Here is a 139149-nt window from a genome sequence, read left to right as displayed (position 1 = left end):
ACAGGAGAGGGGGAGAGGATAGCACTCAGGACAGAGCACCATCCAGCACTGGGTATGCAGACACACTGTCATTCACTAACAATTACACCAAGACCAATTTGGCCTAAACTCAGTTTTTGGATTGTGGGAGGAAACCACGGACCTTGGAGAAAACCACACAGACAAGAGGAGAACATGAGAACTGCTTAGCCAGAAGTGGCACGAACCCAAGACTCAACTGCTGAGAGGCAACTGTGCTAACTGTGTTAAATGTGTGTTCTCTATGCTTACTCTGTCACTCCAGCCTTTTAGCCTATTTTAAGTCAAGCTGTTAGTTAGTAAAACACTGCTCACAATTCATACACACACGCTCTAATCTGAAATGATGTAGTTGTAAAGTTCTCGAATGAGCATACAATATGTCTGTATTATTGTATCTGTGTGTGTTTGTGTGTGTCAGTTTAGACTGGTAGCACCTGGGTGGCTGCTGAAATATGCCTTTGGAAGTTTCCTTGGGACAACTTGGGTCACCTTCTTATTGAGTCTCAAAATGATAGTGAAGTACACATGATTTCCAGTGAAATGTTCCTTCATAAGTTATGTAATCAAAGTGCCACTGATAAAGTCCCGTGTAAGGAAACACCACCTGCCTAAACATTGTGTCACCAAAACAGTCCACGAGTCCGAGACTGGTTGACTAGTTACCGTTTCTGTAATTCTGGTTGGTTTGTTTCTGCAATTACTGTTGCTGCTGGTTTTGTGGTAACTTGTTGAATTCTTAGTGAGAGTCTGTGACATGGTCTTCATGAGAACAGTTGGAGCCTTCGATAAAACTGGACACTTTTTTTTTACTGCACTTACTGATAGCGATTATATTTGAGATGGAATGGAAAGAAGTTTGGAGTCTTAAAAGGGTCTTGTTCTCAAGGCATTGCGATCTACATAATCTCAATAAAGAATCAAGAACTTGGTGTGTTTCAGCAAGTTGCTTGATTGTGCTGTAATACAGAGACCTTATGCAATACAGAGTCCTTATCTGCTCTAAGGATCACAAAACACTTGCCTCTAACCAACCTTGCTTCCTCATTCCTCTTCTTCCCCTCTAATTTTCTTCTCCTTCTCTCCTCCGCATCTCTCCCTAATCATCTTCTCCTTCCCTCTCCACTTCATTCTCCTCCTCCCATCTCCTCCTGTCTTCTCCTCTGCTCTCATCCCACCTCCTCTCCTCTCGGGCCTGTTCTCCTCCTCTGTGCGCTCCCGTGTGCAGGACTGGTGCCAGAGGCAGTGGCATGTGGAGCTTTTGTGAGGGGAACACAAACGAGGGGTGATGAGAAGTAGGTGCCATGCTGACGAGAGTACCCTGAGGTCCCTCAGCAATCAGAGCCAAGCTCCCCATCTTACAGCTCCACCTCTATACTCAGCTCCACCATGGCCCAGAGAGCAAGAAAGATGGAGGACATATCTCCATCTCTCTTTCTCCATTTCTCTCTCCACCCGCATCTCTCTCTCTGGGTGTACAGTGAACCCAGCCAGACACATTGGAGATATGATTCATCGTCAGTGATCTTAAGATGAGTGTCTACTCCACACACACACACACACACACACACACACACACACACACACACACACACACACACACACACACACACACACACACACCCCGAGCAAGAGAGAGAGAGAGAGAGAGAGAGAGAGAGAGAGAGAGAGAGAGAGAGAGAGAGAGAGAGAGAGAGAAAGTGAAATAGGTTGATGGAATCACTCACTTTCCACTGAGAGCGAGTGAAACAAAAAGACACTGTGGGCTGTAGTTTGTCTTGCCGTTTCTGGTGTTGTGCCTGTTTGGGTGTAGGTATAGTGCACACAGACTGTGATTGTGAACATGGAACTAATGGAAACTAGACTGAGCAAAGAGCTTCTCTCTGTGATTTAAAATAAAATAATGTAATAGAAGAAGTGAGGTAATATCTCAGTGAGGTAATATCTCTGTGAAGTAATATTTCAGTGAGGTAATATAGAGGTGTAGTGAGGTAAAATTTCAGGGAGGTAATATCTCAGTGAGATAATATAGAGGAATAGTGAGGTAATATCTCAGTAAGGAAGTTGTAGAGGTGTAGTGAGATCAACTCAAGCTCAGCATGGAGGCCTGCGTAGATGGATGTTTTAACAGGTAACATGGAGAACTTCCACATCCTCACATTGTAGACTGTCCACAGGTGTTCCTCAAGGCTCAACTCTGGGTCCTCTTTTCTCTCATCACTCACTTTCTTGGTAATGTAATCTCTATTCATGGGCTTCTTCTATTGGTAGCTGGTATTGAATGGAAGGGTCATGACTGGTATTGAATGGATGACTCATGACTGGTATTGAATGGAAGGCTCATGACTGGTATTGGAATGAAGGATTGATATATTGGTCATTGATTTATTTATTTGAAATGTCAGAAATGTTTATTTATCAATTTTGACAAATAACAGATGGAACTAAAGATGGAACAAAAAGTTTCATTTAGTTAGATAATTCTGCACAGTAATAGTTGAGAAAGAGCCAATTATCAAGCCAAAACCTCTTTTACTTCCTTAAATATTCAAATTTGAGATTCAATAATGTTTTGGATTGTCCAAGTGCACTGTAATTGTTCAAAAATAAAACAAATTCTTTAAAAATACTTCTAGTAATTGTGCACACAGTTTTTATTTTACTGAATTTCTAAAAAGACACATACACATTTCAATACATTTCCACATATATACTTTTATACCCGTTTTACAAAAATGACCTCATATACACGCCCAAACACAGACTACAGACTGTGCTGACACGCACAGCCGGCACTGTGCCTCACCTAAACAGGGGCGGTGTGGTACATATGCACATCCTGTAAAAGGGAGAATCAGTTCCTACTGTGGAGTGGCATGCATGAGACACACCAAAATAACCTTATGTACATATGTACAGTGAGTGGGCAAAATAATGCAAACATCAAATAATTAGTTTGTAATAGTTTGATCTTGATGACAAAGGCAGCTACACGGGTGAGTTCTGATTGGCAGGTAACGACATGTGTCGAGGTTTCAGAATCAACAAACGGTTCCAAAGAGATGGTGGCAGATTAGCAAGTCCATCTGTTACAGATTACTTCATTTAAACTGAAACAGTAACACAGTTAATAAGGGAGTTATTAATGTAAAGGGATACATGTGTTAAATATGATTAAAGTGCCAAATACAGGGAACTATTGGAAGCTAAAACAAATCAAACTACTGCCTCAGAAAATTACATCAGGCCCTGAAAAATAAAATTTGGAGTGTGTGTGTTTGTATACACATTAAAGCTATTTAGCAGTGCAAGACAAGTGACCAGGTGTTCACCAGATCTCTTCTTTTCAGTGTTTCTGATCTGCAGTCAGAGTGCCAGAGATCCAACTGTGTAGACAGTTAGTTCCCCTCTGCCGAGTCTCTCAGCTGTTTTAGTAAAGAGCTTATAAAGGGCTTATCATGATATTATCATGATATTTGGATATGGCCTATATCAAAATATAAGGTGCTATATTTATTTATTTGCTCAATTATTCGGTTGCATAATTGCATAACTATTGCACAATTGTTTCATTCCTGCTCGGTGATCTCTGCCCCTGTATGGCACGAGCAGAACCAGCAGCCCAGCGGACCAGGTTGGCAACAGCACCAGAACCGCACCTGCTTCCAAACAGACAGGCCTTCGATCCGTATGCGGCGCAGAATGTTCCGGAAGGCGGCACGGTATTCTGAGTTGTGGCAATAGATGATGGGGTTCAGGCCAGAGTTGACGTAGCCCAGCCAGTTGAGCTGCATGAAGACGTCGTTCCCAAACGAGTTGGGCTCCACCGCCTTGACCACATTGGCCACAAAGAACGGCAGCCAGCAAATGGTGAAGACCCCAATGACCAGGCCCAGAGTCTTTAGGGCCGTGTGCTGGTGGACCACGTGCCAGGTGCGCCAGGAGCTCCAGGTGCTCCAGGTGCGGCGTGAGCGATGGCTGCTGCGGTTCTGGGACGACTCGGGCCAGGCGGGCGGAGAGTGTCCTGCGGGCGGTGGGTGTCCTGCGGGCGGCGCATGCTGAATTTGATCCCTCAGGAAGCGCAGGCTGTCCTTATTAATGAGCTTCACCTGCCGCCTGGCGATGACGAACACCTGGCCGTACAGAAACAGCATCACCAGCAGGGGGACATAGAACGAGAAGGCAGATGAAATGATGCCGTATACGGGGTTGGTGATGAAGCAGCAGGAGGAATTGAACTCTGCTGACTTTGGGCTCGTCACGTTCCCACCCATGATGGGCACGAACGATACGAGGGTGCTGCACAACCACACGCCTCCCACCACCAGCCACGCCCTCTGTCTCCCCAGCAGAGCTCTGCGCCGCAGGGGCCTGGTGACGGCCACGTAGCGCTCCACGGCGATAGCGCACAGCGTGTTGATGCTGGCGGTCACACACAGCACGTCGACCGACAGCCACAAGTCGCAGACGATCTCCCCCAGCGTCCACGCCTCGTGCAGCAGCAGGGGGATAGACAGGGGCTCGACCACACAGCCCACTACGAGGTCAGCACAGGCCAGGGAGGTGATGAACACGCTGGTGGGGGTGTGGAGCTGGGGCGTGAGCGAAACGGCCAGGATCACCAGTAGGTTCCCGCCCACGGTGAGGAAAATGATGAGTGCTAATGGCAGGATGAGGAGGGGTTCCAGTGAGGCGGACTTGTAGGAAATGTTAGAACTGATATTCTGTAGGAGCTTCATGCACACACATGCACACACACACACACACACACACACACACACACACACACACACACACACACACACACACACACACACACACACACACACATTAGCTACACACAGCATTATCTCCGATTGAGAGAGGCTTTTGGTGGATAGGGAAGCTGCCAGTGACAATTATAAAGAATTTTTGCTTTTTGCTTTTGGTTATATGTGTTTAACTTATCTGTGTTTAAAGAGAAGGTTAGTTCATATGTGTTTAAGAGACAGTTAGGTTATATGTGTTTAAAGAGACATTAGGTTATATGTGTTTGAAGAGATTGTTAGGTCATATGTGTTTGAAGAGTGTTAGGATATATGTGTTTAAAGAGTGTTAGGTAATATGTGTTAGAAATGGTTAGGTCTATGTGTTTAAAGAGTGTTAGGTTATATGTATTTAAAGAGTGTTATGTTATATGTGTTTGAAGAGACAGTTCGGTCATATGTGTTTAAAGAGTGTTAGGTTATATGTGTTTGAAGAGACAGTTCGGTCATATGTGTTTAAAGAGTGTTAGGTTATATGTATTTAAAGAGTGTTAGGTTATATGTGTTTGAAGAGACAGTTCGGTCATATGTGTTTAAAGAGTGTTAAGTTATATGTGTTATGTTATATGTGTTTGAAGAGACAGTTCGGTCATATGTGTTTAAAGAGTGTTAGGTTATATGTGTTTGAAGAGACAGTTAGGTCATATGTGTTTAAAGAGTGTTAGGTTATGTGTGCCTGGCTGCTTCCCTCTGCACTTTAAGCTGGAACTTAGCAAATTCAAACACTGAGCCCCGTTGTTCTGATTATCTCAAAAGTCAAAGACTGATTCACCTCAGAAGTCTGAAGAATTTTCAGCAGCAGTTCTCAACACATTTGTACAAATTTTACCAGCATCTATATGAAATCGTTCCATTTTCATCTCTCAGTGTAAATGTTCTTGCTGTTAACACTTTTCTGGCTGATATGTAAAAATAGTATTAACTACTCAGTGCTTCAGTATTAAATGGTTACTATCATATATTAGATGGTTACTACCATATATTAGATGGTTACTGCATTGACTTGCATCAAATGTAGTCATATACGTTGCTTTTAAAATAAACAACAACTCTCAAAGAGAACATTAGCTTACCATGTTGCCGTCAAACTCCAGATGTTTTAAGTGGCATTGAGTAATTACTGTGAGAATATCATGGGTAACTTATCAGCCCTGATCATCCATTGTTATCTTGTACACTGCTACAGCAACGCCACACTGACAGCAGCAGTGGTGTGCAATGCACAATGCCGCGTGTGGTCTGAACAAGATGTTCTCACCACAAAGTTCTACATCCTGTGGTTTCTGAGCGATATGGACGCTGATCTGGAACTAAAGTTTCGCGTGGTATGAACACAGTGCTGCACTTTCCCACGGACGCAGGGCATAAGTCTGACTGAGGGGACAGGCAGGACTCCTGACAGCACTACCCAGCGTTGTAGCACTGCATGCAGTGATGGGGCCTCCCCTTCACACACCGATCACCCCACATGACAACAAGACAGAACAACTGCTTTGTTTACATTGCCACTGTAGTGAAATGAATAATTAAAAAAATGCAATTATGCATGAAATGTATTCAGATTAAGTTATGTACAAGAAATGATGTGCAATCTGTAATGCATAAAACCAAATCCAAGGTGTCAGAGTAGCTGTAATATCTAGACAAAACTGCTTCACCAAATGCTGATGCAGCAGACATGTTGACGTAGCTACACCAGCCATCCAAGGCACGAGAAAGCTGATGTTTTGGGGTTAGTAACACTATTACTGTCACTACTGGAGTGAGTGGAGGTCAGCAGAACTGTCTGACGGAACGCCGTCTGGACACACGTGCTGACAGGCAGTGGCGGAGGAGCTCTGGGTCAGCAGCCACGCACACAGCTGCTTGGGGCTGATCCATTGTGTTCAGTTCTTCACACTGGATCTCATTTGACTTCTGTTAAAGGTTAGCTCATTTGTGCTCTGTTAGAAGGCTGCTCATTTGACTTCTGTTAAAGGTTAGCTCATTTGTGCTCTGTCCTCCGACTTGGCTTTGGTTCTGGTTAATATAATACCGATAAGTCCATAGTCATATATAAAAACAACTTCTAAGGAGGTAGTCATACGATGGCTTTAATTCCCTGAAACATTAATTGGGAATAACATATTTGAAGCAGCTCTGTCTATTATGAAACCAAAGGACTGAGACTGCACACAGTGTTAGATGAGTGTAATCATCAGAGCTTAGGACAAGCAGATCAGCTGTCTCCTCCAGCTCTCATGTGTGTGACAAACGGCGCAGTTGACGGAGGGTAACGGATGGGAAGGGAAATGCTGGGATTTCTGTGGGCGCAAATGCCTTGTTGATGCCAGAGGTCAGAGGAGAATGGATGGATCCATCCTGCCTTGTATCAACGGTTCATGCTGGTGGTGGTGGTGCAATTGTGTGGGAGATATTTTCCAATGACACAGCCTACCTGAGTGTTGTTGCTGACCATGTCCATCCCTTGATGACCACAGTGTACCCATCTTCTGATGGCTACTTCCAGCAGGATAATGCCCCATGTCATAAAGCGCGAATCATCTCAGTTTCTTGAACACGACAATGAATTCACTGTACTCGAATGGCCTCCACTGTACTAGAATATCTCCAGACCTCAATCCTTTGGGAAGTGGCGGAATGGGAGATTCGCATCATGGATGTGCAGCCGACAAATCTGCAGCAACTGTGTGATGCTATCATGTCAATATGGACCAGACTCTTTGAGGAATGTTTCCAGTACCTTGTTGAATCTATGCCACGAAGGCTTAAGGCAGTGAAGGCAAAAGGGGGTCCAACCCGATGGTAGCAAGGTGTACCTAATAAAGTGGCCTGTGAGTATAAATACCCTGTAGATTCCCTTAATGTGATGCTTTCATTTTGAATTGATAGACATGTATGATGTCATGAGTGACTGCCCTATTCTCTCTCCTTTTGTGGATAGCTCAAGTGAGCAATACAGGCAATGTGTTTTTCTCTTTCCTCATTTATACAGGAACGAAAATAAAACTTCACAACGCAGAACGTCTCCGATGTTTTTTTTTTCGCAAAACACAACGTGGAGTCAGTGTTTGATGTAGACGAGACCGACTACAAGAGCGCCACCCGGTGTGCGTCTGTCACATACACGGCGCCTGGCATATGCCCGATAGACCAACGAACATTGTGTATAACCATGCGTGATTGGCCAGCAGGCAATTAGCATAATTCAGTAAAACGTCAGTCAATTAAGGTGTCACCTGCTGAGCAGATTTCCTGATGGAATTTATTATTGAAAGTAGGCAGTATCCACACAACAGTATGGCTATTTGTTTTTAACTTCATTCTAAACTGATATTTATGAACAAATACATTTATTTGGTCCAAATATAAAAACATAATCATGTTTTATTAGTAAAGTAAGCCTAGAGAAAGGTAAAGTGTCCAGACGGAGGGGAAAACAGGGGACAAGAGAAGTAAATGAATAGGGCATTAATGACACAAAAACGAATAGGGGTGTTAATTAATGACTCAAATAAGGTAACACTACAGAAAAAGGTGTTAGCTCCTAACTAATGACTGTCACAAATATGGTGATCCTATACAGAACAGCTACTTCTCAGGTCCGATCAGTTCCAGCAAGATCTTGCCGTAATGACCTGACGTGTCACCCTAGAGGGAAAGAGCAAAGGAAGAGAAGTTACAGCAGAACAACCTTAGGCTGAGCTCTAGCGCCCCCACTCTGCCAGTGCTGGAACCACAGGGGTGTCAGACATGCCTCATGCCTCGTGCATCCAGATCAAGCCAAGAGGCTGCTTGAAAATAACACTGTGTGTGTGTGTGTGTGTGTGTGTGTGTGTGTGTGTGTGTGTGTACTGGAACAATGCATCAGTGTCAGTGACCTGTGCAGTGTAGGGGAAGAACTTCAGCCCTCTAGATGCAGACACATCTCACCTTTATATAGGAATGCAAAGTTTTGCCGTACATCTTCAGGAACTCCGCCTTGATATCCACCATGTCGACCTCACAGCGAGACACGATCACTCTGACCAGAATGCTATCTGTAGTACCTATACCCTACATCAGAGCAGTGTGATTAGTGAACACACACACACACACACACACACACACACACACACACACACACACACACACACACACACACACACACACACACACACACACACACACACACACACAGACAGTCAGTCCTACGTCAGAGCACAATCCCTGATTGGGAACCTCCAGTTCTCCACCATGCTAAAGATGTTAGAACTTACCTTCATAGATTTATGAAGTCTCTCTGCAAAGAAAGCTGGCTTGCTTTTGATGCATCTCACTGAAAGGCAAAGAGAGAAAGCGCATGCTTAACACCTTGCTTCCCCAACACACACACACGCGCGTGCACACACGTGCACACACACACACACACACGCTAAAAATAAAAGCTGTGAAGTAGGCAGGTAGTAGGAAGTAGATAGTTGTCTGTGGAAACATTTACCACGAATCAGCATTCTAAATAAATGTGAGTGCAAAGCAACAAATGTGCGTGACAAAGAGCTCACAGTCATTAGGCTGATGTGTCCCGCATCTGTCCTGCACACATCCTAACTCACCTATAGCCAGGAAGACTTCTTCCAGGTTGCCAGACATTTCCCTCTTAATGCTGTCCTCAATATCCCGGCCTGCAATGCTCTGGTACTCTTGGAACACTGCCACGAGAGAAAAAAGAAGGTGAACCATAAGAGGAAATAACATTTTCACTTTCCAACCACTAGAGGTAGCTGTTGAGACTGTATAAGCTGACTGCAGCAGGACTCAATACCGTCTCATGCTGCTTGGCACTGTGCTGTGAGGGAGTGGCTGTGCCTGCCAGGGGGAGTGGCTGTGCGTGCCAGGGGGAGTGGCTGTGCGTGCCAGGGGGAGTGGCTGTGCCTGCCAGGGGGAGGACCTTAACAACAGGGTCCCAGTGTCAGCATGGATACCTCTGAGCAGGTGGTTCCTGTTCCGCACGCAGAGGATGGTGAGGAACTTTGCCTCGTCTGTTCCCCAGCGTGCTTCTCCTGCATCGTACATGTCCTGCACGAGAGCACCGCCCGCACGGTCAGCATCACGCCCGTCAGAAGGACTACAACACCTGCCCCGCCCCAAAGGTAAAAGCCCCAGGAAGGGGCTGGAGAGGTGTGTGGAGGTGCCTGCTCTAGTTCACCTTGGCGTCTTTTTTGGCCAGGGCCTCATCTACGACGGTGCTCTCGTCCCTCCCCGCCTGTCCGAACGTAAACAAAAACAACAATCATGCCACCCCCATCCAGCAACCAGATGCCATGTAAAACTTTAAACAATCTACAGCAACACTGACCACACTGCTCTGCCTCACAGGCTCTGCTCACCCCTAACACGGCTACAATCGCCCCACCTCCCCACTGAACAGCCTGCAGGTGGTTAGAGCAGCCAAGCTCTCTACAGTCTCTGTGTCCAGGTAGGTAGAGGACCTGAGCTCTCTACAGTCTCTGTGTCCAGGTAGGTAGAGGACCTGAGCTCTCTACAGTCTCTGTGTCCAGGTAGGTAGAGGACCTGAGCTCTCTACAGTCTCTGTGTCCAGGTAGGTAGAGGACCTGAGCTCTCTACAGTCTCTGTGTCCTGGTAGGTAGAGGACCTGAGCTCTCTACAGTCTCTGTATCCAGGTAGGTAGAGGACCTGAGCTCTCTACAGTCTCTGTGTCCAGGTAGGTAGAACACCTGAGCTCTCTACAGTCTCTGTGTCCAGGTAGGTAGAGGACCTGAGCTCTCTGCGGTCTCATTGTCCAGATAGTGGGAGCTGCTCTCTCATGCTGGTAAATGTCAATGTGTACAAAAGGTCATTTCCATACACAGATGCATTCAGGCCTGTCACTATGGCCTACATCCTGTATTTGCAATGCAAACAACGTGGACTGGAGTCACGAGTTGATTAGTAGAGTCAGTAAAGGTCTTGGCAGGAGCTCTGTGGCACTGAGCAGAAAGTGTGTCAGACGTATCCAGAAGGTACTTAACCGTGAGCAGAGACACCAGGACCCTTTTAAACATGCCAGACGTGTCTCCACTGATGTCTTCCTCCAAGTTCTTCCCATACTCTGAGATTGTTGCATGTAATCAAATGAGAAAACAAGACCAGGTAATATTGTAAAAATGTTCATATTCAAATTCTGATGCCTTCATGTAAAAGAGGTCCTAGCTCAAGTAGATCAGTCTGATCAGAGAAGAGAATGACCAATTGAAGGGAATGTGTTCCAGTGGTGCACAGTTTAGTAATCGGTCTTGATTCTGTTCATGGAGGGGACGATAAGTAGCTACAAATTGAATTGGGTGTGAAGAAATGAGGGAATCGCTCATTTGTGCAGTCATATGCGACTGAGACACATTGCCCTACAGAAGGCCACGCCCATACAGGAGTGTGGAGGCCAGTTACCTTGAGTGTATGCAGCAGTGAACGCCCTAATCTCAGCGTTACTCCTGGAGGCCAGAATCTCCAGCAGACAGGCCTCATCGGTTCCTGCCCCCTGAGGTTAGCATAAACCACAGGCTAGCATTAGCTCACCACTGCTGATGTGCATAAATAGGGTCATATGTTGCGCCTCTCAGGGCCGAGTGACTGAGTAAAGTTTGCAGCGGGGTTTGGATGGAGCACCCGGTCTGCGATTGGGTGGAATGTGATGCTCCGGGAGCTGCTCCGCCTCCGCCCTCGTGGCTGACCTTAATGGCGTGCTTCAGCTCGTAAGCGTCGTACACAGGAGGCGTCATCAGGAGTCCGACCGCCACCTTCTCAAAGTGGCCGCTGAGTTCAGACTTCAGATCCTCAGCCAAGTCCTGCCGCAAAGCACATGATGTTACTCACTCATGACATGGTGAATTTTAATTACAACATTTTTTGCTTCTTTTTTGTTAGTTCATGTACTCTCATTCATCCGTTCAAATAATCCAGCACACAGTAGGCTACTTCAGAAGGGGTCAGAAATGCTCACTCAGAGAGAGCGAGAGAGAAAAAAATGAGGAAGAGGGAAAAGGGGGGGGGGGGGGGGGGGTTGGGGCTGGAGGGAGGTACTTTGTGTGCTATTCAGGACTATCCCAACCCATATGACTCACTCTTTCTGACCAAACACAGCAGTCAGGAAAATCTTCTCTGCAGAGGTTTCGAACACCAGCAATGTCTGACCAAGACCTTACTGAAACACTACTCTCATATTTCATCAGTCTGTTTGTGTTTTTTGCAAACTGTTACAGCAAATGGTGAAGTTACTTTTTAACGTGATGTTACTGTGATGTTTTCTAAGAGTGATCAATATTGAGTATACATTTGCGCTTCTCTGAATGTTTAACATCTGAGTGAATGATTAACATGTACTACATCACAATGATTAACATATACCCTTCACAAAGACCATTTTAGAGCCATAAATGCAAAATATTATTTGGCTACCCTGTTATCATGTTGCCTTCCGAACCAAATATACTATGTACATGGTGTGAGAATATCCCTTTATCGTCTACCTCATGGCCCTTTAGGTTCTATCTCTAATGGCCCAGTTGTTAATTACCATAAAATGTTAATGTACTCTTATCCATGTTGAGGAAGGAATATGGCAAAGGGAGGCATCAGGGAGAGATGATGGGTCAAACTCTCCATCGTGCCCTTCAGCATGAGTTCAGTTTAGTGCGAGTCTCCCAGTGGAATTTCCCAGGGTTCCAGTTTAGGTCTCACTGTGTTCTGCAGTGCTGGAAAAATCATCCCCATAATTCTCTCTGTGTTCCTCTTACCTTCCCAATGTCACGCTTATACACTGTCTTGATCTGCTGCCTCTGTGCAATAGTACGATGAGCGAGGATAGAAATGATAGTGGACTCGTTAGTTCCTAAAAAAAAAAAAAACAAAAAAAAAAAAAACAAACATTAAGACTCTTGTAAATCACACTTTCCACTGTGGAACTTGTAAACAATGCTTCGTTCTAGATGTCCTGTATTGGGAGTCTGGACATAGCAGGGGGAAAGATGGACACACTAGATGCTTTTCACCAGGGACACAGTAATGAACAACATGCGTTTACCAGCTGGCACACAGACAGGTCTCAGCTGATGGCAATTACACTACTCTAACTTCATCAGTGTTTTCCCACACATCAGCAGGACTCTGGCACCCTCCACGCAGCCCTGAAGCACCTTGTGTGTTGCTGTTTAGCTCATGCCAGTGTGCCTTCCATTATCCAGCTAAACAGTACAGCGGGAGTAAGCACAAGTCAGCACTGAATCCATGACCTCTCAAGCCATAGCCTAGCTGACACATGACCTCCAATGTCATCAGCTTTCAAAGTCGCTTTCAAGTTAAATATTTAAAACACTTAAGAGTCAGTGGCAGTTATGATCACGGGAAATTCAAGAGGACAATGAAGGGCAAGAAAACCAGTTTGGCGACTTTAGTTTTAAGTTTGCTCATTTACATGTGAATCTCTTCACAAAAACCGGAGGGTCAACTATAACTGGTTGAGGAAAATGAAAGAATTCAGGTGTATGAGCATGTCATGCTGATTCTTCAATCTCACCTAAACCCTTCATGGCTTCCTGAAGTTTCTGCGCATCTGCTTCAGGGTTGAAGCCGGGTGCCTCCTTCACAGTGCCGTGGAGCCCTACCTAGAGCAGAGCAACTTGTTACAAAACTGGTCTGCTGTACTGCTTCACTGATGGATCAGAACTGGGCCAGGGTAATGGGATAAAGTGTAATTTGTCACTAAATCTAAAAGGTGCTTATTTTTGCATACAAAAAAGGGCAAAAAGAAAATCCAAACAGCTTTCACACTGTTGCTGGAGGAAAAGTGATAGATGATATGTTGATACCTTAAGTCCTTATTTTGCAAAACAATCATTGTTTTCACCTGACACTTTATGCAAGAGAATTTTATCCAGATAATTTTAGGTGTCTTTGTTTAAACAGAAGCTTCTGCTGTTAACCTAGACTGCAACAACCTTTCCTCTCCAAGTTCATGCAAGTAAAGCCGTGTGATGGGTTATAATCCTAGTACTAGCCACTGCCATACTAACTGGGCGGCTACGTTTGACACAGAGTCTGTCAATCCTCTGGGTCCACACCCGCACAGCAGAATAGTAAAAGGCAACAGAGAAAAGGGATTTCAAAACTTTTCTTTAATGTAGTTTTTCTGGAGAAAATGGGAAGGTATGTGCAGGACCTTTAACTTTGCATTTTACAATAGTTGGTGCCTGCGTGCTCGCTATCGAGCTAATGTCTACTTATTGTATTCCATGGAAACGTTTTGATTACATTAGCCAAAATTTATGATTGTATTTGTGTTTAACATTAACTAGACTGGAATGTGTAAACAAATTTTCGGGCATTTTTTCTACAAGTTCTGCAACACAATTCCCACATTCAAACATCCCATAACTGTGGTTTAGTTTAGTACTGCCACCTCCTTTGAACCTTTCAATACACATAAGTAAAAGAGAATTAGACAGAAAATTATGTAACATTAATTCATACTGGGAGATTACAAGTCGTATTCATTATGCACAAAAATCTGCATTATTTACATATTGACAATAAAATACAGGCTTGGGGGGGGGGGTGTTGTACACCATGCATATTTTCTTTTTATGTATTTAAAATAAAACTTACTGCAGCCATGGTACTTCTAGATCCGTCAGGAACTACAGAGATGAAAAACTATAAAGAGAAAATAAAATATCCATCAGGAAGGAAATACATGCTAAACGAGACTGGTGCGATACACTTAAGGTGGCTCTTATTTTTGCATGTTCATCCTTGATTGGTCTGTGACTTGTATGCATGATAGAAACAAATTGAGCAAAATAATAAAAATTTCATCTGACTGTTACAAATATAAATAAAATATGTTATTGGAAACCTTGCAGATAAATGTCCAAGTGACTTTAGCACTCATTAAACAAAAGGAACACACTTGGAATTACAGCAATCTTCTCATGTTACACACAGAGACAAATGGGCTTCCCCTAAACATGGGTGCAGAGAACACATGGACATATCCACAAATCCAATCACTTCAGAATTTATGAGGATGCTTTACTCTTGATCTCATACATATCAGGTCCAACTCATAGGCACAGCCACACTATATTTGATCATTTCTAAATACATAGATGTTAATAATACTGAATTAAGGTGCCCTGGAGAAACACTCCATCTGTTGTACAACTTAAGCAAGATTGCAGGCAAGCTGAGAGATCAAGGTCAAAATTGGAAGTACATTTTGATATTAATAAAACAACCTTGCAGAATGAAGGAAAAACACCTTTTCTACTTTGATCGATTCATCCAAAAATAACTCCACCTCCTGTGTCTGCCCTGTTCAGAAGTATAGACCGGCTAGTAAAAACCACCTCCTGTGTCTTCCCTGAATCTGTTTTAGTTGAAAAATGTGATGAGTTTGCATAGCAACAAGCACTTAGACCATCAACCCTAATGTCAGACTAACTGTAATATGTCTTATTTCCAAGATGTTGACATGGTGACACTATTTGATGTGATTTCAGCTCTAAAATCCTCTACATGTGAACTGGACCCTTTACCAACATTCTTTTTAAAACAGCTCATTATCTAATGATGTTCTAATAATTGTTAATCAGTCTCTGCCACTAGGAGAATTCCTTAATATTCTTTAAACTGCAGTGGTTAAACCACTACTAAAGAATAGAAATCTTGATCCCACAATTCTCAATAATTATCGACCTACAGTATATCTAACCTTGCCTTTGTTGGCAAAATCATTGTCAACTCAGTTGAATGATTATGTTAAAGCAAACCAAATAAATGACATTTTTCATTCTGGTTTCAGTGCCCTCCACAGCACTGGTTAAGGTAGTAAATGACCTGAGACTGAATAAAGATTCAGGCAAACTCTCAGTCCTTTTTCTGCTAGATGTAAGCACCGTTTATTGACACTGCTGATCATGAAATACTTCTTGATCAACTACAAAGCTGGGTAGGCCTTAGTGGCTTAGTCTTAGACTGGTTTAAATCATATCTAAATCTCTCTAGAACCTAAAGACTTAAAATCAATTAGCTCAATGTTTGAGTGCATAAGTGATATACAGACATGGATGTCTGACAATTTTATGCAATTAAATAAAGAGAAGACAAAGGTTCTTGTTCTTGGTAGTGATTCAAAAAGCAATTATGTTCAGACTTATCTAAATCAAATGAATCTGAAGGCCAAACAAACAATGTATTAAGAACTTTTGATAATGAGCTCAGCACTCCGCTCACATTTAATCCCTGTACAGCTTCAAGAAGAGTCTAAAAAGATTCCTGTTTAGATCTGCATTTAGTTATGGTCGAATGGTTAATAATTTTATCACATTATTCTATTACATTATTTTATTTAGTTACATTTTATGTCCAATTATTTTAATAGTTTTGACCTCTTGTTTCCTTCATTACATTATTTTGTCTATTAATTTAATAATTATCTTTGCTTTCTTTTAAAGTTTTGTTTTATTTATTCTGTAAAGCACTTTGAGTTGCATGTATGTATGAAAGATGCTATACAAATAAAGATAGGCCTACTACTACATATCTCTGTTCATAAGTCAACACGTAGTCTTTAGTGACTTTCCTAAAGTCGCTTAATTCGCGCTAATAGCTTATTTGGTTCCTGCTCTTATGAAATGTCTTACAGAGATTTTGTTCCACTGAGTTTCTAAATCCGTTTAATCTATTTTGTTCTACTCTATTCACTGTCAGGGTGCTGAGGTAATGGTCGATTACAGCAACAAGTGCCACATATCCATGAAGTCGTGTAATACCATATTTCAGGATTCAGGATTTCAGCCCACGCACACCGTAGTGCTGCAGTTTGTTCCTTAAGCAATAGTCATAACAGCTAACCTTCATTATTAAAGCACAACTACGAAAACACGAAGGAAATGAAGAGATAACAGATGTGTTCACGTAAGACAGGGAGATGACTTTTCATCAAATAAAACACATTTTACCGAGAGATCGCCATCTCAATAGCAATTCGTTGTTAAAGATGTTGACATGTCCAGCCTTCGACTGTAGAAACAATGCAGCAAAGTACACGCTTTCGTAGCACAACATACCACTCAACACAAATAACAACAAACGACACTTTGTTCAGGAGCGCATAGCCACCTACCTGGAGATATTTGGACTTCAGGAACCCCACCCAGAAGAGCGTAAAATGGAGCGTGATTCTTAGAGAGACTGGATTTCGTTATTGGTGGGGGTTGTTCTTTGAGTCGTATTTCATTTCCTCATTGAAAATGATAGCCACTCCTCCAGTTTCAACTTCCAACAATCGATTATTAAAAGTTGCTAAGGTTCTCTATGGATCCTCTCCACCACTCCCCTCCCTCTCCCTCTATCAGTCCCTCCCTCCCTCTCCCTCCCTCTCCATCTCCGGATGAATACCCCAGACTATATTTCCATGGCAATAAATGCCTACAAACTTTCCAGTAAGGGCTCCCTTTGAAATGGTAAACTAGAACATGTTTTGCATTAAAGAAAGGACAGTCTGAAATAGTTTAAGCAAACAAATACACACATGGTTGTCCTGAAACAGAACAGCCTGCTTATATTTTCGATCTACTTGAGACTAAATATATATTTTTATGCCTTTTATATTCATTTGAACATGTTACTATTTATAATTTTTAAATTAGTTGAGCTTCCTTTATTTGATGGATTGCTACTTAAGAACTGTAGAGCAGCTATCTGAGCAACTAACGTTTTAGCCCGCTAGCTAAATGACACTTTAGTAACGCGTTTACATCTGGAACGCATTCGAGTAAACGCAGCTGCACTTTTCGCTGATCCTTAAACGTAAGCGTCCCAGGCGGCCGGCGTGCGTATGAGGTGTAGATCTGCGCAGCGTCACCGTTACTCCGACGCAGCGCTGCTCTCTAGTTTCACGCTCGTGACGGTCGTTTCCTGTTAGCTGGCTGAGGATAGCGGGTCGAGCGTCGCGAGCGCCCTCAGCGAAGAGCCCCAGTAGTGTCTGAGGGGGGGCCCCGTTATTCTACACTAAACTGCTTGACGTTCTGTATTAAATTACCCCGATGCTTTTAGTGGGGCATATGTTGTGCGTTAAATGGACATTTTAATATTTGATTTTAAGCGTTAGCTGTCTTGCTGGCGAGTCCACCGTTGACTGAAGAGATGCTAATAGTGGCTAGCTAGCAGTAATGCTAGCAGGGTCTGTGACGCTAAGCGGTGTTTAGCTAGCCGATGTTCTGTCGCTGGAATTGCGACTGTGTCGTTTTCCAAACGATGAAGTGTTTTAACGTGAAGACTAACGCGTAGATAACGTGGTTAAAACTCTCAACTAGCTACAGATGGACGTTGCCAGTTCATAAAATCTCGTTCGCCGTATTCTAGGATTGTAATGGGGTTGCACAGCACTGTCTAGCTTACTTTAAAACTGCTCATCCTCTAGCGGATTTGCTAGTTGGTGTTGATGCTCGTTTGGACGTTAGCCAGCTAGCTAGTGCGGTATCACTCTGTAATGGTACAACGGCGTTTACATCGTAACTACTGTGTGTATATTGTTCACTGCTGCTCTAGGTCTTTTGGATAGAGCTAACGTGGCTAGGTTAGTTAACATGCTGAATACCCCCCAAAGGCCCCATAGAGGCGTCGGTACTGTAGTGGAGGTGGTGGGGCTGTTCTAGCGAACCAGGACTCGCACGCCTGGCTGATACACACGATACACAGTGATGGTTAAGACTCGTTAGGGGTCACTGGGTATTTTCTGGACCAAGACAAGAAACGGGCCGCTAGTGTCAGTGTTGACAACTTGCTATTTACCTTTGCCATGGCGAGTAGCTAGCTGTAACTAACGACATAATTTATCTGGCTGATAAAGAAAAAATAACTGAATGGCCATTAACATCTTTCAGTCAGTTGTGTGTTGAGTTTCTGCCACACACACACGTCTGTGGCGCGACTCTGGGCCGCGGGTGATGTAGTTGGTGCTGCTCGTTCATATCGAGGGCCGTTAAGTCAAGACTACCGTCGTTACCGGGATTGGCACAAACGGGTTTTCTTGTACCTGAAACAAAACTAAACGGTGAGGTAACGTACTATAACCATGAAGAAGTTCTTCGATTCGCGGAGGGAGCTGGTGGGTTCGGGCCCCGGTTCCGGGGGAGGTGGAGGAGGTGGTGGGTCCAGCAACGTCGGTGCCAATTTCATTGGACGCGCTTTCACCATCGGACGTCACCAAGTGACCGTGGAAGAAACACTCGCAGAAGGTGCGTAAGTTTCGGTCAGTAGATTAATGTCATCTCTAATGTAGGTTTGTGTGATGAGGTAGGTCCTTGGTCGAACCTTACTGTGGTGTGATTTTTATTAAAGGGGTTTTAGGAGATGACCCACCCTAGACCTAGAGTTATAGTGTTTTTATGCATCTAAGCAAATGGAACCTGCATTGTTTACAATATGAAGTAGTTCCTGGGATTGTGAATGAAATGTTAGTCTAAGATGCACACTACACTAACGTGTGTGAGTGAGTGAGTGAGTGAGTGAGTGAGAGAAAGAGAGAGGAATAATAGATCTTTTTCATTTCATGGCTCTGCTTGTCTCTGGGATCCAGTATCTCTTTAGTATCACTTGCTTCCTGTGTCTGTAAAAGCCAAATACAAACTCCTGTCTATGCTTTTCAAGCTCCAAAGGTTTCAGTGCCAAACTGATCTCCAAACCCATTGCCTAGAGTGAAAGGACATTGCCCAGACAAAGGACAGATCCTGCATATCTTAACACGTCAACTGACCAAACTCACTGCTTTAGTAGTTTGTGAGCTTTGGTGGTGGACGTTTCCTTCTAAGGAAGGAGCTTCCCTGTTTCTGAATACCTTCAGCTACAGTCTTAGGGTTCAGCCCTCCAGGGTCCTCCTAAGCCAGGCCTGTTCTCTCATCCTTTATAGCAGTGCAGTGTTTACATGGATTAACTTTTAGCAGTGCTGATCCACTGGTAGAACATTTAAGCAAGTATTCACTTGCTGTGCGCTTCTTGTATTGTATCATGTGGAACACGCAGTGAGATTTTATCGCCCCATGCTCAGTATGCTGGTATAGTTTATCAGATCTGCAGTGCTTTTTGTAGATTTCCTTGACTATCCAATCTTGTTTGAGTTGGTTACACCCAGCAATGCCACTGCATTTTAAACTCTGGCTCAGATTCCTCATGCTTTCAGTGTTCAAATGTCACAGATGCTCTTACTAAGTGTTGCCTAGACCGCACACTGTTCATTGGCTGCGTCAGTGGAGTTTGATCCGAAGCCGGCCGTGTAGTGTCTGTTAAGGCCTTTATTCCTGTGCAGTAGTTCCCTTGGGAGGATTTTTGTCGTGTTGTGGGAGTGTGGAGAAATGCATGCATGTGTATCTTTAGCCCACGTCACACCTAAAACGTGAGAACAACGTGAGTCCTGGCTCATATGATACCTTCATGTGTAATAACAAAACGCACTGAGGAGGTCTCTTTTAATGTCAGTCTTGCTACATCGGGGCGGGATGACCAGGGGCGCAGATGGCACTGGGGACGGGGGGGACATGTCCCCTCCAGATTTATATTGACCCCATCCGAAATCTAGCATCTACAAGCATAAACGTATATATTGTACAGCTTGGTCCCCCTCACTTCAGAATTTCCATCTGTGTCCATGGGGATGACGGCCTGAAAAAATAGGTCAGTCAAGGTCATCACACCGATTTAGTGTACAAATAAGGTAAATGGTTATTTACTGACAGCAGGCTGTGGCACACAATGATGCTGAATCTGAGTGTTCATCAAAGAGTCCATAGTGCTGTATACAATCACACTTACATCACAGCAGTGTCACACTGCTTTTACCTGAGGTTCTTTGGGTGTCCACATGGGGGCGTTGTTGATAAAGGAGTGAACCACATTGCCATTGCCATCATGTCCTTGTTTAAATTTCACTTTTCAAATTGCTGCTTTCTTTCACACAGGTTAAAGATCTCTTTATTTTAAACCTATATACAATTTTTAAGGCTAAACTACACTCTGTGTCCTACATCTAAGCACCATAGTGATTATGATAGAGGTTTATTTGGAACAGCATGCAATGGTAATTTTGCTGCAAAGATTTTGGGAAACACAGATGATCTGTTACACTTGCTGTGGCCTGTAAGACCATTAGAACCAAGCTGATATCTGCCATGAGATTTCCAATCTGGTCTGTTCAGATGTCTGCTCTGGTGTATTTAAGCATCTGATTTGGACTATTTGTATCTAGGATCCGGTGTGTTTGGTTGTCTGATCCAGTGTGTTCAGCTGTCTGGTCCAGTGTGTTTGGATATCTGATCTGGTCTGACAGGTACTCTTGTCCCACAGGTGGTTTTGCCATTGTGTTCCTGGTCCGGACATCCCAGGGTTTGCGCTGTGCTCTGAAGAGGATGTATGTTAACAACGAGCATGACCTGCAGGTGTGTCGTCGTGAGATCCAGATCATGGTGAGTGGCCTTACACTTTGACCTGTGCTGCTACACACCTGAGCTCTCACACCTACCTGTGCTGCTACACACCTGAGCTCTCACACCTACGTGTGCTGCTACACACCTGAGCTCTCACACCTACGTGTGCTGCTACTAGGGTTGCAACGGTATGAGATTTTCATGGTATGATAACCGTCTCAGAAAATACCGCGGTATCACGGTTATCACGGTATCACAGTTAGTTTGTTTATTATTAAAAGATACACGGACCCTTAAAGAAATTACAACAAGTTTTTTTTGTTCAATTAACTATTTATTGTAGAAACTGGAACTATTGTATACAAAATGTCTCCTTTAAAAAAAAATAAGCTGTACACAGGTTTATATAAATACTGCAAAATTAGAGAAACCTAAATCATGGATTTCAATACAATTATTTAAGTTTAAATGATCTAATATCTGATAAACTCAGCCTGGGTCAGTGTCTGATCAACAACTGTTGTAAACGTTCGTTGTACTGCCAAGTTAGAATATAACCGGATACTGCAGAAAGAGAGGATTTATTTCTGACATGACCCTCACAATAGAGATTTCTATTTTAAGGCTTTCACACCGAGTCTGGTTTTAACATGTGAAAAACAGGCACGTTAGAATTTGAAAATGAACGCATGTAAATTAATGGCGTCTTTCACATCCAGTGAAAGCAAGGACCATAAAAAGCTAGGTTTATACTTTCACTAGTGACCGTAGCGCGCGACTCCGCACAGTTCTTTTGTATTACTTAACAAATACGAGCCTCTTGTAATTCCAGGACGAAACATGAGAGAACGTGAATACGTTAAGATTGGGCGTTTTGAAAATAAACATCCATTAAATAATGTGATGAAAAAGCGAATTATTTCGAGTATATGTATAAATATTTAACTTAATTAAGTTTAAGGTGCTGGGAAATATTGAAACGGACCTTTAAAGTTATGTACAAATGCTTTAATTCCACCTTATAAAGTTGTATGAACCCTGCAAACATGACTTTGTTCATTGCGCTGAGGCGCGGCGCGCGCGAAGTTACAAAATTCGAGAGGTGCACGACCTCGCGAATCGACAGCGCGCGAGACCCTCGCGCACGGGCGGAGCCACCGCGATTGCGTCATTTTCGCCGCTGATTTTAGTTTAGCTTTTTTTGTTAAAAAATTTGTTAAATCTGATGCACTTTCTGCCATTCTCACCGCTGCGTGCTGAGTAGCTGAACCGGAGCGGAGTTGCGTCAGTTTCTCCGCTGGCTTGCTTTTTACCGGTAATAAGCAAACGCACACGGTATGATAACCGTGCATTTTAATACCGTGGTATACCGTGAAACCGGTTACCGCTGCAACCCTAGCTGCTACACACCTGAGGCCTCACACCTACCTGTGCTGCTACACACCTGAGCTCTCACACCTACCTGTGCTGCTACACACCTGAGCTCTCACACCTACCTGTGCTGCTACACACCTGAGGCCTCACACCTACGTGTGCTGCTACACACCTGAGCTCTCACACCTACGTGTGCTGCTACACACCTGAGCTCTCACACCTACGTGTGCTGCTACACACCTGAGCTCTCACACCTACGTGTGCTGCTACACACCTGAGCTCTCACACCTACGTGTGCTGCTACACACCTGAGCTCTCACACCTACGTGTGCTGCTACACACCTGAGCTCTCACACTTACCTGTGCTGCTACACACCTGAGCTCTCACACTTACCTGTGCTGCTACACACCTGAGCTCTCACACCTACCTGTGCTGCTACACACCTGAGCTCTCACACCTACCTGTGCTGCTACACACCTGAGCTCTCACTATACTTCTTGGGATCCCAGGCTTTATTAACTGCTAGTTTTCATGTTCTGCTGCCTTTCTCAGAGGGACCTGTCTGGACACAAGAACATTGTGGGCTTCCTGGACTCGAGTGTGACAGCAGTGGGGGGTGGGGACGTGTGGGAGGTGTTTATCCTCATGGACTTCTGCAGAGGTGAGTCTGCTCGTGTACTGCTATTTCACCTGCAGCCAGTGCTACACCACGCTCACCATGCACTACACCACGCCCACCAGGCACCACCCCACATTCATCAGAGGGAGGCATGAGCTCCACAACAACCATTCAGCTCAGTATGACTTCATCGGAATGACCATACCTACTCGTTTCGAGTTTCAGGACAAAGGTGCATCTGGCCTTGCTCATCACAGGATCAAATACACCTTGAATCGTGTCAGGTTTTAGATCATTACATCAGCTGTGACTAATCATGGGTTGAAACTAAACCCTGCAAGAAATGGTTTTATAGCAAAAATCTGTGTCATTTATCCTTAGGAAGATCGTTTGCTCCATTTTGTTTTGTCTTGACAGTATGTTGATTTTTGCTGCACCCTTTACAAGTTTGACACATGGTGGCAGTCCCTCCATAACAGCAGATTCTCTTACTCTCATCATTGCATGACTGATTACCCTCCATGTGTGCCTATTAGCAACATAAAGCATGCAGGTCTGCCTGAGGCAAAACCCTCCACTTGTATTTGCGCCAGCAGACGTGTAAAACTACGTCCAGATTGGGAACACAAGAATTCTTTGTCCCTTTTGTTACTGCGGTTTTTCTGATCGCCTGCCTTGTGATTGGTAGCATTTTCCAGACATGTCTGCTGTGGGCGTGGTTAGCGTGCGTGACTCTCACAGGCGATCATGTGTCGAGAGGGTTGAGAAGCGTTGAGGAATGGCGACCATGGCCGAGCAGGAGTGTGGAAGGCGTGCAGGATTAGGGAGGCGTGCAGGATTAGGGAGGCGTGCAGGATTAGGGAGGTGTGCGCACTCAGATGTGTGCTCTCCACACTCAGGTGGCATTCCAGCACTCTGGCAAACAAATTCCTGAGGACAGAAATGCAGTTTTAATCTCTGCCTTTAGGCTCTGTCCTCTGAAACCTTTTAAAATAAGCTACAAATAAGTCGTATGAAGTTCAGCAAAAGGGCCGTGAAGGTATGTGAACGTGAGCTCTGTCTGCGAGTTCTTCTCTCATAAGCATTTGCGATTATTAGCCTCGGTGTTATCTTGGAGAAGGCAGTATTGAATGTTACGGAATAACATACAAATTTCTTCTTTCCAGTCTTGATGGAATATTTTCATTCGTCTGTGGAATTGCTTTTTTGGAAACTCAGATATTGCGATTTTTGAAATGGTTTCCTGCACAGCTATCAGTCTAATCTTATAAGGTGCAGAGAGCTTGAAGGATGATTTGCTGAATGAATGAATGAATGAAAGTGGTGCAGTAAGCAGCTCCCATACTCAGCAGTTCATACACACAATGGAGAAACAGTGAAAACCATCAGTTTATGCATATAGAAAATTATGCTGTATGTATTTTAGAAATGTCATACGCACCAACAGAAAGCACAGACAGTGTGGACAGCTGTGTGGTGATGTGGACAGTGTGGTCAGCTGTGCGGTGATGACGTGGTCAATGGATAGCTGTGTTGAAGATGTGGACAACTGTGCGGTGATGGTGTGGACAACTGTGATGACGTGGACAGCTGTACAGTGATGACGTGGACATTGTGGACAGCTGTACTGTGATGACGTGGACAGCTGTGCAGTGATGACGTGGACAGTGTGGACAGCTATGCAGTGATGATGTGGACAGCTATGGTGTGATGTGGATAGTGTGGACAGCTGTGCAGTGATGACGTGGACAGCTGTACTGTGATGACATGGACAGTGTGGTCAGCTGTGCTGTGATGACATTGGTGAAATATGCACGTTGTAGTAAACGACCACTGAATCCTTAAATTTATCAGTGAGTCATTAAATTAATGACTGCGGTTAGTATTAAATTATAAAATTTGTCAGATTAATTGCCAGATTTAATATTGTCCTAGTTAATCACTATGAATCTTGAGTGGATGGAGCAATCATTATAAATGATTGCGTTTGTCATTAATATGATGATGTGGAGATGTAAGTAAATTTTTTAATTAAGAAGCTCTTCCTGTGAGACCCCAGATGTTCCCAGGCCAGCCGTGAGGTATAATCCCTCCAGTGGTCCTGTGTCTGCCTCTGGGTCTCCTGGTGGGATGTAACTGTCAGTTGGCTCCTCACCTTCCCAGACTGCAGAGCTCCATGCTCCTATTATAGAGCACCGGTGCAGACACCCTGCGGAGGAACTTTTATTTTGACATCATGTTTGCGATGTTATTCTTGCAGTCACTACCCATATCTTCTGATCATGGGAAAGGGTGTGGCTGTGGGTTGGATGGTGCCCACAGAGCCACAGATGGAGTCAGAGACCACTGCCCTGCTCCTCACCCAGTGGGTTTGCAAGAGGTCTGCCACAAAGGGCAGGTTTTCTGTTTGTGTCCGTGTGAGCGTGTGTGTATGCAAGAGAGTGTGCATTTGTAAGAGCTTGTGTGTGTTTGTGTTGTGAGCATGTGTGCAAATGAGAGAACTGACTCATATCCTCAGTGCTCCTCCTGCCTGTTTTGTGTACAGTGGACATCAGGTTGGGTATTTCAGCACAGGACATTTCAGGTTAAATCATGTACCAGATTGATGGAATATTTCTACTGAAATATGGAGGTATCATTATGTCTATTCAGTCTTTTCATCATGTCTTGTTACTGAGGTGTTTTCTCTACTGAGGTGAGAGTCTCTTTAATGGGAGACTGATTTCTCCTGGTCTCTGAGTTTGTCATGTGAATAACAGCCAGTTTCTCATAGAAATCAGCTGAGCTCATGGGCACTGTGTCACTAACTGTGTTGTTAAAAACAGAGGTCCATACATCTCCCTCTCTCCACCCTGACTCTGCTGAGTTTGTGTGTGTGTGTGTGTGTGTGTGTGTGTGTGTGTGTGTGTGTGTGTAGGGGGTCAGGTGGTCAATCTGATGAACCAACGCTTGCAGACGGGGTTTTCTGAGTCTGAAGTGCTGCAGATCTTCTGTGATACCTGTGAAGCAGTGGCCCAGCTGCACCAGAGCAAATCTCCCATCATCCACCGGGACTTGAAGGTACACACCCACCATCATACTCGGTCTCTTCACAACCCCGTTTATCACACACAAACACACATCTGTCATGCTCTCACTATCAGACATCAAACAGCACCCCCCCCCTCTCTCTCTCTCTTTCTCTCTCTCTCTCTCTCTCTCTCTCTCTCTCATTCTGCTTGAGACTAATGGCAGAGCAATAACATGGCCACCCACTCCACACCCCACACAAATCTGAGTACACTGCTGTAGACCCGTTCAGAGCTCTAAAGAATGAGCATCGTAATGAGGGGAAAAGAGAATGCGGTTTGTTGTGGGTTCTGTGTGGATAAAGGCAAGCGGGGCATCTGCTCCCATGTGTTGACCGTTTGAAGCTGTCACACCACCTCCCTCCTCTGCTAACAGGAGAGACTCTCTCCGTCCTCAACAGTTTTGAGCTTCTGTCCTTCAGTCGATCTGCGACGTTGTGAGGATGGAACCTGCCACATTCAGTCAGCTGTATTTCGGTGCTCATCATTTACAGCACTTGGCAGACATTCTTATCCTGCGTGATTTACATGCATCTGCATGACAGAATGTGTGCAATGCACGACCTCGTTGTTGCTATAACCATGCTCTATCTGACCAACCATGCTACAGGAAACATTTGCTACCCAGACCCTGACATGTTTGCCTAACGCTGGAACTGGATGTCTCCTAGGGGTGTTTATAGTGTGTGCCGCATGCCAGAGTCGTGTTGAGCACAGAGTTGGAGTGAGCCTGATCTCAGCTGCTGCCAGGTGTTTTGTCAGTGGTACTTTGTATGGGTCCACTTCCAAGAGACAAAGTTTTATCAGTTTAGTTGGCTTTTTATTCCAGCAGTAATGACGTATTTTAAGATCAATCCGAACCAAAAGCACACGGAGCAAAATGAGACGTGTAGAGCAGAGGAAAGCGAAACGGCAAAATGGAACAGTCAAAAGTCGTTTCTTTTTTACGGCAGCAGTCAGGCACACATGTAACTAACCTAGTCAAATTCAAGCAGCCCAGTAATCAATTACAGAAAACAATTAAGGAAATTAGTTGCCATGAAGTAATAGCATTAGTCATTTACACTTTTCCGATGCCTTTAATGACACCAGTGTCCAGTACAAAACTGCATGTGTTTCGGTTTACTTTGCCTGAACTGGACTGTTCATATGAAACAAAAGACACAGCTTGCTGATTGGTTGTTAAAGTTCATTTGTATTTTTGAAGAAGAGGTTTTTGAATCCTTACAAGCATAAGGTTACCAGCTGTAAAATGTGTCATGTTCCATTTCTGCCATTCTTACATCGGTGGAAGGTATTCTCTTACCCATATTTTCTAAAATAAGTCCAAAGAGTATTGGATTTGTATCAAGTGCTGGTGAACAAAGCAAGCTTTGTTGAATCAAGAAGGGGCAGGAGAGGTTTTGTCTTAAGTGGTGAAGGGTCATTTGGGGTTACTGCTTCCAGGTCATCAGGAAATGATGTTATGAGTTATCATTTAAAATTGCTTATGCTTAACGTAAGATAGTAAAAAGGACTTTATCATCTAGTACTTGTTCCTTAATCACTGTGCCCTTTTTACTGGCTGTGGTATCTGCTCCCACAAGACAATGAAGAGCACCATGTTAAAAGTTCACTTTATTCCAACTAGCATAAGTGAATCTTGGATGTTATTTTGGGCTAGCTCTTCCATGGCTTGCTTGATTTAAAAATTAGAATCACAAAGTCAGGCCCATTGCTTGAGTGGAGGGTGAACAACAGAGATCGTCACATGGAAGATCTGTCCAATAACACATTTGATTTAACACGTACACAAACTTGAACCAGGTACACAACCAAACACCACTTCAACACCAGGTACACAACCAAACACCACTTCAACACCAGGTACACAACCAAACACCACTTCAACACCAGGTACACAACCAAACCTCAGCCATTTTAACATATTCTCTGATGACTTCTCTGGCAGAATTTGCAGGAGGTGTCCAGTAGTGATGGTGAAGTGTAGTAAGCCTGTGGTTTCTGACCCTGTGACATAAATGGATGTTATTGAAGAACGCATTTTGAGATTATGGCTGTCTTTTAGTAGAGTTAGTTGTCTTTGACAGGATGTTTGACGTCTTCTGGTAAGACTGAGTTGCACTCTCAAAACTCCATCTTTACCCAGTGGTAAAGAGGACTAGCCCTTGCTATGGTGCATTTCTGCAAAGCACTGATTTCCTTGTGCTAAAACACATGATATAATTTTTTGCTTTTATGAAGTCCTTAGTTAAATGTTTTTGGATATTGTGTATTTTTTTGAGTGGTTTCACCCTGAGGAGTGACGGGTGTTTTCCTGCTTTGCTTCTTTCTTGTGTTAATTGCTTGATTAATCGTCCAAACTGATGCCACTACTCTCTCAAGACTGGTCCTCTTGGAGAAGTCGTTTTAAAGCTTACTTGTAGCAGTCTTTGTGGTTTAAAAGTACAGCGCATGCTCTGACCTCAAGCTCAATCTTTATTTCTGGATCAGTATCAGGGAAAACACCTAGTTCTTTTGTTTCTGGCCAGTGAATTTGAGGTTTGGAGAGAAACCTGAGGCCACTGATCCAACTTTGGGAATTGAGAGAATATGTCATTGATTTACCACGTGATGACCACATCTGCTGCATCCAACTTGGAGCTCGTGTTCGTGTGCCTCCACTGAGAGACGTTTGACAGTTTGAATACAACAGATTCTGTTCACCATGTATGTTTTTCAGGTAATATTTCCAATAGTTTTGAAAACGGTCGTTCTTCCTACACACCAAATTTATTTATCCACTTAATGTTTTGTTTTCAACATTCTATGCAGACGTGTCTTAACACAGCATCTGCAAGCTGGGTATGTTTTTGTTTTAGAGGTGCAACTTTAACACTTCCTGTGATGACGTACGGGCGCTGGGCTGCACCTGAGCAGTTCCCATCTCTCCAAAGTTTTTGGGAGAGACACACCAAGGTGTCCGGTTCGGTAGTCATCCAACCAGTTCTGAGCCGATTCTTGTATGATTTTCTCATCTTGTCGGACCTTGAGTTTACTTAAGCTTTGTACAATTTTCTTGGCCAGTAGAATAACGGTTGGCAAGAGGCCTAAAAGATTCTAGATTCAATAAAATCTATCTTGTAGACAACTGTGGTTTGATTGTAATGCTGAATGTAATAGAATCGTGCCCAACATTCTGTTGAATGCCAAGTGCCCTTTCAGTGGGTACCTGACCTCCAGTGAAGTGTCGTTACTCCCGTAGCCCAGTCTTCCTCAGAGATTCCCACAAGCCCTGAATGAAAATTACAGATGCGTTTGTTAAATCTGAAACCACCCGTGGCACGTCCATCTGTGGCCTGTTTGTGCAGAGAAAGGGCCAGATCTACAATACAATAACAGTGTCATCAGGAACCTTTAGCAAAGCAACAGAAGCACATCTTGGGGCTGATCACAAGCCACAATGTCCATATTCCTTTGCAATCACTCATACGATCTTTATAGTCCTTGATAAAAGTTGGGTTTCTCTGGAATCAGCAGACGCTGTTCTCTTAGTCTTATTTGATATGCTGACAACAGTCTTGCAAAGGGTAGTTTTAAGTTTCGTTCTTTTTAATTTTTTTTATTATATATTTTTTTGACATTCAAAAACTCCTGATCTACAGACTTTTTTGCCCTTTTTCCCCCACTGTAATGCTGCCTGATTAGCATTCCAGATCACCTGTGGATATTTGTATCACTTGCACTCAAGTACATACTAGTACTTAGGGGACTATAGATGATCCACCTACGTATTCCCTCTGCGTGGCCCATTACGTTCACTGCTGATTACTTTCCAAGGTTCCAGAACTTTAGGAGCATTCAAACCAGTTCAGTACCTGCAGCAACTCATTTCACATCCACATCTCTCCGGTACGGCCATCTCCTTGTATTTTACTCTTAGGGAATGTTTTCTTGGCTGGAATATTTCTTCGTGTATACACATCTGGCAACTTCAAGAACGTGTAATCAGTGCAGCTGCTTCAAGTCGTTCTGTTATAACGCAACAACCTTGTCGTGCTCCAGGATCGTAGAGTAGTGCAGAGCTACCTGGGTCAAGGAGTGATGGCCTCACAGTAGGAAAAACACGAGTTGACGCATTTTCCCCCCTTCGTTCAACTGTCTATGACTGGGACTACGACTAGCGCACGCTCTTTACGGCCCCTTAATGACCTCCTGTGTTCACGGACACTAAAGCACTTGACATGGGTAATTCTGTGGGTTCCCTCTTGTTCCCTCTTGGAAGGTTGTGATTTGTTTGTTTTATTTGTATAGGTAGAATGATGTTTGTGACAGACTTGGCCGGATGTGCTTGTAGTTTGTGTAGTAATTGTAGTGTGTTGTGTTGGCATTCATGAATTCCACTTTCTGGTTATTAAACCTATGCCTTTCAAGCACTTCCATTGCATGAGTCTTTCCACAAAACAGAAAACTTTTGTCAGTGGTCAGAAGTGTTGCTTAAAGGTTTATTTAGTTTACACTTGGTTTTATTTTATAAAGCTGTGGCTACACTAGGATAACTGCACCACTCCCTCTAGTGGTGGATTCAGTATTGGGATTTTGCTGGAGGGGTTTTGTCAGGGGGTGGGAGGTGGAGGGGAGAGTTAGGGTTATATACCTGTCTGTTGGGTTGTAGATGGTGCACTGTAATTGCTGTTCACCTGTTCTATGAGCATCTTTCTTTGTTTCCTGTGTGTCACAAAGAGGAAACAAAGAAAGTTTGAATGCTAATTTGTACATTGGATGTGTTTTTTCAGTTTTTGCCTTATTTTATTTTGTTACCACTTTGAAAGAGTGAATTTGACCTCAAACCAGGGTCATCCTCTTCCTTTATAGCAGCCCAGTTTTAAAGCTTAATCCATGAATGCAGATGTTATTTTAAAAGTGTATCCAAAGTTCCAGTCAAGTTGCTCTTTTGACTCTTTTTATCCTCTCCATGGGTTCACAAGCTCTGCACCACTGTTCAGGTCTTGCATGTTCTTTGATTTGTTCTCAATGCATTGTTCAAATGCTTTAAATGAAACACCACCCTTAAATAAAGGTACTTCTGTTACAGGAAGGAGGCACAGTTTCTGTTGCTTAATGAGCAGCTCGGTGATCTCATTTTGCCTTCAGAACATCTGCAAGAGAGCTGTATTTTGAGCAGGATATTCATCAGTGCTTACAGTTTCCTTAAGGCTGGGGTTTAGATGCTAGTGGTGCATGTTGGTCTGTAAGGTTTTTTGATACTTGGGAGGTGTTACTGGATTTATGTCCTTGGTAGAAGTTACACAAATGGATGTATATGAATTAGTTGACTTTGACATTTGCTATAATCATTTCAGTTAGTTTGAGAAGCTTTTATTTTAGCATCTACAACAGCAAGTCCAACTTCCAAAGTTTTTTCTTTCTTTGCCTTTAACTGGGCCTCCTCCACATCCACAGTGTCTTTGTGCCAATGCCTGAGTTTCCACTACCAGAGCTGCACATTCTGCTTCTGCTTTTAAACATGCAGCTGTACTTGAAGGTCTTCCCTGACTTGAAGATCTTCCCTGACTTGAAGGTCTTCCCAGTGGTTCTTTCTTTCAGAGATCTGCGATGCACTGCGATGTCGCCAGGCATGTTAACACTTTCTAAGGGCTCAACTGCATCAGGATTAAGAGCAAATTTCAATAGCAGTGTTAGCAATAGCAGCAGCAGAATCAGTAGCTTCATCATCACATCCAAGACTGAACACCATTGAAACACTCATTGAAACACCCATTTGTTTTCACAACATAAATGATCACGGTGTCAACATAAATGCCATAACACAAATGTATCCAATAAACACATTGCAGCGGCCGGTTTGTGTAGCGAGAAGGTCACGACCTCTCTGTGACCTCCCTTTCAGGTGGAGAACATCTTGCTCCACGAGCGTGGCCACTACGTCCTGTGTGACTTCGGCAGTGCCACCAAGAAGTTCCAGAACCCTCAGAACGACGGGGTCACATTAGTGGAGGAGGAGATCAAGAAGTACGCCCCCTGCCTCTGCTCTTCCTCCTCAACTTCTTCCTCTTCCTCACTGTTTTCTCTTTCTCTACCTCTCTTCCTCTGCTTTTTGCTCCGCTGATGTATTTCCACCGTAGCAGCAGCTCGGCGCGCACAGCCTGTTTATTTTGGTGGAAGTGTGATGAATTGCTTCCAGTTTAGTTAATTGGGTTCTTCATCAGTGAAAAAGGGCTGTGTGTGCAGGCAAACATCCTAAAGCAGCTCACTGAACTCACACCACCACACCATGAATGCTGTGCATTACAATGTGATGTGGTATAGCTTCTGTGTTTGGGCATGTGTTTTTGAATGTATTTAGGTCAGTCTATAAGATGTGATTAGGAGTGTGTGTGTGCGTGTGTGTGTTTAGGTATACCACACTGTCTTATCGTGCTCCTGAGATGGTGAACCTTTATAATGGCAAACTCATCACCACCAAAGCGGATATCTGGGTCAGTATTGTGGTCTGCATATCCTCAAAGTGTATTTAGGGTGCATTTAGAGACTTTGCTTTCACTCTGTTTATCAGAAGCCAACATCTACAAACTATGACTGTCTATTTTATCTACCTGTGTGTTTGCGTGTGTGTCCGTTGTGGGTGTGAATGCACACGTGTGAATGTGTGTTGGGACTGTGTGTATATGTTTGTTTGTTTGTGTTTATCACCCAGGCGCTGGGCTGTCTGCTCTATAAGCTGTGTTATTTCTCATTGCCGTTCGGAGAAAGTCAGGTGGCTATCTGCGACGGGAACTTCACCATTCCGGACAACTCGCGTTATTCCCATGACATGCACTGCCTCATCCGTGAGTACTCCTGATCTCCCCACACCACTCCGAACCCTAGGAGACCACTCTCATCATAAACACACGTGCACGTTTTCACGAGCAGGACAATTTCTCAGCTAAGGTTGTGGGTGCCTGGTTTAACTCTCCCTGATTTTCCTTCTTCCGTTCTCTTCCTCCTCTTCCTCCTCCTCCTCCTCCTCCTCCTCCTTGCTCCTCCCTGCTGTGGTGGCTCTGGGTGTCGGCGGTGCTGATGGATCAGGCTATATGTTGGAGCCGGATCCTGATAAAAGGCCGGACATCTATCAGGTGTCCCACTTTGCTTTCAGGCTGTCCCGACAGGAGTGTCCTGTGCAGAACGTTAAGGTCAGTGACTCTCACTGCTGTGGCTGGACCAGCTTCCTGCAGGCATCCACCCTCACCCTGCCCTGCTCCTGTCTGGCCTGCACGGCCCATCTGGAGCCATTCCCCTGGGTCTCTCGAAGGCTGCACTCTACACCTCTTCCTCGGCTGTCTTGACATGTTCTTTTTTTGAATGAAGGGAAAATGTGGGAGCTGAGGTGTGTGTGTTTGTTTCTGTCCCAGAATTCCCCACTTCCTGCTAAGCTCCCTGAACCAGTCAGAGCGAGTGAGGCAGCGGCGAAGAAGAGCCAGACGCAGACGAAGGCCAGGTACTTTAGTCCTGCCCCTTCACCCAGTTTTGGTTCGTCCTCTCACACCGTGTTCAGTCCTCTCTGTGTCTGTATGTTAATAACGTGTCTCTGGGTGTGCATGCACGTATGTGTGTTCCTATGCAGGCTCACAGATCCCATTCCCACCACCGAGACCTCCATCACCCCTCGGCAAAGGCCCAAAGCAGGACAGTCCCAGCCTCAGCCTATAGGGGGAGCCCTGCCTCTGCAGCCTGCTGCCCTCACTCCTCGCAGGAGAGCCAACCTTCCAGCCAGCACCACACAACCCATAGGTACCTCCACACATACCCCACATCCGTAGAAATAACAGATCCACACACACACACACACACACACACACACACAACCCATAGGTACCTCCACACATACCCCACATCCGTATAAATAACAGATCCACACACACACACACACACACACACACAACCCATAGGTACCTCCACACATACCCCACATCCGTATAAATAACAGATCCACACACACACACACACAACCCATAGGTACCTCCACACATACCCCACACCCGTATAAATAACAGATCCACACACACACACACACACACACACACACACAACCAATAGGTACCACCACACACACCCCACACCCTTATAAATAACAGAACCGCATATGTGTGTTTAGAAGCTTTGCTCATGCAGTTTTTCTCTCTCCTAATGTCTGCTTCTGCTTCATTTTCTTTCTTTCTTTCCACCACTCTTCCTCTCCCACTCCCTTTCTTTTCCTCTCCCTCTCTCTCTTCCTCTTTTCCTCCGTGTCTCTCTCTTCACCTCTCTTCCTCTCTCACTCCCTATTGTTTCCTCTACCTCTCTCTCTATTCCTCTGTGTGTCTCTCCACCTCTCTCTCCCTCTCCACCTCACTCTCTTCCTCCTTTCCTCTGTGTGGCTCTCTCTCTCTCTCTCTCTCTCTCTCTCTCTCTCTCTACCTCTCTCTCTCTATCTCCCTCTCTATCTCTCTCTCTCTCTCTCTCTCTCTCTCTCTCCCTCTCCCTCTCTCTAGCTGTGAGTGTGAATTTGGCTCAGCCTCTCACAGTGCTGCAGACGTCCTCCAGCCAGCAGCCTCAGCACAAACAGGTGGGCAGTGTGGGCGTGTACCAGGTGGGCAGTGTGGGCGTGTACCAGGTGGGCAGTGTGGGCGTGTCCCAGGTGGGCAGTGGATGTGGGCGTGTCCCAGGTGGGCAGTGTGGGCGTGTCTGAACTGTGGACCCGTTCAGGAGACTGAGCATATTGTGATGCTGGCAGAATCACTGGGCTTGAGGATGAGGGGGGAAAAAAGATTTAATGCGTAAAACAGCCTGCAGTTATTTATTTAACAGACAACCCAATGTCTGGCGTTCAAAGCCTTCCAGGAATGAACTCCTCTGTGCTGGGTGTTATTCTGTGAATGTAGCTTTGGTTGGAAGCATTAAAACTAGTCTGACTTTTACAAGGGAGAGACGGACCAAAACACAGAGTGAGAGGTGGATGGATGAAGAAACATTATTGATCTTGTTGGAAAAATTGGGTCTAGTGCCCACAGACATTAAACATGTCTTATAGACACGTAATTACACCATTCAAAGTGTGGCAACACTTATGGAAAATGTTACATAAAGAGTCTTGGGATGACCAAAGTCAAAAACAGCAGACAGAACAAATGAGTGTATGAATGAGTGTTTGTGCATGTAAACCCAAACTGAGGTGAACGTCGGTAGATGGAATACGGCAGTAATGAACCCAGTTAGACAGTGACAGCAGACTCACTTGCACCTGCTCCAATCCCTCTGAGTGCAAACATGCCTTCATGCTCTGTGACAGCCTGTGCAGCCAATCCCAGCTGCAGCTGCTGCCCCAGGAGGCGGAGCTCCCGCAGCGACCAGCCCCGCCCCCCAGAAACCCGCAGCCACCCCGTCGAGCCCGGTCCCGCCCACTGCACCCGCCCGCAGTGCTCGGCGCAAGCAAGCAGCAACAGCACAACCACCACCACAAGCGCAGCAGCCTCCACCTCTGTCTGGCCCAGCCGCACAGCCGCCTCCGCCCTCTGCTCCGCCCTCTGCTCCGCCTCCGCCCAGTCCGCCCGGTGCTGAGGAGATGGTAACCACGCCTTCTCCCTGTGCATGCTCAGCTGCCAATTTACATTTACAGTATGGCCGACGTGTCCAGAGCAACATACAGTAGTGCTTTGTAGTCTTCATGGAAAGAATGCTTGTACCAGTAGATGAGTAGAGTTGTATATATTCATGTATTCAAAGTATAATATAAGGTGGAACCCTGTCAGATGGACCACACAAGGTCCTTCAAGATTGTTCAAGTCCTTCTTGAACAGCTCTTCAGTCTATGTTTAAGCACAGACGTTGAACTGAACTCCCACTGTCTGTCCTTATAGCCGAGCGCTAATACAGTGAAGAGTCTTGAGGCATTTTCACTTGTTTGAATCTTTCTTTCTTTCTCTTCACTCCAGCCTGCAACAGCAGGCCTCTCTCAGACTCCGCCCTCCTCCCCAAGGACGGCCCAGAAGGCAGGCCATAGGCGGATCCAGAGTGATGTCACGCACAGTGCTATGTTTGGTGTGCCTGTGAGCCAATCAACACAGCAGCTGCAGGCCGCTACCGCAGAGGCCAACCTCAACAAGTCCAAGTAAGAACCGTCCTGTAACCTCACCAACAGTGATGTCAGTAACGCGTTACTTAGTAACGCGTTACTCTAATCTTACCACTTTTTTCGGTAACGAGTAATATAACGCGCTACTATTTCCAGTCCAGTAATCAGATTAAAGTTACTTATCCAAATAACTGTGCGTTACTATTTATATTTTCCCTAGTAAAATATATATTTTTGCTTTCTTCTTGGCTCAGTTCTACTTTTGCGTCTGACCGTAGCGCTCGACCCTGTGAGAGCGCGAGCACGTTTTACAAGTCATTCTTTGCTGTGTCCTCCCGTAACGATATGTGGTAGTATAAAGAAACACCCCTCAAAAACAGGGGAAGGAACATTTACCTGATGAATTTTAATGTTGCTTTGTGTTCCACGTTTGAAAAGTGCTGGAATTTTGACTAACGTGCTTGAAATTGTAATGGTATTTCGTTTCACAAGCTGTCTGACTGAACTGGGGTGGGTTTCCCGAAACGTTCGTAGCTTCATACGAGGTTACGAAGTACTTGGCGCTACGAACGTTTCGGGAAACCCACCCCAGTTCGCTTGTATTACGTTTACAAATAAATTTACAAATAATACTGCGCAGCTACACAAACGTAATGTCAGGAGATACTGTAGTGACAGTTTAAGTGACACTGAGGGGCGGAGTGTCACCCTTTAAGTGACACTGGGGGGCGGAGCCTGCGCGCGCCAGGGTTGCGTTATCAATAAAGTTTCCCTCCTCGGGATTTTTGGATTAAGCAGTTTCTGCCTCGGTTACCGAACCTGCTTCAATACATTGTTACTGTTAAAAATGCACTTCCAATAAAGTGAGTATTGGAAAAATTTATTTTGCTGCTGAATGTAACTACTAAAGTAACTTGTAATCTAACGTAGTTACTTTTAAAATCAAGTAATATGTAATGTAACTAAGTTACTTTTAAAAAGAGTAATCAGTAATCAGTAATCGGATTACTTTCTCAAGGTAACTTAGCCATCACTGCTCACCAACCTCAACAAGTCCAAGAAACAAAATGTCCTGTAACTCTAACCAACTATCTTAATAATGGTACAGACAAATACACAAGCTTTTATATTGTAATCGCTGGGTGTTTGTAAACAGGCCCTCCAGTTAAAGATGGTTCAGATCTTTACATGTGCACCTAGGGCAGCTGTCCTAACTGCATCAGTACTGACAAACAGGCTGAGTGCTCATGCACAGAGCATTGAGTCTTACTGGGATGTGCTGGGACTCACTGGGGCTTAACTGGGATGTGCTGGGACTCACTGGGGCTCAACTGGGATGTGCTGGGACTCACTGGGGCTCAACTGGGATGTGCTGGGACTCACTGGGGCTCAACTGGGATGTGCTGGGACTCACTGGGGCTCAACTGGGATGTGCTGGGACTCACTGGGGCTCAACTGGGATGTGCTGGGACTCACTGGGGCTCAACTGGGATGTGCTGGGACTCACTGGGGCGCACACACACTGGTCCCATTGTCAGGTGTTGTGTATGTACCAGTACCTGTGCTGTTTTGGCAGGTCAGCCAGCGCCACCCCTTCCAACTCACCGCAGTCTTCCCAGCAGAGTGTGTACGAGCCTGGCCAGCAGGGCGGCGCCCCGGCGCCTTCCACCCCACAGCCACGCCCCTCGGCCGGCAGCCTGGGCAGCCCCCCCGAACAGCCACAGTGGAACCCGTTTGGCGATGACAACTTCTCCAAGCTCACAGCCGAGGAGTTGCTGAACAAGGACTTCGCCAAACTCGCTGATGGTAACTCGCACGAGCAGAGCATGGGCAGGGGGAGGAGCTGCAGTGTCTTACCAATACCAAAGTAATGGTGTGTGCGTGTGTGCGCGTGTGTGCGCGTGTGTGCGCGTGCGTGTGTGTGTGTGTGTGTGCGCGTGCAGAGTCTGCAGAGCCCATGAGTGTACCCACAGAAGAACTTGTCCCTGGGCTGGATTCCACTGATCCCATCTCCCAGTCTGCAGGTACACACACGCATGTGCACACACACACACACACACACACCCACGCATGCACACACACTCACACACACTCTAAATGTTTTATTTTTACTGTGGGGGATAAAAATGTGGATTCTTTCTGATGGCTGAGTTGCAGTAATACTTTGAGCAAATCCCGGTCCTGTTGCTTCTAAGTCTACAAAGTGTTTTCTTTACTTCTTTTCTGCTTTCTTTTCTCCTAATAGGATGGGAGGTTTGTCAGTAATAGATAGAAACAAAGTTGGGGTGGATCATCTCAGATTGTCTAAAGTAAATGATGTATTTGGTCAAAGGGTTCACACTCGGTATGAGTGCAGCTCTTTCTCTACAGTCTCATTGTAGCATTGCTGGCAGAGTCTCTGCTGTCTGGGTGGCAGTGATTTCTTTTAATGGCCAGTCTGGATGACCTAACCCTAACCCTCTCTGTCTCTCTCTGTCTCTCTCTGTCTCCCTCTGTCTCTCTCTCTCTCTCTCTCTCTCTCTCTCTCTCTCTCTCTCTCTCTCTCTCTCTCTATCTGTGTCTCCTTCTCTCTCATGTCCCCTCTCCTTGCATTTCATCAGAGTTTAGTATAACATCCCCTATGCCATTAAATCACTCTTGAAGTGTTATTGCTGTCGTTGTACTGCAGACCTACTGAACACTCTGGGTGGCAGTGATTTCTTTTAATGGCCAGTCTGGATGACCTAACTCTAACCCTCTCTCTCTCTCTCTGCCGGTCTCTCTCTCTCTCTCTCTCTCTCTCTCTCTGCCTCTCTCTCTCTCTCTCTCTCTCTCTCTCTCTGCCTCTCTGCCCTTCCTTTTCTCTCTGTACAGCAGAAAGACCAGCTGATATTTTGGATTTGGATTCGGGTCCCGGTTTGCTCTCAGTACCAGGTGAGTGTGAGAGCTGGATGTGGTGAACCTTCTTCCTGTGTTTTTGGGTCATTTGAAGCCTGATGACCACTGGAGATGTAGCTGATGGCTTCATCAACACAAAAAAATAGGGGAGACAGTCAGCAATGACAATAAAATAAAAGCAACAACCAAGAAGGGAGATTCCAGTAGTCCAATATGAGGATAAATAATGGTTCAGATGGAATGGAGAATGTCTATGGTTTGTGGAAAGATCTCTGCAGGACACACTGGAGACTCATCCAACAGAGGAGCTTTACATCAAGGGTATACATCAGCCCCAGGAAGGAAGCTGTTTCTGAACAGGCGTTCACACTTTTATCAGTTTAGTTTGACCAAGACCACTCCGAGCAGATGGTCACCCTGTGCAGATCTCCGCTCCCTAGCAGTCCTGCTGAATGTGGGCCGTCTCCGTTACTTCCTTTACAGAAAAGCTGATAGAGGGCCTGAAGTCTCCAGACGCGTCCCTCATGCTGCCTGACCTGCTGTCCTTGGCTGATCCCTTCGGCAGCTCTGTGGAGGACACAAGAGACGGTACATGCACACCCGCCTACCTGTGCATTACACACCCGCCTACCTGTGCATTGCACACCCGCCTACCTGTGCATTACACACCCGCCTACCTGTGCATTACACACCCGCCTACCTGTGCATTACACACCCGCCTACCTGTGCATTACACACCCGCCTACCTGTGCATTACACAGCCGCCTACCTGTGCATTACACAGCCGCCTACCTGTGCATTACACACCCGCCTACCTGTGCATTACAATAAACAATAGAAAGTATAATTATGAAATGAGATAAAACTGTACCTTAAACACAAGGGACCAGAAATGTTTTTAATCTGATTTTTAAATCACATTTGGAGACCGTCTGAGTTCCTCTGTGAGTTAGTTCTGTTGTGTAGCTAAAGCTAAATGCTCCCTCACCATATATGGTTGAAACTCTGGCCTCTACACACCTGTCTGTACTGGGTACTCGAGTGTTTCAGAACATTATTCTGGAGCTAATCCACTTTTATGTGGCGAGGGGGGGGGGGGGTGTTGCTGGTTAGAAGATTCATACAAGACATGACAGCAGCTCAAAGACAGTTTCAGCAAATCATGCTGTACCATTTAATTTGGAAATAACATTGGGGCAGGACGCCAACTACGTCCTCATACTGTGTTTAGAATTGGTAGCTGAACTGCTATCAAATGTTTGAAATTACTTCTTTGCATATGAGTCCCTAATTAAACCTTAAACTCAGTTTTCTTTCATTTTTGGTCAGTGCTGGCAGGCTTTTCAGTGGATTTGGTGACTATAGTGTATGACTTGCTGGACTTTAGTTTAAATCTGTAGTTTAATCTCATGACCACCGTCATGGGATGATCATAAATCATTAAAGCCCTGAGTGTGGAGGAAGTGTTCGGGGTTGATGTGTTCGGGGTGCCTATAGTGAGGTGTGTGTTCCTGATAGCTTCTCACTCCTCTCTTGTGATCCTGCCTTGAATATGCAGAGTGTGGTACGAGTAAAAGGAATAAACACCCTTTCTCTACACATTTTGCAAAGTTTTTCTTAATTAGAATAGCACAAGATTTAGATTTTCAAATGTGTAACAACTGTTTTTGGTGTATAGTAAGCCATGTGTCACTTTCTCCATCTTGTTCCCCCAAACCACCACCCCCCCACACGCACACACACACACACACACACACACACTCTGACTCACTTTATTCACACACACACACACACACACACACACACACACACACACACACACACACACACACACACACCCACACGCACACGCACACACACACTCACTGTCTCTCTTCATATACACACACTCCCACACTCACTCACTCTCTCTCTTTCACACACGTACATGCACTCAGGTGTTATTGAGGTGTGTGTGGACTCGCTGATTCCTGGCCTGGTGGCCCCTCAGACCCACCCTGTGCAGACAGATGTATCTTCAGCAGTAATGGCAGGTACGTCCTGACGCCCTGAACGACAGTGTTGCCGTCGTCTTATGCAAGAGTACAAAACTAAACGTAAAAGATGTGATTGCAGCGAGGAACTTGTGGGACTGTCAGAGTTTCCTCCCCCATTACTCCTCCTTCTGCAGACCAAAGGTGTATAAATACAGTAGATCCGTGTTCTTGTTGTTTACGCTCCAGCCAACATGGCTGCCATCACACACATGCTTCTCCTCTCCTTCTTCATGGTGTCCACCCTTGTGCCGCTCCCAAAGAAAAGCACAGCGGCTCATCTTAACGAGTGCAGTCCGCTCACACTGACTTCACTTGTAATTAAGTGCTTTGAAACACTCATCTTGGCCCATACACAGAACATAATACCAGACACTCTGGTCTCTGTTCAGTTTGCAAATCGACCGAACGGATCCACTGAACACGCCACCTGCACCGCCACACATGCAGCTCTGTAGTACCAGCAGAGTGAAGACAGCTATGTGGGAATACTGTTCACTACAGCTCACCATTCAATGATGTTATACCATCCTAGATGACTGATACCAGTATCAGGTAATCTCTCCTTAATGGTTGACAAAACAATGGAGATGATTTTGGTCCATCAGAGGAGAGCCACATTCATCAGACAGCAGTAGACATCACGGCCAATATCACTGAGGATCTCATTTGGTCCCACAACACAGCTTCTAAAGAAAGCGAAACAACAGCTGCATTTTCGGAGAAGATCGAAGAAAACTGCCATGCCAGCCAGAATTCTGAGGAACCTCTACAGGTCTGTAATGGAAAGTATTCTCACCAGCTCCATTGTTGTCTGGTTTGGAAACTGCTCCACCCAGTACTGCAAGTGTCTGCAGAGGGTGGTCAAGACAGCCCAGACCATCTCAGGACCCTCACACCACTAGAGGACATTTACCACTCCAGGGTCCTCAGAGTTCATCAAGGACAAAACGCACCCTCAACACAACCTCCTCACGCTTCTACCATCTGGCAGATGATGCTGGAGTATGAACTCCATGACCACCAGATTACGGAACAGTTTCTATGCACAGCCCATCAGGATTCTGCACACGATGGGTCTCCCTCCAACCACCATTTCACCTCAAGACGCACAAGCACCAGCAGTTCGAAGCCTGTTCCTCTCTGCCACGATATGACCACTAGAACAATACACACTGCTCATTTGCATAACACACTGGTGTTTTCAGGAACATCACTTGTATAAAAACCTATATGCATGGATATCTTCAAGAATTTTTGTTCAAATGACGATAAACTCTTGAATCCCCTGTGTGCTACAGACGCTCTGAGTGGAGAGGACTCCCTTCTGGGTGCTCCCCTCTCCTCTGACCCCACCCTCCTGTCTAGATGAGTTTGCCCCTGTCTCAGGAGGCTCCTCCCAGAGCGTGACAGGTAAGGGCGTGACATTCTGTCTCTCAGCTGACAGACAGATGTTCTGACGTTCTGTCTCTCTTGAGTGTTTTAGGGAGTACTCACAGACACAATATCGACTGATTATTGATTATTATATTCCAGGCCGTTTTCTGTGACGGTGTCATGTTTGTGTTATATTGTGTCGTACAGACTCGTCCTGTCTGATCTCCGGCTTTGAGACCGGTGCGGAGGAGACCACTGAAGATGACTTCGACCCCATCCCTGTGCTGGTGTCCAAGACCTCTCAAGGTACAGATGTCCGCCGGGCTGCCATGCTGCTCTTGGGTTGAGCGTGGGGGCGTTTGCGTGCCGTGTTGGGTGGATAGCATGAGGGCGTTTGCGTGCCATGTCGGGTGGAGAGCTGGAGGGCGTTTGCGTGCCATGTCGGGGTGGACAGCCCTGTAGGCCGACCCCCTGCCTTTCTTTATCGTTTCACCTTCTGTTCTGTCTAGTCTGTTTTCCGAGTTGTTTTCTCGGAAACATGAGGAATTTAGGTAGCCACGGTTACGGACCTGCAGTCTCATGACTACTTACCCTCTGTTCTTTCCTTCTTTCTTTTCTTTCTCTCTCCCTTTCTCTCTCTCTGTGTTTCTCTCTCTCCCGTCTTTGCCCCCTCACCCCACCCCCTCGTGCTCCTGCCCCCTCCCCGCACCCGTGGCTGGTTCTCCTCCAGGGGGAGCCCCTCACAGCGCCAGCGGTGGTTCTGAGTCCAGTCTGCCCAGCCTGGCCCGCTCCCTGCTTCTGGTGGACCAGCTCATCGACCTATAGAGCCCGCCGTGCCGGCCGCCCTGCGCACCGCTCTCAGTCTCCTCTCTCTAACAGCACCGCCCCCCTCCACCCATCCTCCGTCTGTCATCCGTTTTGCTACACCCTCATCCATCCGTCTGTCTGGCTGCTTGCCGTTGTGCCCCCCCCACCCCGGGTCATCGCCTCTCTTCCTCCCCCTCATCTCCTTTTTATTCTCCTTCAATTTCCTTCTTTTCTTTTTGTCTCTCTCATCTCGGGGTCATTTAATTTATGCATGTCTTCATTCACCTCACAATAGCGCCACCTGTGTTTGTTCTTGGCTGGCTATCGTGTTGGTGCAGTTTCCAGTGCTCTCACACACCTGCGCGCACACACACACACACACACACACACACACACACACACACACACACACACACACACACACACACACACACACAGTCATGTTCTTGCACATGTCTGCTTTCTCCAGAACCTAAACTTCACGCCTCAGTTGGTCACAGTTTTAGGTGCGTGCATGGTATGTGTGTGTGTGTGTGTGTGTGTGTGTGTGTGTGTGTGTGTGTGTGTGTGTGTGTGTGCATGAGTGCGTGTGTATGTGTGTCAGTGCATTGGTTTGGTCCTCAGGGCTCCTAGCTGGTGTAAACCTCCAGACCAGTGTCTGCTGCATGGTTGGTAGGGTGTAAGTGGTGATGTAGTCAGAGCAGGAGGATCCGGCTGACTCCGTGAGACTCTTCTCCACAGCTGCTCATTAGAAGGACCTTAACAGTATATCTCACATTAATACATCTTAATATATCTGATAAACATGTAATTGCAAGTTTGCATATTTTATTATTCATGAGAGCTCATTTGAATATAGATTCTCAAAAGCATGTACACACACACGGCGCCTCTGCTCCATCACACTGGTCTTCATCTGCTTCTCCATCCATCCTCCACACTGCCCCCACCCTGTAAATACCCCCGTCACTGTGGTACGTTTGTCCAGAATTGTACACGTCAACTGATGTATATCTGCAATATTTGCCCCGAGCCCTATAAAGTGATCTGTTCTCCATGTAAGAGCTCTCGATCCGTGTGACCTCCAGAGCCCTGTGTCCCTGCCCTCATAGTATACGTTATGAAGCATTAAAGAAATATTTCATATATGGTTAAGCTTATATGTGAATATGAGTAGTGTGTTAAAGAATGAATGTATGAAATGAGTATCCATATAAAAAATACAGATATATGTATATCAGTCATATAGCTATTAAGAAGAAAACTTTATATCTTTGTCATATGTGCCGAGTTGTGTTTTTTGCGAATGTAAAATCCTCCAAATCTTTTTCTTTTTGCATTTCTTGTATTCTACTGTTCCACTTAGATGAAACAAGGACAATCTTCATCCAAACCCCATCAGTAGCCAGCACGGTGTCATCTGGCCTGATGTCATTTGCGCCAACTACAAAATGGCTTTTTTTGTTTGTTTTTTAAATTATTATTATTTATTTATTTATGATTATTATTTGTTGTCTCTTTCCTTCTGCAGTAGTTCCTGATTATATCTCGGTCCTTCACCAGTCCCATTGGTTTCTGAGGCTGCTGTGTGTTGCTAGCGCTTACACACCAGTGGCTGCTCCAGGGTCTCGTAACAGACGCATATCGGAGCACGAACGTTTTTTTTGATGATTTAAGACCTTGTCGTGCACAATGTTTTGAAGAGTACTGTATGTATATATAAATGTGTGTGCGCATGTGGGTGGGTGGGTGTGTGTGTGTGTGTGTGTGTGTGTGTGTGTGTGTGTGTGTGTGTGTGTGTGTGTGTGTGTGTGTGTGTGTGTGTGTGTGTGTGTGTGTCTGCTGTTGTGTTGGATGTCTTAACTATCAAAAAAAAAGACTGGTATAGGAAGCTCTGCTATAAGCACATCCTCTTCTCTCTCTCTAATCTCGGATCTGTTGCCTGAGTGAATGCATGGGTTGTGATCTCAGTGATAATGAATTATACTAACATAAGCCAATCACCAACTGATGGACCGGAGCTCGTTAGACTGGAGCTCGTTAAGTCACGCTGTCCATTTAGCAGAAGGGTTCTGCGTGTCATTCACTTGCAGATCCTCTGCTCTCTTCATTGTTGACTCTGAGTCTTCCCTTGGCATTTCTGCTTTACTGAGCTCAGCTCGCATCACGGGAAATGCAGAAAACATCTCAGCAGCCAGCCAGAAGCAGAGGACACCCGTGGGCCTGTGCTCCCGTGGGCCTGTGCTCCCGTGGGCCTGTGCTCCCGTGGGCCTGTGCTCCCGTGGGCCTGTGCCCCCGTGTGCCTGTGGGCCTGTGCTCCCGTGGGCCTGTGGGCCTGTGCTCCCGTGGGCCTGTGGGCCTGTGCCCCCGTGTGCCTGTGGGCCTGTGCTCCCGTGGGCCTGTGCTCCCGTGACTTGATGTTGGTGACTGAGACTGAGGTCCTGTCTCTCTCCCTGGATCCCGTCTGTCTCTTTAAATGTTCTGTGCAGTGGTGCACAGATCCTCTCCCTGACCTTATGCAATCCTGCCAATACATCTGCTGATAGAAAACACTGCAGTAGTGCTGTAGAGGGCTCTTGCCTCACAGATAGAGTTTTGACTTGTATAGTTGTGCAAAAAGAAAAAAGAAAAAAAAATCCCAGATTTCCTTTTTCATGTGTTCAGATGTTTTTTGTTTGTTTGGTTGGTTTTGTTTGGTAGTAGAAGATTGATATGACTATGTTGATCACTGGGGTCTGAACTATTGCTGAACTCTGTAGCAAAACCCTAAAGCGCCGCCCTAGTGGTAGAGCCGAGCTGATTCATGTGCACCTTCTATTTTTGTGAAAAAAGATGAAACAAAAGGGAGTTCAATAAACATGTAAATGTGAATCAGTGGTAGTGTTATTCATTAGTGCCAACACTCCTCCTCTCTCTGTGACTAAACACTCCAGTCATGAAATCTGACCCCTCTGCGCTTCCTGTGAAACAGCTCACCTCTGTCAGCTCACATAAAGCTTCTGTACCACACCTGTTCAGGTGCTCTGGGATGGTTTCCCACATGGGTTCAGTCTAGTGGACTCAACTAAGGTGCCAGTGATTTTGACCTTTACCTAGGCATTACTCCAGGCATTACTCCAGGCATTACTTCAGGCGTACTCCAGTTATGGGAAACCCTGGAGTAGAATTCCCTGAAGTCAGTTTTGGAGTCTTACCATGAAATTCACCATCACACTCATCTGACACCTCATTAGAAGCCTGTTGCATGTGGCTGCGCTGGTACACATTCATATACGTTTATATAAGAGCATTTAAACACGTGCTATGACGGTTGGCATGCACAACTCCCCAGAGCTGGTCGCCTCATTACTGCTGACTGTTCATGACGTCTGTCTGCACGGACGTGTAGTTAACACAAACATCTACACTGTTCATGCCCTGTGTGCCTGGGGGGCACTGCAGTGTTAATGTCCTGTGTGCCTGGGGGGCACTGCAGTGTTAACGCCCTGGCTGCTACAATGCAGTGTTTCTGGAAGGTTTCCAGGTGTCCTTAAGACTGAACAGTGGATCTGTCTGCGTGTGTATGCATGTATATGCGTGTGTGTGTGTGTGTGTGTGTGTGTGTGTGTGTGTGTGTGTGTATCAATGATGGACTGAATGTGGACACAGTTATTTTACATTCTTTGTAATATAGGTTTAATAAGTTTTATTTATTCATTTTGATACAAAGTCCATTAATAATGTCCTGGGTGTTTGGGGAAGCAATTAAATGATGTGAATGCCATGACAACAGTGGGCTGGTCCTTCCCAGATGAGCAGATGGGTGGAGGTCTGTGTTTCCTCTTCACTGCAGTAGCCATGTGTACACAGGACGTGAACGCCGAGGACGCCGGCCTGTTAGCTCAACGTCTCTGCAAGCCATGACATTTGGATGGAGCTCCATCTTTTAGGGGCTATCCACAAGTTCAGTTTGTTACCTAGAATCATTTACATTCAGTAGAGAATTGATTTTGAAATACAAACATGTTCATGGTGGTAGGGGTGTGATAGTTTAGCAGTGTTCATTTTCTAGGCTGACCAGAGAGATAGCGGAGTACGCTGTGTCCATGGTAGTGGTGGGAATGTGGTCATTGACTGAACACCATGGAGTGTTCAGGTGAATTGGGACCACTGCTTCCTCCCAGTATAAACAGAACTCGATGATGATTTTTGTGTGTGTGTTTTAATTTAATACATTGAATGGAGCCAAAAAACTATTATGTTTTAATGTTCATGCTGGCCCCGCCCCCATGCTCATGTCATTGGCTCCTTCACCTGCCCTCTCGCTCTGTACAGGTGAGCTGTTTGGAATGAATGGGTTCATACCGGGATCCTGTGGCAGCCGGAGTTCGGGAGATTGGAGCAGCCAGAGAGCCCAGGAGGAGGAAGAGCAAGAAGGTGACGTTCTCGCCACCTACGGTGGCTCCAAACTGCTACTGTTGGACTCTGGGCTCAGTGGCGCCCCCTATGGGCCCCTGCCAGCAGACCTGGAACACTGTGTCTCCCCATCTTTGGATGTCTTCTCCAATGCACCGTTCCCTCGTGGGGACCAGGACGTTTTCAGCACCGCCCCTTTCCCTCACAGGGCAGCGGCAATGCCAGACGTCTTTGTCCAAGCTCCGTTTGGACCTCGTAAGGCGAGCCCTCTTGGTCGGCCCCCCCCTCCATCTGCTAACCCATCCCACAGCCCAAGAGCTGAGCCTGGTGTCACGCACGGTTGGGCAGGGCCACCTGCATTTTCCACGCTGTAATGAGACGCCTGTCCTCCAGCAGCCAATCGCAGCGCACCGTGTGGTCTCCAGTGTGGGCCAGCGTGCAGCGGTAGGTTCGGTTCCAGCAGGACCCCTGCATTCCTGGAGCATGGGGCACCGGGCGGTCGTCGACCCCTTCCAGACCGCACCCTTTCAGCCCAGGGGCCCTCAGGGGAAGCCTTAATCTTGAGGGTGTGAACCACCCACACACAAAACCATCCACACATGCACCCTCACACTCGCACACATCTTCGTGCGCGTGGCTGTGGCTGTGTGGATGAGCACATCCCATTCTAGCAGTAGTGATGTGGTCGAGGGCCGCTCCCCCACACTACCTCAGCTCTATTTTGCTTGCCCCTGCGTAGCACTTTATGTCTGCTTCTGCCAAACCTACGCAGCATTCCTCACACCTAACCACCATCTGTTTAGCTCATAACACGTACAGTTTATACCCTTATTATACATATAATCATAGTAGTAAATTATTCCTTATATTCATAGCAGTATTGAGACATATACACATCCAGCGCAGAAATGTGAACGTGAAGGAATAGTTGCGTTTATTGTCTTTTTTGTTTTTTGTTTTGTTTTTTGTTATTGTTCAATACATGTTTTGTTTGTTTCTCTTCACAAACACAAACCTCATATTCTGACTGCACAGCTGCTAATTGGCTGAAGGAGCCAGTCTCTGGAGAGATCTTATTTGTCCTCGGTCTTTGTTCTAAGCCTAGCTTCATGAAAGCTTTGGCTTTGCAGTGTTCCTATTGAGAATATCGGCACACTTGAGACTGACTGATACTTGTGAGTGTTAAGAGGCCTTACAGAGAGATCGTAATGCTGGCAATCTGTTCTCACCTCCTACCTGAAGATGCTGAAGACCTTTTCTTCCCAGTGCCAGGTCTGGAAACCCTCCGTGCTGCCTAAAGCAGGTGTGCTGCTCAAACACCCTGTTCCATTCCCTGCCCTCATCAGTCCCTTAAAGGGAGAAGGTGTGTTGGAGTAAGACAGATGCTGAGGGCTCTGCACCAGTTGGATCCACTACTGTAGATTATCGTTTGCTGAAAATACTGGATGAGATTCTATGCAACCATCTCCCAGTGCTGTAGTTATGTATGTAGATCTCTTTTGTAGGATTGGTGTTCTCCATACACACCTGGCAGGGATTATGAAGCACCCACTTAAACATGGTAAAGGGAAGATTATCCATGTTTGGGTGGGGTGTTCCTGCTCAAGACTGTACCATGCTGCATAACCTTCAGATAAAGGTGTTTTGGTTTAGCAATGTCTTGTTTCTCATCTTTATTATCACCTGTCACCAATCACACAAATCATATATATGAAGCTGTCTCGAGAAGAAAAACATCTTTAGGGTGGGACAAAAGGTTTGATTTGAAAACCTCAAAGACGTCTTTGTTAATTGTCAGTTTGTTAATTCATCATTTACCTGCTACACTGTGGAGATTTGACTTCCACTTTCCCTGAGATTCTCATCTACATATCATCTACAGGGTTCAGCTTTTGGCAATGCTGCTAAATGTTTTGTATTGGTGGTTGTAATTGCAACCAGCCAGCCTGGTTTTTATTTTACTTATTTAGTTGTTATCACACTCTGCTTTTCTGCTGTTTTTATAAATGGCTTCTTGTTTTTTTTCTTTAGTCTTTTCCCACTTGCCAGCCCTTCTCCTCTGTGTTTAGAACACCATCACTGACTCTTCAACCTGATGCTACTCATATTGATGAGTTTGAGATTGAGAAAGGGGGAATTGTTCAGACCATAGAAATGATCAGTGAAAATCAATGTAACAATTTTTGGTTTAAATTACCCAGGAAATTGCATGGCTGTGACGTCTCCCTCTGACCACTTTTCCCTCAGTCTGCTGTCTCCACCTCATCAAACACTGTTGACAACCCTCACACCAGTCAGTCCTTTGAAATTTGACACAGTCTGTGTATGACGTAGTCTGTGTATGAGATTTGGTGTGTGTGTGTGTGTGTGTGTGTGTGTGTGTGTGTGTGTGTGTGTGTGTGTGTGTGTGTGTGTGTGTGTGCCTGAGCAGATCGGGAAGCTGCTGAATCAAATGTGAAGATCCACCCGCACTGTGGTGGGTCACTCCCAACAGAGCAGCGTGGGGTCTGATTCACTAGAGCAGAGCAGTGTGGGGTCTGATTCACTAGAGCAGAGCAGTGTGGGGTCTGATTCACTAGAGCAGAGCAGTGTGGGGTCTGATTCACTCTATAGAGCAGTATGGGGACTGATTCACTCCCACAGGGCAGCGTGGAGTCTGATGTCACTTCTCAATACTCTTCAAGATGGATGTTAAATAGAACGTATGAAAGACGCAACCCAGCGCAGTGACTCACCTGTGCCCCGAGTTATCTGATGAGTTTAACTTGATCTGGCTGTGAAAGACTACCTTGTGCTTCATGGCATCTGATTAGCAGAAACTCATCCTTTCCCAAACTTGGCTTCCCCTCATAAGACCTCAGCATCATGGATCATGACTCACTAATATTTAATCGTTCATTACTGCAAATTGAGAACATGACGAGTATGATGTGTTAATACAAGACATTTACTGCACTGTGTCAGAAAGCAAGACAGGAACTGCGCTGATTAATTCTTGACTGCGATTCTCTGACTTCGTTACTGTGGTCTCCGTTTCTGCATCCCTATTCTTCCTTCACTCACAACACCTTCCACAGTTTGGTTGAATTCAGGACGAGTTCTTACGTAAGGGCAGATGTGTGATGTTAAACAGTGGGGTGGTGATTCAGCGGCTGGCCGGCCAGCTCTCTCAGCCAGTACACGTTTATGGGGAGACTGGACCACTGCTGTGCAGGACTGACACCAGCCCTTTGGGTGCGTGCTACATTTGGTGGCTTTGGAAACGTTTCCTTTTCCCCTCTTCACATTTTAAAGCATGTGAGAGTGAAAAGCACTTAATCCAACAGCAAATACATTTTATAAATAGTTTTTAACTGGATTCTGTTTCCAGTTTTGTGTTGAAATGCCACGTTATTAGACACTGTGCCAAAGTGCAGCACAACATCATAACAGCATAACACAGTTGTTTACGGTGGATCAGTGAATATTTCCACATTAGAATGGGAACATCGAGCGATTTGAACTGCTTCAAACGAGGCATGGACATTAGTATTGACGAACGGTGTGATCGAGGAAAACCATCCAACTAAGAGGTATCCTGTGGACCTAAATAATTTAGGAATGAAAGTGTTCAGAGGAGGATGTTGAGAATCACAAACTGCAGCCTAATACAAGGGTGAAATATCAACTATAAAGTGTGCCTGCACAACTCCTTCCCTAACATGGGTGAGCTATAGCAGCAGATGACCACTCTTACCCTAACATGGGTGGGCTATAGCAGCAGATGACCACTCTTACCCTAACATGGGTGGGCTATAACAGCACATGACCACTCTTACCCTAACATGGGTGGGCTATAGCAGCAGATGACCACTCTTACCCTAACATGGGGGGGCTATAGCAGCACATGACCACTCTTACCCTAACATGGGTGAGCTATAGCAGCAGATGACCACTCTTACCCTAACATGGGTGGGGCTATAGCAGCAGATGACCACTCTTACCCTAACATGGGGGGGGCTATAGCAGCACATGACCACTCCGAGTGCCATTGCTGTCAGAAAAGCAAGACTCCAGCGGCAAAAATGGGAAGAATCCAGATTTCTGTTGCACCATCCTAATGGGAGTACCAGGATGTGGTGTAAACCACATGAAACCCTTCCTGCCAGATGTCAACAGTGGAGGTGAAGTAATGGTGCAAGGAATATTTTCTTGGAACACTCTGGATCCTCTTGATACCTGTGGATCATTTGAACAGTATAGATTTAACTAGCCGTTGTGGCTGTGTTCATCCCTTCATAGTAACTGTTTAGTCTAGTGCAAAAGGGCACTTTCAAATGTACCATGCCACCAGTGTCCTATAGTCATGCACTGATTCCAGTAACATGACGGTAAGTTTTCCTTTGTTTTAATGGCCTTCACATTCCCTAGATCTTAATCCCAATAGGGCATCTCGGGGACAAGGAAGAACAGACTGTTCAGAGCATGTTGGTCATTCCATCTAATTTGTGGTAACTGCAAGAAGCCATCCTATCCACATGGGCCGAACATAGATTCTAGTGGGATCTATACCGTGACAAAGTGCTGCAGGTCTGAAGGCCAAAGGAGGTCCAGTGTGCTACTAGATGGGTGTCTAGATGGGTAATTTTTTTTTTTTTTTTTCATTTTTAACCAGTCTAGTGTGCTTAAATGAGTCAGGATTAATTGGACTAATTAATAGGAGTACATACATTACATAGGTTTACCCCAATATCTGAGAAAATGACCAGTTCCCAAACTTTTGTTATAAAGCTGCACACTGACTAATTTTTAAGATGAAGTTTGTTTACTTTCACCTGTGTTACATCTTCACTGACTACAAAGCCCTGCACTTAACTTTAAAAGTCTCTTAGTGGTCTATCTATGGCCTACCATTCTGATCTTTTAAAGCATTACAACCCATTCTGTTGAAGCATTTTGACCATCTGAGACAGCCCTACTAATCCCTGCAACCACTTCCATAAAATCAGCTGGTGAATTGTTTTCCTTATAAAGCTTCTAAACTCTTAATAGTGAACCAGAAAATGCCAGCTCTATAGATGTTTTTAAATCCAGGTTTAAAACTTACTGACCTACTGACACCCTCGCCTGTGTTGTTAGTGTGACTGCACACAGGAAGTCATAGTTTGTGTCCTCTAATCTCTCAGAGACCTCAGCCAGCAACTTTCAGCACCTCTGCGGTCGACATGAAGGGTACAGATGTACGTGAGCAGCATCACAACACGCCTTTCAGAGATGGTAAATGTCACCTGACAAAGGACTAATATGATTACCCTGGTGCTGACAGCCTGTTCAAGTGGAGAGAATTCAGCTTTCAGTCAAATAACTGTTCAAGTCAGACCACAAAGCACATTTGTATGTGGTTATAATGGTGTTCACACCCAGGGACGTGTATTCTCCCCACATCTCTGCTTTTACGAAACACATCTTAAGGGCAGACGCCTAACATTTGTGATTTCTCACATTGCTACCTAATGGTTGTAACCTCACAGCACTGTGGTACAGATTACAAATGACTCAGAAAACAATGCTGCAAGTTGCAATTATAATTTTTTATTAAAAACAAACCAAAAAAAAGTTTTTAATGGAAAGGAATTACCACGCACATTCACAATAAAACAAGTGTTGGTGACGCTGGTCTTAGGATAGCTAGAATAAAGCCTAGGATAAAGCCTCAGGATAAAGCCTAGGATAAAGCCTCAGGATAAAGCCTCAGGATAAAGCCTAGGATAAAGCCTCAGGATAAAGCCTCAGGATAAAGCCTCAGAAACACTACACCAACATTCCACCTTCAGCTGCTGAAACAGAAGTAATGCTGTGGTAGCAGGCGTGCTCCCCTGCCATCAGCTCGGGCTCCGAACACACGTAAAATGAATGTTCACTGCCAAATATACATACTAAAAGCCTACAAATAAAATATGTACATGGCAAAAGCCTGCATCTTGTCCCGAAACAACATGCAGTTGACGTTTGTTACTGATTTTCTTTAGCCTCTGCCTCTACTCTTCTGTTGCTCACAGTAAATCTTCAATCATCCAGTAAAGACATGCTGGCAGCATCCTGTAGTCATCATGTCACTTGTGTTGGTTAGGAGAACACCTGGCCCCTCCCCCTTCCTCCGCACACACGTATCAGGTATCACACGGTGGCGATAGGACGTTAAAAAATGGCGCCTCTGATCTGTCAAGTAAAATGGATGTGCGTACTGTTCTTGCTCTCTGTCTAATACATTAACTAATACATTAAATTCATTTTTTGCATAGCATTTAGCTGTACAGCACTGTCAAATACAATATTTTCTCTTGCAGTTGTTTTGACGTTGACATGTAGCTGATTATGCATTATAACGTGCCAGTGTGGCATTAAGTCCTGCAAGTGGCTTGTTATTCGTAATAAGGCAGTTCTTGCTGACCAATGGAGGCTCTGTCAGGGTAGGGCAAGTGTCACTAATGCTAACAGGTATAGCTTTTGGCCACTAATGGTAACAGCATAAGGAGACAGTCACTAATGCTATCAGGATACAGCAGCTGTTGCTGATGCTAACAGGGTAACCTGCTGAGTGACCATGACCTAATTTGACCAGGCCACTTGACCTGTGTGCTGGTTTCTCTGCATAACAGAGATTTACACAACACATTTCTTTGGAATGTTTGGCTAGGAAGAACACAATCTCAAAAAAGTTTTTCAAATAGAAAAATCTTCAATGTTTAGCTTTGTGGCTTTAGAGTGCAAGTCCCCAACAGGGAACAACTTTTCCAGGTGATTTAGAGGAAGATTTCCCTTCGAGGGAGTGAAGAAGAACACACAGTAAGATTCACCCTCTGAGAACTGCTCAGTCCTGGAGGCCGCTCACTCCTCCATCAGGCAACGCAAGACCCTCGGGGGAGGGGCGAGGTGGGGGGCGGGATGGAGGAGGAGCTCGACATGATGGAGCGAACTGAGGGGGTGGGGATATCATGCTGGATGCTGATGGAGACGGACGGATGTTTGGTTCATGAGTTAACGGGAGAAACCCTACCGGGGAGTGACACATCTGAGGGGAGGAGGGTGGGGAGGGGGGTGGGATCAGTGTGTCACTGAGGTGAGCTTGGGGTGGAGCTCTGGTAGGAGGGGGCGTGTACGGTGGTGGAGTAAGCACAGACGGAGGTGGGCTTGATGGCAGAGGAGGCAAGGAGGAATTTGGAGAGTGGGCGGAGTTTGACACATGGAAGGGATAGGAGGAGAGGGTGGGGTAAGTGCAGTGTGGGGTTGGAGGCAGATTGTTCTGTGGGGCAGGTGGGGCAGTACTGTAGGGCAGGCTGTAGATGTGGCGGGAAGCACTGTTGCCTGGGTAACGAGGAGGTGGGCATGATTTCACCCGAGTAAAATTCATACAGCGACCCTGTGGAACAAAATAAGACAACACCAAACTTACCAAACAAAAAATATCCTAGTTGTATACAATAACAATATATAGTTATGTAACTTCAATGACATGATGCTTGCCAGGTCTTACTGTAGAATTCCAGGAAATACTTAATACACACATACACACCAATCCACCCTATCATTAAAACAAGTGACAGGTGAACAACATTGTCTTGTTAAAATGACACCTGTAATGGGGGTGGGTTAGGCAGCAAGTGAATCATGGGCGTAACTTCCTTGAGTGTTGAGCAAAAGAATGTGGACCAAGTGTCCAGTTCAGCTGCTTGTCTAGTTCCGAACCCCCGTCCTTGGGCACACACGTGTTTACTGGACAGAACCCAGTGCTGGGACCGAAGGCAAGAGGTCATGTTTGCCAAGTCTATGTGCAGGTATCATCTTGGTGCCAGATACCACAGAACACCTTCAGAGGTTTAGTGGAGTCCCTGTATCACCAGGTGAGAGTTACGTGAGCACAAAAGGGCCAACTTAATACTAGGCAGGTGCTTTTAATGTTATGGCTGATCAGTGTACCTTGAAAAGGATATATGCTTAAATTATAGATATTCTCCTTTAATTTCCACATTATTCATCCCCTAAGTATGTATTGGAATCAGTCTGCACCTGGTTGTGTGTCAGATTAAGGCAGCTGCAAGAGAACTTCTGCTTCAACCCTCTAATCAGGTTTATATGGAAGAGTGAAGCGGTGGACTACAATTCCCATGGTTTTCTGCTTGCCAAACAGGAAGGACCAAATAAGTCTTATCTGTCTTATATAAGTGCTTTCTACCTCCCCACTTGGGTTTCTGTTAGATATTTAGGAAATACTTAGCAAATATATTGGTATTTTCTCCACTTTGTCAGTTTTCGTGTGAGACTCTGAACAGTTTTCCCCTTTAACGCCCCTCCATTAACTTTCATCTGGCTTCCACCACTGGAGCTAATCTGCATTTGTTCATTTGTCCTTGTCCCTCTTCAAAGACACGAAACGTTCACAAACGTTGATCTCCTGCATCACTTCCTGCTTTATTCACCCCCCTCTGCCGTATCTCTGCAAGGTTCTTCTTCTGAGCAGAGCCACCGTGGAGTGTGTGGTCCATGTCAGTCTGTAACATGAGGAGCAAAGCGCTCTGTTCCTTTAACGTGGCGTGTGGTCATCAGGCCACACCTACCTCACCTACTGCCCCTCATATCTAAAATACTTAGTTAGTATTATTACTTGGCATTACTTCATTGTCCCCTTATTCACCGGCATCATCTCCAGGACAGCACTCTTGTCTAATAAAGAATATACTCCCAGGGTTTTGGAATACAACTTTACACTCATCACAAATTGGTATATATTAAATATTGGCATCTACTCTGTCGAAGCCAGTATACAGTGTCTAATTGGCAATGTGTGGGATGTTTAGTTGAGGATGGTGTTGTGTTGGGTGTAGTTTAGTGACTGTGTTTCACCTGCTCTCCAGGCTGAGGTCTCATGACGGAAACGCGGTCATAGCCTCTCCTTAGCCACACCCCCAGGGCGTCCAGCTTGTCCTGAAACGAACCACAGTGAAACTTGTCACACACGTGGTCGTACGCTCCAGACACAAGATGAAACAGCACACGCAGACGCCACCATAGTTGGGAAAAAAACCGCTTTGTTCTGGAGTGAACTCCAGAACTGTTCTAGACGCAGGCGAGGACGTAATAAACGATTAAGGATTGAAGTGGTTTTATTTCCACGTGGAATGTGTCCTGCATATGTTTTGAACTGCGCACGCCATACAGAATAAACACTTCCATCTTGTGCAGGACGTTATCTGCACTCGTGTGCTATCAGCTGTTTCCCTCCACTGCAGACACTCAATGACAACCAGCTGGACACCAACAAAACTAACAAACAACAAAGGCCAACAAAAAAATGAGCTCAGATATGTCAAATAAGGACAAATAAAGGAACCTGTTTTCGTTTTTCATGTTTCTCTCTTCACTCCATGTTGTTCATTCTTTTATTCTTTTATCATTGTTTGCTTAAGTTATTTTCTTCCTTTCGTTTTCTTTTTTTCTTGCTTGCTTTCTGTGGATACCTGTCTAGTGTCTCAGTTAGAGCAGTCTGCCCAAACCCCAGAAAGAGCAGAGAGAGAGAGAGCGAGAGACCGAGGTATTTGTTTTGTTGGGAAAAGGACCAGCTCTGCAAAACCCATCTCAAAAGGATTTGTCCAGTTCAACATCTGCTTCAAATTACCCCCCCCCTCCTCCCTCCCACCTCTTCTCTTTCTCTCCCCACCTCTCTTCACCTCCTCTCCTATCCTCTCCTCCCCTCCCTTCTTCTCCTACCCTCTCCATTCCTCTCCTCCCCTCTTCATCCCTCATCCCCTCCTTCCCTCCTCCTCTCCCTTCTTCTCCTACCCTCTCCTCCCCTCTCTTCTCCTCCTCTCCCCTCCTCCCCTCTCCTCCCTTCCCCTCTTCTACCCTCTCCATTCCTCTCCTCCCCTCTCCCCCCTTCATCCCTCCTCCCCTCTCCTCTCCCCCCCTCCCCTCTCTTCTCCTCCTCTCCTCCTCTCCCCTCCCTTCCCCTCTTCTACCCTCTCCATTTCTCTCCTCCCCTCTCCCCTCTTCTTCCTTCATCCCCTCTCCTCCTCCCCCTCCCCTCTCCTCTCCTCATTTCCCCTCCTCCCCTCCCCTTCCCTCTCCTCTCCTCCCCTCCTCTCCTACCCTCTCCATTTCTGTCCTCCCTTCTCCCCTCTTCTTCCATCATCTCCTCCCCTCTCCTCTTCTCCTCCCCCTCTCCTCTCCCGTTCTCCCCTCCCCTCTCCCCTCTTCTTCCATATTCTTCCCCTCCTCTCCTCCCCTCTCCTCTCCCCTCCTCCCCTCCTCTCCTCTCCTCTCCTCTCCTCTACCCTCTCCTCTTCTCCCCCCTCTCCTATTCTCCCCTACCTCTTCCCCAGCAGAAGAGGCACTATCAAACAATGCCTGAACTGCTTCCCAGAGTAACTTACACTGGCTCAGTGTGTCATGGTGGTGTCAGAGAGCCATCACCTACTGTCTGGAGCCTTTGAGATGGAACTGCTGGACACATGTGTTACTGAACATGCTAGAAATCCACCATGGATCAGAACGACCAATCAGGGCACAGTTATCCTAAATGCTGGCCTTTTGTGCAGGACAGGTGTTCAGAAAGCACCTGTTTGGGCTGTCGCGATCACTTCCAAACAGCAGCATCGTATCGAGCATGGAAAATAATACTCGAGTGAGTGCAAGTGTTTTTTTCTCTATTCAAATATAAAATTTTACTTCAAGTGCTTTGTAATAGGCATTGATGCTTCAGAATGAATTTTTATTTTTCTTAGTGTTTTTATTTTCCACTATTTTAAGGGGTGTGTATGTGAGAGAGAAGAAGTGAGAGAAAGGTTGAGATCAGGTTGTTCTACCTTAATGGGTGAGTACCACTTCTGGGAGGAGATAAGTTTGCGTGTGCCGTTGTTGAGGGTGCGTGTTGGAGGCCAGTCAAACTCCAGCTCAGCCGGCATCACCACACGTGCATTCTTCGCTTTCTCCAGTTTTGCCCCTTCCTCTGTGGAACCCTTATCTCCCCACCGCACCTGAAGACACACACACACACACACACTCAGGTCAGGTCAAGTTTTTAGTCCGGCCTTTCTCCACCTTCCTCCTCCACCTGCATTTCCTTACCTCCATGCGTTTGATGCCTCCCACTCCCCTGCCTCCGTAGTACGAAGCATCCACCATGGGCCACTTCTTCCTGGGACACCCGTCCTCGTCTTCATCCTGCAGGGAAGCGTGGGGAGTTAAAGACTGCAGTCTCGTAATGGCCACGTCTACTGGCTGGCAGACATCCCGCGTGTGCTGTATCCACTCTGCATAAAGGCACGTGACCACAAGCTTTCCAGAGAGTAGTGGAGAGCTGGGCCAACCCTGTGCACACGTGTGCCACTGGAGCGGATGGTTTTAGCTGTGTGCACCACCCTCTTCGATCAGTACAAGGAATATAATCTCATTCTCACGTCAAATTAACCAAATTGATCTACATGATACTCCTCATCTGTACTTTATAATTTAATAGTCAATTCAAGTAAATTTGATGCCTTGGCTCCACCACTTGGTTCAGCACGTGTGCCATGGGAGAGGGGCGGGGCCATGCACGTGTGCCAGAAGAGGGGGCGGGGCCATGCTGCAGTAGTGGCAGCTCCAGAGTAAACAAGCCCTGTAACAGGACCTTCAAGGCTGAGGATTACGGTCTCTGCTCACAGCCCACTTCCTCAGGCATTTCCTGTTTTTGAAGATCTGGCAATTCATCTGTTGTGGAGCAGAAGATGTGTAACTCATCCCAGCTAAGAGGCCCTGGATTATTAAGTCAAAAATTCTAAAGTGGTGTCTTAAACACAGCAGCCTTTTTCCTCCAAGGTTTGCTTTATTTCACTTTATTTATCTCTGAATTTGGTGATGGAATAACAGTACAAGAAATGTATTTATAATAAAGCAGATATTTCTGGTAGTTTCTATTTATATGGCTATATATTCCTGGTAATACTGGGTGTGATGTAATAAATAAACAACAAATCTCTCCGTTTTACACCCTCTCGCATTTCACCACAGTGACGGTGATCTCAGCTGTGAAAACTGTGAAAAGGTTTTGGGCCAAACTGTGAAAGAAACCACAATCCACAAAAGTCCATCTCAAACATTTCAGACTGGAAGTAACTGAGCGTCTACCAGACTGCAGCTTATGCAAAGAGAGACGTGAAGAGTGAGAGACGTGAATAGTGAGAGACGTGAAGAGTGAGCACCCCACATTTGTGAGTTTTAGAGTTAGTTGGCCGTGAACACAGAGGAGAGTGGACAACTGTCTCACCGAGCTGTCCTCCATCACTGGCGGTGGGACCTCATGGATGACCTGGGGGACACATAACAAGGTTAAAGGTTAAAGTATCTGCTGCATTGTGTTTCTGTTAAAGCTGGGGTTTCAACACATGACCTTCAGAAAATCAGACCGAAAATCTGAGATATCAAATCTATAAAACACTATATAAATGTAATATATTAAACCCTCTGTAAAGCGGCAGTATGTATTAATTCTTTAAAGAAAAATGATTTTCACAGTCTTTCACAATTTCCATGCTGTTCCCCCAGATTGAAAATGTGTTGTGATTTCAGAAAGACAGGAATGTGCTCTACACAGTCAGTTTGTGGGAACACCAACTTTAAGTCAAACCAATCTGGAAACATTTTTTAACAGGAGCAGTAAAATAAATTCTGAATACAACACTGCAGTTAATCTGCGTCACAACCCAGAAGCAGAGTTAAATATCCAACTGAGATCACTACTAATGTGAAGCTTATTTAAGTTGTTTTCAATTCTTTAGAGAGTATGTTTGCTATAACTGGAGAGAGATGATACAGAGAGAAGAAGAAGAAAGAGGGAGAGAGAGAAAGAGAGAGAGACACTGACCCAAATGGGTTTGAGTTAAGAGTGGAGTGGAAGGAAATGTTGACCACAATGGATATGACAGGGAGTGAAATGGGGTGAGAGGAGTGAGTGAGGGGGAGTGAGTGTGAGGGGGGAGTGAGAGTGAGAGGGGAGTGAGGGTGAGGAGGGGGGTGAGGGTGAGAAGGGGGGTGAGGGAGAGGAGGGGGGTGAGGGAGAGGAGGGGGGTGAGGGTGAGGAGGGGGGTGAGGGTGAGGAGGGGGGTGAGGGTGAGGAGGGGGGTGAGGGAGAGGAGGGGTGTGAGAGAGAGGAGGGGGGTGAGGGAGAGGAGGGGGGTGAGGGAGAGGAAGGGAGTGAGGGAGAGGAGGTAGAGGAGGGGGGTGAGGGAGAGGAGGGGAGTGCACTGACCACAGTGCAGCACAGAGGCCAGAACCACCAGAGCAAAGCCACGATCAGCAAGAGCAGAAGGATGAGCAGAGCGATGGCCAGGATCGTCCCGTCCGTCTGAAACAGAGAACACACACACACACACAGAAAACTGCTCACACTTCAGGACCTTTCCACTTGTACCGTAACATTCTTCTAAAGAATGAGAAGCACTTTCATGTGGAGGCTCTGAGTGCATGTATGATCGCCCAAATGTAAATGGAATGTGTATGGAAACTGCTTAATTGGTTTTCATTTTACAAATAGCAGAGTTCTGAAGTGATTATTGCTGCCCCACTCTCTGTCCCACTCTCTCCCCACTCTCCCCCTGTCCTGCCCCCCGTCCCGCTGACTCTCCCCCCCTGTACCACTCACTCTCCCCCCTGTCCCACTCTCTCTCCTCTCTCTCCCCCCTGTCCCACTCTCTCTCCTCACTCTCCCCCTGTCCCACTCTCTCTCCTCACTCTCCCCCTGTCCCACTCTCTCCTCACTCTCCCCCTGTCCCTCTCTCTCCTCACTCTCCCCCCTGTCCCACTCTCTCTCCTCACTCTCCCCCCTGTCCCACTCTCTCTCCTCACTCTCCCTCTGTCCCTCTCTCTCCTCACTCTCCCCCCTGTCCCTCTCTCTCCTCACTCTCCCCCCTGTCCCACTCTCTCCTCACTCTCCCCCTGTCCCTCTCTCTCCTCACTCTCCCCCTGTCCCACTCTCTCTCCTCACTCTCCCCCCTGTCCCACTCTCTCCTCACTCTCCCCCTGTCCCACTCTCTCCTCACTCTCCCCCTGTCCCACTCTCTCCTCACTCTCCCCCTGTCCCACTCTCTCCTCACTCTCCCCCTGTCCCTCTCTCTCCTCACTCTCCCCCCTGTCCCACTCTCTCCTCACTCTCCCCCCTGTCCCACTCTCTCCTCACTCTCCCCCTGTCCCACTCTCTCCTCACTCTCCCCCTGTCCCACTCTCTCTCCTCACTCTCCCTCTGTCCCACTCTCTCTCCTCACTCTCCCCCTGTCCCACTCTCTCCTCACTCTCCCCCTGTCCCACTCTCTCCTCACTCTCCCCCTGTCCCTCTCTCTCCTCACTCTCCCCCCTGTCCCACTCTCTCTCCTCACTCTCCCCCTGTCCCACTCTCTCTCCTCACTCTCCCCCTGTCCCACTCTCTCTCCTCACTCTCCCCCTGTCCCACTCTCTCCTCACTCTCCCCCTGTCCCACTCTCTCCTCACTCTCCCCCCTGTCCCACTCTCTCTCCTCACTCTCCCCCTGTCCCACTCTCTCTCCTCACTCTCCCCCTGTCCCACTCTCTCCTCACTCTCCCCCTGTCCCACTCTCTCCTCACTCTCCCCCTGTCCCACTCTCTCCTCACTCTCCCCCTGTCCCTCTCTCTCCTCACTCTCCCCCCTGTCCCACTCTCTCTCCTCACTCTCCCCCTGTCCCACTCTCTCTCCTCACTCTCCCCCTGTCCCACTCTCTCTCCTCACTCTCCCCCTGTCCCACTCTCTCCTCACTCTCCCCCCTGTCCCACTCTCTCCTCACTCTCTCCCTGTCCCTCTCTCTCCTCACTCTCCCCCTGTCCCTCTCTCTCCTCACTCTCCCCCCTGTCCCACTCTCTCTCCTCACTCTCCCCCTGTCCCTCTCTCTCTCCTCACTCTCCCCCCTGTCCCACTCTCTCTCCTCACTCTCCCCCTGTCCCACTCTCTCTCCTCACTCTCCCCCTGTCCCACTCTCTCTCCTCACTCTCCCCCTGTCCCACTCTCTCCTCACTCTCCCCCTGTCCCACTCTCTCCTCACTCTCCCCCTGTCCCACTCTCTCCTCACTCTCCCCCTGTCCCTCTCTCTCCTCACTCTCCCCCTGTCCCACTCTCTCCTCACTCTCCCCCTGTCCCTCTCTCTCCTCACTCTCCCCCCTGTCCCACTCTCTCTCCTCACTCTCCCCCCTGTCCCACTCTCTCTCCTCACTCTCCCCCTGTCCCACTCTCTCTCCTCACTCTCCCCCCTGTCCCACTCTCTCTCCTCACTCTCCCCCTGTCCCTCTCTCTCCTCACTCTCCCTCTGTCCCACTCTCTCTCCTCACTCTCCCCCCTGTCCCACTCTCTCTCCTCACTCTCCCCCCTGTCCCGCTCTCTCTCCTCACTCTCCCTCTGTCCCACTCTCTCTCCTCACTCTCCCCCCTGTCCCACTCTCTCCTCACTCTCCCCCCTGTCCCTCTCTCTCCTCACTCTCCCTCTGTCCCACTCTCTCTCCTCACTCTCCCCCTGTCCCACTCTCTCCTCACTCTCCCTCTGTCCCACTCTCTCCTCACTCTCCCCCCTGTCCCACTCTCTCTCCTCACTCTCCCCCTGTCCCACTCTCTCTCCTCACTCTCCCCCTGTCCCACTCTCTCTCCTCACTCTCCCCCTGTCCCACTCTCTCTCCTCACTCTCCCCCTGTCCCACTCACTCTCCCCCCTGTCCCACTCTCTCTCCTCACTCTCCCCCTGTCCCACTCTCTCTCCTCACTCTCCCCCTGTCCCACTCTCTCCTCACTCTCCCCCTGTCCCACTCTCTCCTCACTCTCCCTCTGTCCCTCTCTCTCCTCACTCTCCCTCTGTCCCACTCTCTCTCCTCACTCTCCCCCCTGTCCCGCTCTCTCTCCTCACTCTCCCTCTGTCCCACTCTCTCTCCTCACTCTCCCCCCTGTCCCACTCTCTCCTCACTCTCCCCCCTGTCCCTCTCTCTCCTCACTCTCCCTCTGTCCCACTCTCTCTCCTCACTCTCCCCCTGTCCCACTCTCTCTCCTCACTCTCCCCCTGTCCCACTCTCTCTCCTCACTCTCCCCCTGTCCCACTCTCTCCTCACTCTCCCCCTGTCCCACTCTCTCTCCTCACTCTCCCCCTGTCCCACTCTCTCTCCTCACTCTCCCCCTGTCCCACTCTCTCTCCTCACTCTCCCCCTGTCCCACTCTCTCTCCTCACTCTCCCCCTGTCCCACTCTCTCCTCAATCTCCCCCTGTCCCTCTCTCTCTTCACTCTCCCCCTGTCCCACTCTCTCTCCTCACTCTCCCCCTGTCCCACTCTCTCTCCTCACTCTCCCCCTGTCCCACTCTCTCTCCTCACTCTCCCCCTGTCCCACTCTCTCCTCAATCTCCCCCTGTCCCTCTCTCTCCTCACTCTCCCCCTGTCCCACTCTCTCTCCTCACTCTCCCCCTGTCCCACTCTCTCCTCAATCTCCCCCTGTCCCTCTCTCTCTTCACTCTCCCCCTGTCCCACTCTCTCTCCTCACTCTCCCCCTGTCCCACTCTCTCCTCACTCTCCCCCTGTCCCACTCTCTCTCCTCACTCTCCCCCTGTCCCACTCTCTCCTCACTCTCCCCCTGTCCCACTCTCTCTCCTCACTCTCCCCCTGTCCCACTCTCTCCTCACTCTCCCCCTGTCCCTCTCTCTCCTCACTCTCCCCCTGTCCCACTCTCTCTCCTCACTCTCCCCCTGTCCCACTCACTCTCCCCCCTGTCCCACTCTCTCCTCACTCTCCCTCTGTCCCACTCTCTCTCCTCACTCTCCCCCCTGTTCTGGCACATGTTCCTGGCGTGTGCTCAGAGACGACGGTGAATACTGACTGTGAGCAGTAGGCAGCAAGGCGCAGGGGCTGAACTAGCGGGCAGTAGGGCGGCGGTGTTGAGCTCTGTACTGCTACTGGGAGTGGCAGTGGCCGTAGACCGCGGTGTACTCACGCAGCTGAGTGTGGTGATGGTCACAGAGCTGGAGATAAAGCTCAAACCGTTGTTCATTGTGACATGGAGAGAGGCAGATCTGCAGAAAGAGAGAGATGGAAGAAGGGAGAGATAAAGGAAAAGAGGAAAGATAAGAGGCAGCATGCGAAAATAGCGAGAGTGATCCGATTACGCGGTGTATGTGTAAGTGGAAAAATGTCACATGGAGCAATGATTAGCAAAGGAAATAAAGGAGAGAGGATGAGAGATGGAAAGGAGAGAGAGAGGAGGAAAGAGGGAAGAGACGTAAAAGTGCAGATGAGGACGTTTGGTCGTGGAGGTCTGGAGCGGTTGGAGAGTGTGTGTTTTGGGTGTAGAGGTGGTAGTTGTCTGTCTGCAGGTCTGGCTCTCTCTCCTCATTCCACGTCTATGTGCGGTTCGAGCATCACGAGCCCGATGAACACTTACGCCCCCTCCTCTTGTAGCACAGGAGCTGGGCAGAGCAGGTACGTGTCCTCCACAGCCAGAGGTCTCTTCACTGCAGGAACACAGACACGCAAGCACACACAGCAGTTTGTGTATTTATAATCAACAAAAGGTCCATTTTATATTCAACTAGCAGTTCAAGTAGACCGAGCCAAGATTCTGTCCTTGTGCATCTGTTTGGAGAGGATGACAACACAGGCCTAACTCAGCTGAAATCACACCCACCACACTCGCACAGTGGGAAAACGGTCCAATTGACAGCAGATGGAAACGGCCTCTTTGATTTTCATTTTAAAGTCTTGAAGCTCTGGATTTATGGTAAAGAAAGATAGGCCAGATCTTTCTGAGGGACAGTTCACACACAAGTTTTCACACACTGATTTTCCTTCTTCGGGTTGAACTTTAAATGCATCAGCAGCTGTATGGAATGGGAATGAGGCATATCCAAAAATCATTAATACTGTATGAATACTGCTGCCTGCCAAGATCCAGCTAACTCACTTCCAAGACAAATCCAGCATTCCCTACTCAGCCCAAAGGGAAAACACAACTCCAGCCATTTTATTCGCTAATATATACCTATATTAACCAAGCAGCCCGACTGGAATTTGTACCCTTTTAGAGGAAGTGTCATTTAGTGGTCTGAAGCCAAATGATCTGAAACTGTACAGACGTGTGTATATCCATGGGCTGGGAGAAGGAGAGGGCAGCATATGCAGCATATAATAAATGCAACATAATGCTTTGCTTTAACAGCTGTGTGTGTGTGTGTGTGTGTGTGTGTGTGTGTGTGTGTGTGTGTGTGTGTGTGTGTGTGTGTGTGTGTGTGTGTGTGTGTGTGTATGTGATATTGATGTGTGAGTAGGATTTGTTCAGTGGATCTCACAGTGGATCTCACAGTGATCCACCATCTCACAGTGATCCACCGTCTCACAGTCCCCCTGTCACAGCTCAGAGGCTGCAGCTCACAGCTGAATGATAACACCTCCACTTCTCTGCCACTCACATCTGCCATCTTTTCTTTGTAGCTCCAGAAACAAACATGCCATTATCCTTTCTGCCTGATTTAGTCTCGAGAGAAATTTAGAACGCTGGATCATAATGAAGTGCTGAAACAAGTCAGACTTCTTCATTACACCTTCTGATCAAGGCTTCTGAAGCATGACGTGAATATTGTGAACGTTTACCCCAAGTTTACCGGAAGCCCCAAATCTTTGGGGGGCGAGGGGGGGGGCGGGGTATGGGGGTTGGTGTCAGTATCAGTGTAATCAATGAACCAGAGCGTATTCTTCTGGCTAGGCAGCAAGAACACAGCTGACTAAGGCATTATTGAAGGCTCCTGTAGTCCCACACAGCCTTGAGGTTTTACCAGTCCAGTGCTGGTCAAAGCGGAGAGAGGAGCAGGTTTGAGCAGAAGAGGTAGAGGGGGGAGCACACGTACTGACGCTGAAGGTGTCGTTGATGCGGAAGCTGCAGAGAACCCCTCTCACGTCTGGTGTGTGGAGGAAGCCGTTCCCCCCGCACCACCACCTCAAAGGATTCTGGGATAGAGAGAGCAGCGCAGAGGGGATCATTATTATTGAGGCCATGAGACTGCTCAAAGAAAATGAAGAGTTTTATTGATCTTTGAGACAGTTTGAGACAGAGTGTTTCTTCATGCCTCTGTGTAGTCATGGTGACTGTGTGTCGGCCCACCTCCTGCACATATGGTCGATGGCTCGACAGCAAGGATTTCTATGCACGATCTCTTGAGAATCTAAAAGAGAGTTCAGAGTTCAGAAACACTGAAGGGACAGAATGGCCGGATACTTTCTCAGGGGTTTGCAGTTTCAATGTTGTTTTCACTCTTTGAGCTTTGATCATTTTGTGATGTTTTGTTCCACATGACACATGGTGGTAATGAGTTGGTATGGTTGGTGGTAACATGGTAACAGTCATGGCATGGTTGGTGTTTCTGGGGTGGAGGTAAATATCTTCAGTTAATTCTGGAGGTACCCGGTTCCTCTTGTCCCTTTCAAAAACAGTAAAGGAAGTCAGAGATGTTTCTTCTGATCTGCATGTGCAGCCACAGTGTCTCACCGAGTCAATAACACCTTGCAGAGCCTCAAAGCCGTCATTCACAGGGAACACATGGTCTTTACTGTCTGCTATCATAGCCAGCTAAAAGGGCAGAAAGATGGGGGTAAATCTCTTTTTCTCTTTTGATTTATTTGAATATTGGCACTCACTGAGGTCTTCACACAAACATCTTTCTTCACAAACAAATGTAGTGTCAACAAAGGTAACATTTAACTAGCGGTACCATTGAGTGTCATGCTGACTCCGGACAATAGCGCATCTGACCACCACGCACTCTGTGGTAAACAGGGAATGAATTCAAAATGTCCAAAATGAAATGAGAAGGAATTAAGTGACCTGAGTTTCATTGAAGTCCTTCACTCCCACACAGTAGACAGTGGCACCCAGCTGACGTGAACGACCAGCCTGGTGTACAATGACATTACATAAAAAAACTAATGTCACCCAAAACAACAGTTATTTTATTCTCATATGTTAAGAAATCTCAGAGTCATGGCACTGAGCATGAAGAGGGATGAATTGATCTTTTTAGATTTCAAGAAAATGGCACAACCGCATAACTAGTGTATGTCCTGAAAGAATGCCATTCTCCTTGAAAGAGGTCTGCTGGTCTCATGACGGAGCAGTGCCAAGTGTTGAACACAGCTGATATCTTAGTGATTTTAATACCAGCCATTTCTGTAGTCATGCTAATTGCCATAGAAATCAAAAGGTTGACTTCTATAGCAGTGACACAAACACTGTAGCTGTGTAATGTATAATATACAAATTGTCGTTTGTGCAGTAAAGGAGAGAATCAGAAATAGGGATTATTTAAAAACCTTCCAGTGTGGAGCGGAGAGATGTCTCTGCCCAGTAACACAGCCTCACCTCTCTGGCTGCCAAGTCAAACTGATTCTCACGCAGTTCTCCATCCGTCAGGGCGATGATGACACTGGCTGCTCGGTAACCTGGCGAAGGAGCCCGAATGCATGCAAACTGCGGTCATGGTTCAAGCCTCGACAAACGTGGCAGACATCAGCCACGGTTCAGAATGCAAATGAGAAAGGCGTCTGTAGTGTGTAGAGGCCCGAATGCAAAGACTGAACTACTCCATACAAATGTGTAGACGTTATAAGGACTTATAAGTCACTGGTGACTCATTTCTGCCTTTGAAATGTTTTGCTCTTCCTCATTATCTCTGATTAATTAGCAATGATCCTTTCCACACTCACCACTGTAAAATATATTTATTGGCAGGAAAGAAGTAGCCCACTATCACAAATTTATAATGTTCTTGTACAAAAGTCACTACCCACGCATATATCATATACATCTGCTCCCTGTCTCCTGTCTCTGTATTTGGCATGGGTGTGTTTAGTATTGATGTAGCAGAGATTAGGAATGATCTGTTGGATCTGCTAGAGACGTTTTACTGCTTCATATGATTCTCTAGTTAGGCATGCAGTAACAACTGTACCTTCAACTAATTTAGTTAATTAGTTAATTGTGTAACTAGTTAACTGTCAGATTTCAGTGTTTGTTTAGTTTTAAGGCATATTATCACAACTCACCATCACCCGTTGCATAGTATATCTGCTCACTCGCCTAGAAAATGGGGGAAAGCACAGTGAAGATGTTAGTTGAAGTAAAGGCGATGTGGTTACGGCAGTGAAGAGCGCTCTCACCCTCTGAAACCCCTTATCCATGAACGTGTCTCCTCCCGGCTGCACCATCTGAAGCTGCTCCAAACCTTCTCGGATCTGATCCCTATAACATGCGGGTTAATAAAATTGGCATATTGATCTTTGTTTCACACATATTGTAAAATTGGCATATTGATCTTTGTTTCACACGTCTGCTCTGTGAGAATTTTCAGAGTATTCTCTGATGAAGCTGCTGTTTTTTAATTATATTGTAAGATCTCTTGATCAATGACCAAGAACTAAGAGGAACTTGTAGGTGGTTTGGGGGTGAAAAAGAGCCTCACCTGTCTTCCGTCAGCTTCATCAGAGTTCTGCCTTCTGTTGAAAATACGATAAATGACATCCGAAGCTGAGGACTGGAAGAGAGTGAGACAGCCATGAGAAACACAGTGTGCGCCAGAGGTGGGACCAAGTCAGTGTTTTGCAAGTCTCAAGTAAGTCCAAGTCTTTATCCTCAAGTCCCGAGTCAAGTCTCAAGCAAAAACAGTCAACTCAAGTCAAGTCTCGAGTCAAGACAGGCAACCGTCAAGTCAAGTCCCAAGTCTGAAACTTGGAATTTCAAGTCCTTTCGAGTCTTTTTTTTTTACAGGCACCAATGCTTTACGAATGCTACGCTGATGCGTTTCTTTACTCGTTTTGTTGGTGTCCGCCAGCCAAAAGATGACAGATCATTTACATTTTATCTTCTCTTAATTACATAAATGTACTTAAACAAGAATGTTTCGTTACATCATTTTACACGAAAATAGCAAGCTTCATCGTAAGCAAGATGCTGTCATTACGAATGGTTATTCTAAACATTTGAATAAAATGTTTAAATATAGACTAATAAAAGGTTAGGGTTATTTTTTCATTGTTTTCTGTTATTGTGGGGTCACGGTATAGGCTACTATTGTTACCTGGAGATTCAGTGGGGTCACAATTTCTGATGGCTGCCGTCAGAATTGGTGACCCCAGTTAAAAAGGCTCACCTCTACATCCCATTCATGATTTCTTTGTTGGCTGCAATGGTGAGGGGATGGTAAATCTTGTTTAAGTACATTTATGTAATTAAGAGACGATAAATGTAAATATAAACATCTGTCATATTTTGGCTCGTGGACACCAACAAAACGAGTAAAGAAAGTGCATCAGCGTAGTTTACGTAGCATTCGTAAAGCGTTTGTGCCTCTGAACAGAAACTGTGAAATAGCGCCCCCTGTGGTCACAAAACTCGACGGTCACAGAATCTGGTGTAACGCCGGTCTGCGTCAGAAGGACGGAAATGAAATTAATGGGGCGCACTTTATAAATATTAATATGCGTTTTAAAATTTAGATTTGGGGTAAAAAAAAAATCAAGTCTTTGCAAGTAAACAGGTTCAAGTCCAATTCAAGTCCCAAGTTATTGGTGTAAAAGTCCAAGTCAAGTCTAAGTCTCTGAATATTTTTTCAAGTCAAGTCAAAAGTCTTAATATTAATGACTCGAGTCTGACTCGAGTCCAAGTCATGTGACTCGAGTCCCCACCTCTGGTGTGCGCTAACTCAAGCCACTGCCTGTCACACTGATGGGAAGGAGACACATAAGCTCCAGTAGACTTGTTTGGGTCTGATCTCATCATTCAACTGAACATAGTTGTTTACAAGAACTGCAGACAAAATTCAGGAGAACTGAATCTCTCTTATTAATCACTTAATCACGTAGTTGCACAGCACTGAATCTCTTGGGGAGCCACTCACCTGATGAACTTGTGTGTCAAATGATCCACAAAGTAATAGATCTCATTCCAGTGGTGTTGCACACTGCCAGACCTGGAATAATCCAACCACAGCAAACATGACTGAAGCTCTCATCCCTTCCATTTAGGACACAGAAACTAATCCCCTCTCATGGGTTTGACCCTTGGGCACAGGAACTAAACCCCATTAATCTGTTTGACCCTTAGGTACAGGAACTAAACTCCATTCATGGGTTTCACCCTTGGATACAGGAACTAAACTCCATTCATGGGTTTCACCCTTGGATACAGGAACTAAACCCTGTTCATTGGTTTGACCCTTCCAGCCGACCTTAGATCTCTAAATGTGTAGACCTGCAGACAGAGTGTTTGGGAGCTTATCTTCAGAGGAATGTTTTATCTGCTAAGTGTAATTTAGGACTATTTACAAAGAGCTCTGAGTGAGAGGGAGTTTGTGCTGGAATCAGCATTTATCAGCTAGGCTCTGAGCCAAGCCCGCAGCACAGAGGCAGAAAGGAGCGCTTTCGTTGGGCTTCAGCGCTGGAGGGAAACGCTCATCCTAGAACTCCTAACACAGTCACAACTTTCCACAAGAGCTGCTGGGAGGTGATTAATGTCCCTCTCGTGGACGACACCTCCTCATACAGCCCAGAAATGGAAGTGGAAATGGAAGGGTTTCAGGCAAACAGCCAGTGCTGGTGCTGAGATCAGCATAGTATAATCAGTGTAAATAAGGAACACATTGAAGAATTGGAGCACATTTTTGATCAGGCATCGTGTCGTATACATTTTAGACCTACAGTTGTGGAGAGTAATTTGTTAAAAATGTAAAATAAACTAAAAATATTTTGGCTTTACTTGGTATAAGGAAAATAAAAGAAGGCTCTGTTATTTCAACTTGTTTAAGTTTTTATGACATAAGTAGCCATGCGGTGCTGAAGGAGAGGAGAGGTGGGTTGGGTTTGGGTTTGAGTCTGGGTCTGGGTTTGGTTCTGGGTTTGAGTTTGGTTCTGGGTCTAGGTCTGGGTCTGGTTCTGTGTTTGGATGTGTCTTGGAGTATAATCAGGCTTTGCTCTCCAAATATATGGCTCTTGGTTCAGACAGATCGGAGACAAGGACTCGTGTAAGCAGCTCCAGACAGTGACTAAAATGGTCGCAATTGTAAATACTAATTTGCGAGCCCCACAATAATTATTTCATTCACCAGTATTTGAAAAAATATATAAAAAAATATATAAAAAAATAAATTTATTTTGAGGTTGTATTTTAATAGTTAAACGGTAGGCTACTTTATCTCCCACTCACATGGATGTCTCTACCTATCAAAAAATGCATGCTGAGTTGAAACTTTAGCACTAAGTGTTAGCTTGTTCAAAATGGTGAAGCAAAAAAATAATTGGATTTAGGATTGGAAGAGATCCTAAATAAAACAGATGACCTGATGTGAGTGTTTGTATATTATTATGGCGCCTAGAAAAGGTTATTGGCACCTGATTTTTTTTCCTTTTAGGAAAAAAATCCTTGAGTATTTTTTGTCTGGAGCCCTGCGGGACTTCACCCTGCTGGAGTCTCTCCAAAACCTTTCCTGCACATGTGTGCACCTGCATACCCATGCACCCCTGCACATGCGTGCACCCCTGCACATGCATGCACCCTTACACACGCGTGCACCCCTGCACATGCATGCACCCTTACACACACGTGCACCCCTGCACACGTGTGCACCCTTACACACACATGCACCCCTGCACACGCATGTACCCTTACACACGCGTGCACCCCTGCACACGTGTGCATCCTTACACACGCGTGCACCCCTGCACACGTATGTACCCTTACACACGCGTGCACCCCTGCACACGTGTGCACCCTTACACACGCGTGCACCCCTGCACACGTGTGCACCCTTACACACACGTGCACCCCTGCACACGTGTGCACCCTTACACACACGTGCACCCCTGCACACGCATGTACACCTGCACACGTGTGCACCCTTACACACGCGTGCACCCCTGCACACACGTGCACCCTTACACACACGTGCACCCCTGCACACGTGTGCACCCTTACACACGCGTGCACCCCTGCACACGCATGTACCCCTGCACACGCATGTACCCCTGCACACACGTGCACCTCTACCATGAGGCATCATCTCTGTCACTTGCCCCTCCGTCACACCAGCTTTTCAACCATCCTGAGAGCTTCAACAGCTGTCAGCGCAGAAATGTATGAATATGGAATAGGAGACAGCAGTAGCATATGTCATGGTTATTATAACCTGCAACTTCAACTGTGGTTATAAAATATATATATTTTTAAATTGAAGTATTGAATATTAAAATGTGCTTGGAAAAATGTTGCTAAAGAGAAACCATGATCTCAAGTACTGAACATTGATTATATGCAGCCAGCTATTACACACACACACACACACACACACACACACACACACACACACACACACACACACACACACACACACACACTTACCACACCTATCTTCACAGGCACACACACACTCACTCATCCTCACAGGCACCCATCTCTGGTCTTCACACACACATACAAACATCGTCACCTCCACCTCCTCTCACATATCACCTCTGTATTTTTCCCACTGACATTTTCTGCTTTGTTCCTTTGTTCATATAACTTTACACTCTCTCCACCCTAAAATCTCTCCACCCACCACCCTCCACTCTCTCCACCCTCCACTCCACTCTCCACCCTCCACTCTCTCCACCCTCCACTCCACTCTCCACCCTCAGCTCTCTCCACCCTCCACTGTCTCCACCCTCTACTCTACACACTCATCCTCACAGGCACACATCTCTGGTCTTCACACACACATACAAACATCGTCACCTCCACCTACTCTCACATATCACCTCTGTATTTTTCCCACTGACATTTTCTGCTTTGTTCCTTTGTTCGTTATAATGACATAAAAACCTGTGTGAAATCAGCTCAACACATCAGCATCTCACACATCAGTTAGACGTGCATTTTTCAGCACACATACACTGTGCCAAGATGGCTCACCTTCAGTGTATTGCCTTAGAATATTTGCTGCTTTTCAAGAGTAGGCTGCCCACTTCAACAACCAAGGCTGGATTTCGTAAGACTGTGATCTGCAGTGCTGTCTCTGAAAAGCGCTGAACACTGCCAGACTCAGCCCGGTGGAGTGAAATGCCCAAAGGCAGCTGATGTAACTAATGAGAACTGGAGCTTCTCAGCACTCTGACGCTGAGATTGCTCAGGACGGGCAATCATCACTACAGCTTACCCAGTGGCAGTGTTTGGCCAGCGCTGAGGAAGGCAGAGAGGACAGCTTCCTGTGTTCTGGGACTCCATAACCCTTGGACTGGTGTTGAATCTAGAAAGTGAGATCAGTATTTCCTAAAAGGTTGTCTAAAGCGATTGTGTGCCTCGTCCTGAAGATGTTGTGCTGTTGACGAACACGGACGGCTGAAAAACGTGTCAGTGCCGTTACTAATCATCACTCATCTCAAACACACCAGGACTCTATTAAACATTTGAGAAACCCCACATCATAGAACAATGGGGAAAAGTACAGCGTGATTAACGTGGCAGGAGAATTCAGTGGCACATGTCAATGAAATGACAGCCAGGATGAATGAAAGAGAGCAATGCACTGTGATTCAGTTCTTTACTATGATCTCAGCACAAAGCAAATTACGACTGTGACTCCAGAGTAAGGCTATGATTCAAACCCAGCCGTTCTCTTGAGTCGCAAAGTCACTGATTCTAGCCAGCCAATCATTTTAGCCACAGAATGCTGTAGATTGTCTGATTGGCTGTATCTGATGTCTGCTTTTAGTGGCTTCTCTCCACAAGTACAAAAAGTGAACCTGTAGTGCACAGCAAATCTAGAGCAGTCAGCACACACTCTCTCACACTATGCTTGTATCCCCACCTTGCTTTCTTTTTTTTTTTTCTCTCTTTGCGTGTGTGTGTGTGTGTGTGTGTGTGTGTGTGTGTGTGTGTGTGTGTGTGTGTGTGTGTGTGTGTGTGTGTGGCCTCCTGCTGCAGTACTGACTCTCAGGAACATCTGGTGCTGCTGGTGAAAAGGTTCCACATGTACACAGGGGATCACACTCACACACACAAACACACACACACATGACACACACTTTTTGACACTACTGTTCACACACATCACACTCTTGCTCACACTAAACCCTTTACCCTTCCTCACACACATCACACTCTTCTTCACACCAAACCCTACACTCTTCCACACACACACATCACATTCCATCTTCACTCACACACAAACCTCTATATTTTTTCCACTATTTTTCCATTTTGTGCTCTTTGTTTCTGATTCGTTATAATGAGATAAACAGCTGTGCTCTTCCAAACGGAAATCAGCTCAATATGTCGTCATTTCACACCCATCTACATTTAGTCCTATATTTCTTAGTAAATAGCCTAAGGGTCAGTTTCATACTTCTGTAATGGCACGCGCGCACACACACACACACACACACACACACAAACACACACACACACACACACACAAATCCTCTGTAGCTGGTCTAAGGCTACTAACTCTGCATGTGTTTCTGTTTTCCCTCTTCTAACACACCTGACAGTTCAAAGAGTAGCTGGTAATGACCTGTACGTCTTTGATTACAGCGAGAGGAAAACGGTGCACTGTACACGCCTTCCCACCATTACGGCCTGCCGTTATTGCTGACCTTTGAACCCTTTCCACGAACCTCCTTCTCCTTCTTCTTCTTCTCTTTCTTAATCTGCATTTTTTTGCCAATATCTTTTTCATCATGTCGTGTTTGCTAGTTTGTGGGGCTTTTATTGTTTTATTTTGTTGCTCTCCCCGTGGTTCCAATTGCACCCACACAGGCAGAGAATCCCAGCAGTCAGCTGCCTGCAGAGATGGTTCTGTGTTCTCTACCACACACACACACACACAGCTCTGTGTTCTCTACCACACACACCCCTCTGTGTTCTCTACCACACACACACACACAGCTCTGTGTTCTCTACCACACACACACACACAGCTCTGTGTTCTCTACCACACACACCCCTCTGTGTTCTCTACCACACACACACACACAGCTCTGTGTTCTCTACCACACACACCCCTCTGTGTTCTCTACCACACACACACACACACAGCTCTGTGTTCTCTACCACACACACACACACACAGCTCTGTGTTCTCTACCACACACACACACACACACAGCTCTGTGTTCTCTACCACACACACCCCTCTGTGTTCTCTACCACACACACACACACACACAGCTCTGTGTTCTCTACCACACACACACACAGCTCTGTGTTCTCTACCACACACACCCCTCTGTGTTCTCTACCACACACACACACACAGCTCTGTGTTCTCTACCACACACACCTCTGTGTTCTCTACCACACACACACACACAGCTCTGTGTTCTCTACCACACACACACACAGCTCTGTGTTCTCTACCACACACACCTCAGCATTCTCTACCACACACACCCCTCTGTGTTCTCTACCACACACACACACAGCTCTGTGTTCTCTACCACATACACCTCAGCATTCTCTACCACACACACCCCTCTGTGTTCTCTACCACACACCCACCTCTGTGTACTCTACCACACACACCTCAGCATTCTCTACCACACACACCCCTCTGTGTTCTCTACCACACACACCTCAGCATTCTCTACCACACACACCCCTCTGTGTTCTCTACCACACACACACCTCAGCATTCTCTACCACATACACCCCTCTGTATTTTCTACCACACACACATAGCTCTGTGTTCTCTACCACACACACCCCTCTGTATTCTCTACCACACACACAGCTCTGTGTTCTCTACCACACACACCTCTGTGTTCTCTACCACACACACCTCTGTGTTCTCTACCACACACACACACACCTCTGTGTTCTCTACCACACACACCTCTGTGTTCTCTACCACACACACACACAGCTCTGTGTTCTCTACCACACACAACTCTGTGCTCTCTGACATTTATGTGTTGTGTATTATTTTTAATATGACGTTCCATATTAATATGAAGTTAAGGAGCTGTTAGAATGTTAGAATCGTTTCATCGATGTCCCTTCTGTTTATCCATTTAATTTGGATGCATTGCAAGGCCAATACACTATACTGGCATTTGGAGAGCTGTGGGCCGATGCCTTGATGATGCCCAGTGGGCTGTGATGAGGAACCACAGCAGGCGTCTCCCACCCTCATCCGTCTGCCAGGATCTGCTCAGTGAATTCAAACTCCACGATTCCTTCTGGTTTCACCTAATAACACTTCCATGTGCTGCTTAATGCCCACATTACTTCACCCTCCCTGAGCTACTCCACCTTCTCTACTGTCCAGGCTCCACTCTCTCCACCCTTCACTCTCTCCACCCGCCACTCTCTCTACCCGCCACTCTCTCCACCCGCCACTCTCTCCACCCGCTACCCTCCACTCTCTCCACCCACCACCCTCTACTCTCTCCACCCGCCACTCTCTCCACCCTAAAATCTCTCCACCCTCCACTCTCTCCACCCACCACCCTCCACTCTCTCCACCCGCCACTCTCTCCACCCGCCACCCTCCACTCTCTCCACCCGCCACTCTCTCCACCCTAAAATCTCTCCACCCTCCACTCTCTCCACCCGCCACCCTCCACTCTCTCCACACTCCACTCTCTCCACCCACCACTCTCTCCACCCGCCACCCTCCACTCTCTCCACCCACCACTCTCTCCACCCACCACCCTCCACTCTCTCCACCCTAAAATCTCTCCACCCACCACCTTCCACTCTCTCCACCCTCCACTTTACACTCTCTCCACCCTAAAATCTCTCCACCCACCACCTTCCACTCTCTCCACCCTCCACTTTACACTCTCTCCACCCTAAAATCTCTCCTCCCTCCACTCTCTCCACCCCTCCACTCTCTCCACCCTCCTCTCTCCACACCCCACACTCTCCACCCTCCACTCTCCACCCTCCTCTCTCCACCCTCCTCTCTCTCCAGCAGAGCAGTCGTATAACCACTCTAACCTTTGACCTTCTTAAAGAGGGGTTATGTAATTTCAGAAAGCACACACAGGTAGACCAGTAGACTGGTTGTAAATGAGTGCTTTAGTGTGTGGCTCTAGTTGTAGTTTCTAGCTTCAGTTTCCTTTTCAGATTTGTAAAATAAACAAAACAAAACAAACATAAAGCAAGCTTGCCAGTAATATTTGTAATAATAATAACAATAATAATAATAGTATGTGAATGGCATTTGGGGTACTGTTCTCTCCTCATATTTCATACATACATCATACTGTATATATGATATACTATATTATTTATATATTCCCTAACCCACCTGGAGCTAACCATCACCATCTTCACTCCACCCCCAACCACACCCTCCATCCCTCCACCCAGCCTCTCCACCTGACCTTCTGGTTACCTGAACGTCTTCTTCTCCAAAGAGTGCAAACACCAGCAAACTCACTTGTCCAGCACGAAGTAGAGGTCGAAGCCTCCATAGCAGGAGGAGCCGGGCTGCCAGCGCTCGTAGACGTGTCCGGCTCCACCGGCTCCACCACCGACCACCACCAGCAGCACCACACACAGCTCAGGCAGTGGCCTCGCGCTCCTCAGCCAGCACACACACATGATCCCAGCAGCACCGGCGGACGGCGCTCCCCCCCACGCACAGCAACTCCGAGGGGAAAGAGTGAAGGTCTGGCTGAGGAGTAAACCCTGCGAGCTTCAGGAGGACCAGGGGGCGGGGGGTAGGGGGAGAGGAGGGCTGAGACTGGGGAGAGAGAGGGAGAGAGAGAGAGAGAAGGAAAAAGACAGACAGAAGGGGAGGAAAAGAGACATACAGGGAGGGAGGAAGAGGGTGAGGAAGGGAATGATGAAGTGAGAGAGAATGAGATTGAGGAATAGAAAGAGAGAATAGAGAGAGAGAGAGAGAGAGTGCAGGAGGCTTGAGCAGGCCCTTGCCCAGGCCAACGCGGGGACGTCCTGCCTTCACTCCTGGACAACAGTGGTTGGGGACCAGACCCAGATGGCTGCTGAGCAAAACAGCTATGCATGCTTCATTAAAAGAATAACTTAATTAAGTATAAAAAACAATTAAAATATATAACATTGTATATAAGTAACTGGAAAAGTGCCTAATTTGAAACTTAGAAAAGCTATTTGCACAAAGCACATTTTGTAATGTTTTGTGTGATATGCATAGCAGCGCACGTGCATAATTTTTTTTAAACGTTACCGTCACTCATGATGAACAAGCAGACTTATTTTTAAGTGAGTTTAAAGAAAATTTTCGATTTCTTCAGCAAGAAGCACAAAATAAAATGTGCACACACATGCAAACAAACGCATTGTCTCTCAGACTGCAAAGCTGTTGCAGTTTGGAGCATTATGTTCGGAGCTAGCGCCACACAGTGGTGAAGAGTGGTACACAATGTAAACAAACTTACCCCAATGTAACTGGAGGCCCAGGGGTCTCCAACACGTCGCTCGCGAGCTACCAGTAGCTCGCCACCCCTTTCCGAGTAGCTCGCCAAAGGGCCAATGAATTACATATAAATTTGTAAACCTAATTGGTCCCATCGAGAAATTACTTAAATTTATGTCCAATCAAAATTCACAGTTGTCCCTCCCCTTCTAACACTAAATGATTATTCGCCAATTATACAACAGTTAGTTCACAATCCGACTGGTTGAGAAGTGTTCTAACCCTGCAGATATGTGTGATAACAGCACGGTATTCTCGTTCTATGTATCACTCCGCGGACGCGTTGTCAAGTAACGGCATGTACATTCACGATAACACACTCCCTCTCGTGTTCTATTGCTCAATTAGCTGTCAATCAAAAAGTTAGGCTGCCGTCAATATTGAATAAATCAGGGGTCGCCCACGTCATGAGTCGCCCGCGGGCTTGTTTTAAAAATAGCTCACTATAGCGCCATGCACCAAAGCGCTGCATCGTTTATGTTTTTGCTACTATTATAGATTGTCCGCGGTTGCTAGCGGTCTTCCCGCTTAGCAATTGACACTCGCACACGCAACTTTCGTTCGCCAACAACCCCCCCCCCCCCCCGGTAGCCCTCCGCAATAACTGGTATCCAAGAAGTAGCTCCCAGTTCCAAAAAGGTTGGAGACCCCTGCTGTACAGACTACTGGACTGTGAGGAGCAGCAGTAGATTCTGGTGTTCTTGTGCTGTATCTATTCTATGCAGCTATCCCACAGCTACAGTGGGAGATGCCACAGCTACAGTTGGAGATGCTGGAGATGCCACAGCTACTGTGGGAGATGCCACAGCTACTGTGGGAGATGGCACCGCTACTGTGGGAGATGCCACAGCTACAGTGGGAGATGCCACAGCTACAGTGGGAGATGCCACAGCTACAGTGGGAGATGCCACAGCTACAGTGGGAGATGGCACAGCTACAGTAGGAGATGCTGCAGCTACAGTGGGAGATGGCACAGCTACAGTGGGAGATGCTACAGCTACAGTGGGAGATGGCACAGCTACAGTGGGAGATGGCACAGCTACAGTAGGAGATGCTGCAGCTACAGTGGGAGATGCCACAGCTACAGTGGGAGATGCTACAGCTACAGTGGGAGATGCCACAGCTACAGTGGGAGATGCCACAGCTACAGTGGGAGATGCCACAGCTACAGTGGGAGATGCTACAGCTACAGTGTGAGATGCCACAGCTACAGTGGGAGATGGCACAGCTACAGTGGGAGATGGCACAGCATGGACAGACTCTGCAACAGTCCACCCCAGCTGTCCCCGTGGGCTCTGGACACACATGACAATAACACACCTACAACTATGACAGCATTACACCATCTGCACAACAAAATAGCAGAACTTGCAAACAGGAGATCAGGGTGGAGTACGTTCTTCTTAAGCACTACTTCGCCTCTGTCTCCATCAGTGTGGAGAAGCATCTTCCAGAAGCACCACCCCTCCTCTGTCTCCTGTGGCTTCCAGTCTCTTCAGAAGTAACAGCCAGGTGTAATTATCAGTGCACAATTTCACAGTTCTGGTTGAATAACTATCCCTTGGTTGATATCACCAAGGGAACAGATTTGAATAAGGGGGATTTTAATATGACTTGCACATATTGCACATTCAGTTTGAGAAACTCAAGACTCAATATTTTATTTGCAGACTTTTCAATACTACCCAGACTAATATTTGAGCAGATATATTGGCTATTGGATCTTCACTTTGAGCTGATCTGATGTCATGGGTTGTTGGTTTTCCTTTGCAGGACACACTCGATATGTCTCGCTCGGGTGGGCCATCCCGCAGGAATCTGCTTCAGCACCTTTGGGGTTTAATTATCCGCCACTTCTTGCACTTTCCTGAGTAGACACTATTAAGTTCACAGTCCTGAACAGATGTGAGAAATCAAATCCTATAGGTGACAAAACGAAGGTAATGTCCGCTGATTTTAGGAAGATTAAATCCATGTTTAGAAAAAGGGATCCAGCACAGTCTGTTGCGAATGTTTTGTAATGTGAAGAATTTACTGTGTTTGTAGATTCTTGGTCTTCTGCATCACACTCTAGATTGGCAGCCCTACCAAGGCCTGTCAGCAAACAGCAGCCAGTAACATGTTAGGGATTATATGATCAAGTGTTAGGGATTACATTACCAGGCATTATGGACTGTGTTACCAAGTGTTAGTGATTACATTACCAGGTTTTATGGACTGTGTTACCAAGTGTTAGGGATTACATTACCAAGTGTAAGAGATTACATCACCAGGTTTTAGTAATTACATTACCAGGTTTTATGGATTACATTACAGAGTGTAAGGGATTACAATACGAAGTGTAAGGGATTACATTACCAGGTTTTATGGATTACATTACAAAGTGTAAGGGATTACATTACCAGGTTTTAGGGAGTACATTACCAGGTGTAAGGGATTACAATACCAGGTGTTATGGATTACATTACCAGGTTTTATGGCTTACATTACCAGGTGTAAGCGATTACATTACCAGGTGTAAGGGATTACAATACCAGGTTTTAGTGATTACATTACCAAGTTTTATGGATTACATTACCAGGTTTTAGTGATTACATTACCAGGTGTTATGGATTACATTACCAGGTTTTAGGGATTACATTACCAGGTGTAAGGGATTACATTACCAGGTGTTGTGGATTACATTACCAGGTTTTAGGAATTACATTACCAGGTGTTGTGGATTACATTACCAGGTTTTAGGGATTACATTACCAGGTGTAAGGGATTACATTACCAGGTGTTGTGGATTACATTACCAGGTTTTAGGAATTACATTACCAGGTGTTGTGGATTACATTACCAGGTTTTAGGGATTACATTACCAGGTGTTATGGATTACATTACCAGGTTTTAGGAATTACATTACCAGGTGTAAGGGATTACGTTACCAGGTTTTAGTGATTACATTACCTGGTTTTAGTGATTACATTACCAGGTGTTATGGATTACATTACCAGGTGTAAGGGATTACATTACCAGGTGTTATGGATTACATTACAAGGTTTTGGTGATTACATTACCTGGTTTTAGTGATTACATTACCAGGTGTTAATGATTACATTACCAGGTTTTAGTGATTACATTACCAGGTTAATGTAAGATTGTTGTTAGAGAAAGACGGGTGAACATGGCCGACAACGTTATGACATGACAGGCAGCACCTTCCTTCTCTGTTTGAGCTCCTGCCACCTGGGCAACATTTCTGTTTACAAAACTATTTACAAAACAGATCTAAACTTTTATTTTCTCCACAAGCCATTAGGTTATTAAATAGGTCATTTATCAATACACTGTCCTGCCTGTAGGCAAGGCATGACACAAGTGTAAACGTATGGGTATGAGCATGGATATTGGAATATTTCTTTCAACCACATTTTTTTTTGTCCAACTCAGCCTGTCCAAGTAGAGTTAATTATGCATTATAATTCTTTAATAATATGATTGTAGAACTGCCACGACCATGTGCATGCCTAGAGCCTTTTTAAGGAAAAATATTTTTGTTTTATAATGGACGATTGTGTCTGATAAGATGAAAAAATTGTATGATCCACCTTCTCTGTCCTACACCTGCCCTGCTCTCCCCAAAGCTATTCTAAGAGAGCGCGCACACGCTACTGTGGAATGGTGGATCCAATACGTCAGCAGCCCCGTCGACAGGGGGGGACAACCGGGTCTGTTGTCCCGGGCCCTAGGGCCAGGGGGGCCCATCAAAGAGCCCAGCAATTTATTTTTTATTTAAAGTCTATAATTTTTAAATAATCTTGAAATCTTTCATTAATATAAAATTATGTACTCATAATAAGCTCAATGGCTCAAATATATATGTTTTTTTACCTATCTGCATATTTTCCATTAAGTGTATACACCCCCGCCTCCCACTGGAAAATGGTTTGATCCAGCACCGACTGTAGCCGGCCAGTATCCGCCCAACAGCGGGAAATACAGTGGTGCATAGTTAAAGTAAATACAGAAATTTGGAGCGCAGAAAAGAAAGGAAAAACATTTACCTGACGAATTTTAAAGTTGCATTGTGTTCCAGGTTTGAAAAGTGCTGGAATTTAGGGTAAAGTACTTGAAAATGCTTGAAATTGTAACTACTTCGTTTCACAACAAATAGCTGTCTGACTGAACAGTTCTCGTGAAGACGTTAAGACTGGGCGTTTTGAAAATAAACAACCATTAAATAATGTGATAAAAGCGAATTATTTCGAATCATTTCGAGTATATGTATAAATATTTAACTTAATTAAGTTTAACGTGCTGGAAAATATTGAAATGGACCTTTAAAGTGACGTTTAATTCCACCTTATAAAGGTATATGAACCCTACAAACATGACTTTGTTCATTGCGCTGAAGCGCGGCGCGCGCGAAGTTACAAAATTCGAGAGGTGTACGACCTCGCGAACCGACAGCGCGCGAGACTCTCGCGCACGGGCGGAGCCACTGCGATTACGTCATTTTCGCGCGAACCCTGGGGGGGGGGGGGGGGGGTACATGAATCTTTCTTGTCCCGGGCCCCAGCAAGACTGTCAACGGGCCTGTACGTCAGCCATATATATTGTATTTTTTGAGTGCCAGGTTCAGGTGCAAGAGTAAAGTCAAAATGATGTGACTTCATTGTCCACAGTAGGCTAACCAGATGCCCTAAAATCCAGTACAGTCCTGAGTTTTGAGTAGTTGTCCTGAATCCTGAACTTTACACCATTGTTCTTGAAAAGTAACTATCTATATTAATAGATACTATAAAAGCTAAGACAACTGCTTGTGTACTGTATCAAGTTACCAATATCAAAAATCTTAATTTTTCATTTATTGCTTAAACATCATTATATTTTACTTTGAATATAATTTCACTTGTAAACAAAGTGATACCATTTGGCTCAGAATTTAAGGAAGCTTTCTCAGATTTGTTGGTGAATTTCCTGTTACAGTGTTTACCATATCCTAAAAGTCAGATGTTCACGCATGTGGCACTGATAATCCAAAACAAGGTTAAAATGTTCATTTTACTGTTAAAAAGGGGAGGTGGGGGGTATAATTGGGTGAACTCCTTTAGAGCTCGGATCCTAGAATCGCTCCTGGCCATGAGTAGCCTAATTGCCAATGCTACAGTAAGAAACTTGTGCGCACGCTCCATTTAATAACATCCTTTTCGGGTAACTCTTCTGATATAAATGCGCGTTGTGCGATCGCACAGCACATCATTTCCAGTCATTGTGGGGTAAAACGGACAGGTGCCGTCAACTATCGATTCTCCCTTCTCTCCAGGCAGAGGTCATGTGACTCGAAGCTTCTGAGGGCGGACGGAATGCGTCCGACGGTCGGTACCGCAGCCACTGTTTGCACAGTGTGCGCTTCAGAAGATGAAGCGTATTAGTGGTGATATTACGCCAACGTTTTCCCGCAAAACAGGGACTGCATGCCGTTTGTCAACAAAACAAGACTCCTAAACTGAGACTTACGCGCCGTTCCGACAAAGACACCTGTTGAGGTTGATTGACTGCACAAACATAGTCTTCTCCCCCAAACTGCAGTATCAGGTAAATCTTGTTAACATATGTACTTATTATATAATATATGTAAATTGCTATTTTGAATGATAGTTACGGAATATATTAGTAATACAATTTTGTTTTAGATATTAGTGATCTAAAAAAGTAGCTAAAATGGCACAATCTCTTTGGTAATATTAAGGTAGATCAGATTAAATGTTAACATTTAATAAAATGTCGTGCAACTACAGCTTCTGAACTGTCTAGGCTATTATCTCGGATGCATCCAGTGAACAGATGCAAAGCACTTTGTAAGTCGCTCTGGATAAGAGCGTCTGCCAAATACCGTAAACGTAAATATGAATTCATTTAAATGCGACAAGATTAAATCTTAAATTTGAACATGCAGAATCATGTAATAATTCAGATACTCGGGTAGCGTTGTTTTCGTGTTCAGCTGCATTTCTATAAAAGTTTTCAATATTGCCTTTGATTATTGACAAATATTTTTAAATTATTTAAAATTGATCATGTCATTTTTGGAGTACACAGTGATTTTTATAGAAAGATAGATAATCTCTACAGTTTACCCGTGCGTTTTGGATACATTATTGACACTGAAGCTATAATTTATCTTGTCTAAAATATACGTTTAATTGCTTGAATCTGAATATCCAAACATACCAACAAACCTAACTCTGTATACCTCTGTCTCTCTGTCTCTGTCTCTCTCTCTCTCTCTCTCTCTCTCTCTCTCTCTCTCTCTTTCTCTCTCTTTCTCTTTCTTGCGCGAAATGAGCCAACATCTCGCCTATAGTAAGCATTTCTTTTCCCTCTTTTACCGTTCCCGTATGAAATACTAGTGATGAACATGTCCGATCAGAGCGGCCCGTTGGACGGGATGGCCAACGTCACGCTGCTGCCGTACTACGTCCATACTGCGGGCATGGCAGTTTGCTACGTCCTAGCCTACCTGCTCGTTCTGCTCATGTGTGTTGGGGGCAACGGGCTCGTGTGCACGGTGTTGTTGCGCAACCGGAACATGCGCTCCGTTACCAACCTCTTCATCCTCAACCTGGCCGTTAGCGATCTGCTGGTGGGCGTGTTCTGCGTGCCCACGACACTGATCGACAACCTTATCTCAGGTGAGTGGCTATGTGTCTGTCAAGATGTGTATCTGTCTGCATTTGCCTGTGTCTGTGCCTGTGTCTGTCTGTCTCACTGTTCTTTTTGTTTGTCTGTGTATGACTGTGTCCTTTTTTTATATAAATTTCCAATTGTGGCACTGTGTGTTTGTAATTTTAAATATTTACAGCATGTCCTCATAGTGCAGTGTGAGCACACCTGATCGTTAGCGTATTCGTGTGATGCTGTGTCACATTGTGGCTGGTGGGCTGTTCCTGCAGGTTGGCCCTTCAGCCAGAACGCCTGCACCCTCAACAACCTCGTCCAAGGCATGTCCGTCTCCGCCTCTGTCTTCACTCTGGTTGCCATAGCAGTGGACAGGTAATGATTTATTACAGCACTGATCACACACCATACATTTACTCTGAGCTGCCAGTTTATTAGCCATGACTAATAAATCGTCTAATTAACGATTGTTCTGTTTTGGTAATTAATGTTTTATGAGATTAGGTGACTGGTGGTCATTTGTCTTGTCTGCATAATTGCTGCGTGCTTTCAGTGGCCACTTTCCTGAATATGAAACATCATAAGAAACAAGAAATATTCACAGTGTCAGAACTTCAGTAATGCTGCTTTGTTGCAGAGAAACGCTGTAGGGTTGATTATGGTGGGGGGTTGCCCTGATGACGGCTCTGATGCTGGAATAAAGTCAAAACAGCATAATTCACGTTCAGCTCCTGCTCTGCTATTTCATATTAGTTCAGTATAATTCAGTAATATCAGTAACAACGACAAACATGCTTTTAATAATTTACTTTACATTTAAGGAATTTAGTAAACACTCTTACCCAGAGTGACTTACACAGTGCTTTGTCATCTGCTCACAGAATGCATCTAGATAGTATAGTAGATATGTCAGAATTCATCAAACCTTTGAACAAGAATACTTCTGAACTACAGGAATCAATGCCAAGACCTAAAAGTGCAAATAAACATATGCTCAATATTGAACCAATCACTTAATATCAGTATCAGCAATCAGATAATCAATAAATATCTCTGATTTCCTATGCACACCCAGTGTGAGCCTTACTGCCCCTAGGGGGGAGGGGCTGGTGTAATAAACCACTAAGAGGGTAATCACTGGAGACATTTACACCATAGAGATTATTTTCTAATACTTCAGTTTTGTCTGATATTCACCTGAATAATTACCATTGCTGCATACAGTGCCTTTTGATTTCACATATCTGTGCAGTTCACATATCTGTGCTTCTAACAAAGTTCTTATTGTGAACAGTAAGAGATCAGCCTGCCTTCACATTGTATGTGGAATTTTGATCTCTCATTGATAAGTAATAGGTAGACAAATCTGTTCCAGGTACACAAGTGGGTTACAGGTGCATGGGTCTGTTACAGGTACATGGGTCTGTTACAGGTGCGTAGGTCTGTTACAGGTGCATGGGTCTGTTACAGGTACATGGGTCTGTTACAGGTGCGTGGGTCTGTTACAGGTGCGTGGGTCTGTTACAGGTACATGGGTCTGTTACAGGTGCGTGGGTCTGTTACAGGTACATGGGTCTGTTACAGGTGCGTGGGTCTGTTACAGGTGCGTGGGTCTGTTACAGGTGTGTGGGTTTGTTACAGGTACATGGGTCTGTTACAGGTGCATGGGTCTGTTACAGGTACATGGGTCTGTTACAGGTGCGTGGGTCTGTTACAGGTGCGTGGGTCTGTTACAGGTACATGGGTCTGTTACAGGTGCATGGGTTTGTTACAGGTACATGGGTCTGTTACAGGTGCGTGGGTCTGTTACAGGTGCATGGGTCTGTTACAGGTGCGTGGGTCTGTTACAGGTACATGGGTCTGTTACAGGTACATGGGTCTGTTACAGGTGCATGGGTCTGTTACAGGTGCATGGGTCTGTTACAGGTGCATGGGTCTGTTACAGGTACATGGGTCTGTTACAGGTGCGTGGGTCTGTTACAGGTGCGTGGGTCTGTTACAGGTGCGTGGGTCTGTTACAGGTACATAGGTCTGTTACAGGTGCATGGGTCTGTTACAGGTACGTGGGTCTGTTACAGGTACATTGGCATCCTGTATCCGTTCCGACCCCGTCTCCGGCCCGTCTCTGCCCTCTTCTCCATCTTCTTCATCTGGCTGCTTGCCTTCGCCATCATCTTCCCGTCCGCCGCCACGCTGACGGTCATCCGCCTGGACGACACCTACATGGTGGAGGACAACCAGACGTACCCGCTGTTCGTGTGCTATGAGAACTGGCCCCACGCCGCCATGCGCCGCATCTACACCACGTTCATCTTCGTCCACGTCTACGTCGCCCCACTGGCCCTCATCAGCCTCATGTACGGCTGCATCGCCCTTAAGCTCTCGGGCAGCCTGCAGCCGAACAGCTCTTCCAGGGCCTGCAGGGGGCGCTCCAAGCGGCGGGTTAAGGTCATCAAAATGCTAACCACGGTGGCTGTGCTGTTCATGGTCTCCTGGCTGCCCCTCTGGAGTCTCATGCTGCTGACAGACTACCGGGAGCTCGACCGGCAGCAGATCGACTTCCTGAGCAGCTACCTGTTCCCGGTCGCCCACTGGCTGGCCTTCTTCAACAGCGGGGTCAACCCTGTCATCTACGGCTTCTTCAACGAGAACTTCCGCCGTGGGTTTCAGGCCGCCGTGGCCTGTCACTCCTGCAATCCGCTGCCGTCGTCCCTGCGGCTCAGACGCTTTATGGTGCTGCCGGCCAACAAGGTGTCTAATGGCAACGAGGGAGGAAGCAGTAGGTTGAAAGGAACGAGGGAGGAGCCAAGGGCCCAGGGGCCTCCAATTCACAGCATCCTCCTGGAGGACCTGAACAGGCTATCGCAGGTGAAGCGGGTGGGCGGGGCCTGGATGGAGTGACGCATGTGAGAGTGACCTTACTGAGGAGCCTGAGGCCCTGTGAGGGCTCGGTGGAACTGTGTGAGAGGGGAAGAGGTTGAACACGAGTCCCTCGCATATTGTGGAGGGGCGGGAGCGGGGGCGGGAGTGAGGGCAGGGGGCGGAGCTCTACTGCTGGGCTGAATAATGAGCTCCTGCTGCTAGTGTTTTTGAGCTTCTTCATTTCTGCCAGGGCGCTGAGCCCAAAAACGTCACGCACAAATAGAGCTTACGAACATCACACACACACACACAGAGTGCAAGAATCTTACACACTAACACATACACAGATCACAAAAACCTCACATACATACAGTGTACAAAAAGCGTACACAGACACACACAGAATACAAAAGCCAACTTATCAGCCTCACACTCATACAAACACAAAAACACACAAAAACAATCACACCTACCACAAAATATCACTCACACTCATCCCCCAAATCGCAGAGTACAGAAACTGACTGAGCCCAAAAACCTCAACACACAAATCTGTCACACACAAACACTACTTTGTGTTTCTACCATGTAGAGACCACAGACACCTTTGTGAATGGTAACTTCCAGTTTAACCACTGCACAACATCACACCACTGCACAGCGAGCACATTTTATAGAAGCTTCTACAAATTATCTGATTTCTGCATTTATAATTTTATATTTGGATAGAACGATGTTAAATGTTAAAATGGGTTGCATCTCCAAACAGCAGAAGAGAGCCGTAGTGATAGATGTAGCAATGCCAAGTGATGGTAACATCACGAACAAGGAACACAGAAAGCTTGAGAAAAACCAAGGGCTGAGAGAAGAGGTGGAAAAGAAGTGGAAGGTGAAGGCAACAGTGGTTCATGTGGTTATCGCAGCACTAGGGGCTGTGACCCCCAAACTGGAGGAACATCAGAGATCCTCCATTCAGAAGAGATCAGTGCTGAGAACATCTAAGATACAAAGACACGGCCTGGAGTGGGAATGAGAGAGGACATGTATATAACTATAAAGGATCTGGATTATAAATGCTACACACACTCATCCTGGAGTCCTGGATGTATTTGATAGAGGGCCCTTGTTTCAGAACAGGTCCACTGCTCCACAGCACAGAACTGGGGAACTTGCGTCCTAATCATCACGTCTGGACACAGTTAGCGTATTCACACCCATGTGCATCACTCACTGTGCACAGGTCCAGAATGTTCCAACCTACTTGAGGTCTGTTTCTACTGAGATCATACAAACTATGCACAGTTTAAACTCCTGTGTCAACAGCATGTGCACCTTAAAGCAGCAGATTTCAGATGTGCACACATGTTTACTGTGGCTTACAGGCGTATTTTTAGAAGGTACCCAATTAGAGTCTGGTACTGTGTGTTGGTCCTGTATGCATCTATGAATTATAGCAGTGTCACATGTCCAGGACACTGCTGAGCACAGAGCAGCTCCCCCACTGACAATATTACAGATTTAACTTCTTGCTGGAGGATCATGAAACGAAAATATGCCTGGATTAAAACTGGACCTTAGTTAGCAACTGATTGTCCACATGGTGGTTTTATAAAGCAGCCAGAGTGTACATAATTAACTGATCTGTGGTACCGTACAGATCTGTGGTACCGTATCCAGTTATACGTAATGTGTTATCTTTCTGTGTATCCACCTTCTTTTTTTACCTGTATATAAAATGTTGGTCTTGTTAAATGAATTCTTAAAAATGGTTGACAATTTTTAAATAACTGGTTAACTGATTGTTGTAAAATAGTACTTTTGCTCAGTAGAAGCGTGTTTAAAAACGTGTTTAGATCTATAACCAACTTATTGATTATGTATTTTGTTCTCTTATAAACGAAATATTAAAGTATTAAAATGTTCGGATTGTTAATCCTTAAAGAATGCCGTCTCCGGCTGTGAAGTATGCGTGGTATTTAAGAAGCATTTGTGCAGAATTTGTGCCTGGGAAAAAGATATATAGGCTATATATAATATTTTTTCCAGAGACAAATTTCATATAAACAAACAACTCCAAACAAATTGGCTTCCAAAGTAGTTTTTGTTGCATTGTATTATAAGCAAATACGAGTTGTTAAAAAAGAAAAATTTATGGAAGCGAAAACTAACTCTATTTACCTTTAGCTTTAAATTAGTTTTTTGTTTATTGTATTTGTCTTTTTAATTAATCAGTTCATCAAAACACAAGATGTATTTTCCCAAATGTGCCTGAAAGCCCCGGAACTGCTGTTCCTTCATGTGTTGGGGGAGAAAAACCTCCCCGGATTAATGAGATTGTGGCTTCCAGCACTGCGGTGTGTGGCCCGACCTCCGCACTGTAAAGTGTGCGAGTTCGGCGCTGGCTGCCTGCCCGAGTATGTTAGCGAATCACTGCTTCAGAATAAAGACACTGGAGAGAGCGAAGCTCCTATTCTAAAACCCGCCTCCGGTTCCCCTCAATCCCTCCCCAATCCCATGGCCGCCCGCAGCTCGTTAGCGGTCCCCTCTAAATCAGTTGTACATATGCAGTCAACCTCGTCATGAACTCCCAGTGGACATGTTTGCTTTTAATTTTTGCTTTATTACTCGCGATCGAATTAAATGCGGAGACGCACTTTCACCTCACTGAAACTGATGCAGTCGACTACAAGGACCCGTGCAAAGCAGGTAAACGTATATACGGTATGATTCAGTGTGTGTAGTTCATATTTCGAGAAGGCAAGTCCGTGTCTTCGTTATGACAGCGTGAGAAACTTTTGAAATGCCTAACAGAAATCGATGGCGTGCCTTGTCCTTTCAGTTTATTACTGTTAAAACATATATGTGCTTATGAAAGCTTGGCTTTGGCGTGTAAACAACTATTGAAAGGCAAAATCTAATAAACTACTAAAGTGTGTTCAAATGGCTATAAATGTAGCAGAGGACTTTCCAAAGCCTTTCTCGATATGAGGCCCATCTTTTGAATGACACAAGCAACAGGCGGTACAGCGGAATAAAAAACACAAAGTAGGTGGTTTGATCCATAATTTAGACTCTAGTGTGAACCTGTTTTCCCCAAACAGCAGTTTAAACCAACAATATAGTCAGTACGTGTACGCAGTAATTATAATAAATTAAACAAAATAAGAACTTTTATATTTGTATTTTGTAATGGATCACTGTAGCAGTTCATTTCCCATTAAAACGTTTAAGATTACATTTAAAATTCTTGTCCGGCAGTTGCCCACCAGCATAATAATAGGTCACTTCATTCCTCTCATCATATTAATTTGTCATGTAATTTTGCCCTTGCTTCTCCTAAATCCAGTTTGCATGACTACAAGGTTAACCCTCCCTGCACCAAAATGTTTCATAAGGAAGAACCTTGCAAATAGTTATGTGTGTGTGTGTGTGTGTGTGTGTGTGTGTGTGTGTGTGTGTTTAGTATGGGACATGCTTATGTTCATCACATTGCATTGCTCTGGTTGCCACAGGACCTGCATGTTTCTGAATTCTCAAACATTATCTTAAACATGAAGAACACTAAGATATGAATCCAGTGGCTCAGACATGTTGTCAGTCATATTCCGAGTGTGAATACGGACCATAAAAGCAAAAAAAAAAAGTTATGCTGTTATCTGTTATCTGTGGGTGTGCACCAACCCACAGGATCTCACACTGCGTGTCCCAGTGGTGGTTAGCTCTGGAACTACTGTAAAACACTGACTCAACTCATCAGCCATTTTCAAGCCCTTTGTGAGATGACGTAGACGAGTTAGAGCAGCTCCACACACTCCACTGTGTGGCAGGAAGGCGCAGAGCTGGATGGGGGATCTGTGCAGGGTGTGTGTCTGCCTCGGGTGGGTGTCAGTCTGGAGCAGCTCAACCATGTTAATGTGGAAATGAGAGGGCAGGAAGGAGAGGACCGGGGAGGCCATAGGTGATGTCATAGGTGAGGCCATAGGTGATGCCATACGTGAGGCCATAGGTGAGGCTGTTGGTGATGCCATACCTGATGCCATAGATGAGGCCATAGCTGATGCCATAGGTGATGCCATAGGTGAGTGTTCTTGCAGTGGACACCAGTCTTCTGCTTTGCATGTTTTCCCGCAAACTGTATTTGGCGATGTATTCGGTTAATCTCTGTTTACTTCTGTATACTCTTCAGGTAGTTGAAAATATTCATTACACTGTATTAATGGTTGTGTTTTCCTGTTTTAAAAAATTATTATATTTAAATTATTTTATTTATTAATTATTATATAACATGTACAATGTAATCAATTAATAAATAAATTGATTAAATGGTCACAATGTTACGTCTAGCTCCGCCCTCCTCCCTGGTCCCACCTAGTTTCCCCGGTTCTGTGCTTTCCCTTGTGTCTGTTCCGCCCCCGTCGTTAGTGCCCACACCTGAATCTCGTTTCACTCCCCTGTTCAGAGTATATCTTCCCTTCTGTTTCAGTCCTCCGTGTCGGTCATTGTTAGTAAGTACATCCCTCAGTGTTTTCCTTGCCCTCGCTCTGCTTTGCCTACCCTTACGTGTCTTCTCTGTCCTTTTGCGTCCTAGTTGTTGTATTTCGTGTTTGCTTTTAGCTTCCGTATTCGGTCTCATAGAGTTTGGTTGTTTTCCCTTTGGTGTCGTTGTTGTGTTGTCCTTCGGTTAGGTCTCTTGTGTGTGGTACTGTCTTCAGCCCTGTGCTTCATGTTTAAGTCTGTGGTGGTTCATGAGTGTATAACCCTGAGTCTTGTGTTCGTTTTATCCTCCTTAGTTCTAGTTCTGTAATACGGCTATGTGTGTGTGGTCTTCATATAAGTTAAGAGTGGTTCAGTTGTTGTGTTATTCTGTTTTGCCATCTCATCACTATTGTTTTCAGTTAAGCAAATTCTCCTGTGTCTTGTCTGTCTTAGTCTGTTCCCTGTTGTGTTTAATAAATTACCCTAAACTTGCAATTGCGTCACGCCTAACCCCCTGAATCGTTACACACAAATACATTGTGATTCACAGAGCAGCCGAGTTGAAAGAGATTGCATAAAAAATGATTACATATTTAAAAAGATTACATATTAATAATTTTATATGATTACTTAAATGATTTAATGATTAACAAAAAAGATTACATATTAATAATTATAGAGTTGAAATGATTACATTTACATTTTACATTTATGGCATTTGGCAGACGCCCTTATCCAGAGAGACTTACATTTTTATCTCATTTTTTTTATACAAGTGAGCAATTGAGGGTTAAGGGCCTTGCTCAGGGGCACCTCAGTCATGGCCTCAGGTCTGGGAATCGAACCCGGGACCCTCCGGTCATAAGACCAGTTCCCTAACCACCAGGCCATGACTGCCCCATTACATATTAATATCATAAACAATTAAACAAAATAATTCTTGCATGGGAGCAGCAATTGTGGGGAGGTGGGAGTGTGCATGCTCTGTTTCCCTGTAGGAAAATATATGTCACTGTGGGAAGAAAATAAACCCTGATGACCGGATGAGTATAAAGTCTAAAGATATAGTACCAGATGCTACATACAGCTGTGTAGTACAGTCTAAAGCAGGGCTATTCAACTAGTGGCCCGCGGGCCAGATCCGGCCATTTATCGAATTAGTACCAGCCCATCTTCCCATAAATAATAATAAATATTTGATAAACCGCCATAAAAATAAATAACATTTTATTTGCAACATTTTACGACACTGTGTGGCGCTTTACGGAACGTAGTGTGTCTATGCGGCACGTTTCTCTGTCATGAGTGTTACGTTAGCCACCCCCCAACAAATTACCTTAGCTGCCATATGAGTAGTGTATGAGTATGAGTAGTGTATGAATATGAGTAGTGTATGAGTGAGTAGTATATGATTATTAGTAGTATATGAATATGAGTAGTGTATGAATATGAGTTGTGTATGAGTAGTGTATGAATATGAGTAGTGTATGAATATGAGTAGTGTATGAGTATGAGTAGTATATGATTATGAGTAGTGTATGAATATGACTAGTGTGAGTATGAGTATGACTAGTGTGAGTATGAGTATGACTAGTGTATGAATATGAGTAATGTATGATTATGACTAGTGTATTAATATGACTAGTGTAGGAATATGAGTAGTGTATGAGTATGACTAGTGTAGGAATATGAGTAGTGTAGGAATATGAGTAGTGTATGTGTATGACTAGTGTATCAAAATGACTAGTGTATGAATATGAGTAGTGTAGGAATATGAGTAGTGTATGAATATGAGTAGTGTATGATAATGACTAGTGTATGATAATGACTAGTGTATGATAATGACTAGTGTATGAGTATGACTAGTGTATGAATATGAGTAGTGTATGATTATGACTCGTGTATGATTATGAGTAGTGTATGAATAGGACTAGTGTGAGTATGACTAGTGTATCAATATGACTAGTGTATGAGTATGACTAGTGTATGAATATGACTAGTGTGAGTATGAGTAGTGTATGATTATGACTAGTGTATGAATATGACTAGTGTGAGTATGAGTAGTGTATGATTTTGACTAGTGTAGGAATATGAGTAGTGTATGAGTATGATTAGTGTATGAATATGAGTAGTGTATGATTATAAGTAGTGTATGATTATGACTAGTGTATGAATATGAGTAGTGTATGATTATAAGTAGTGTATGATTATGACTAGTGTATGAGTATGACTAGTGTATGAGTATGACTAGTGTATGAATATGAGTAGTGTATGATTATGACTCATGTATGATTACGAGTAGTGTATGATTATGACTTGTGTATGATTATGAGTAGTGTATGACTAGGACTAGTGTGAGTATGACTAGTGTATCAATATGACTAGTGTATGATTATGACTAGTGTATGAATATGAGTAGTGTATGAGTATGACTAGTGTATGAATATGAGTAGTGTATGATTATGAGTAGTGTATTATTATGAATAGTTTATGAGTATGACTAGTGTATGAATGAGTAGTGTGAGTATGAGTAGTGTATGATTTTGACTTGCGTATGATTATGACTAGTGTATGAATATGAGTAGTGTAGGAATATGACTAGTGTATGAGTATGACTAGTGTATGAATATGAGTAGTGTATGATTATGAGTAGTGTATGATTATGCGTAGTGTATGATTATGAATAGTTTATGAGTATGACTAGTGTATGAATATGAGTAGTGTATGATTATGACTCGTGTATGAATGAGTACTGTATGATTATGACTAGTGTGAGTATGACTAGTGTATTAATATGACTAGTGTATCAATATGACTATAGCTCCCACACAGAGCTGTCTGATAGAAAACAGGACATCCCTCTGAAAGCAGCCCCTATTTCAACAGGGCTGCCTACAACCCTAAACCCTAACGCCACAACAGCAGGCATCAGAAATCTGCTGAATTATTCAAAAAAGAGAATCTCAGAATCTCGTAATCTTAGCCGTCTTTAGTGTGCTGCCACAGTACTGAGCTGCTATTTTCAACCCTAATTCCCATAACCGTTAAATATAAACACAGTGACTTGCCAAAGTTTTTAACTCCATTAAAATTTCATCAGATTTATCTTGGATTACAAATAACACACATTTTATTCCAGCTAGTGTGTTTTACTGTAAACCAGTATGTTTTTAATGTTTAAAGTTTATCAATTTCAAAGTCAAAATGATCTATCAGGAGATCTTTAAAACTCAGGAAACAGGTGACCTGTGTACATCTTCCCTTACTAAGTAGAAACATGATTTACTTTGTTAGCAGTAAATCTGTCTGCTTTCAGCTTTCCACACTATTTTAGACTGATTTTCACCCATTACCCCAGATTGTTCAAGTTGGTTGATTAATGCTTTTTGGACCACAGTCTTCAAACAGTGCAACAGACACCACAGTCTTCAAACAGTGCAACAGACTCTTGATTAGATGCTTGACTTTGACACACAGAACATTGAATTCTGATCAAAATCACTCCATATTTGTCTGCTCTGGACACAAAGCCCTCCAGGCATGCTTTGATGGGTTTGTTTTTGTCAGCAATGGCCTGATTTCAGTGGCCCTGCAATACAGGCTGGGAACACGATGAGCTCCAGGGGTCCCTCCCTCACGCCTGCCTAGGGCTACTGGTGACTGGCTGCTGGGGGCTGAGGGACGGCCTCTGGGCCGCTGCTGGGTGGTTCGAAACAGCATCCAGTTCCTCGTTGCTGTTCCCAAGTTCTCCCTGGGATATTCAAATGCCTGGGTATTATTTTGCAGCCTTTCTCACTCTTGTATGTAATGTCTAATTTCCTGAGATTTCATTTGGGCTGTAATTTCCTTTAGATTCAGTCTAATGATTGGTGCAATGATTGGTGCATGAATAGGAGGTATGTTTTGAGACTTGATCAGAATCAGCTGTGTTGTCCTACTTGACTAATGCTGAGCTGAAAATTAGTTAACAAAATTATCTGTCTCTCTCTCTCTCTCTCTCTCTCTCTCTCTCTCTCTCTCTCTCTCTCTCTCTCTCTCCTCTATCTCTCTCTCCCCCCCTGCTCCCCCCCCCCCCCCCAGAGGTGATTGCTTCCACTTACACACACTCACACATTTACTTTCATTGACATTTATGGTGTTTAGCAGGTGCATTTAATCCAATGTTCAAAAGTACCCTTAAACTGAAATACTACCAGAATCAGAGCCAGTGCTGACACAGAGATCAAGAATACAATACAATACAAAACAACACTGTAAGACTGTAAAACAAAAACTGTGCAACTGTAAAATCTACGTAGAAATTATGTGATAAGGTCGAAATGAAAGGTATCTGAAAAGGTGTGTGAAGTCAGTGAGGAACGTTGCTGTTTGGAAAGATAGTGGAAGCTCATTCTACCAGCTGGTTGCTTAGATGCTTGTGTCCCATGAAACATGAAGGCTGATGGGAAAACTGTTTTGAGATACAGATCATATTTTTACCACTGCCAGTCAGTAGGAGGGCACAGGTCCATTTTTGGCTTTGTAGGCAACTATCAGTAAACCTGATACGAGGAGCTACAGGAAACCACTGAAGTGAACGCCATGAATCTGAGGATTTGCTGATCCTAAGTTCAGCTCGAGCGAACAGTTACACATTGTAAGATAAAATGCGCCTATCAGAGCAAGACATATCCGTGTCACTGAAAGAGGGTCGTGAAGTCCGTTCAGTCATTGAAAGTAATTTAAGAGTTTTGCTTAAAGCAGTTAGTTGTAAAGTTGCATCATTGCTTGTTTGCTGACAGGCCATAAGAGAATCCTTAGCTAGCTATATTTTCAGCACGTGAACAGCTTGCACGGTTTCGGAGTCATCCGATTGTGTTAGCTGTGTGTCCCCTTCTGTCCGTTATGGACAATGAAGTGAACCACTTCACAGACACGGGTATAGCTGTGGTTTACGTGGGGGACATGAAGAGGTGGAGAGAGGAGCTTTTATTTTATTCCTTAAACCACAGAGAGCAAACGGGCTTGTGCACCTGCTGATTTCCAGTGGCCTTCCTGGGGGACATAGCCCTGGATGAGGAGGATCTGCGAACCCTCCGACTGGACCAGGCTGTCCAGGATGGCCTGCTGCCCACTCTTGGCTCTGATGCCCCTGACCCAGGTGTGCCGACGGCAGGTGAGACCTGGTGATGTTGCCCCCCCCCCCCCCCCCCCCCCCCCCCCCCACCTCCTCCCCCCTCTCATCCCATGCCAGCATGCACACATTTCAGTAAACCCCCAGTCCAGGGAAAAACACGGTTGTCATCCATCTCATATAGGGATATAATGATACATCTGCCAACTAGGAGGGTATAGCAAATAAACCGTTAAGCCTATAGTTAGCTCAGATGATTTGATGTCAATTAAAAAGGTTAGAAAAAAATATCAGTAATCCACTTTAGGCTGTAAATATGAGAACTCTATGTATGCTAAATGTAGCTTCAAATAAGTGTATCCTTAAATAAGTGTAGCCTCAGAGCTTCCTATTAGTACTGTATTTTGAAACCTTATTTACCAGCCATTTTTGCTCCATGGCAAATTAGAAATTCTAGATGATTGAAGAGGAATGGACTAATATATAATATATAATAATATAATTTTCTCCTTGAAGTATTGAATCTGAGATGATGTTTTTGCCTTTGACTGAATGTTCTGCTGAAGTATTAATTGCCTTAGAGAACAGATCATCAGCCAATAGCAGCAAAGAGGCTGCTGGTACTACAGCCAGTAACATCAGAGACGTCGATGCGCCATCCAATTGGAGCAGAGAGAACGGAGCTGCGTGGTATGGGGCAGAATCTCCTCGCAGGAGAAGAGCAGCCACCTCCCGGCCCGAGAGGGTGTGGCCTGACGGTGTCATCCCCTATGTCATTAGCAGCAACTTCAGTGGTAAGATGGCCGCCCAAGGACTCACATCCGTTCGCTTCAGCGGAAAGTTCAGCTTGTTTTCAAGTTGCTGTGATATGTTTCCTCTGAAGATGCGAATCTTGTTGCTCTTGACTCTGTGCAATGTATCTTATACTTTTCCTCTGTAGCTGTGCTGACCCAGTCTAATACAACACAACGGTGTTTCTGATTAGTATGTTAAAATGATACTGCGCTCTCCAGCTCAGCCCTCTCTAATGACCTTCTGGATCTGCGTTCCTCCAGTAGATCCTCTCCTCCTTTGTAGCTTCACTAGTCCAGTAGATCTGCCTTCCAGCTATATAGGCCAACCCTTGGATCCAAGGTTCATCCGCTAACTGAAAAATTGGGTCGGCTGTAATCTGATTGGACATTCTTAACTAGTGGCTTTTTTTTTTGACCTGGCAGGCAGCCAGAGGGCCATCTTCAGGCAGGCCATGCGCCACTGGGAGAAGCACACCTGTGTGACCTTCGTGGAGAGAACAACCGAAGAGAGCTACATCATCTTCACCTTTCGCCCATGTGGGTAAGACAGCCCGCAGGATATCGGAGCCAGGGATAATTACGGCTACAGGGATCATTTTGGTTAGGGTGAGGGATAATTAGGGTTAGGATTAGAGTTAGGGTTAGGGTTCAGGTAGGGGTTAGATGATGTAATAAATGAACAGTAACACACATGTAAGTAACATCCTCATGAGATTGTACATGCATGTGTGTATGCGTGTGTCCCTAACATTATAATGGGGGGCTTTGTATTTATTGACATATGGGGCTTTATAATTATGAGTTGAATCAGGTTTGTTAGAGTAGGAGAAACTGCATCGAGTGACAACTCACAGGTTTAGTGGCAGCACTTTTGTTCACCAATCATCCTGCTTCTTTGTGTTACATTCTAAAACCGGACTGCCCAACCACTGCAGTTGTTTTGCCCTCTGCCCCGCCCCCTGCAGGTGCTGTTCCTATGTAGGCCGTCGAGGCCGTGGGCCTCAGGCCATTTCCATCGGCAAAAACTGCGACAAGTTCGGCATTGTGGTCCACGAACTGGGTCATGTGATCGGCTTCTGGCATGAGCACACACGGCCTGACCGGGATGCACATGTCAGCATCATCAGAGAAAACATCCAGCCAGGTCTCACGCACGCACGCACGCACGCACGCACGCACGCACACACACACACACACACACACACACACACACACACACACACACACACACACACACACACACACACACACACACACACACACACACACACACACACACAGAGATGTGGGCCATAAGGTGTTCTGGATGTCTTTCAGTAGAACTAAGTGACTTTTGGGTTCAAACAACAGTGACCCTTTAAGAATCCTTATGTATAAAACAGCCCCACTACAGCTAGTGATGTACAGTTGTTTCATGAACTTGACTCGTGAGCAGTCGTGAGCAGTCGTGCAGTCATGTCAAGCTTCATGTCCCTCCTTACCCTTCATGTCCCTCCTTACCCTTCATGTCCCTCCTTACCCTTCATGTCCCTCCTTACCCTTTGTGTCCCTCCTTACCCTTTGTGTCCCTCCTTACCCTTTGTGTCCCTCCTTACCCTTTGTGTCCCTCCTTACCCTTCGTGTCCCTCTGTTTGCAGCTGCCAAACAGAAATGTTAGAGTCTATTTAAGGACATGGGGACTGTCAGTTACAGCTAGGGCGGTGAACATGGCTCCTGTGAGCTTGTCAATGACTGTGGGATTTTTCTATCTAGTTGCCACTTTCCTTGAAATGCCTCCCTACAACCCACCTGTCTTGTTTGACATGTGAAGGTGGACGTTGACAGTTATGGTTTGGCGTGGGAGATCTGTGGAAATACCAGTGACAACACAGAGAGAAACTTTAGACAAAGAAAAATGCAACATGAGTAAGACCTTCTTGATCATAGTGGAAAACTCATGAAGTTTGGTGTTTTTCACAAGAGGAAACTTCATGTCTAGGTCAGAGGCTCTAGCAAGGATTTTTTCTTTATTTTGGGTGCTTTTTCTATGATAATTACAGCGCCCAGAAAGCCACTGTAGCCTTTGAAATGTTGTTAAAGTTGTTTTTCTGCGGAACACATTGGCTCATTTTTACCAGCTATTTCTGCAGCTCAAATGTTTATTAGTTCAAACAGCAAAAGTTCATCATAGCTGTGAGCTGACTTGTAATGTGTCCATGTTTCTACCTATTTCTAGGGCTTTTTGACCAATAACACCCCTAGTGCAGATTTAGTTGTGTAAGTGTGTGATTGAGTGTGTAATAAGCCTTGCTTGCTTACTTGCTTGTATGTGTGTGGGGGGTGTAGGTCAGGAGTATAACTTCCTGAAGATGGAGCCAGGAGAGGTGAACTCCTTGGGGGAGGTGTACGACTTCGACAGCATCATGCACTATGCCAGGAACACCTTCTCCAGGTGTGTGTACCACCACCACCACCAAACAACTTCTGCAGCTCTGTGTTCAAACACAACTGCACCCTTGTCAGATCTGTTTATAATGCAGTTTGTTTTTCTTTCAAACGTAGTAGTGTTGGCTTGACTGAGTGGCTAGTGTCCTTTTGAAAGGGAGGACTCTCTTCCTGTAGGAGACTGTAGAAGCCAAGTGTGTGGTTTTGCAGTATTGTTGACTTTCAGGATTAAAAAAAATGTTTTTGTAAATGTTGAGCAGCTGAGAAAAGCTTAAACTAGCTCTTCCATTATCTGTTTGAAAGGTGTAGACTGTGTGGTCTCTGTTTGAAAGGTGAAGACTGCATGGTCTCTGTTTGAAAGGTGAAAACTGCATGGTCTCTGAAAGGTGAAGACTGTGTGGTCTCTGTTTGAAAGGTCTAGACTGCATGGTCTCTGTTTGAAAGGTGTAGACTGCGTGGTCTCTGTTTGAAAGGTAAAGACTGTGTGGTCTCTGTTTGAAAGGTGTAGACTGCATGGTCTCTGAAAGGTGAAGACTGTGTGTGGTCTCTGTTTGAAAGGTGAAGACTGCATGGTCTCTGTTTGAAAGGTGTAGACTGCGTGGTCTCTGTTTGAAAGGTGTAGACTGCGTGGTCTCTGTTTGAAAGGTGTAGACTGCGTGGTCTCTGTTTGAAAGGTGTAGACTGCGTGGTCTCTGTTTGAAAGGTGTAGACTGCGTGGTCTCTGTTTGAGAGGTGTAGACTGCGTGGTTTTTGTTTGCTAAGGGACGTCTTTATAATTGTAATGATAAACACAAACGGGACCTGCAGGTTCTGCATGTTCTTTTTTACAGCAGATGTACAAGCAGCTTCGGTCAAGCTATTGGCTTTTGGACACTGAACCAAAATCTCTACAGTGATGACAGCTGCTCTTGTTTCTGCAGGCTGTGTGCAGATTTTGTAGCTATTGTTAAGGATGGTGTAGTCATTGTTGAGGAAGGTGTGGGTGTGGTTAAGGAGGGTGTGCTGTTTTTGGAGGCATGCAGATCCACTGATGACTGACCTGTAGGGGATACGCTGGTTGTTGACCTGTAGGGGATCCGCTAGTGACTGACCTGTAGGGGATCTGCTGGTGAGTGACCTGTAGGGGATCCGCTAGTGACTGACCTGTAGGGGATCCACTGGTGACTAACCTGTAGGGGATCTGCTGGTGACTGACCTGTAGGGGATCCGCTAGTGACTGACCTGTAGGGGATCTGCTGGTGACTGACCTGTAGGGGATCCGCTGGTGACTGACCTGTAGGGGATCCGCTAGTGACTGACCTGTAGGGGATCTGCTGGTGACTGACCTGTAGGGGATCCGCTAGTGACTGACCTGTAGGGGATCCACTGGTGACTGACCTGTAGGGGATCTGCTGGTGGCTGACCTGTATGGGATCAGCTGGTGGCTGACCTGTAGGGAATCCGCTGGTGACTGACCTATAGCAGATGGCTCATAGTTCAGTTCAGCCCTCCAGTATTGACTATACAGACTGAATGATATTGCCACTAGGGTAATTAACATGGATGTCCTGTTTATATAGCAAAAAACAATGCATGAAATATTACAATTCAAATGCTGGTCCACTGGACAATTAACTGGTTCACTAGTTCTGAATCTTGTTGGTCATCTGAGAGAGAAAGCTCTCAGAAACCCACAGAGTTTCAACATAAAAGAGATTACCTTATTTATGGTTACAGTAACATAGTGGAGGCCAAGACTGCAAGGTGTGTGTGTGTGTGTGTGTGTGTGTGTGTCTTACAACTCCTTTCTTCATCTTTTCTTCAACTTGTCTGTTTTATGTGTTGGCCTTTCCTCCATCTTCCTACATTCTCTTAAGACTTTTAAGACTGGTCTTCTGTGTTGCACAGAGGCATCTTTCTTGATACCATTCTGCCTCGTTATGATGTCAACGGAGCCCGGCCTCTCATTGGTCAGCGGACGAGGTTGAGTAGAGGGGACATTGCCCAAGCACAGAAGCTCTACAAGTGTCCCAGTAAGTTTTCCCACACCACCACAGTCTGCAGGTTCTTATGCAACAAGCCTGTTACGCAGGGTGACCAGCAGCACACTGTACTGTAGCTTCATTCAAAGGGCTTTATGAGTGACCTCACCATTCTTTATGAATGACCTCACCATTCTTTATGAATGACCTCACCATTCTTTATGGATGACCTCACCATTCTTTTCCTTCCTACTAGATTTCTTCCTTCATAATAATTTTGGTTATTGAGATTAATTCTTGGGGTGCTGTGGAAATGAGGTGTTCCTCTTCTGCTCTGTGATCAGGGTGTGGCGGGAGCCTACAGGACAGCACTGCCAACTTCTCTTCTCCAGGATTCCCGAATGGCTACGGCGCCTATGCCCACTGTGTTTGGAGCATCTCTGTCACCCCCGGGGAGAAGGTGGGACAGACCCGTCCAGACATAGAGCCAACAACCTACCGTACCACCACATAGTCTGACAGTCTTGGAGCTTGAAGGCAACATGGATGAGATCTGTATTGTTCTGAAAGCTGTGTAGACGCGCGACTCTTGTCCTCTGTCTCTTGTTCCTCCGCCTGTCCTCTGTCCCCATTCTGCCTGTGTTTGTGACAGATTGTCCTGAACTTCCTCTCCATGGACCTGTACCGAAGTCATCTGTGTTGGTACGACCATGTTGAGGTCAGAGATGGATATTGGCGGAAATCTCCTTTAAAAGGTTTTTTCACTTTGCAGTCCTACCAGTTCCTTCAAAATCCGAAAGACCTAGTGAGCAGTGTGTGAACTAGCTGTGTGTGCCCTGTCAGTGCTGCACCTGCTGGGGTTGCAGCTAAACGGGGTGGTCTAGCACATGTTGTGGACCTGTTTGATCAGTGCTGTGACCTGCAGTGCTGCTCTGCGTGACTGTGATGCTTGCTGATTGGCCCAGGCCGTTACTGTGGAGACCAGCTTCCGGAGCCTCTTGTTTCCACGGACAGTCGGCTGTGGATCGAGTTCCGTAGCAGCAGCAACTGGGTGGGGAAGGGATTCTCCGCCAGTTACGAGGGTACTCTTCCTGCACCTCTCTCTCCCCTCCCTCTCCCCTCCCTCTCTCCTCCCTCTCACCTCCCTCTCTCCTCTCTCTCCCCTCCCTCTCACCTCCCTCTCCCCTCCCTCTCTCCTCCCTCTCCCCTCCCTCTCCCCTCCCTCTCACCTCCCTCTCACCTCCCTCTCTCCTCTCTCTCCCCTCCCTCTCACCTCCCTCTCTCCTCTCTCCCCTCCCTCTCCATTCCCTCTCTCCTCTTTCTCCCCTCCCTCGCTCCTCCCTCTCACCTCCCTCTCCTCTCTCTCACCTCCCTCTCCCCTCCCTCGCTCCCCCTCCCCCTCTCTCTCCCATCCCTCTCCCCTTCCTCTCTCTCTCCCCTCCCTCTCTCCTCCCTCTCCCCTCCCTGTCTCCCTCTGCTCTCCCTCGCTCATCCCTCTCCGCTCTCTCTCCCCTCCCTCTCTCCTCCCTCTCCCCTCCCTCTCTCCCTCTGCCCTCCCTCGCTCATCCCTCTCTGCTCTCTCTCCCCTCCCTCTCTCCCTCTCCCCTCCCTCTCCCCTCCCTCTTTCCCTCTGCCCTCCCTCGCTCATCCCTCTCCGCTCTCTCTCCCCTCCCTCTCTCTCTCTCCCCTCCCTCTCTCCCTCTGCCCTCCCTCGCTCATCCCTCTCCGCTCTCTCTCACCTCCCTCTCTCCTCCCTCTCCCCTCCCTCTCTCCTCCCTCTCCCCTCCCTCTCTCCCTCTGCCCTCCCTCGCTCATCCCTCTCCGCTCTCTCTCCCCTCCCTCTCTCTCTCTCCCCTCCCTCTCTCCCTCTGCCCTCCCTCGCTCATCCCTCTCCGCTCTCTCTCACCTCCCTCTCTCCTCCCTCTCCCCTCCCTCTCTCCTCCCTCTCCCCTCCCTCTCTCCCTCTGCCCTCCCTCGCTCATCCCTCTCCGCTCTCTCTCCCCTCCCTCTCTCTCTCTCCCCTCCCTCTCTCCCTCTGCCCTCCCTCGCTCATCCCTCTCCGCTCTCTCTCACCTCCCTCTCTCCCTCTCCCCTCCCTCCCGCAAAATACTACTCACATTACAAATATAAACAAAGTGAAAATTAAAAGAATACTTGGATCATCTGCAGAATTGTACTGTGTTAATTGCTCTGATGTACAGGCTATATACTGTAAGAACCTGCATCAGTTGGTCGGTCCTCTCAGGCTGTTTCCTGCATGTGGGTCTCTCCCCAGCAATTTGTGGTGGTGAGATCCAGAGAGACAGTGGACAGATTCAGTCTCCCAACTACCCTGACGACTACCGACCCAACAAAGTGTGTGTGTGGAAGGTGACGGTGGCTGAGGGCTTCCATGTGGGTCTTAGTTTCCAGTCGTTTGAGGTGAGGGACAGTCTGTAGACCTAATGGACAGTACCACTCCTCTGGAGGGGGGTTTCACAGTCTGTAGACCTGTTAGTTCGCACCATACCTCTGAGGAGCAGTCTGTAGACCTGCTGGTCAGCACCTGCCCTCAAAAGGTGTAGTGAAGTCTGTAGACCTGATGGTGGAAACATGTTGGTGCTCTTTGCCCTGGAGTGCAGATCGAGAGACATGACAGCTGCACCTACGACTATGTGGAGGTGCGAGACGGAAGTACTCAGACCAGCCCCCTCCTTGGCCGTTTCTGTGGCAACCAGAAACCCGATGACATCAAGAGCAGCTCCAACCACCTGTGGCTGATGTTCGTCTCGGACGGCTCCGTCAACAAGGCGGGCTTTGCCGCCAGCTTCTTCAAAGGTAAGAGTGCCAGTCCATTTTGAAGGGAGGGGAGCTCAGGGTCTGCTTAATGCCACTGAAAGATCTGCCAAGACCTCGCACCCAAGCCTGGTTCCTGCGTTCCACAGGTCCTTGAACATGGCCTTACTGTGCACTGTGGGCTACAGTAATAATGATTCCTTAACATTCATATGCATCTTTACTGTCGCCTTTATATTGGCGACAGTATATTTTTTTCTCATTTGTCTCAGAAATAAATGACTGCATTATATTTGCCCTTTGTATTCTAAATTATACATTCTTGAATTAATGTAATTATGTACATAACTGAATGACTTCTTTGTTGTTGTGTTTGCTGGTTCTCATGGCCCTGTGCTGTTTGGTCTCCTGGGCCAGAGACTGATGAGTGTTCCCGGCCCGATAAGGGTCGCTGCGGGCAGCGCTGTGTCAACACTCTGGGCAGTTACCGCTGTGTGTGTGAGCCGGGCTACGAGCTGGCATCAGACCGCCGCACTTGTGAGGGTGAGCATGGGCCGGTTATGAACACACACACACACACACTCTCTCTCTCTCTCTCTCTCTCTCTCTCTCTCTCTCTCTCTCTTTCTCTCTCTGTTCTCAAGAACTTTATCAATCTCAAACCTCAGTTTCTCTTACAACACACACATTTTCTCTCTCACACACACACAAACATTATCTTTATCTATGTCACATCAAGTCCATTTATTCCATTTTAATCCATCATGAAACATGTTACAACACAAGGTCAACCCACCACACAGCAATACGAGCATCATACTGTCATACGAGCAGGCAGGGACCCCGTTGGACCCAGGGAGACAGGAGACAGGCCAGAGCTAACTGGACCAGTCTCCCTGACTGCCCCACAGCAGAATGTCCCAATCTTCTACATCTTTCTTTGTCTCCCTCTATCTCCCTGTATCTCCACTATCTCAACCTGCAGCTGCCTGCGGTGGTTTCATCACCAAGCTGAACGGCTCCTTCTCCAGCCCTGGCTGGCCACTGGAGTACCCGCCCAACAGGCACTGTGTGTGGCAGCTGGTGGCCCCCGCCATGCACCGCATCACTCTGATGTTTGACAGCTTCGACATGGAAGGCAACGATGTGAGTGGAAAGTGTGTCAGATGTTATAATGTCAGATGTTGTTTTGTAGTTTGCAAGAAGCTGCAAATTATCGATGGGAGAATCACAGGTTCAGGTGCTCGTGGTCCAGGTTTTGCAGAAAATCAGGGCAAGGAATTCTAAGCATGACGATGCCTCATGTTTTGACAGATAAACTATAAACCTGATCTTTAAACAGGTTAAGCTTTAAGACATACAACAGCTTATTCATCCAGTGTGCATGACGTTATGCACCCTGTGCTCAAAACCAGAATTGGCATGGAGGAATCTCCCCAAGAAATATATATATATATATTCAGTTCAAGTAATTCTGCATAGTTAAAACGCTTCTGCAAAATATGATTGCCTCCGACTTCAGTGACAAAAGGTCCTCATTAAGGTCACTGTTACAGCATGGCTTGTACACTGTTTCGTCAATTTTAGGCAAATGCTTCTGGAAATGACAAAATAGTTTAACAACAAGTACTGAAGAGGGACAGTACTTGTAGAACATGATGACGAGCTAGCCAGAGCATCAGTCAACAATACTTCGCAACTAGACTTAGACAAACAGGAGTATGGGAAGGCTCTAGGGGGCGTGGCTGATGAGAGCCAGGTGTTCGCCGTTACCACTCTGGTGAAAGGGACCGTGGCCGTAGAGCCCGGCCGCTAGGTTGTGCTGTCAAGTTCAGGGACGGGGTTGTAGGCGTGACTCAATTCCGTGTCCTGTAACTACAATCGCCACTCAATCTTCTTTTTCTGGCCCTGCTAGTGCTGGTAGCAGCTTCCCATCAAAGTGAATTACTAAAGGCCCCTGGCTCATGGAAGATGCTTTTGCTTCTGCTCCGACATCATGGCGATGCAGCAAACAACTTCTGTGTTTGCTGCATCAGACAAAGAGGTATCAGACAAACCCTCTTTACCTACCGATGACACAGGATCAGCCTAAGGCAGCAGCAAACTCTGGACACACAGCCTTCTCAGTAGAAAAGCTTTGCCTCTTCTGTTTGCACCGGCCTGTCTGTTTGATAACGACGGCCCACAAGGTCGTCATCATCATCATCATCATCATCATCATCATCATCATCATCAATTGCTTGACTGTGTTGTCATCTGAATCACTCGGCAACAAGGCAGATGCACTTGCAGAGGCTGCAGCTTCTTTCTTCTGATGCTCATGTTCTTTCAGTTCTCTTCCTGAGTCCGCTGTGTGCTCACTGTCAATGTTGCATCTCCCTTCCCCATTCACATCATTCTGTCTGCTCATACACATCATTCTGTCTGTTCATACACATCATTCTATCTGCTCATACACATCATTCTGTCTGTTCATTCACATCATTCTATCTGCTCATACACATCATTCTATCTGCTCATACACATCATTCTGTCTGGTCATACACATCATTCTGTCTGCTCATACACATCATTCTATCTGCTCATACACATCATTCTATCTGCTCATACACATCATTCTGTCTGTTCATACACATCATTCTGTCTGTTCATACACATCATTCTGTCTGTTCATACACATCATTCTGTCTGTTCATACACATCATTCTGTCTGTTCATACACATCATTCTGTCTGTTCATACACATCATTCTATCTGTTCATTCACATCATTCTGTCTGGTCATGCACATCATTCTATCTGCTCATACACATCATTCTGTCTGTTCATACACATCATTCTGTCTGTTCATACACATCATTCTATCTGCTCATACACATCATTCTGTCTGTTCATACACATCATTCTGTCTGTTCATACACATCATTCTGTCTGTTCATACACATCATTCTGTCTGTTCATACACATCATTCTATCTGTTCATTCACATCATTCTGTCTGGTCATGCACATCATTCTATCTGCTCATACACATCATTCTGTCTGTTCATACACATCATTCTGTCTGTTCATACACATCATTCTATCTGTTCATACACATCATTCTGTCTGTTCATACACATCATTCTGTCTGTTCATACACATCATTCTGTCTGTTCATACACATCATTCTATCTGTTCATACACATCATTCTGTCTGTTCATACACATCATTCTGTCTGTTCATACACATCATTCTGTCTGTTCATACACATCATTCTATCTGCTCATACACATCATTCTGTCTGTTCATACACATCATTCTGTCTGTTCATACACATCATTCTATCTGCTCATACACATCATTCTGTCTGTTCATGCACATCATTCTATCTGCTCATACACATCATTCTGTCTGTTCATACACATCATTCTGTCTGTTCATACACATCATTCTGTCTGTTCATGCACATCATTCTATCTGCTCATACACATCATTCTGTCTGTTCATGCACATCATTCTATCTGCTCATACACATCATTCTGTCTGTTCATACACATCATTCTATCTGCTCATACACATCCTTCTGTCTGTTCATACACATCATTCTGTCTGTTCATACACATCATTCTATCTGCTCATACACATCATTCTGTCTGGTCATGCACATCATTCTGTCTGGTCATACACATGGTTCTATCTGCTCATTCACATGGTTCTATCTGCTCATACACATCATTCTGTCTGTTCATACACATCTTTCTGTCTGTTCATACACATCATTCTGTCTGTTCATACACATCATTCTGTCTGTTCATACACATCTTTCTGTCTGTTCATACACATCATTCTATCTGCTCATACACATCTTTCTGTCTGTTCATACACATCATTCTGTCTGTTCATACACATCATTCTGTCTGTTCATACACATCTTTCTGTCTGTTCATACACATCTTTCTCTTCTCTGGATGGTCGAGAATGTTTTGTCCTCTTCCATTTTTATCATCTCCATATGCTGATGGTGATCAATATCAAAAAGGCTGATTAATTGTACTTTCAAAGTTTGTCTCCTTTACAGTCTGTGCTGGGCCCTGCCAACCGTTACTTCCACAAATGTTCCTGTATGTTTCCACCAGATTTTCCAGTTTGGTCGTATTTATCTCTTCGGCCGTTGCTGCTTTTGCTCTTGGCCAGATGTCCAGAACTTCTCCAACTTCAGTTCGAGCTGCATCGTTCTGTGACAGTTTTTCAATCTTTTGATGGAAATAATAAAGCCACAGGACATTGTGACTTGTGAATCTATTGTATAGCTGAACAACTGGTTTGCTGATTAAATACAAAATATTTGAGCATGTGATAGCCACTTTACTTATTTACTTTATTATTGAACAATAACCAGATTGGCACTTAATTGACTATTTAACTGCCAATTTAATTATCAATTTAACTGCCAAAAGCTGAATGACAAAAACTACAATGTGCCATAAAATGAATTGAATATACTATACTAATCAAAATGGTGTGAGGGAGGTGGGGTGAAGGAGGTGGGGAGAGGGAGGTGGGGTGAGGGAGGTGGGGTGAGGGAGGTGGGGTGAGGGAGGTGGGGTGAGGGAGGTGGGGTGAGGGAGGTGGGGAGAGGGAGGTGGGGAGAGGGAGGTGGAGTGTGAGGGAGGTGGGGTGAGGGAGGTGGGGTGAGGGAGGTGGGGAGAGGGAGGTGGAGTGTGAGGGAGGTGGGGTGAGGGAGGTGGAGTGTGAGGGAGGTGGGGTGAGGGAGGTGGAGTGTGAGGGAGGTGGGGTGAGGGAGGTGGGGTGAGGGAGGTGGGGAGAGGGAGGTGGGGTGAGGGAGGTGGGGTGAGGGAGGTGGGATGAGGGAGGTGGGGTGAGGGAGGTGGGGAGAGGGAGGTGGGGAGAGGGAGGTGGGGAGAGGGAGGTGGAGTGTGAGGGAGGTGGGGAGAGGGAGGTGGGGAGAGGGAGGTGGGGAGAGGGAGGTGGGGTGAGGGAGGTGGGGAGAGGGAGGTGGAGTGTGAGGGAGGTGGGGTGAGGGAGGTGGGGTGAGGGAGGTGGAGTGTGAGGGAGGTGGGGTGAGGGAGGTGGAGTGTGAGGGAGGTGGGGAGAGGGAGGTGGGGAGAGGGAGGTGGGGAGAGGGAGGTGGAGTGTGAGGGAGGTGGGGAGAGGGAGGTGGGGTGAGGGAGGTGGAGTGTGAGGGAGGTGAGGTGAGGGAGGTGGAGTGTGAGGGAGGTGGAGTGTGAGGGTACACTTGCACATTTCAGCATGTGAGTATGGACTCCTTCCCTGGTGTGTTTCAGGTGTGTAAGTATGACTTTGTGGAGGTCCACAGCGGACCTTCCTCCAACCCCAAACTTCACGGAAGGTTCTGTGGCACCTCCAAGCCCGAGGCCGTCACCTCCCACTCCAACAACATGCGCGTGGAGTTCAAGTCTGACAATACCGTGTCCAAGAGAGGCTTCAAAGCACTGTTCTTCTCTGGTGAGTAAAGTAGCCCAGAGCCCGCAGATCAGTCTCAGGCACACACACACACACACACACACATACCCACACACTACACTGCACTGCACTTGTCTAGTCCCTCAGATTCAAGCATCTTTCCAGATGGACAGAGTGCTGGTTCTGATGTGATGAGCAGCAGTGTTTGAAGCCTTTTTCTGTGCAAGATCTCTCGTCACCATCAGCCAGTGAACTGTTTCCGTTTTGCTCTGCAGACGTAGACGAGTGCTCACAGGAGAATGGCGGGTGTCAGCACGACTGCGTGAACACCTTTGGCAGCTATACCTGTCAGTGCCGCCAGGGCTTTGTCCTGCACAACAACAAACATGACTGCAAAGAAGGTGCGTCCCCCTCCCACACTTCCTGCTATTCCTCCCACACTTCCTGCTATTCATGCCACACTTCCTACTACCCCTCCTGTATTTCCTGTTGCCTCTTCCACTTCCTGCCATTCTTCCCACACTTCCTGCTCTTCATCCCTGCACTTCCTGCTATTCCTGCCACACTTCCTGTTATTCCTCCCACACTTCCAGACTGCCCACGGGAACATATGGTTCTGTACAGTATAATAAGAAAGCGTGGAGAGAAATGGGTGATACGATGAGATCAACGTAACCGAGCTCATCACAGAGTAGCTGAGGCCCCTGATTGTGGAATAATACCATAATCATACAAAATTGTGACTGAACTCGGTTATGCACATGTACTCTGACACATGATCCAGGAAAACAGAATAATGAACAGAGGATGGGCACGAGAAAGACACGAATGCATGAGAAAGACACGTTCGTATCTTTCTCATGCGCATCCTCTGTTCATTAGTCTGTATATATATATATTTATATATATATATATATAATCTTTATTTGTATATCACCTTTCATACATACATGCAACTCAAAGTGCTTTACAGAATAATGTAAAAATGTAAATGTGCCATATTTTGTCAATTGTGATTTTTTACACCGCAATCGAAATTTGTCCTCCGCTTTTAACCCATCTGTGCAGTTAGAACACACACACACACACACACACACTAGTGATTACTAGGGGGTAAATAAATAAATATAGGTGATATAGGCTTATGATCTGTTCTGCAGGTACTTATATGCTCAGATATATATATATATAGAGCAGCAATCATAAGAAGTCATATTGGACTCACAGAAAATTACAAAAATTGCCCTACAATTGTGACAAGCATGTGCACTTTTCAGTTTTTCGCACTGAGCGTGCGGTCTACGTCATTGTCTATTAGTGAAGTAACGTAATAGAGGCCACGCCTACACTCTGTACTGTTATCAGAGTCAGCCAATAGATGGATCACTCGTGGTTATTGCAGTACCAGGACGTGCTACAGAACAGAGACATACGCATTACAGGTTTTAGGCTCATTAGGCATCAGATATTAGGCTAAAAAAATCTAAAATAATTTTTGTGTACGTCAAATCCAGTAAAAACAAAACATGAAGCCATGAGATGAGATTATTTCCATTCATTTTGAATGATTATTTGGTTTCATGCATCAAATACCCACGATAATGAACTGAGTGGGCGCTTGTTATAAATCCGCGAGCTTGAGCGTAAAAAAAAACAGAAACCACTTCTTCTTCAAGCACACAACATGTTTATTTCATACCAACTCTGATCAACAGACCTCTTGTGTTTCATCTGGCAACTAGATCATTTCATGCCAACAAAAAACATTTTGTTTTTCTCAGAGCAGCAGAGGGCCAGTGCTGTGGCATACGGAACATCACGTTAAACAACATTTCCCTAACAAACCCTATAAAGTTAAACCTTTGCCTGTTAACAAACGTCTCAACCACCTCTAGTCAAGATGCAGAAACAGAAATCTCTGTTTGAAATAGCCTACTACTATTTGGCATGGGCCTCAAATCAGTATGCAATTAGCTTTAGCTTTAGTTAGCCTTAGTTAACTTTAGCTTGAAAAAAATATTATTAGTTTGCTAGATTAAAATGTCAGATAGCCACACTCCTACCTACCAATAACAACATAAAGAGTGATCAGTGGTTCGGTACAGCAAAAAGAGTACTGCTGTTAAAGTTTGTAAAGAAATCGGCATCTATGTTTCTTACTGTATCCGCTACAGCACAGTCTAGCCACACTAGCGTGAGTGCGTGTGCGCTCACTAGCGTGGGCAGGGTCAGAACAGGTGTTGTGCCGAATTCCGACTCCCCGGCAGAATCCTACTCCCCTCGCGTGCACGCGCATATAGACGTTTCAGACGATAATCGCGATTTCCGTTGTTTCTATGCACAAATAAGGACTCATTTTTAATGATCTACCACAGGAAACGATGCAGCATTATCTATATCCAAATAAAGACACTGATTCACGGGTGTTAAATATCTTAATAAAATGTAATGTACGAGGTTGGTTGTTACCGTAGCACTCAGGAGGAGCGAATGCGCCTTTCAAACTAAGAATTACGAGAACAGTAACACACTTGATATACCGAAGTTCACCTCCGACTACGTGACCTCGCCGTTTGACTTTGTTCTACGTCGTTACTGACAACCGTGCATCTTATATATTTTAATGACAACCTGACTTATTTCATTTTTAATATGGTAAAATATAAAAAAGACAAATATTACCTAAATATATCTTATTATGTAGCTAGGAAAAACCTAGAGTGCTCAGTGAACTAAGTTATAATCACAGTACTCGAACCCACCCCGATTAACAGGGGAGTATAAATTTGGCAATAACAGTACACCTGCCGAAATCCTACTCCCCTCATGATCTCAGGTTTGCAGTGTCTGACTGACATGTCCTTTGTTTTGGTGACTTATCTAGATGTGTAGTCCATACCATAAAAAGCACAAGTCTCTATGTTAAACAGGGGCTGGGTTAGTAAGGGGAGTAGGATTTTGGCAGCTTGATTGTAACGCCTGCCGAAATCTTACTCCCCTCATGATCTCAGGTTTGCAGTGTCTGACTGACATGTCTTTTGTTTTGGTGACTTATCTGCATGTGTATGTTATACCATGTAAAGCACACGTCTCTATGTTAAACAGGGGCTGGGTTAGTAAGGGGAGTAGGATTTTGGCAGCTTGATCACAACGTCTGCCGGGGAGTCGGAATTCGGCACAACACCTGTTCTGTGCAGGGTTGCCAACTCTCACGCATTGAGCGTGGGACACACGCATTTGACCGTCTTCACACGCTCTCACGCCACACTTCCGATATCTCACGCCGAAAAAAAATCTAGTTTATTTACCTCTGATCCACATCTATGATTCAATGAGTTATTAGTTCGCTCTGGCGCCAACCACCGGCGATCGATAGATCGCGATATAATACTTCATTTGTGTCCATTTTACGTTCGTGGGTGCGTGTGCGCTCACTAGCGTGGATGCGTGTGGGCTCACTAGTGTGGATGTGTGTGCCATCAGGGAGAGCAGGTCAGGAGTACGAGAGAAAAAGTGCATCATACTATTTGCAAAGCAATTCTTTTGTTGTTGTTAAATATAATATTTTATATTTTATAATGTTCTATGGTGTTAACATAGAGGCCTAGACAAATGTTCTGAATCGATATTCTGGTCAATAAAGGTCATCATGTATTTTTCCAAAACTGAAACCAGCCATATGTTGTAGATAAGCCAGGTTTATTTCTTTTATTTCAATAAAAGAATTATAAAAGAAATGTCAGCATTTCATGGGATCAATGGCAAAATAGACCCCATTAATTTTAAATTCTGATGTTTGACATGAATGAGATGATGGCAAAATAGTGTAAACATTGATATCAGTAATTTTGTAGACTACTGGAATTTTGCCTTATGGATTTCAGTAATGCTTAATGTGTGATAGGCTATTCTTACTATACTGTACTACATACTACTTCAAGGACCAGTGTGAAGTATTCAGTATATACTGAGTGCAGTATAGACTACAGTGTGTAGAAGACTGTAGAAGACTGAAGAGTGTTAGAATTACAACTTAGTTCGAACACAGTGTCTGTGCAGCTTCCATTAGCAAGTGTATAATACATTTCACAGGCTGGGGTAAGTTAACGTGCTATACACCAACAATAATGAAAGCACAATATACATAAATGTAAAATAGGTATAAATAATTGAAACATATAATGTAAAACAATATGTATGTGTGATGAGAGAGAAAACAAAAATAAGAAAACAGCATTTTTGCCATTTCAACATTTTTATTTGCTTCTGTACACAAATACCTGTTGATGCCAGAGCTATCAAACTCTTGCAGCAAACAAGGCCAATGAGGTGATGCCAGAGCAATCCAACTCTACCTGCAAACAAGGCCAGTGATGCTCTCTGAGACTCCTGGACAAGGATGGTTCTGGAATCACCAGGGATTCAATCAGCATACAACCAGTGATATTGCTTGGAACATTATACCAACGTTGTGACAGCCAGGCAGCAGGGATGATGTTGTAGAGGTGTTTCTGTGTTGCTGGGATCTTGAGGTGTTGCTGCGATATCATGTATGTGTTTGTGTTCTCAGCCGGCTGTGACCAGGTGATCACTAGTGTGTCTGGTATCATTACAAGCCCCAACTGGCCAGATAAATACCCCAGTAAGAAAGCCTGTACCTGGGCCTTGACCACAACACCTGGACACCGCATCAAACTGGTATGTCCACTGTCAGCACACAGTCAAAATCAACCTTTGCAATGGCACTAGGCCCCTGTGCTAATGACCAGCCCCTCATGCTAATGACCAGTCTCTCGTACTAATGACCAGCCCCACGTACTAATGACCAGCCCCTCGTACTAATGACCAGCACCTCATGCTAATGACCAGTCTCTCGTGCTAATGTCCAGCTTCTCGTACTAATGACCAGCACCTGGTGCTAAAGACCAGCTTCTCGTACTAATGACCAGCACCTGGTGCTAATGACCAGTTTCTTGTACTAATGACCAGCACCTCGTGCTAATGACGAGCTTCTCGTACTAATGACCAGCATCTCGTGCTAATGACCAGCCCCTCATGCTAATGACCAGCCCCTCATATGATGCACTTGCTAGCACTGTGTTAACCTATGTGTTCCACTTTTTCTGTCTCTGCGGCAGGCCTTCAATGAGATTGACATGGAGAGTCACCTCGAATGTTCCTACGATCACCTTGAGATCTACGACGGCCCTGACAGCAGGTTTCCCAGTCTGGGGCGTTTCTGCAGCAGTAGAAAGCCCTTGCCTGTCATCTCCACCGGCAACAAAATGTTCCTACGCTTCTTCTCTGACAGCTCAGTCCAGAAGAGGGGCTTCGAGGCCTATTACACAACAGGTGGTGTCTGCACACCAGTAACAGCAGAGAGCTAAACGCATGCCGCATGTTTAATCACAGATTGCTTCCTCTGGGATTTAAGTATTCTCTGTCTTCTCTCTAGAGTGTGGAGGAAGTCTACAGGCTGAGGTGAAGACCAGAGATCTCTACTCCCATGCTCAGTTTGGAGATAACAACTACCCAAGCGCGGTGGACTGTCAGTGGGTGATTTCCGCAGAGAAGGGCTATGGCGTGGAACTCATCTTCCAAACCTTTGAGCTGGAGGAGGAGGAAGGCTGCGGCTACGACCACGTGGAGGTGTTTGACGGGGCAGATGCCAAGGCCCCTCTCCTGGGTCGCTACTGTGGCTCTGGGGTAAAACGTCAATTCCCCTCTCCACCCATGAAGAACAGGAATGTTGCACGGTTCAATGCATCCCACTACTGTAACCAACTATGATTACAGATATATAAATAGAACAGGATCTGCACAGGGCCTTTGTCAGTCAAGCTGGCTTTTGTGTCTGGGGTTTCCACTCTGAGCCATGGTGCACATTTAGTGTCTTAAGTGCTGTGTTTCTATTTTAAAGATACAGGCTGAACTATTGCAAAGCCATGCAGATGAGGATGAGATGCCTGTATGTGTTCCTGCTTGTCCCCAGGCTCCAGAGGAGGTCCATTCAGCCGGTGATGCCATCATCATCAGATTCCATTCAGACGACACCATCAATAAAAAGGGCTTCCACGTGCGATACACAAGCACCAAATTCCAGGACGTGCTGCACACCAGCAAATGAGATTGTTTCCAGTTTGGAGGAGCTCCAGAGCGGGTAGCTACCAGGGCACTGAGCCGCCCCGAGCCCAATCATGATGAGCACTGTCATCTGGGCCTTCTCTCCGGAGCTTGACACCCCCCACACCCCACCCCAGTCCCAGGGTGTGTGCAGTGAAGCCCTGTGCTGTCACCCTCTGGTTTATGACCTTATCATAGCCCTTCTGGCTCTGGAGGGAAGGAGAGGAGAGCCCAGGAGTGACCAGATCAACTCTACATAGTCCTCTATATAGAGTCAGACCTTTAACTCTATATAGTTCACTGATAGACATAGACATGTTATAAAAGACAAGGAACTGGCCACTCAGTGAGCAAGTAGGTGTGTGAGTGAACACATGAGTTCTGTTGCTGTTGGAGGGCAGCACCGTTGGATAAATTCTGCTCCACTGGGGGTTCTCCTGCCCTGCGGAAGCTGCAAACATGCGTTCAGACCAAGTGTCTGCTGTCTGCTGTGTGCTAGTGGCTCATTCAGTAAATCTTCATAAATGAATAGACATGGCCTCTACACACATTGATCACTTTATCTCCTTCACTACATTTTGCTTTAATCTGGAAAACCAGAGTTAAGAAATTTTAAAGGACTAATAAATGTCTTCTAAGACTCCAAAGATTGTCCTGTCTTCTCATTTATTCTGTCTGGGTTGAAGCTGTTGAATAGAATTGTCCAGTTTTACTTGGCTTGTTGAGTCAGACTGACTGTCTGAACACTGCATTTTAATAGTCACATGTAGGGTCAAACTCAGGCTGCTGTACTGCACATATCTTCAGGCACCAGAACAAGACAAACTCTGCCTTTACCACAGGCCTGAGGTGAGACAAGCAGGGGAAATACGGGACATGTGCACCCCCTAGTGTGCACCAGTGGTACTGCTAATAGCTACAAGTAGATGTATACAGGGTTATGTGGTGGGAAGCCAACATTTATGATGCGAATGCACAGTCACTTCTTCCCCATGGGTAAAAGAAATCTCATAAAGTGAATGAATAGAAATGAGAGAAAATGTGTTTTCAAAGCTCACCACATTTATTTTATTGAAATCAGTTTGCATGATTACACTCCCCTCAACACTCATTACTCATGTAACTGGTGATAGTGACATGGATATACGTTCTTTGTTGCTAGGTTCTTGATATATGAAAAACTTCTGATCAGTGATTGGATTCAGCCAAGCAACATGGACCAATCACTTCATCTGCAACCTTCTCATTCATAACGTGTAAACGTCTCTTCCTTTCACCATTCTTCCTCTCCCTCCCTCTCCCTCTTTCTCTCTCAATCTCTGTGATTTGTGGGGAGGTAGTTTCAGTTCAGAGGTAGAGACTCTTCATTAAAAACTAACCACTGTCTGAGTGTGTAATGGGGTGTCATTCAAACCCTCATAGCTGAATGTAAAGGGCCTGACTCCCTATGTCATTCAGACCATTAGATTACAAAAATAAAATATGCTTTTAATGCACTGTTATAAAGACGTTTTTCCCTTTAAAAATTAATAGGTAAACTAAGTAATATGTAGCTTACAAAAATCTGGCCTGAATTCATGAGCATCTCAGCGCATGTTAAGGAGTTTATGGATTAATGCTGTTTCTCTGAGATAGTTTGTGAGTACAGGAGCTGATATCTTGTAGCCATCTCGGTCCAGCCGGGGCATTACAGGGTTATTTTTATCCTACATCAGTTTACATAAGCACTCATTGAGTTGAAGTGCAGAAATATTCAAATGTTGTCTTAAATGTTATTACATGTAGTGTCCTGAGGGAACAGTGTAGGACCCCCATACTCAAATAGCGGCCCGCGGGGCTATCTATTTCTGGCCCGCGAGCTGTTTTGAAAAGTGCTTTTTTTTTTAGGAATCTTTTTTTTCAATCGCGCTATCCGCTCTTATTTTGAAATCGCGCACCGCGATCTCAAGACGATGGCGGGGATTGCCTTTATGGGAACAACACACGTAGCAGACGCCCAAATGCGTTCACCACCCCCCCCCCCCCCCCCCCTCCGTAACCGGCCCCGTCAGTGATTGTAAAAATAAAATGTGGCCCGTCATCATTTCTATTTGAGTACCCCTGGTGTAGGAGAACAGTGTGGCCCTCAGCCACTGGACTGCTGCATCTCCACACTACGATCTGAGCACTGGCTTATATCTTGGGTGTAAACACTTTGAGAGGCTCATTCTCATGCACCTTGTCCAAGAAACCCAGGTTGAAGTAGGGGTAGAGTGTCTCTGTGAAGGTGTCCCGAAAAGTGTAAAGGTGCGTCATGCTCTCCGCATTGTAGAAGGACACGAGGCCTCTCTTATAGTCCAGATAGACGCCGATCCGATCCAATTGCTCATCCAGGCTTAGGACAGTAGGGGGCGCTGTGCCAGCCATGTACTGTACACCGTAGGACAGCGAGATGGTCCAGAAGCCGTTAGCAGGCGTGGCCTTGATCACGCCCTTCCTGGGCACTGATTCGCGGGCCACGCCCACCTTCCACACAGTGCTGCTACACACCTCGATCTCCCAGTAGTGTCGGCCGTGTGTGAAGCCCTGACTGCCCAGCAGGGAGAGAGCAGCATTGAAGCGCTGAGGATTGTCCTGTGCCGAGCTGTTGAACGTCTGGTAGCGCACACAGGTCAGCGATGGCGTCAGGCTCAGCCAGGGGTTTGCCGTGCTCGAGTTGAACGTGATGGCAGATGGCACTACACCGAGGAAGAGGAGGATGAAGGTGAGCAGGAGGAGAGATGGGTGGGCCCCAGTGCAGGGCAGTTTGTCTTATTCATTTATTTAATGCATATTTTCCACCAGTTCACTGTGTTCTTTGAAAACAATATCTGATTTTTTTTTAAACATTGTATACTGTGTGATGTGACTTATCTACTGCTACCACCCATATTGATAATAAAGCAACAACATCAATAATAACAATAAAGCATTATCAATATGAGGAATATGTATCCATATTAATAAGGGCAAAGCCTAAAAGCCAAAAAAGTGAAATGTAGATCACACTACTGAATGACGTGACACTACAGAATGCCATCACATCTGGAATTCAATTATAGAGAGGACAGTCTGACCTGGGTAAATACTTCCTTTCAGGGACTTCCAGACTCTGTACTGGAGTGGCCCAGCAAAACGGCCCTCACACAGCTGTGGCCGCGTCAGTGCTGGCTTCTCAAACTTCAGTGGCTGCCTGCTTCACACAACAAAAGCTCAGACATGGAGACGCCCAAGACTCCACACACACAAAAAATCATAGAGAAAGCAGACCAACCGCCGTGCCTCACCCTCACCTCTGAAGCAGGCTCTTTATGTTCTGTAGAGAGAGAGAGAGACAGAGAGAGAGGAAGTAGAATGTTGATTAGTTTGGCAATGGTTTGAGGAATCAGGAGGGAAAAGTGTTTTCCATGTGAGATCAGTGCTGAGACTACTCCACCCAGTTCTCTCTTTCTTAGTCTCTGCTGTCTCTCACGCTCTCTCTCTCTCTCTATCTCTCTCTCTCTCTCTCCCTCTCTCTCTCACTCTTTCTCTCTCTCTCATTTGTGCTCTCGCTCCCTCTCTGGAAATTCCCCTGTCCAGTTCAGCTCCTTTATCTCCTCCAATCAAAAAGAGAGTGACATCACTAAATTAAATTCAGCCGCCCCCCCCCAACCCCTCCAGACCTTTGAACTATGAAATATTGTTTTCCTGTTTCTGCAAAAGCGAATCCTGATCGGCTTGTCCTCCTATCGGCTGCTTTGTGTTTCTAAAGTCTAAAATGGAGTAATCAAACAACATCTGAATCATCATTTTTAACATTCTGAAGGATGTACAACAGAAAAATATTCCATGAAACATTTCCATCAATAATAGTGCTGACTTGGCAATGCCCTGGGGCCTACCCAACTGGCGCTATAAAACCACACACCACAAAAGGAGCTGCAGAAATAGACACACCCACACACAGCTCAACAAGCAACGATTCAATTACCAGATGTTTCCAATGTTTCCATCTCCTCAATAATGTGAAGTTATACTAATCTTTAGCAGCATACCAGGTGTGTGTGTGTGGGGGCGGGAGGTCTGTGTTTAGGTATGTGTGTGGGGTGGGTGTGTTTGTATGTATGGATGCGTATATGTAGTGCAGACCAACCCTGATCAATGTGTGTGTAGCTCTGCTGCAGACTGACCTTCCGAAAGTGTGTTTTATATACTGACCCAGCAAAGTGTGTGTGTGTTATAGACTAACCCTGTACCACTGTCTGTGTGTATTGTAGACTGACCCTGAGTAGTGTGTACGGGTCCTGCTCACGGAGCTTGTCCTCGATGTCGGCGAGAGCTCGGCGGAGGCGTGAGATCTCCACACACAGCAGGGCTTTGTGCTCGTCCAGCCGGATCAGCTCACGTCTCTCCTCCGTCTTCAGCTTCACCTGTAGGAGCTTCTCCTCCTGATACAGGAACTGGTGCAGGTCGGAGAACTGGGCCTCAATCCTCTGCTTCAGATCTGCAGTGTGCTCCTGCAGCAGATGAACACAAACTCAGCAGGTAACCTGATCAAACCCCACAAAAACCCACCATTACATAATGCAACAGGTAACCTGATCAAACCCCAAATAAACTCACCATGGCATAACACAACAGGTAACCTGATCAAACCCCACATAAACTCACCATGGCATAACGCAACAGGTAAACTGATCAAACCCCACCAAAACTCACCTTGATTAGCTTCAGCTCAGAGTCACACAAATTAATCTCTAATTAAATAATAGCCATGCATTATAGAGCTATTCGGGATCTAGAGGATCGCACCATCTGAGTCAAGTTCAGACATGACAGAGTGTTTGGAGAGGCAGGCAGGGGTGACTAACCCCTGCGTGACCCCTGCATAAACGCCACCACCTGTGTTACCTTTAGCTTTTTCACCTCATCCTCTGTCTCCCTCTCACACTGCATGGCCGTGTTCAGCTCTGTCTGGAGCGCGCTGGCTGAGCTGTTCAGCGATGTCTGGCCAACAGAGAGACAGAGGTCATTCCAGCCTCCCACGCCACCCCTACCCCCACAGCCAATACTACGCCTCCCGACGACACCTCCCCAAAGAAAGACCCTCCAATACTACACATCACCCCCCTGGCGCAACACCCCAAGGCTGCTTGCATGACACACATTCACAATCATATGTAACACGTGTAGTATTTCTGTTCTTTTTCACAGTTGCTGGAGAAAACTGTTAAATAAATCCCACTAGCTCCTAATATTACTGACACACACACACACACACACACACACACACACACACACACACACACACCACAAAGCGCTTACCCTGTATCTTAGGTCTGCCTCCTGGATACACACCAGAGTGTGAGCCCGATGTTCCTGAGAGATCCCGCAAACGAGACATACGAGCTCTTGGTCTTCCTCACAGTACAGTTTCAGCTCCTCGCGATGCCGACCGCAGCATGGCGGGGAGGGCACGGTGTCCGGCGCCACGCCCACCCGCACGCAGCTCTCCTCCAAGCCATGGCAGTAGCTCTCCACGATGTTGGCCACGATGCGGTTGGCGCGGTACGCCTGGCCGGGGAACACCTTCCGGCACTGAGGGCATGAGCTGCCCGCGGCAGCCTGGCCCGGAGGGCGGGGGTTGGCCCAGTATCCCGTGATGCAGGCTTTGCAGAAGGTGTGATCGCAAGGCAGGGACACGGGCTGCTTGAAGAGATCCAGGCAGATGGAGCAGGTGAGGTCTCGGCTCAGGCGCTGGGTGGCGGCGTCTGGCCGAGGCCTCTGCTTCTCCGCCTTGTCCTGCTTGGACCAGCTGCTGGACATCAGGTCGGGTTTGTCGAGTTCGCTCCTGGACCACAGTGCACTCATGTGCCTGAGCCTGGTCTTCTCCTTGGAGTGTGAGTGTGTCTCTCTGTGTGAGAGTCCGGCTGTGAGAGGGAGCTTTAAGTTTGGAGCGTGTCTTCTTTCGTCACCCTCTCCCCCTTCTGTCTTCCCCCCCTCTCTCTCTCTCTAACCCTCTTTCTATTGGTGTCTCTCTCTCTCTCTCCACTCTTTCTGTCTGATTGCTGGCTCAGCCCAGTCTTCCTGTTGACTGTGGGAAACTGGGGGTGGGGGGGGGGGTGGAGTGGCGGTGTAGACAGCCTGTGTCTCCAGTTATGCCTCTAGACTCCGAGTGTGTGTATGTGTGTGTGTGTGTGTTTAAGAGAGTTAGCCCCCTGTTCTCTGCCTCCTTGATGTCATCCACACTGACAGGAAGTTGAGATCAGCCTCTGATATTCTATCTCTTCCTTGTTGTTTGGAGGATAGAATGGAGCTGTATGTTCAGTAAGCTCAGATCGGAGTGCAGGAGGAGAAAGTGTGGACTCCACGGCTGGTGTAAACATCTAGCAGAGCTCCTCCTCCTGTCTGCCCTGGAGCCTGAACATGTGTCATCGCAACGGTCACAGGAGTCAAGTCTCGTGTGCCCTACTTTCTCTCTGTGGGGCTTTCTGTGTGGTTATGGAATATGGGATTGGCTAATGCCTGAGGAAAAACACTCCTAAGGTTTTGTAATAAACTCACACACACTCTTCACACAGGTTTTGTCATAAACTCACTCTTTACACCCTGTAATAAGTGAGACTGTTCACATTTGCTTTTGGTGAGCAGTAATATAAAACATCCATTACATTTACATACACTAGAGAAAAGTACAGAAGATTAAAGTCAAACAGCTGTATTTCTTCTATGGACTCCACACAAACATTGTTTCAGCTTCCCCAGACTTACGATCGGACAATAGCTTCAATCATTGGATGTTTTACTGCCTGCAGCTCTAAAGTTACTGCCAGTAACAACTTAGCATGCAGCGGGGAGCTGCACCCACTCCCCCCACCCCCCCAGCCCAAACCCCACGAGGACCCTCCCTCCCTCTGCTCTGCTTCCTGTGCTCCCTCCAGTATTGTCTCACTCTAGATCGCTGTATCCTGCTCTGCAACTTCCCTTAAATAAACACAAAAGACTTCACAAATACAGGTGATGAAAGTCACTTCTCCTTCTCTCCTTCTGCCACTCAAAGACACTGTAATGGAGCAGTCTGTGGATTTAATGGCTCTACAAATTAGAAATTGACGTCTGTTAGTCTGGCCAGAGACTGCAGATGGAACTGTGTCATTATTGCTGACTGTGTTTACATTGATAAGGTCTTGATGCAAGAGAGAGTCTTAAGTTTGCAGAGTTTCTTAAGATGCTGTGTGCATGTTGTAAAGTGTATTACACAAACAAACAAGTAACAAATGTAATGGATATTTAAGCACTGTAGTTCTTTAATCCCCGTGATTCTGAGACACTCCACTGTTTTTCATTTCATCTCTCAGACTTTCCACACGAAGTATCTGAAGAGGCCCCTGCTAGTGACGTCATCTGGGTTTCAGGTCCAGAACCCCTTCCCCCGCTTTACCGCCACTGGGAAATTCCGCCTGATCCGGCAGGCTGGGGTTGGACCTGCAGCTACAGGGGGCGGAGTTATTGGGGTGCATGCGACCAGCTGCCGCACGAGCCCCTACTCCAGTCTCTAGTCCAGGGGTTCTCAACTGGTCTCAGGCAGGGACTCACTTTTTATCATTGTCATTAAGTCGCGACCCACTTTTTAATAAAGTTGTACGTTGTTGTACATCATGCAGTTTATGTAATACAACTCGTTTGGTGGTCTTATGAAGGACCGTTTAAAAACTATTGAAATTATTGCAAAAAACTGTGTAGTGCTCTGGGTCCTTTACGACCGCCACTTGCGTCCGTGTTAAGGGAATTTGTAGACGGTGCCTTAGACGTTGCAGTCGTGAAAGTTGCACATTTAAAATAACATGTCTGCTATTTAAAATACGTCTATTCCTGACGTAAACAAAGTTGTAGATGTTTGTCTTAGTTGCCAGAAATAGGAATTTTCATATTTTGCTAATACTGTCTTAAAGTTATTGAAGAAAGAATTCCGAATATGCGAACGAGAAACCAACTTTACTGAAGTTTCCTAGTATGCATACGAGTGACTTTTGATCCCATTAAAATTAACTTTAAACTATGTACAGTTATAAAGGAGTGTGTCTTCTTATGGTCCCACAAAAATGTAGACTGTGTGGATAAAATCCGATATTTTGTCTTCGTTGTTTTCAACAAGCTAACGCTTAGTGCTAAAGTTTCATCTCGGCTCCGCAGCTTCGCGAGTCACGATCGGATTCCCGCATTTGTTGATGGGCAGAGACGAACATGTGAGTGGGAACTACAGCTTATCGATTAACCTTTAACATACAAACTTAAAAGAAAATGGTGGATATTTTTTCCAATTACAAAAAAATCCTCACCCATAAAAAAGTATGCTCGCCTGTCGCCACTGGCGAGTAGTGTTGCCACCTGTCCCGGTTTCCCCGGGACTGTCCCGGCTTTCACGTGCCTGTCCAGGTTTTCCCGGGCTGTCCCGGTTTTTCTTCTTTTTAATATTCAGTCCCGGAAAAAAATTAGGTTAGTTAAAACCACGATTCAGACTGTCTCTGCACACTTTAAATCTGTTTTTTTTCTCGCTGTGTCCATTTTAAACCCCTCCGGTAACATTTTACGTACGATGTTACCGGAGGGGTAACAGATTACACTCGCCACCCTGTGTCAGTATGACAGTGTCCTTGTTTTTGTCAGACCTAGGTGGCAACCCTACTGGCGAGTGAAATAAATATTACTCGCAAATTAATTAATTTATGGTCGCGATTGCCACAATTTTAGTCGCAGTCTGGAGCCCTGGCATGTGTCTTTTTTCAAGATAAAAGACGAGTACAAAATTAGAAGAGTAGCATATATATATTTTACAAGCTGTCCGCGACCCTGCTTCTGTTTTGGATCGTGACCCACCAACTGAGAATCACTGCTCTAGTCCAAATCTCTCTCCACAGCACCCCGATGACTTACAGGACAGTGTGGCACTATTCCTATTTTATTAGATATATGGTAAATGTGATTAATCCATTAAGCCATTAATCAGTGTGTATGATGGGATGGACTGACAGAGTTGGTAAATCAATGTCCCCAAAATCATCACCTACATAAAGGAAGCATTTATGTGTTTATGATCATATCGGTAACTTGAAAATGTTGCTCGTTTACCTCAAAAGCATTTCACAACATCTCAGACTGCCGTCTTTGGCGTAAAAAGTGCGTTCGCGATGCATTACGAAGTATTTGCCAAAGACCAACCGACACCTCCACAGCTTCTTTCCTCAGGCCATCACCGTCCTAAACAAGGACCCATCACACACATCCCTCCTATACCACAACACATCAATCATATATGATAGCACGTGCACCTTAGTATTTATTGTTCTATTCTACTATTTATTATTCATTATTTTTCTTTACTATATCTGCTGTTTATGTTGACACTTGCATCAAAAAATATTCCTTGTACTCCTGCTACTTGTCGAATAAAAATTTCTGATTCTGATTTGTTTGAAAACTGCGGCATCGTGTGGCTGGTTATCGGTATTGGCGTCCGGCGCGAGCACGAGGAGGAGGAGGCGGAGTCAAAGCCAAAGAGGAAGTTGCGCATTCAAAAGTGACCGGTGTGTCCATCAAAAGCACAAGGAAAGCGCGCGCAGGAACATTTCTGCGACTTCTGTTCTGGTGGGAGGCAGTGTCTACATTTGTTCTGCTTTGTTTTCTTTTATCCAAGAATTACAACTAAATCTGATTTTTGTCCACTGCGACTTCTGCTCCAATAGTGTAGCTTTATCTCGGCAACTACGTTAGCACTCCCACGGAACATCGCTGAATAGCTAGAGTTAAATTTCTTATAAGAACAGCACAATGTTTGAGGCACGACTGGTTCAAGGTTCCATCCTGAAGAAGGTTCTGGAGGCACTGAAGGACCTCATCACGGAAGCGTGCTGGGATGTGAGTTCGTCGGGTATTTCTCTCCAGAGCATGGACTCCTCGCATGTGTCGCTGGTGCAGCTCACTCTGCGCAGTGACGGGTTCGACTCTTACCGCTGTGACAGAAATCTCGCCATGGGTGTTAATTTGAGCAGGTATGGTATTTTCCAAATATGAAAATGTATATTAATCATAAATTATTTTCTGTCTTGGCTAACATAGAGCACAACTAATAATATTTAGCTTTTTAATTATTATTTATTTAACGACAGACATGTTGATACATGCCTTGGCCTAGGAACCAACAACTTCTCTCGCGCGCATTTGTTGTCGCGATATTTCATTTATCAATATCGGTTATGTTTCATAAGGCTGCAGTTGACGAACATTGATATGCACGCGTTTTACTATTCGATGCAACTGCGATTTCATAATCCGAGTATTTATTTGGCGTTAAGAAAACGGAGATTCTTAATCGCGGGATATGACGTCACGCGCGTAGATGGAGATTGGCGGGAAATGAAACCGGGCTGCGAATTCCGAGTTCTTGTCCAACGTTCAGCTATAAAACTGTCTTGTTGGCCAAGTCAGCTAGCTATCCTTTGTCTTTGGTCCAAACCGTTTATTTCTTGTTTGATTCTTACTAGATTGTATGGAATTGATAAAAAAAAATCCATATGATTTTTGCCTTCGAGATTACCATGATTTTATCTAGCTAACGTCATCTGTTTGAGTAGCTAAAGCAGTTTGATTTTAATCATTAAACGACGTTTCCTTGTATGTCTGATGCAGGATAACGGGCACTAGCACCTGATTGACTTTTGTCGTATTTCTGACGTCTTTTTCAGTATGTCAAAGATCCTGAAGTGCGCTGGTAACGAGGACATCATTACTTTGCGCGCGGAGGACAATGCCGATTCCCTGGCTTTGGTGTTCGAGACGCTCAGTGAGTAGACGGCTCAACGTCTTTATTTATACATATGTATATATACTAGATTGTATGGAATTAATCATGCATCCTTACAATAAAAATCCATGTGATTTTTGCCTATGAGATTAGAGATATGTATTTGTGTATATAATCAAGAATTGTGCATATTGTTGCTCCATTAACATGAATACTGTTCTGTCTTAGATCAAGAAAAAGTCTCCGACTATGAAATGAAGTTGATGGACTTGGATGTGGAGCAGCTAGGAATTCCGGTGAGTTGATATAACCCTCAGGAAAGCGTGAGAGCGACCTGTTGATTGTGGACTGTGGTGTTTACGGTTGTCTATCCCTTAATCCAACAGGAGCAAGAGTACAGCTGTGTGGTGAAGATGCCGTCTGGTGAGTTTGCTCGCATCTGTCGAGACCTGTCGCAGATCGGCGACGCGGTCATGATCTCCTGCGCTAAGGATGGGGTGAAGTTCTCGGCCAGTGGGGAGTTGGGCACCGGTAACATCAAGCTGTCGCAGACCAGCAACGTGGATAAGGAGGAAGAGGCGGTATGCACACGAGCTTTTCATCAGCGCCATGCTTGTGTCAGACATGCCGCATCTCTGCTAGGAGGTGCTGTATCTAACGGACATCTTGGTCATGGTCATAGCTGACTGACATTCTTCTGTTCCCAGGTCACGATTGAGATGAACGAGCCAGTGCAGCTCATCTTTGCCCTGAACTACCTGAACTTCTTCACCAAGGCAACACCGCTGTCCAAGACGGTCACACTCAGTATGTCTGCAGACATTCCTCTCGGTAAGACACACCACCACCACCACAACACACTTTCAGAATCACTGTTGGATGGCTATTACATTTCTCCAAAAGTCAAGTTTTTTCAGACACTCTGGAAAAAGTACTGCTGAGTATATCAGTGTTAACAAATACCTAAGAATGTCCATAAATGGACACTGTACCAAAAAACTGTACAAACATGCTCCTTTCAGAAGGTAAAGTAGTACTTGCTACAAAAACACTGGTGCAACTGCAGCTCAGCAGACATCGCAGGACTGCAGGTGTAAGGCACATCTGGCAGCTCATGGTCACATGATTAAAATGGACTTTTGTTTCATTTTGATTATTTTAGTATCCACTGCTTTGGGTGCATGAACCATGCATGTCCACTTCCTATGCATGGTAAAAATACATTAATGTGCGCAAACATCAGCAAACCTGTCCTGACACAGCAGTGCAGTAAGTGCATCACCACGGCAACAGGCTGTGGTCCGGTTGTGGCTGTGCGGCGAGTCTGACCTGCTGCTCACACTCCTCTCTTCCCTCGTCACAGTGGTGGAGTACAAGATAGCAGACATGGGTCACATCAAGTACTACCTGGCCCCCAAAATCGACGAGGAGTCCTCCTGAACGCAGACTCGGAGGACGCGGTAGCCCCCACCCCTTCTGCTCTGTGCATCAGAAATCGCTGGTGACGACTGACTGCCCCATCCATAAACGCAACCTGGGAAGATGGCCAGACGTCTCTAGCGATAACTGGGTCACGTCAATAGCAGGTGCATGAAGTGTTACAGGACCATGTTCAGATGCTGTAATGCATTCACTCCTTTGCTGCCCCCCCCATCCCCAGCTCAGCATTCTGTTTCAGGTTTTCTGTCCAACTGCTAAATCCATTGTGTAGATACATATCTGTAAATATGATGATTGGGTTTTGATCTTTGTTACCAGTCAATAAAACATTTTGTAATGGTAAGGACTGAAGGTATTTTTTAAACTGACCTGTGTACAGTTATTCCATGTCGTGCATATATTAGAGATGCATCACTTCATTACTCCCATAGGGAAATTGTCATATTACAGTAGCTTGAGGTATATAAAGTTGACCTCGTGCAAAACTGCACATAAAATATAAAATGTGTAAAGTTGCAACAGGTAAAGTGTTGGTGCAATGTAAAACATTGAGCGGTATGTAAATAGCATATGTTGGCCTGTTCCAGGAAACTAAAAAAACTGCCGTGCAATGAGTTAAAAATAAAAGGTGAAGCTCCAAATACAGTAAATGGAGAGATGTGAGCATCATAACGGTTTCTGTGTGCTTGTCCTTTTAAGCTGGGTAGTTCAGTTTATTCTGTCTACAGGCACAGTAAAAACTCCAATAAACATTTGAAATGTTGAGGCCATTAACAACTGAGAACATGCAATTAGGCCATGGGTTAAAGTTCTCCGTCACTACGACGGATTTCCGTCATTTGATTTTTTGGGGGGAAAATTCCGTCAAATCATAATAAACCACACACGCGCGTGCTATCTGTTTTGTGGCCAAAATATGATTCTCTCACTGGCGCTCTTCAGCACGGGATGTATATATATATCAGGGGTACTCAACTGGCGGACCGCGGTCCGGATCCGGACCCGAACGCAGTCCTGTCCGGACCCAATCTCATTCCTGATTAACTGGATACGGACCAAAACAAAACCGCAGCATTTATTTCAGGGCTATTGAAAAAACTCCGTCACGAGGGTTACGTTTGCTACCCCGCTCAACAACTTACGTCCCCCCCCCAACAACTTACGTCCCACCCACCCCCTTCTCAACAACTTACGTTCGCCACCCCCGCCGCACCAGACCTCGGGTCACAGGTATCTGCCAAAATTGGACCGCGGACAAATTTAGTTAAGTACGCCTGATATATATGTATATAATCGAGGGTCCGCGCGCCGAAAATGACGTAATCGCGGTGGCTCCACCCGTGCGCGAGAGCCCCGCGCGCTGGCGATTCGCGAGGTCGTGCACCTCTTGAATTTTGTAACTTCGCGCGCGCCACGCTTCAGCCCAATGTACTAATAATTAAATATTCATTTGTTCATTCATTTTGAATATTATAATGGCATGTCCATACTATAAAGTCACTACATTTCAATTTTTATTTGAATTTGTAGTGAAATATAGAAGTTATGGTTATTTATACTGGAGAATCTCTCCACCGATCACTGACTTTTCTTCATTTAGCTTTAATACAGTCGGAGAAAATAGGCGCATTTCTTCCATTTAAAATGTCAACTTTTTATTTCTAAACCAATTTAACATGGATGGTGTTGTTCTGTTTGTATTTAAAAACTCTATCCAGTGGTGTGATTTAATTTGCCATTTTTGGATATTTAATTTTTTTGTAACATATCTACTTAAAGCAGGTAATCTTACAACTTATGTTTTTGCTATAGTGAATCTGATAAAACCAAGAGAGCTTCATACCTTTTAAAACTCACCAGGATTCATTAAATTTGACTTGATTTTTAAATAATTTTCTGGAGGAGGACCCCCAGATAACTCCATTATATAAACATTTATGTACATTTATTGCTCAGGTGTTGCATTTTGTTGCTTCATAGATTCTCTCTTCTGTCCTTACACAGGCTGTTTAGATAAATATACTTTATAAATGTGTTTATTATGTAGAATTAGGCAAAAGAGGCCTTGTCCCAACTACACCACATTGTCAGTAATTTACATTTGGCAGACGCCCTTATCCAGAGCAACTTACATTTTTATACAAGTGAGTAATTGAGGGTTAAGGGTCTTGCTCAGGGGCACCTCAGTCATGGCCTCAGGTCTGGGAATCGAACCCACAACCCTCCGGTCACAAGACCAGTTCCCTAACCGCCAGGCCATGATAATTACTGGCATTGTCTTTTGCCAGGAAAAATTTTCAGTCAAATTAAAATTTCTTGCTTTAACCCATGAATTAGGCTAAGTAAGATTTGGCATACGTGTCCCTCACAGCTCTACCGTCCATGTGGATGCACTCCTGCCATCATTTATTTGCAGTATTACTACATTGTCCACACTTAAGGTGATCAGGTTGGCAGGACTCACATATGTACCTGTACATCGATGCTGTGAAAGGCTTTTGTGAACCGATGAATATGAATTCAAAAGTGGAAGTATAAGAATAACTATACTTAAAAGTACCTTCATCTACTCAAGTACAAATTGTATTTTTTTTCTGACATTCTAATGTATCTCCTGTAAATTATTGGATAGAGCCGCAGAAGAACATTCCTGAACTTTGCTTCCCACCAGGCGAGACTGACATCACACGGCTCAACCAGTAGAAGTGTTGAAGCTAAGCATCATCTCTAGCCTGGTACAGAGCAGGTTTGTCCAGATATACATGTTGCTATAGTATCCTCTTTCATGGAACCGAATTTGAGCAAAATGAGCCAGGCTTACTGAGTTAGCGCGCTTAGTGGAATACCCCCATGGGGGCAAGTTTTAAATATCTTATAGAAAAGTTACTCCTGTTCTGTAATGCTGATGTTTGTCTGCTAGAGGGAGTCAAATCACTTCATATGTTGCAAATGATGCCCTGGGTCGTGTAGTTCACTGCAGAGTTAACGTATGAATGGGAGTAGGGCTGCCACGATTAGTCGACTAGTCACGATTATGTCGACTATTAAAATAGTCGACGACTAATTTAATAGTCGATGCGTCGTGTTTTTTTTTTTTTTTCTCTCCATACTGCTGCAGTCGCGTATGCCTTTCTGTCCCTAACGCACATGCGCAGTAGTGGAAACCGAGGTAGACAGTGGACGATATCCCAGGACATTATACAGACTGGTATCATGGCTACCCGGCTACGGAACTCAAAAGTGGGATCATTTTCCGTAACCGGGTTCCGAAACGCGTGCAATATCTGCAAGGCAGAACTTTCCTTCCACGGCAGCACAACCGCGATGTACGAGCACCTGAAGTATGTTGTGGCTTATTATGACAATGATGAAGAGGGAGCGTCATCTCTGTAATCTAAATCGCTAGTTAGCTGCTAACGTTACCGTAAACAGAGCGCTAACTTTGTACTTACTTATCGTGGTAACTGTAAAAGATAACATTAGTGATGGCGATTTGTTTCATTAGCCTTAGCACGCATTCGTGTGTTTTCTGTAACGTCAGTGAGACCAAAACTTTATTTTTGTGAATAATTCCTTAGTTTCAGGTACCTACCTAATTTGATTTATATGTAGCTACGTTTGATGCCAGAGACAAATGAAAGAAAGAAAAACCTAAAAAAAAAAATTCTTTATTATTGTATTTATTTTTGCGTTGTTTAAGCCAGTGCCTTATACTTATTTTAATAATTGTTGCAACAAGTTGCATATTTCATTAAAAGTTTAATGAACTATGATCTTAATTGTTTTTATTTTTAGCTGAAATCTAATGATGTGGCAGCCCTAAATGGCAGTGTTCTCCAATAGCTCTTACCATATCAGAGTTGGCACTGCACGGCTACATTGCTGTTTGTTTTCACATTCGAGTGGTTGAGTAGCTTGAACGTGTTCTGTTAGGGTTTCAGTGTTTTTATGCTGTTGTAAACAACCATAAAACGTCTCCAGTAGCAGCGTGTGTTTTTGCCATGGGAGACCCCTGGAAAGGGGGGGGGCTCTTGCAGAGGTGGGGACTCGAGTCACATGACTTGGACTCGAGTCAGACTCGAGTCATTAATATTAAGACTTTTGACTTGACTTGAAAAAATATTTAGAGACTTAGACTTGACTTGGACTTTTACACCAATAACTTGGGACTTGAATTGGACTTGAACCTGTTTACTTGCAAAGACTTGATTTTTTTTTTACCCCAAATCTAAATTTTTAAACGCATATTAATATTTATAAAGTGCGCCCCATTTCATTTCCGTCCTTCTGACGCAGACCGGCGTTACACCAGATTCTGTGAGCGTCGAGTTTTGTGACCACAGGGGGCGCTATTTCACAGTTTCTGTTCAGAGGCACAAACGCTTTACGAATACTACGTAAACTACGCTGATGCACTTTCTTTACTCGTTTTGTTGGTATCCACGAGCCAAAATATGACAGATGTTTATATTTACATTTATCGTCTCTTAATTACATAAATGTACTTAAACAAGATTTACCATCCCCTCACCATTGCAGCCAACAAAGAAATCATGAATGGGATGTACAGGTGAGCCTTTTTAACTGGGATCACCAATTCTGACGGCAGCCATCAGAATATGTGACCCCACTGAATCTCCAGGTAACAATAGTAGCCTACACCGTGACCCCACAATAACAGAAAACAATGAAAAAATAACCCTAACCTTTTATTAGTCTATATTTAAACATTTTATCCAAATGTTTAGAATAACCATTCATAATGACAGCATCTTGCTTACGATGAAGCTTGCTATTTTCGTGTAAAATGATGTAGCGAAACATTCTTGTTTAAGTACATTTATGTAATTAAGAGAAGATAAAATGTAAATGATCTGTCATCTTTTGGCTGGCGGACACCAACAAAACAAGTAAAGAAACGCAACAGCGTAGCATTCGTAAAGCGTTGGTGCCTGTAAAAAAAAAAGACTCGAAAGGACTTGAAATTCCAAGTTTGAGACTTGGGACTTGACTTGACGGTTGCCTGTCTTGACTCGAGACTTGACTTGAGTTGACTGTCTTTGCTTGAGACTTGACTCGGGACTTGAGGATAAAGACTTGGACTTACTTGAGACTTGCAAAACACTGACTTGGTCCCACCTCTGGGCTCTTGTCATCATCATCAGGGAGCTGTCCGTGCTCCACATCCGTCCGTGCTGTGTGCCCCGTTGTGCAGGGTCAAAGTGAATTTGTTTAAGGGTTATGGTGTAATGTTTCCATATGGCTTTGTTAGACCTCATTAAACATTCAGTGAGACTGGGAGACAGCCAGACTGAGCATAGAAGCTTCATGTGTGTTCATCCTTTAACGCAGGGGTGTGCAAACGTTTTGCAGTGAGGGCCAGATTTGGTGAGGTGAACATGTGTGGGAGACAACCATTCAGCCTGGCATTCTGGGGGGGAGGGGGATGTCCAACCATTCAGCCTGGCATTTTGGGGGAGAGGAGGATGTCCAATCATTCGGCCTGGCATTCCCAGTGGACCACAGTGCAGGAGGTGAAGGTGACAGGAACCTGACAGTTGGCTTGCAGGATTGTCAGGCCTACACTGTCTCAGCTTAGAGAACGTGTGTTTCACACAGAGACACGGATCCTGAATGAAATCTTGAATTGGTTTAATCCAGTAGGAAAGTACGACACACACGATCTGTGGAAAGGCTGAAAAATAAGATACTGTGTGTTGGAATGACATCTTGTGGGCGAGAAAGGGAACTGCAGGCATGGAGACGCCTGTATACATACAGGTTTTTCTGTGTTCGAAATAGCCTACTACATATTACTGGTGTACTGCTTGGGCCCCAAATCAGTATGCCGTATGCAGTATGCGAATAAAAACAATTTTTCCAGTATGTGAAACATCCCCGGATATTCCAGTACGCGAACAGAGCTATCTTCGTGGTCTACTGCATCCCATCATGCAACGCTATGTATAGCATTGACCCCGTAGTATGATTTGCTTTTGTTGCATACTGGAAACTGTAGTGCATACTACTACGAGGACCAGTATGCAGTATCCAGTATATACTGAGTGCAGTATGCATTATCCAGTATGTAGTAGGCTATTTCGAACACAGTCAGCACTGCAGGTAGTGGAACTGCATTATGGAACACTACTTCAACTGTGACCCTCCAATACTTTCTAAAGCGTTTTTTCTTCAGTGGTTTAGAATAGTTCAGATCTTGGAGCAGAAGAAAGGAACACATGACTCCAGTTGTTAAATCCGTACACTGGCTACCAGTAAGTTGTAGAATTTACTGTTAATGTATTACTACTGGTCTAAAATCGATTATGAAACACATATAGCTTACATGTTTTAGTTATAAGGGCTGAGCAGAGCTACCTGTAGTGCTCTCATGCAGGGTGTCGTAACTCTGACTAAACAGCAAGTTAAACCATACTCAATGAAGACAGAGTCATAGTAAGGTTTACCATTTACTGTCACTCTCCTAGCTTGCAGGTGAAAACTATAAATAAATAAACAATACAAAATATCTTCAGTGTTTACGTTCTCAGTTATACATAACATTGTACATACTGGAAATGTAAACCTTACAATATACATTTAAACATGAGCTTGCCTGATAATGTTGCTATTAGCTTATACTTGATTGTAAAGAAACCATTTTTTCTTCTTTCAAACTTATATAATGCAAAGATTACAGCTACAAATATTTAATAACAAGTTAGAAAACAGAAAATGTAAAATAAATTTTAATAACTGAATGTTGGACATCACACTACCCAAGGTCAAGTCTAAATGCACTGAAGAGTTTTCAGCAAAGATTAGTTGTGATAAAAAAAAATTGTGATGACTATAATAATTTTGTTTATTGAAGTGGGAAATCATACAAAAATCTCCTTTCTTCGTAATTTAGTTTAGTTTTAATTGCCTGTTATACACAGTAATTCTACAATCCATTTCCTTTTGCTGGTCCTCTTTTATTCATTTTTTATCCATTTTCTGACCTTTATGATGCTTCCATTCTCATATTGCCTAGTAACAATATCCACAGCAACACAGCATCCCTCTTTTGCCCTTAGGGTGTTGGTGAGAGAGATGTTTCCTGCAGTCCTGCATGTCAGGTCTCCCATCCTGGTTGGGGTAAATGGCAGGGCTAAATTGGTGCAGCTCACACTTCACCTCTTTCCGGGAGGGATAAAGTAGACTCGGGACAGCGAGGTCCTGGTGTGGAAGCTATCGATCCATTTGTAATTTGAAACAGGCATGGCGATCAAGGCTTAAATTAAGGTTAGAGAGGGCAATGCAACTTTCCTATTTGGAGTCAAAGAAATGTACTGCAGTAGTAAAGTGTCAAAGTAATAGAAGTAACCTGATTTTGAAATGTAAACCACAATGATCTATGTTATGTTTTCTTTGCATTCACTTCTGGCCTTAACCACTAGGTGAAACAATCTGAAGTGTCTCTCAGCAAAGTAGCAAAGTCTGTTCAGCAGGTCTGGGGTTTCAGCTGTCTCTCTGAGCCCTGTGGAAGGAGAGTGAAGCTCTAATGCACTGTCTGGCTTCTCTGATCCTCAGCAGGAGGAGGCGGATGTTGATGGATTCACCTGCTAATGGTTAATTAAGGCTTTGCAGAACACTAGGGAGATTCACCCTGATAAAAGTTATTTTGTTTAATAATGTTTCAAATTAGTTTGAGGATGAGCTTGACCTCTCGTCTTTGTTGAATTTTTCTTGCTGATTCAAAATATGTAAAGTATCTCATGAAGATGTTAAGAAACTCATAACAAAATGGAAATAAAAACACAACTACCCAGAATCCACTATTCTGGATAAAATATTTATTTATTTATTTTTATATAGAGATTTTTTTTTTAATGTAATTATATGAGCATGATGCAGCTAGATACTTCTTCTGGGGTCTAATAATCATTTCTGTCACATTAAGAATGTCATTAACCTCTTCTGCTACTTAGGTTAACCTGACCTGGTGATGCAGTAGATGACAGGGAGTATACGTCTAGTCCACAAATGAGTTTCTTCATGTGTATCTCTGCACATGGTTTTCAGAGAGCTCTTTGCATCAAAGCCATGACAACTGTTGTTCCCGACCATGGTGAAATGCCCATGGTCATTACAGCCAAGAAGCCGCAAGTATCCTTAAAGACAACGCTGCTTCTTATGAGAAAGAGACGAGATAAAGCTTAGAGATGATACTGCATCCTTTTGCACTGAGGAGTCCATTGGCCCTTTCAATGAATGTTTACCCTGCTGATATGCACAGTGTTAACACATGAAACCTGTGCATGCCATAGCCACAAGTGATTCTGGAAAATGTCCATTCATCATGGATCTGAATTTCTTACAGTAGTGCTCTTATACCAGCAGTATTGGTATGGTTATTAAGGTGTACCACCAACACTAAGTAATGTCTAAACTAATGACTTGGGTTTTCATTTTAATTCAGTGGGTGGGTTTCTCTGGCCCTGGGCTCAGCTCAGTAGCATCATGCCTCCAGCTCACAAATGATTTGGAAGTACCTAACAGTTTGTTAAACCCACCACTCACTTTATTAGAAGATGTTTTAAACCATAACCACTTTGCAGGAGTACATTTAGACATTACCACATTATTATCTCTCTTGCCTAGCACAGTTAGTGGTGGTCATATTACAGATTACTGAATGGTTATTCGTTTCTTACTAGAGTTGGATATGTTTGGGTGGCAGATCACCCAGCAACACATCTGTGACTGACACATTCATACCATGTCAGTGTAATTGCTGTGAGAGGATGAGAATGGTCTGCCACCCTCATAATGTCCGGTTGTGTGATCCTGTGATCCTGCTGGTGAACAGCGTTTAGGGAAGTTGACAAATTCTACATGACAAAACAAAAGGGCTACA

At 45.4% G+C, this 139149-nt stretch overlaps 8 protein-coding genes across 12 annotated transcripts; 4 read left to right on the top strand and 4 right to left on the bottom strand.

Moving 5' to 3' along the window:
• Positions 1-2433: 2433 nt before the first annotated feature.
• adrb3b (adrenoceptor beta 3b) lies at positions 2434-6056 on the bottom strand. Its single transcript, XM_077019871.1, has 2 exons — positions 5897-6056; positions 2434-4751 (listed from the first exon to the last, which is right to left on the bottom strand). The coding sequence occupies exons 1-2, from the start codon at positions 5897-5899 to the stop codon at positions 3588-3590; spliced, it is 1167 nt and encodes a 388-aa protein (XP_076875986.1). The 5' UTR covers positions 5900-6056; the 3' UTR covers positions 2434-3587.
• Positions 6057-8050: 1994 nt separating this feature from the next.
• On the bottom strand, positions 8051-17158 carry anxa4 (annexin A4). Of its 2 annotated transcripts, none has more exons than XM_077019869.1 (13): positions 16984-17158; positions 14463-14510; positions 13375-13462; positions 12596-12690; positions 11534-11647; positions 11250-11340; positions 10835-10914; positions 10012-10068; positions 9788-9881; positions 9419-9514; positions 9083-9141; positions 8757-8879; positions 8051-8474 (listed from the first exon to the last, which is right to left on the bottom strand). In XM_077019869.1, the coding sequence occupies exons 2-13, from the start codon at positions 14469-14471 to the stop codon at positions 8415-8417; spliced, it is 966 nt and encodes a 321-aa protein (XP_076875984.1). In that variant the 5' UTR covers positions 14472-14510; positions 16984-17158; the 3' UTR covers positions 8051-8414. The 2 variants fall into 2 exon arrangements, with proteins under 2 accessions (XP_076875984.1, XP_076875985.1); XM_077019870.1 differs by lacking the exon at positions 16984-17158 and adding an exon at positions 16820-16920.
• A 614-nt stretch (positions 17159-17772) lies between these two features.
• aak1b (AP2 associated kinase 1b) lies at positions 17773-48432 on the top strand. Its single transcript, XM_077019867.1, is given in 22 exon segments — positions 17773-19099; positions 21201-21319; positions 23208-23316; positions 26192-26334; positions 32233-32354; positions 32740-32821; positions 33040-33172; positions 33414-33517; positions 33737-33822; positions 33949-34115; positions 34856-34929; positions 35653-35928; positions 36296-36471; positions 38012-38241; positions 38379-38459; positions 39289-39348; positions 39796-39900; positions 41250-41345; positions 42647-42701; positions 42703-42758; positions 42930-43028; positions 47844-48432. Coding segments are annotated over 22 exon segments (2991 nt in total). The 5' UTR covers positions 17773-18936; the 3' UTR covers positions 48299-48432.
• Positions 48433-53473: 5041 nt separating this feature from the next.
• Positions 53474-78801, bottom strand: antxr1b (ANTXR cell adhesion molecule 1b). The gene is given in 19 exon segments (XM_077019868.1): positions 53474-55323; positions 56805-56885; positions 58763-58933; positions 59025-59120; positions 60205-60246; positions 61186-61281; positions 64788-64980; positions 65349-65418; positions 66808-66883; positions 66885-66907; positions 67062-67122; positions 67446-67526; positions 67782-67850; positions 68316-68395; positions 68999-69032; positions 69113-69194; positions 69415-69486; positions 70849-70920; positions 78370-78801. Coding segments are annotated over 19 exon segments (2112 nt in total). The 5' UTR covers positions 78534-78801; the 3' UTR covers positions 53474-54774.
• Positions 78802-84388: 5587 nt separating this feature from the next.
• npffr1l1 (neuropeptide FF receptor 1 like 1) lies at positions 84389-89037 on the top strand. The gene is made up of 4 exons (XM_077019866.1): positions 84389-84972; positions 85788-86069; positions 86331-86430; positions 88134-89037. The coding sequence occupies exons 2-4, from the start codon at positions 85790-85792 to the stop codon at positions 88954-88956; spliced, it is 1203 nt and encodes a 400-aa protein (XP_076875981.1). The 5' UTR covers positions 84389-84972; positions 85788-85789; the 3' UTR covers positions 88957-89037.
• A 2379-nt stretch (positions 89038-91416) lies between these two features.
• Positions 91417-118650, top strand: bmp1b (bone morphogenetic protein 1b). Of its 4 annotated transcripts, none has more exons than XM_077019864.1 (20): positions 91417-91623; positions 98420-98533; positions 99088-99300; positions 99724-99841; positions 100266-100444; positions 101626-101731; positions 103612-103736; positions 104030-104145; positions 104338-104440; positions 104651-104767; positions 105961-106106; positions 106307-106502; positions 106878-107003; positions 107446-107606; positions 111748-111928; positions 112162-112287; positions 116457-116584; positions 117025-117238; positions 117342-117592; positions 117879-118650. In XM_077019864.1, the coding sequence occupies exons 1-20, from the start codon at positions 91497-91499 to the stop codon at positions 118011-118013; spliced, it is 2982 nt and encodes a 993-aa protein (XP_076875979.1). In that variant the 5' UTR covers positions 91417-91496; the 3' UTR covers positions 118014-118650. The 4 variants fall into 4 exon arrangements, with proteins under 4 accessions (XP_076875979.1, XP_076875978.1, XP_076875977.1 ...); XM_077019863.1 differs by having other exon boundaries at positions 99073-99300; XM_077019862.1 differs by having other exon boundaries at positions 98420-98548.
• Positions 118651-119049: 399 nt separating this feature from the next.
• On the bottom strand, positions 119050-124080 carry trim69 (tripartite motif containing 69). Its single transcript, XM_077019859.1, has 6 exons — positions 123332-124080; positions 122918-123013; positions 122290-122523; positions 121321-121343; positions 121105-121220; positions 119050-120726 (listed from the first exon to the last, which is right to left on the bottom strand). Exons 1-6 carry the CDS (start codon positions 123875-123877, stop codon positions 120182-120184), a joined length of 1560 nt encoding a protein of 519 aa, XP_076875974.1. The 5' UTR covers positions 123878-124080; the 3' UTR covers positions 119050-120181.
• Positions 124081-127584: 3504 nt separating this feature from the next.
• pcna (proliferating cell nuclear antigen) lies at positions 127585-130590 on the top strand. The gene is made up of 6 exons (XM_077019860.1): positions 127585-128055; positions 128749-128846; positions 129036-129103; positions 129194-129388; positions 129515-129638; positions 130171-130590. The coding sequence occupies exons 1-6, from the start codon at positions 127835-127837 to the stop codon at positions 130245-130247; spliced, it is 783 nt and encodes a 260-aa protein (XP_076875975.1). The 5' UTR covers positions 127585-127834; the 3' UTR covers positions 130248-130590.
• The last annotated feature ends 8559 nt before the right edge of the window (positions 130591-139149 follow it).

Source organism: Brachyhypopomus gauderio, chromosome 10, assembly GCF_052324685.1.
Source record: "Brachyhypopomus gauderio isolate BG-103 chromosome 10, BGAUD_0.2, whole genome shotgun sequence".
In the NCBI taxonomy this organism is placed as follows: domain Eukaryota; kingdom Metazoa; phylum Chordata; class Actinopteri; order Gymnotiformes; family Hypopomidae; genus Brachyhypopomus; species Brachyhypopomus gauderio.
The sequence above is the reverse complement of the archived record's forward strand: the minus strand, read 5'-3'. Positions and strand labels throughout refer to the sequence as shown.

What these genes read in the sequence shown, in the direction of transcription:
- pcna (XM_077019860.1), top strand. Translation starts at nt 127,835, where the DNA reads ATGTTTGAGGCACGACTGGTTCAAGGTTCCATCCTGAAGAAGGTTCTG. An exon ending in TTTGGTGTTCGAGACGCTCA is followed by an intron (nt 128,847 to 129,035) that starts GTGAGTAGACGG and finishes GTTCTGTCTTAG; the next exon opens with ATCAAGAAAAAGTCTCCGAC. An exon ending in GTCTGCAGACATTCCTCTCG is followed by an intron (nt 129,639 to 130,170) that starts GTAAGACACACC and finishes CCCTCGTCACAG; the next exon opens with TGGTGGAGTACAAGATAGCA.
- trim69 (XM_077019859.1), bottom strand. Translation starts at nt 123,877, where the DNA reads ATGAGTGCACTGTGGTCCAGGAGCGAACTCGACAAACCCGACCTGATG. An exon ending in ATGAGGTGAAAAAGCTAAAG is followed by an intron (nt 122,524 to 122,917) that starts GTAACACAGGTG and finishes CATCTGCTGCAG; the next exon opens with GAGCACACTGCAGATCTGAA. An exon ending in ATAAAGAGCCTGCTTCAGAG is followed by an intron (nt 121,221 to 121,320) that starts GTGAGGGTGAGG and finishes TGTGTGAAGCAG; the next exon opens with GCAGCCACTGAAGTTTGAGA.
- bmp1b (XM_077019861.1), top strand. Translation starts at nt 91,497, where the DNA reads ATGAACTCCCAGTGGACATGTTTGCTTTTAATTTTTGCTTTATTACTC. An exon ending in GCCAGGAACACCTTCTCCAG is followed by an intron (nt 101,732 to 103,611) that starts GTGTGTGTACCA and finishes TGTGTTGCACAG; the next exon opens with AGGCATCTTTCTTGATACCA. An exon ending in CGAGGCCTATTACACAACAG is followed by an intron (nt 117,239 to 117,341) that starts GTGGTGTCTGCA and finishes TCTTCTCTCTAG; the next exon opens with AGTGTGGAGGAAGTCTACAG.
- anxa4 (XM_077019869.1), bottom strand. An exon ending in TCCTGGTGTCTCTGCTCACG is followed by an intron (nt 10,069 to 10,834) that starts GTTAAGTACCTT and finishes ACGTTCGGACAG; the next exon opens with GCGGGGAGGGACGAGAGCAC. An exon ending in AGAAGTCTTCCTGGCTATAG is followed by an intron (nt 9,142 to 9,418) that starts GTGAGTTAGGAT and finishes TTTGCCTTTCAG; the next exon opens with TGAGATGCATCAAAAGCAAG.
- npffr1l1 (XM_077019866.1), top strand. Translation starts at nt 85,790, where the DNA reads ATGAACATGTCCGATCAGAGCGGCCCGTTGGACGGGATGGCCAACGTC. An exon ending in GATCGACAACCTTATCTCAG is followed by an intron (nt 86,070 to 86,330) that starts GTGAGTGGCTAT and finishes CTGTTCCTGCAG; the next exon opens with GTTGGCCCTTCAGCCAGAAC. An exon ending in GTTGCCATAGCAGTGGACAG is followed by an intron (nt 86,431 to 88,133) that starts GTAATGATTTAT and finishes GGTCTGTTACAG; the next exon opens with GTACATTGGCATCCTGTATC.